Source organism: Dasypus novemcinctus, unplaced genomic scaffold, assembly GCF_030445035.2.
Source record: "Dasypus novemcinctus isolate mDasNov1 unplaced genomic scaffold, mDasNov1.1.hap2 scaffold_69, whole genome shotgun sequence".
Taxonomy (NCBI): Eukaryota; Metazoa; Chordata; class Mammalia; order Cingulata; family Dasypodidae; genus Dasypus; species Dasypus novemcinctus.
Window position 1 is genome coordinate 3,676,386 of NW_026688628.1, and position 144,179 is coordinate 3,820,564.

A 144,179-nucleotide genomic window follows, 5' to 3' on the forward strand; every position below is an offset into this window, starting at 1 on the left:
AGGAGGCCCCTCTGTCCCGCGCGGGAGACCATGGACACCGAGCAATTACTTCTAAGACAATGTTAAATAGAAGGGGAGAGAGTGGGCATCCTTGTCTTGTTCTTGACTTCTTAGAGGGAAGGATTTTAGGATTTCTCCATTGTAAACAATGTTGGCTGTAGGTTCTTCATATATACTCTTTATCATGTTCAAAAAATTTCCTTGTATTCTGATCTTTTGGAGTGTTTTTATCAAGAAAGAGTCCTGTATTTTTCAAATGCTTTTTCTGCATCTATAGATATAATCATGTGATTTTTTTCCTTCAATCTGTTTATATGGTGTATTACATTGATTGATTCTCTTATGTTGAAACATCCTTGCATTCCTGGAATGAATCCCACTTGGTCATGGTGTATAATTCATTTAATTTGTTGTTGAATACGATTAGCAAGTATTTTGTTAAGTAATTTTGCATCTAGGTTCATTAGAGAAATTGGTCTGTAATTTTCCTTTCTTGTGGTGTCTTTCTTTGGCTTTGGTACTATGGTAATGTTGGCATCATAGAAGGAGTTAGGCAATGTTCCTTCTGTTTTGATTTTTTGGAAGAGTTTCAGCAGGATTGGTGTTAGTTCTTTCCAGAATGTTTTGTAGAATTTACCTATGGAGCTGTCTGGCCCTGGGCTCTTCTTAGTTGGGAGGTTTTAATGACTGATTCTATCTCTTTACTTGTGATTGGTTTGTTGAGATCATCAATTTCTTCTTTCATCAATATGGGCTGTTTATGTGTTTCTAGGAATCTGTCCATTTTCTCTGAATTGTCATTTTTGTTGGAATATAGTTTTTCAGAGTATCCTCTTATGATAGTCTTTATTTCTGTGGGGTCAGTGGTGATATCTACTTTCTCATTTCTTATTTTGTGTATTTGCAGCTTCTCTCTTTTTTTCTTTGTTAGTCTCACTAAAGGCTTGTCAATTTTGTTGATCTTCTCAAAAAACCAGCTCTTGGTCTTGTTTATCTTTTCAAGTGCTTTCTTATTTTCTATTTCATTTAGTTCTGCTCTTATCTTTGTTATTTCCTTCCTTCTTCTTCCTGTTGGATTACTTTGTTGTTTTTTTTCTAATTCCTCCAAATGTGCAGTTAGTTCTTCAATTTTTGCTCTTTTTTTAAAAATATTTATTTATTTAATACCCCCCCCTTCCCCGGTTGTCTATTCTCTGTGTCTATTTCCTGCATCTTCTTGTTTCTTTGTCCACTTCTGTTGTCGTCAGTGGCACGGAAAGTGTGGGTGGTGCCATTCCTGGGCAGGCTGCACTTTCTTTCACTCAGGGCAGCTCTCCTTATGGGCACACTACTTGCGCATGGGGCTCCCCTACACGGGGGACACCCCTGAGTGGCACGGCACTCCTTGTGTGCATCAGCATTGCAATGGGCCAGCTCCACACTGGCCAAGGAGGCCCGGGATTTGAACTGTGGACCTCCCATGTGGTAGACCGACACCCTAACCACTGGCCCAAGTCCGTTTCCCTCTTCTTTTTTGATACATGAATTTATGGCTATTAATTTCCCTCTCAGTACTGCTTTTGCTGCATCCCATAAATTTTGTTATGTTGTATTATCATTATCATTTGTTTGAAGGTAGTCATTGATTTCTTTTGAGATTTCCTCTTTGACCCATTGTTTTTCTAAGAGTGTGCTGTTTAATTTCCAAATCATGGTGTGAAATCTGGGCCTCTGGCCCTTGCAAATTTCCAGCCTCACTCCACTGTGGTCAGAGATATTATTTTATATGATTTCAATTTTTCTGAATTCATTAAGCCTTTCTTTGTGGCCTAGCACATGGTCTATCTTGGAGAATGATCCATGTGCCCTTGAGAAAAATGTGTATCCTGCTGTGTTTGGGTGTAATGATCTGTATATGTCTATTAGATCCAGCTCCTCTAATATACTATACAAATATTTTGTTTCTTTAGTGATTCTCTTTTGAGATGTTCTGTCCAGAGTTGATAGTGGTGTATTAAAATCCCGCACAATAATTGTAGATGCATCTATTCTTTCACTTAGTTTTTCCAGTGTTTGCCTCATGTATTTAGAGGTGCCCTTGTTAGGAGCATAAATATTTATGATTGTTCAATCTTCTTGATAGATTGTCCCTTTCACTAATATGTAGTATCCTTCTTTTTTTTTTTTTTTTTTTTTTTTTAAAGATTTATTTATTTATTTAATTTCCCCCCCTCCCCTGGTTGTCTGTTCTTGGTGTCTATTTGCTGCGTCTTGTTTCTTTGTCCACTTCTGTTGTCGTCAGTGGCACGGGAAGTGTGGGCGGCGCCATTCCTGGGCAGGCTGCTCTTTCTTTTTACGCTGGGCGGCTTTCCTCACGGGCGCACTCCTTGCGCGTGGGGCTCCCCCACGCGGGGGACACCCTTGCGTGGCACGGCACTCCTTGCGCGCATCAGCACTGCGCATGGCCAGCTCCACACGGGTCAAGGAGGCCCGGGGTTTGAACCGTGGACCTCCCATATGGTAGACGGACGCCCTAACCACTGGGCCAAAGTCCGTTTCCCTGTAGTATCCTTCTTTGTCTCTCACAATTGTTTCACATTTAAAGTCTATTTTGTCTGATATTAATATAGCTACTCCTGCCTTTTTTTGGTTATTGTTTGCTTGTAAGATTGTTTTCCAGCCATTCACTTTCAGCCTCCATGAGTTTTTGGGTCTAAGATGTGTCTCTTGTAGACAGCATATAGATGGGTCATATTTCCTTATCCAATGTCCCAGTCTGAATCTTTTGATAGGTGAGTTTAATCTATTGACATTCAGTGTTATTACTTTCAAGGAATTATTTATGTTAGCCATATTTTGATTGGACTTGTGTTTGTCATATTTTGTTTGTTTTTTTTTCCCCTTCTCTTTTTGTCTTTTTTGTTGCTCTTACACTCTCCTCCAACTCTGCCTGTCCTGTTTTTCCTTTCTTCCTGCAGAACTCCCTTTATAATTTCTTGAAGGGGAGGTTTCTTGTTGGCATACTCTTTCAGTTTCTGTTTATCTGTGAATATTTTGAACTCACCATCATTTTTGAATGCTAGTTTAGCTGGATAGAGTATTCTTGGTGGAAATTGTTTTCTTTTAGTACCTTGACTATATCATACCACTGCCTTCTTGCCTCCATGGTTGCAGATGAGAAATCAGCACTTAATCTTATGGAGCTTCCCTTGTATGTGATGGTTTTCTTTTCTCTTGCTGCTTTTAGACTTTTCTCTTTGTCTTCAGCATTGGATAATTTGACAAGTACATGTCTTGGGGTGGGCCTGTTGGGGTTTATGATGATTGGGGTGTGCTGTGCTTCTTGGATATGTACATCTGTCTCTTTCAGTAGATTTGGGAAGTTTTCAGCCATTATTTCCTGCAACACTCCTTCTGACCCCTTTCCCTTCTCTTCTCCTTCTGGGATGCCTATAATACATATGTTTGAGCGTTTTGCATTGTCATTCAGGTCCCTAAGTCCTAGCTGGATTTTTTCTATCTTTTTATCAATCAATTCTACTATTTGATTTCTGATGTACTGTCTTCCACATCACTAATTCTCTGCTCTGCCTCTTCTAGTCTGCTGATATTTGCTGCGAGTGTATTTTTGATTTCTTGAACTGTGGTGTTCATTCCCATCATATCTGTTATCTTTTTGCATATGTCTGCAATTTCCCCTCCAAGTGTTGTCTTCATGTTGTTAACCTCTTCCTTTACTTCATTAAATTTGTCGGTGATAAATGTCCTGAGATCTTTAATTACTTGTGTGAAGTTCTGCTTCCCTTACTGGTTTTTAGTTTGTTCATTGGATTCAGCCATGTTTTCCTGATTATTGGTTTGGTTTGTAGATTTTTGTTGCTGTCCGGTCATCATTTTATCTTGATAGGTTTAATCAGTTCCTTAGCTTCTTTGTCTAATCTTGGGGATTAATTAGCTGTTGTTTTTGCATAAGTGTTATATCTTCTCTTTGTCACTTTGTTCTTCTTATTCTAATTTCTTATTGCTGGTTGAGTTCACTTTAAAGGAAAGTATTAGGGCCAGGGAAAGGCAATTGTGTAAGCAAGGAAAAAGTGTAAAGTAGTATTGTTGATAAATGTTAACAGAGCAACAATATGAGATATGGGAGGATGGATATTAGATTCATGTAATTTGTGTAGAGTTATAGCAGTAGGTAGAGTACCTATAATGAGGTAGTCGACTGAATATGGGAGGAATATGGTATGAATTAAAAAGCTATTGTTTTTGTGAAAGAGGGAAAGAGAAAAAAAAGGCAATAGTTTCATAAAATACCATGACTTTAAAATGCTGTTTGACCTAAAGTAAGGGGGAAATGGAAAGGAGAAATGAGTTTATATGGCTACGAGTTTCTAAAAAAGAGTCTGGAGGCTGGCAGAAGGTTTGCCCTCATGCACAACTGAGCAGAGTCAGAGAGACAGATAAAGCAGATACAACCCCCAGATATTGGTTCCTTTGAGGGCTAAAGAGACCCATGGGAGTTATGGTCATGGCCGATGGGGTTAACTACCAGGGCAGATGGCCCCTCTTTGGAAATGGTGTTTATGTGTGATGAATCTGGACTCAGATGGGATCTCCCTTCATAAGACTTTCATGCTAAAGTGCTGGAGGTGCAGTTAATGTTGGGGTTTAAGATATATTTAGGGGATTTGAATCTCTGGACTGACAATGTGATAGCCAGATCCTGAGCCTCAACAGACTCCAGCACCTACAATCTGATTTATTGGACTTACCACACTCAGCTAAGATGGAGTTGAAGAAGGACAACCACCACACCATGGAGCCTAGAGTGATTACAACTGAAAATGGGAGGATTGCATCCAGCATCCATGTGGAATCTGAGCCTCCTCTTGACATAGAGGTGCAATGGACACAACCAATCCAATGTCCACATAGAAGAGGTGGCATTGGATTGGGAAAAGTGGACATGGTGGACGATGGGTATGGGGAAAGGCAGGAAGAGATGAGAGGTGGAGGCGTCTTCGGGACATGGAGCTGCCCTGGATGGTGCTTCAGAGGTAATCACCAGACATTGTAAATCCTCACAGGGCCCACTTGATGGAATAGAGGAGAGTATGGGCCATGATGTGAACCAATGTATATGAGGTGCAGAGGTGCCCAAAGATGTACTTACCAAATCCAATGGATGTGTCATGATGATGGGAACGAGTGTTGTTGGGGGGGGGGAGAGAGGGGGTGGGGGGGTGGGGTTGAATGGGACCTCACATATATATTTTTAATGTAATATTATTACAAATTCAATAAAAAATAAAAAAATTTAAAAAAAATGGCAATAGTTTCAAGAGTGGATAAAAGACAAAACAAAACAAAGGTATTAGAAATTAAGAGTTTGACACTTTGGGGATCAAAGAAAGGGAGGTGGAATATAGGAGAGACAGTAGATGATGGAGGATATCAAGATGTAGGCGAAAGGGGATAGTGTAGGTAGCCAAAATCAATTCACACAGAAATGATGCAGCGGAGGATGAGGAAACCCAGCAAATGTGAGGTGTTCCCTGTAGCACCTATTGTATAATTAAGATAAAATAAAATAAGAAGACAATGTGGGACAAGAGAGACAAAAAAAAAGAGAGAGAGAAGAAAGGAAGAAAGAAAAAGGGGGTGGGTAAACAGCAGGGAACAGGTAGGGGAAAGAAAAAAAAGATGTAGAACAACCACAACAGCAAAAACTACAAAAAAAACCTAAATAACTGGGGAAAAAAAGACTTTGGGGGATACGCTGGGAGAAAAGACTAGGAGATAATGCAGTGTTAGCAATCAGGACATTAAAAAATAAAAAAATAAAATAAAAATAAAAACAAAACAAAACAAAAAAGAAAAAATGCAAATGTTGAGGGCTAGGACATTCAAAGACCTCAGATGGACCTCAGGGCATGATGGATTCAGGGATGGAAAGTCTGTGATATTGCAGACTCAAGAGGTGTGAGTCTCTGGGGTGTGGGCCACCAGGGTTTAGGGGACTCAGACCTGGCAACCTCAACTCTGGTTAACAGGGAGCCTGGGAGCACTGCAGTGCAACACAGCCTTCAGGGATACCCACAGCTGGGTGCCAGCCATATGGGAGAGGTCACATCCACAAACTCTAACCTATGTGTCTGAACCCCACAATTCACTCACTAACTCGGATCTCTTCTGTGGCTGTATCACCATTTCAACTTCAGGACACCTCCCACCCTGTAAGCCCCCAGAACGGTCACCTGGGGGCGACTCTAAACTGCAGCCAATTTAATGACGCAGATCAGTAGCCAGGCCTGGGGGTGGGGCTCCAGCCAGAAATGCCGATAACAGAGTCCAAAACTGAAATTCCCATGCTTCACAAAATATTCCCCTAATCGGCTTCCAGATGTCTCCCACCCTGCAGGCCCTGAAACAGTCTCCTGGTGATGTCTCTTTATTGTGAAAAATTTAAGGCTGCTTCAGATCAGCAGCCAGCCTTGGGGGGGCGGGGCTCTAGGCAGAAGCACTATTATTTGTGTCTGCAATCAAAAATTCCCCACTTCACAATAAAACTCCCGTTTGTCTCCCCAAATCGGTCTACGAAGACCTCCTGCCCTGTTAGCTCCCCAATAGTCCACTCAGGGCTTATGAAATCCCCAGTAACACAGAACCTCCAGAAATCATTGCCCCAGTGCCGGTGCTGCGGCTCCACCCACCCCAGGAGGGAGCATCCCACACGCAGCTCCCACCTCTGTGTAATAGATTTTATCTTATACATGAATTTTCTCTGTTACCTTCCCACCAAATCGATGTCCAGACACCTCCTGCCTTGCAAAATCCTGAAACAGCCTGATCCCAAAGAATTTCCAATGCTGCCCAGCCACTTCTTTGCAGGAGAGAATCTCAGGTGCGCTCACTCAGCCACCATCTTGCCCCACCCCCTATGCACAGTATTTATGACTGTTATTTCTTCCTGGTGGGTTGTCCCTTATATTAATATATATATAATGTTCTTCTGTACCTCTCATAAATTTTTGCATTTAAAGTCTGTTTTGTCTGATCTTAGTGTAGCAACCCTTGCTATTTTTTTGGTTATTATTTTGTAGAGTATCTTTTTCCAACATTTTACTGACAGTTGGTTTGTATCCCTGGTTTAAGATGAGTCTCTTGTAGTCACCATATGGGTGGCTCAAGTTTCTTTTACCCATTCTGTCAGCTTATATCTTTTCATTGGGAGTTTATCCATTTATATTCAATCATATTACTGTAAATGCATTATTTGTTTCTACTGTTTTATTCTTTGGTTTTCATATGTCGTATCTTATTTTTGTCTGTCTTTTTACTCTTTGGGTTAACCTTTCTGCTATTCTTTCTTCTATACTCTCCTTCAAGCATCCCTCTCCTTTCTTTTTCTTTCAGTTTGTAAGGCTTAATTTACTATTTCCTACAAAGGTAGAGTCTTCTTTATGAATTCTCTTAGCTTCTGTTTCTGAATATTTTTAACTCCCCTTCATATTTGAAGGATAATTTTACTGGATAAAGAATTCCCCAGCTGGTACTTTTTCTCTTTCATTATCCTAATTGTATCATTCCATTGCCTCCTTGCCTCCAAGGTTTCTGATGAGAAATCCATGCTAAGTCTTGCTGGGCATCCACTGTATGTGATGGTTTCCTTCCCCCTTCCTGCTCTGAGAATTTTCTTTATCTCTGACATTTGACATTCTGAGTAGTATGTGTCTTGGAGTAGTTCTAGTCACATTTATTTTGATTGGAGTATCCTGTGCTTCTTGAATATGTAAGTTCATTTGTTTCATGACCACTGGGAAATTTTTAGCTATTATGTCCTCACATATACTTTCTGCCCTCCTTTCCTTGTATTTTCTTTCTGGAACTCCCATACACATATGTTGTTGTGTTTCATCCTATCATTGAACTCCCTGAGCCCCTGCTCAATTTTCTTCCATTCTTTTCTCTCTTCTTTTCAGCACTTCTGTCACCTGTATCATATATTCTTTCTTTTATCATTTCAAGTCTGCAGTTATATGCCTCTAATATGTTGTATTTTTAAATTTTACCTATCTTGTCTTTCTTTCTCATGAGTTGTTACTTTTCATTTAATGTTTTCAAATTCTTCTTCATGCCCACTCAGTGTCTTCTTGATGTCCTTAACCTCTCTAGCCATATTGTCTTTCAACTCATTAATTTGATTTTGGAAATTTGGGTGCATCTCGTTGCTTACTTTTCTCAAATCTTGAATCTCTCCTGGAGCTTTGATATGTTCCTTTTCTTGGGGCCATTTCTTCCATTGTATTAGTATGGCTTGTAGTGTTCTGATGATGTCTAGTCATCTGATTAGGATGGTGAGATTACTCAAATGCTCTCTTTTTCTCTAACTTTCATAGGGATTTAGCAGTGGGAGGCAGGGTGTTATGTTTCTATCTGTTCTGTGTCTTTAGGATTGTCCCATTAGCTGCTCAGATCTGGGCACTGGACCCAGTAATGCAGACTAGCTCCCCAGGTCCTTGAGTGGGGGAGGATGTAAAGAACAGAAAAAGCCTCTCAATTCTTTACTTTTACTTTTCTCATCTGCAAATCCTTGATCCACCAGAAGATGGTGCTCTTTAATGGTCCTTTCAGGCCAGTGCCTGAATGGAGTGTGTTTTCTGCAACATGGGCCAGATCAGTTTGATAGATAATCCTGCTTGCAGCTAAGTAGCTAGTAATTCAAACATTCTCAGAGGCAGTTCTCCAACTTTTGCAATTTATAACCCTAAATACCTATATTTAAAAAGAGGAAAGATGTACAAATGAAATACTAGATTGAACACCTCAGGAAACTAGAAAAAGCACAGCAAACCATTCCCAAAGCAAGCAGTAGAAAATAAATAATACAGATTGAAATAGAAATAAATGAAATGAAGAACAACAATAACAAAAAACAATGAAGAAAATCAACAAAACCAAGAGCTGATTTGTTGTGAAGATCAATAATATTGATGAACCCCTAGATAGACTAACAAAGAAGAGAATATGTAATAAATAAAAAATCAAAAGGAATGTTATGACTACTCCACAGAAATAAAAAGCATCATAAGAAGATATGAGAAACTGCATGCCAACACACTAGACAACCTCGATGAAATGGACAAATTTCTAGAAATGCACCAACAACTTACATTGATGCTACAAGACATACAAGACATAAACAAATCATATTTAAAGAAACTGAATCAATCATCAACAATCTCTCTGTAAAGAAATTCCAAACGTGTTATTGACCGGATATATATGGTTGACAGGGAGTTACACAGGGCATATGCCCAGGGTATATAGTAATGTCTAGATATACTCATAGTGGAAACAATTAAAAACAACAGATGGGGGGGTACTGGGCCCCTGGCCGGGGGGTCACTGTCATGGACCCTGGGGGAGCAGCAGCAGTCCCCCAGGTGCAACGGCAAGAACCAGGAAGGAAGGAGGGCCCAACAGTGGGCTCCTGATACTAATGGTTATGCTTTTGAGCCAATACACCTGCAATAAGAACAAGGCCTAGAGTAGCACTGTGCCTGGGAGGTTCCTCCTGACAGTTTTCATGTTACTCAAATGTGGCCACTCTCACAGCCAAACTCAGCATGCAGATGCAGTGCATTCCCCCCAGCGTGGGACATGACACCCGGGGATGAGCCTCCCTGGCACCGAGGGATCACTACCACATACCAGCTGAAGATGAAACTAGAAAAGGACCTTGAATTAAAGGTTCAACATGGATCAGCAGAATATCCCTGTCTACATATAATAACATGACTTCAAAATGCTGTTTGACCTAATGTAAGGGGGAAATGGAAAGGAGAAATGAGATTATAAGGCTATGAGTCTCTAAGAAAGAGTCTGGAGGTTGTCAGAAGGAATGCCCTTATGCACAACTGAGCAGAGTCTGAGAGACAGATAAAGTAGATACAATCCCAGGTATTGGTTCTTTTGAGGGATAAAGAGACCCATGGGTTCTATGGTCATGGCAGATGGGGTTCACTGCCATGGCAGATGGCCCTTCTTTGGAGCTGGTGTTTCTGCATGATGGAATTGGACTCAGAGGGGATCTCTTCTCACAAGACTTGCATGTTACTTTATTGGAATTGTAGTTGGTGCTGGGGTTTAAGATATATTTAGGGGATTTGAATCTCTGGACTGATAATATGACACCCAGGCCCAGAGCCTCAACAGACTTCAGCTCCTACACTTTGATTTATTGGACTTACCCCACTCAGCTAACATCGAGTTGAAGAAGGTCAACCACCACACCATGGAGCCTAGAGTATCTACAACTGAAAGCAGGAGGAGTGCATCCAGTATCCATGTGGAATCTAAGCCCCCACTTGACATAGATGTGCAATGGACACAACCAATCCAATGTCCACAGAGAAAATGTGGAATGGGTGTGGGAAGGGTAGCCATGGTGGCAGCTGGGTTTGGGGAATGGGAGGAAGAGATGAGATGTGGAGGCATTTTCGGGATGTGGAGTTGTCCTGGGTGGTGCTTCATGGACAATTACAGGACATTGTAGATCCCCCCAGGACCCACTGGATGGAACGTGGGAGAGTGTGGGCTATGATGTGGACCATTGACTACGGGGTGCAGTGATGCTCAGAGATGTACTTACCGGGTGCAATGGATGTGTCATGATGATGGGAGAGAGTGTTGCTGTGGGGGGAGTGGGGGGTGGGGGCGGTGGGGTTGATTGGGACCTCATATTTTTTTAATGTAATTTTTAAAAATAAATAAATAATTTTTAAAAAAAGAAATTCCAAACAAAAGTGGCTTTAAAGAGAGAGTCTACCAAACATTTCAAAAAGAATTAACACCAATCCTGTTTCAATGCTTAGAAAAATTGAAAATAAGGGAAAATTACTCAACATATTTTATGAAGCCAACATAATGTAACACCAAAGTCAGGTAAAGATACTACACTAAAAGAAAATTAGAGAACAATATATCTAATGGACAGAGATGCAAAAATTCTCAACAAAATACTTCCAAATAGAATCCAGAATGATATCAAATTATTTATACATCATGACCAGATAAGATTTATTCTTGGTATGCAAAGGTAGTTCAAAAAAAGAAAATTAACAAAATACTACACATTAACAAATTGAAGGAAGAAACCACATGATCATCTCAATCAATGAGAAAACATATTAGACAAAATCCAGCCTCCTTTCTTAAAACAACATTTCAAAAGATAGAAATAGAAGAAAAATTCCTCAATATAATAAAAGGTGTATATGAAAAACCCACAACCAACATCATACTCAATGGGAAAGATGAAAGTTTTCCCTCTAAGACCAGGAACAAGAGAAGGATGCCCACTGAAACCACTGTTATTCTACATTGTTTTAGAAGTTCTAGCTAGAATCATTAGAGAGGGAAAAAAGATAATCCAAATAGGAAAAGAGGAAGTAATATTCTCACTATTTGCAGATGACATGAACCTATACTTAGAAAATTCTGAAGTGTCTGTGACAAAGCTACTTTAGTTAATAAACAAGTTTAGCAATGTGGCAGGGTAGAAGATCCACACACAAAAATCAGAATATTTTCTACATTAGTATTGTACAATCTGAGGAGGAAATCAGGGGGGAAAATTCCATTTACCATAACAACAAAAAGGCTCAAATACCTAGGAATCAAATACCAAAGACATGCAGGACTTAAGTGCAGAAATTTACAAAACAATGTTAAATGTAATCAATAAAGACCTAAACAAATGGAAAGACATTCCACATTCATCAATTAGAAGACTAAATAGGAGGGTGTCAATTTGACCCAAACTGATTTGTAGATTCAATGTAATACCAATCAAATTCAAACAGCCTATTTTAACAAAATACACAAGGCAATTACCAAGCTCATTTGGAAGGGAAAGTGCACCTGAACAGACAAAAGCATTCTAAAAAACAAGAATGATGTCAGAGCAATTTTACTGCCAGACCTTGAAACATAATCCAAAGCTATAGTTGTTAAAACAACATTGTACTGGCAAAAAGATAGACTCATCAATCAGTGGAATAGAATTGACAGTCCCAAAACAAGCCCTCACCTCAATCACAAACTGGTTTTCTGTAAACCTACCAAATGCATGTTAACAGGAGAAAACAGTCTCTTCAACAAATGGTGCTGGGAGAACTGGATATATATAACCAAAAGAATGAAAGAGAATCCATATCTCACTCCCTATACAAGAAACAATTCAAAATGGATCAAAGACCTAAATGCAAAAGCCAGGACCAAAAGACTATTAGAAGGAAATTTAGGGAAATGACCTTGTGGTAGGTGGTGGTTTCTTGGATGTTACACCCAAAGTGTGAGAAAAAGAAAAAACAGATAAATGGGACCTCTTCAAAATTAAACACTCTTGCACATTAAAGGACTTTGTCAAAAGGGTGAAAATGTAGCCAAATCAATGGGAGAAAATATATGGCAATCATATACCTGACAACGGCTAAATATCTGTGATATATAAAGAAATGCTACAGCTCAAAAGAAATGGGCAGAAGACTTGAATAGACATTTGCACAAAGGAATACAAATGGCAAAAAAACATGAAAATATTTCCAGCTTCACTAGTGATTAGGGAAATGTAAATCACAGCTACAATCAGATATAATTCCACACCTATTAGAATGAACACTAGTAAAAATACAGAGAACTACAAGGGTTGTGGAAGATATGGAGAGATAGGAACACTTATTCATAGTTGGTGGCATTAAAGAAAGGTATAGCCATTCTTGAGGACTGTTTGGCACTTCCTAAAGAAGTTGAATAGTGATTTGCCACATAGCCCAATGGTACCACTACTGGTTATATACCTAGAAAAACTGAGAGCATTGATAGGAACAGACATCTGCAAACTGATGGTCATTGTAGAATTATTCATGATTGCCAAAGTTGGAAACCATCCAGGTGTCCATCAACTGATGAATGGATAAACAAACTGTGGCCTGTTATTACAGTGGAATATTTGCACCTTTAAGAAGAAATGAAGTCATAAAATATATGAAAACATGAATGAACCTGGAGGATATTATGTTGAATGAAGCAAGCCAGACACAAAATGAGAAATTCTGTATGATTGTTCTATTGTGATCTAAATATATTGTGCAATCCCATAGAGTTAAATCACTTGAATATGGGTCACAGAAAATATGTTAATCTTTGCAAATGAGGAGAAAAGGTAAAAGTCCAAAATCATGTTATTAACTAACTCTGCTATTACATTGGGTATGAAATTGCTTTAGATGGAATGTCTGACATCATGTATATTACTAAAAGGAAAGCTAAACCTGTAACACAGGACTGTATAGCACAAGAAATGCACATGTGAACTATGACTATGGGTTAAATTGCATATATAAGAACATCTTTCTTTGAAAGTGAACAAATGTATGTAAGTACTATGAGAAGTTAGTATCAGACCAAAAGAAAAAAAATCCACATTATGTGAAGTGAAAGAAATCAGACACAAAGTACCACATATTGTATGATTTCATTTATATAAAATGTAGATATAAATCAATTTATAAAGATAAAATTAGAGTAGTGATTATGTAGGGTAGGGGAAGGACTGAAAGGTGGTATGGAATTTTTCTTTTGGAGTAATGTAATTGCCCAAAAATTTTTTGTGGTGATGAATGCACAACATTGTGATTATATTAACAGCCATTGGTTATACTTTAGGCAGATATTATGGTATGTGAATAAATAAATAATTGTGCAATAAGAGCCAGAAATAGAGGCTATGTACAGGGGGGGATTTCACAGAGAGATTGAGAAGTGAAGACTTTTTTTGTTTGTCTGTTTATTATTATTATTGAAATAATGAAAATGAAAATGCTCTAATAATGACTGAAGTGATAAATGCATAACTAGGTGATTTTACCAAATGTCATTGCTAGTACATTCTGGATAAACTGTATGCTTTATTAATATGGATCAATAAAAATGACATGATTTAAAAACATAAAAGAGATAAAAATATTGATTAGATTTATCTTGATTGGCATTCAAGGTAATCAGGATGCATTCTTTGGATTCTATGACTGAAGAGATGGTCACATGCACAGAAGGAGAATTCAGCATTGAAACTGTTTTATTCTAGCAAAAGAAGCTGGGATCTCAAATATAGTGACAGTATCAATAATGAAGACTTGAAATCTTTGATTTATCCAACCTATTTTGGTTATTTTGAGTACTAGGGTAATTTTCACCAGGGTTTCTTTTATTTTTTAGATGAGTTTTTATCAAAATAGAACTGTTTAATCCAACTACAGGCACCTTGGGTAGGTCTTCTGAGGACAGGCTAGGTAGCTGTGAGCATATTGCTCCTCATTTAAATGCACAGGTAGAGAAGCAGACTTGGTGCAGTGGATAGGGAGTCCATCTACCACATGGGAGGTCCGCGGTTCAAACCCTGGGCCTCCTTGACCCATGTGGAGCTGGACCACATGCAGTGCTGATGCATGCAAGGAGTGCTGTGCCATGCAGGGGTGCACCCCTCATAGGGGAGCCCCATGCGCAAGAAGTGCACCCTGTAAGGAGAGCCACCCAGAGCAAAAGAAAGTGCAGCCTGCCAAGAATGGTGCTGCACACACGGAGAGCTGACAAAACAAGATGATGCAACAAAAATAGACACAGATTCCCATGTCACTGACAACAACAGAAGTGGACAAGAGAATATGCAGTGAATGAACACAGAGAACAGACAAATGGGGTGGGGGGAAGGGACGAGAAATAAATTGAATATAATAATAAATAAAATAAAATAAAATGCATAGATAATAGTCACAGGGAATCTTGTCTCATCTTAGCATTGAGGTTTGATTTTTCTGTGATCAGATCAGTAAGGGAAGCAGACTATACACAACACCTACAGACAGACAGACAGGAATATTAGAGTTTTAATTAAGTCTAGGGGGAGCAAATGTAAGGGCTATCATTGGGGGAGTTCATTGAAAGGATATCTGAGGAATTCTCATTTCAATTAAGACTGAAAGAAAATGAGTATGGGGGAGACAGTGTTTGTGGAATGGGGTGGAAATTAATGTGAAAAAGTGATTAGACAGAATAGCACTGTTTAGTTGTCTTTTGTAGGTTTGAGAGGGCTTGCAAAGTATCAATCTCTATGCCTGGTGGAGACCTTAACCAAGAGTAAAGGAGGTGTAGTATTTATATTTTAGGGGAGAGCTTATGCTCTGAGAACTATTCCATATTAAGTCCATGTAATTAACCAAGTAGCAATGACAGCTCAGAAAAGGATTCCAGATAACTGTTTTGTCACTTTCATCTTAGGAAGAACAATGGAAGAAATGAAAAGTAAGTGAATAAATTTGGGAAGATGTAAGGATAGTTTATAAAAAAGGAGAAGAGAGGGTGCTAGGATTTAGTCAAACTGTTTGATTTGTTCTTTGCAGTGACCAATGTAGTTTGAAAACAGTTGGAAGAATAGCATTTCAGAAAGAGCAAGGAAAAAGAAGTTCCATACCAGGTCATGGTTCAATTCTTCCATGGTTCCAAGTAAGGATTTATTTATGGAGAGATCCATGTTGATGTTAGCCAGCTCTCCTTTGAGGAATCATTGTTGGTCTTTGACTAAAGGGTGGGTGGGGTGAGGAATTGGTAACTGCACTGAGAGTTTGATTGTGAAGGCAAGGACAGGAGATCAGGAACTTGGGGAGAAATAGGTTAGAGGAAGTTTTTGTTGAACAATGGAATAGATGGAATAAGCTTAAATGGTGAGATGGGTTGTGAGGAGAGGGAGCAGTTTCTGGTTTAGGAGATTCAATTTAAAATCAAGTCTATAGTTAGCAAAAAAATTAGGAGAGGAAAAGTTCAGCAGAGACATTGGTCTCAGCCAGAGGTAACAAGACTTCTCAATTTAATAGAAGAGAAGGTGTAGCCAATGTGAATGGTTGCAAGGAATATTTGAAGATGTTATGCTATGGAAGGGAAATTTGAAAATTGATGATCCATCTACTTATTAAGAGGATATTCTATACATTAAAAGTGAGGTGTTCTGTTAGAATAAGTGTGATCAAAAGCTATGGAGGAGATTTCATGTATTTATAGAGACCAGAGCAATAACTTAATTATCAAGACACTAGAGGTGCCAGATATTTGATAGTCACTAGGAGTAGTGACTGTGGGTTTATACCAGGAACAATATCCTAATCTCATGAGGTGTCAGAGGCAATCATGGAGAAATGCAGGTATTTAGGTCTTGATCACTAGAGGTAGCAGTTAGTATGAGGGACATAAGAAATTAAATGTTGGACTTGTAATGTTGAAATGTGTAATTGGATTAAACTAGACTTTCAAGACAGAGGTCAGAGGCTGATGTTTGGCAAGAGGAATGAAGGCATGAGGAGATTCCTGTGAACAAGCCAAAAGGGAGGTGGTTGTGACCACAGGATGTGACCTCTGATGAGTGATGTGAGATGGGACAGTCCATGTAAAGCCTGGGTGTGGTGAATAATATACCAGGAATTTAAGCTTGGCACACAGGCTAAGCAGCATTCAAATTCCAGCTGTGTAATCTTCTAGGCATGTAATTTGGTCATGTTATTAAAGTTTGCTGAACTTCTAATCATAACCTTTGTGAAATTGTTTGAAAAAAATAATCTACAGGATCATTGTGACAATAAAATAAGGAAATCTATGTAAATCTTTCCTTTTTCTAGACTTAAGGTAAAAGTGGGTACTTACTTTGTTTATGACACATTACCATTTTTGTTCTTTGAATACACTTAATTATTAAAGAAGTTTAAGGGCCAAATATATAGTTTATAAATGATTAATGCTTTTACACTTATGTATATTTATATATAAATTGAAGGACATTGCAGCAATATTGATAAATACAGGACTGGATTTCAGTAAGCATTTTCTTAAAAGATCAGATGGGCAACCAAATATACCCTTACACTCATCCATCCTATATTTTCTGAGCATTTGCCCTACAAGGATTGTCTCTTGGCACAATATTATAATCTATGTATTCCTGCTAATTTCTAATGAATGGTATTTTCAGGGCTAGACTTGGAGAATGGGTGACATTGATCTCTCCAAATGAATACATTCTTAAACTTATTAACTTCTTCATGAAATAGATTTTAATTTGCATGAATGATATCCAAATGTACAGGTAAAATATCTAAAAGTCAGGCTTGAGGGAGTGATAATTCTTGAAATCCCAAGTGGGATGACCAAAATGATTTAGGGCAAGTGTATATAAAAGAGCAGAAACTGCACGGATCATGAAGTGGGTGGATTCCAGAGGGCTGGGAGGGACACAGGTGAAACAATGAAGCCCCAGTGTATGCAACAACATGGATGAATCTTGAGGACATCATGTTGAATGAAATAAGTCATATGCAAAAGGACAAATCTCTTATGGTCTCACTAATATAAACTAATAAGTAAACTCATAGAGCTGAGATCTAGAGCATAAGTTACCAGGAGATACAATGAGGATAAATAATAGGGAACTGATGCTTAATGTGTGCAGACATTTTAATAAGATTGACTGTAAAAGTTTTAAAATGGATACATGTGATGGTAGCAAATTATTGTGAGTGCAGTTAACAGTGTTCATATATGGCAGTGATTGTGGCAGAAAGGGGAAGCTTATGGTTGTATATGTCACTAGAAGGAAACTAGAGAATGAAATTGGTACTATATAACATAATGAACCCTGTTGTGGATGATGAATGTAGTTAATAATACAAATATAAGTGCTCTTTCATGAAGTATAATAAATGTATGCTACTTGTAGAAGGTGCTAATAATAGGGTGTTATATGGGAAAATACTAATAATGCAAATTCTTACATAGTAAACAGTAATATTGTAATATATTCAACAACTGTAACAAATGTACATTAACAATGCTAAGGAGCATTAATAGTGGGAATAAAGAATATGGTAGCTTTCTTTTTGGAGTAATGAAAATATTCTAAATTCATTGTGGTGATGAATTCCAAACTATGTGATTACACTGGGAGCCATGGATTGTACATTATGGATGGAGTGTGTGGAGCTCAAAGAATAAAATTTAAAAAAGAAAAAGTCTAGCATGAATGTCACTCAGTTCCTGGTTTAGGTGTTAATAATTTGGAAGATTTTCTTGAATATTCAAATCCAACACTGGTGCCTACACCGGGATCACAAAAATTTATGTTTCTAACATCAAAGTATGATCTACTCATTCATTATAACATATTTTTACTGACATCTACTCTCCCAGTCATTGACTCATGTGGAGTAGAAATCAGGTATGTCAATGTCATCTTTAATTTCAAAATTCTTTTTCTTTATTAAATTGTCTTTTTTAAAAAAGGATACATAGATTGCAAAAAATGTTACATTAAAAAAATATAAGGTATCATCTTTTATACCAGTTTTGGCAAAAAGAGCAGCTCAAGAATAGTATTGGCTGAATTATAGATCCTTTCCTTCAGGCATTTTGTGATATTTAAGAAAGGAAACATCCATGAGGTAGTACCTCAAGAGATATAAAGAAGTCGGTGTCGGCATAAAGACAGGCAGACTGACAAATGGAACTGAATAAAAATCTCAGAAATAGACCCTCACAGCTATAGTCAAGTGATTTTTTGACAAGGCTGTCAAGTCCTCCCAGGTGGACCAGAACATTCTATTCAACAAATGGTAATGGGAAAATAATAGACATATCCAAAAGAAAGAAAGATGACCCCTATCTCACAACTTATACAAAAATTAACTCAAAATGTATCAAGGGCCTAAATATAAAACCAATAACCACAAGAATCCTAGAAGATGTTGTAGAGAAACATCTTCAAGATCTTGTGGAGGATGGTGGTTTCTTAAACATTACACATAAAGCACAAGCAATGAAGGAAAATATAGATAAATGGGATCTCTCAAAATTAAACACTTTTGTACCTCAAAGGACTTTGTGAAAAGGGTGAAAAGGCAGGCAAGTCAATGGGAGAAAATATTTGGCAACCACATATCAAATAAGGATTTAATATCCATGATATATAGAGATAATATAGCTAAACAATAAAAAGACTAACTATTGGATTTTTAAAATGGGCAAAAGACTTGAAAAGACAATTGTTCAAAGAGGAAATAGAAATGGAGTGAAAACTCATGAAATATTGCTCAACATCAGTAGCAATTAGGGAAATTCAAATCAAAACTGCAATGAGAGGGAAATGTGGGAAAAATGTATTAGATTAGGCAGGCAAGACTCAATTTTCTCACAAAAACAATGGAGAAAGAGCCAAAAGCTATCTGAGGGAACGGCTTTGGGGTCAGCAAACCAGTACAGTGCTACACAAGTCCCAGGAGGGTAAGGGAAGGAGAGAGGAAGAACCTGAAACAACAAATGCCAGTTACCAAATCCCTGCAATGTCTGGGCTGGGTCCCCTCCCAACTCCAAATATATGAAGCTGGGGTAAAACCCCTGGCTCACTGCAGCTGACTGAGACAGGAACAGATTTCTTCCTCCCTTTCAGCTATTTCAAGGCAAAATGGAGGGAGAGGTGGGGAGACTTTTCATCAGTGAATTTGGCCAGCAGATCCCAATAAGAATCTCAACTCTGGACTACCAAAACATAGGAAAGCCACAACTGAAACACCTTCATGGAAATGTGTGCTATTGAGCACCATTTGCTTATACATCTGAAAATTGTATGGAAAAAAACTTTCTGGTTCTCTCTGTAACCTATGTATCCTAACCCCTGGGAGAAAATCTATACTCCATTGGTAAGTTCCTGGTCTGATTCTGACAACCTAAGCTGGGTGATTTTTAAAAAATGGTAGAACACAAATGGAGTTTCCCACTACCACAAATTAGGCAGGAGATTTTCCCATACTCAGAGAAATCACATATCCAGAATGCAATGGATAGGCCTCACCCTGGGAAAAACCAGCTTCATGTTCTTTGTATCTCTCCTGCTAGGTAAGTATGGGGTAATTTTAAGAACTTAGAATAAGCTGAAACAAATACCAGAGAAGACCTGTGGGGAAAAACAGGAAGAGAGAATTTGGCCATCAGAGTAAATTCACCAACATATTCAGATGGCTAGACATCAGCAAATAATCACAAGCATACTAGGAAACAGGAAGAGATGGCCCAAAGAAATAAACCAAATGCCTGATAATCACACAACTCTCCTAAATCAATTCAAAGAATTTAAATAAAATATGACTAAAGAAATAAAGGATATTAACAAGATACTGTGTGAGTATAAAGAACAATTTGAAAGCGTGCAAAGAAAAGTAACAGACCTATGGGAATGAAGGACATGATAGATGAGATTAAAAATACACTAGTGATACATAAAGCAGCTTTTAATTGCTCTAAGACAGAAATAGGGATTTGAAAATCACAATATCTGACTTGGAAAAGTCAGGAAAACAGAAAGAGAAGAGAATGGAAAAAATGAATCCAGGACTCTGCAAATTGAATGAAAATGACAAATGTTTATACACACTATCAGTGCTCCAGAAGGAGAAGAGATTAGAAATGGGAGAGAAAGAATATTTGAGGAAATAATGATTGAAAACTTCCCTACCCTTATGAAAGACATAAATATCAATATCCAAGAAGGACAATGCACCCCAAACAGATTAAATCCAAAGAGACATATGCTGGGACCCACTATTCAGAATGACAAATATCAGAGAGAGAGGATTCTGAAAGCATCAAGAGAAAAGCAAAGCAACACATACAAAGGATACTCAATAAGATTAACTGCTGCACCCTCATCAAAAACCATGGAGGAGAGAAGAATTCTATATCTGGCAAAACTGTACTTCAAAAATGAGGGTGAGTTCAACGTTTTCACAGACAAATAAAAATTGATGAAATATATTACCAAAAGACCAGAATTATAAGAGATACTAGAGGAAGTGCTCCAGCCTGCAAGGAAAAAACAAGGGTGAGATTTGGAGAAGAGTAAAGAAATGAAGATTATTAAGAAGGGTAAATTAAAGGATAAAAAGATAGACAATAGAATGATATGATGAGAGAAATAAAGGACAAAATAGACTAAGTAATGCCTTTATAATAATAACATTAAATGTTAATGGTTTAAACTCCCCAATCCAAAGACTTAGACTGATAGAATGAATAAAAGTATGAGCCATCGATACGTTTTCTACAAAAGACCAACTTCAGATATAAGGTCACAACCAGGATAAATGTAATAAGTTGGGAAAAGATACTTCATGCAAATAGTAACCAAAAGAGACTGGAGTAGTGATATTAGTATTGGACAAACAGATTTCAAGTCAAAACTGATAAAAAAGGATGAAGAAGGCCATTATATATTTTAAAAGAGGCAGTTCACCTAGAAGAAATATCTATAATAAATATTTATGCACCTAACCTGAGTGACCAAAGATACATGAGAAACACACTGGTAAAACTGCAGGGAGGAATAGGTTCCTCTATATTAATAGTTGGAGACTTCAATACACCCCACTCAGTATTGGATAGAACATCAGGACAGAGGATAAAGAAAGAGAACAAGAATAATATGACAAATGAACTAGACCTAACAAACATCTATGAAGCACTGCATCCCCAAACAGCACAGTGTACTTTACTTTGCAAGAACTCATTGATCCTTCTCCAAGAGAGATCTTTTGTTGGGTCACAGGACAAGTCTCAATTAATTTACAAAGTTTGAAATTACGCAAAACACTTTCTCTGATAATAACAGAGTGAAGCTGGAAATCAATAATGGATGGAAAAAGGGAAACTCATAATTATATGGAGATTAAACAACACACTTTTAAATAATAAGTTGGTCAAAGAAGAAATTGGAAGAGTATTCAGCAAATATCTTGAGATGAATGAACTAAGAACACAACATATCAAAAGTTATGGGACACTGCAAAAGCAGTGTTAGATTAAAAAAAGAAGAAAGATCTAAAATTGAAGTTCTAACTGCACACCTGAAGGAAATTGAAAAAGAACAGCAAACTTAGGCCAAACCAAACCAAAGGAAAAAATAGTAAAGATCAGAGCAGTAATAAATGAAATCGAGAACAAGTAAACAATACAGAGAAATAACAAAACAAAAAGTTGGTTTTTTCAGAAGATCAACAAATCCTTAGCTAGACTGACAAAGAAATAAGAGAGAAGACACAAATAAATATAATCAGAAATGAGAGAGGGGACATTACTACTGATCCTGCAGAAATAAGAGGATACTATGAACAATTGTATATGAAAAAACCAGACAATGTTGAGGAGATGGATAATTTCCTACAAACACACAAACCACCTACACTGACCCTGGAAGAAGTAGAAAAGCACATATATTGTAAGAGATTGAAAGTCATCAAAATCCTCCAAAGGATGAAAAGCCCAGGACCAGATGCTTTCACAGGTGAAATCTACCAATCATTCAAAGATGATCTAAAACCAATCTTGCTCAAGCTCTTCCCAAACACTTGAGAAGGGAAGAATTCTACCAGACTCATTCCATGAAACCCACATCACCCTAATAGCAAAACTAGATAAAGATACTAAAAATTTTTTTTAATTCCAGACCGATTTCTCTAATGAATAGAAATGCAAAAATCCTCAACAAAATACTTGCAAACAAGAGTCCAAAAAGTACATCCAAAGAATTATGACCCTCAATCACGTGGGTTTTATCCCAGGTATGGAGGGTGGTTCAACGGAATAAAATCAATTGGTGTAATAAGCCATATTGATAAGTCAAAGAAGAAAAATCACATGATCTTCTTGATTGATGCAGAAAAAGTATTTCATAAAGTACAGTACCTTTTCTTAATAAAAACACTCCAAAGATAGGAAGAAGGAAACTTTCACAATATGGTACTGTGTATGTATGAAAAACTTGCAGCTACCATTGAATTCAATGGGAAGGACAAAGCTTCCCCACTGAGATCTAGAACAAGACTAGGAGGCCTACTGTCACCACTGTTATTCAATATGTGCTACAAAAAAAAAACTAAACAATTAAAAAATGGGCAAGTGCCTTGAAAAGATCACTGTCTGAAGAAGAAATACAAATGGCAAAGAAACACATGAATAAATGTTCAACATCACTAGCAATTATGGAAATGCAAATTAAAACTTAAATGAGGTATCATTTCACACTTATTAGATTGGCCATCATAAATAGTAAAAAACCTGTAAATGTTGGAGAAGATGTGGAGAGACAGTGATGCTTTTTCACTGTTGGTGTGAATGTAGAATGGTACAGCCACTGCAGAGGACTGTTTGGCAGTTCCTAAGGAAGCAAATACAGACTTGCCATGTGACCTGACAATATCATTGCTAGCTGTATACCTAGAACTGAGGGCAGAGACACAGACGTCTGCACACCAGTGTTCACACTGAGATTATTCATGAGTGCCAGAAGTAGGAAACAACCCATGTGTCCATCAACTGATGAATGGATAAACAATTATGGCATGTGCACATGAAGGAATGTTATGCAGCTGTAAGAAGAAATGAAGTCGTGAAGCATATGACAACATGGATGAACGTGGAGGATATCATTTTGAGTAAAGCATGCCAGCCATAAAAGAAAAATACTGTATGATTCTGCTAATATGAACTAAATATATTGTGTAAACTCAAGGAGTTAATAATTGGAAAACAGGTCACAAGAAAATAGAATGAAGATAGAGAATGGAAAGCTCAGGGTTAATCTCTGCAGAATTGGTAAAAAGGTTATTTGTAGATCTTAGGAAATAAATAGAAACAGAGCACATCATAGTGTTTGTAACTAGCAGAGCTATTATATGGCTTTGACAGTGGTTGAAAAGGGTAAGTCCAAGGTCATGTACATTACAAGAAGGAAAGCTAAAAACTGTAATCTGAGACTAAGATAGTAAAGCCTCATGTAAAACATGAATATGGGTGATACTGCATATATAAAACTGTTTTTACAAAATATAAATAAAAATAACCTAGAACAAATGAAAAAGAATAGGAGCTACATACAGAGGGGAAGCATAGAGAGATTGAGAGATGCTGAGATTTTTTGTTTCCTTCTTCTTCTTCTTATTAGAATAATGAAACTGCTCTAAAAATGACTGAAGTGATGAATGCACAACTATGTGTTTCTACCAAGTACCACTGATGAATACTTTGGATTGATTTATACTTTAGTAATATGTATCAATAAAATTGATTTGTTAAAAAAACTACAATGAGATATCATTTCACACCTATTAGAATGGATACTATTAAAAAGTCACAAATCTCTAAGTGTTGGAGAGGATGTGGAGAGACAGGAACCTCATTCACTGTTGGTGGAAGGTAGAATGGTACTACGACTGTGGGGGACTGCCTGTCAGTTCCTAAGGAAGTTGAACATAGACTTGCCTTGTGACCTGGCAATACCATTACTAGCTATGTACCCAGAAGGCTGAGAGCAGTGACACAGAGACATCCACCTGCTGATGTTTTTAGTGGCTTTATTCATGATTGCCAAAAGTTGGAAACAATCTAAATGTCAATCAACTGATGAATGGACAAACTGGTATATATACACGATGGAATATTTTACAGCAGTAAGGAAAAATGAAATCATGAAGCATATGACAACATGGATGAACCTATAAGACATCACTTTTTTTAAAAGATTTATTTATTTATTTATTTCTCTCCCCTCCCCCCAGTTGTCTTTTCTCTGTGTATAAGACATTACTTTGAGTAAAGCAAGCCAGACACAAAAGGACAAATAGTGTATGATTGTGCTTTTGAGAACTAAATATAAGATCCTCAAGATTCATCTATGTTATTCCATGTGTTAGTACTGTATTCCTTCTTACAAATGAGTGATATTCCATGGTATGCATATTCAAGAATTTGTTTATCCATTCATCTGTTGATGGGTATTTGGGTTGATTCCAGTTTTTGGTGATAGTGAGCAATGCTGCTATGTACATTGGTGTGCATTTATCTGTTCGTGTCCTTACTTTCAGTTCTTCTGGGTATATACCCACTGTGGAATTGCTGGATCATATTCCAAATCTATAGTTAGTTTTTCAAGCAAATGCGAAACTGTCCTCCACAATCACTGCACCATTCTACATTCCCGCCAGCGGTGCCCCAGGTTTCCCATTCTTCCCCACCTACTCTACCACTGGTAGTCTCCTGTTTTTTAATAGCTTCCAGTCTAATGGGTGTAAGGTGATATCTCATTGCAGTTTTGATTTGCATTTTCCTAATAGCTAGTGATGTTGAGCATCTTTGTATGTGTTTTTTAGCCATTTGTATTTCTTCTTTGGAGAATGTCTATACAAATCATTTGCCCATTTATTAAATGGGTTGTTTGTCTTTTTATTTTCAAGGTGTAGGATTTCTTTACATATGCTTGATATTAGACTCCTGTCAGATATATGATTACCAAATATTTTCTCCCATTGGGTAGGCTGCCTATGTTGATTGAAGCAAGCCAGGTATTGAAGGACCTCGCTGATAAGAATTAAACAAATTGAGCAACTCACAGAGCTAGAGTTTGTAAGATAGGTTTACCAGAAATAGAAAGGGAGAAGAAGGTTGTTAGCCAATGCCCATAAGGGTAAAACCTATAAGATGGAAAGGTGTATTTGTGCAGTGAAGGGATATGACAGGTGTGTAGTGATACCAATGGGCTGGATGTTTGGCAGGGGGTGGGGGGAGTTGTTGAATGGTCCATGGAACTGGGGAGACGGTTGGGGGAGGGAACGGTGAACACTGGGGATCTGTGGGTACCTAGTTGAATCTACCATGTTGGGAAAGCTCTTTTGGTGATATGACAAGGAAGGGTTACTGGTTTAGGGTCTTCGATGGGAAGGTATTTGGGCCAGGGTGCACCTGGGGCAGGCTTCTAGGGAGTGTATGAGTGATCATTTTGCCATAGGATTTTGTATCAGTGGGTGGAAATTCACATAAAGAGCAGGAAGGAGTTGGACTCCCATCCTGGGGAGGCCCATTATGTTCTCAAATAGAGGGACAGGAGTCTCTCAAGAGCATGGGCAATATCTAATAGGGAAGGACAGACAGTGTGTCAAGTCCTCAGTGTTGCTGCAAACAATTATGAATCTTGTTCTTCAAGGAGTGAAGCCTGGTGGTCTCTGTGTGCCACAGGGGAGGGGGAGGCAGGAATAGAATAGATGAAACAGGTGATATTTTGGGGGCAATAGAAGTTTTCTAAATGATTTTGCAATGATGGATACAGGCTATGTTAAACTTCATCAAAATGTATAAAAGTGTACACTCAAAAATGTAAACCATAATATAAACTATTGACCATGGTTAGTAGCTATGTACATCGGTTGTAAGAAATGTATCATCCACATATAAAAAGGTTATTTATATGGGAAGGGGGAATATGGGAAGGACGTTGGGAAAATGGGGTCCTCCCCTGTATTTTTTGTGTGACTTTACTGTGACCTAAAGCTTCTTTGAAGACAAAATGAAAAAAAAGTAAAACACCATGGGAACAAATGGAAGAAAATGTCAGTGTACATATAGGACAACAGATCTTACAGTGATGAAAGGCAAAGTATGTCAAAAAATTTTTTTCTTAAATATTTTTCATTTTTTAAATCCCAAAATTACATTTTTAATTTTTAAAATATTTTCTGAATTTTATTATGCTTAAAACTATCATTATTATTTCATTTTCTTATTAATTGTATTTGGCTACTTTATTGGGTTCATTTTGGAGAAGTTTGGGATCACAGAAGGGTTACAACTGTGGCAGCAAAGGATCAGTGGGGCAGGGTGTCAGTAATGGGGGATACATGGGAGGAGGTTCACGGAGCATAAATATAAGGCATATAAATGTGTTCAAATGTTCATGGGGCATGGCCACAGTGGCTGGAGATTCACACAGCAACCAAAGAATATCAAATGCCCATCCTGGGGAGCTCTGCCACGTTCTCTCCTGGAGCCCCAAATACAGGGGCAATGACTAGTGGAGGAGAATGGTCCACTGATGGGCCATTGATACTGATGACTATGATTATGAACCTTTGCTCTTGAAATTGAAACTTGGCATAATATTGCAGGATGCCCAAGAGTTACCTACCGGAAGCCTCCTTGTTGCTTAAGTGAGGCCTCTTCTAAGCCAAAACTCAGCATATAAATGCAATAAATTCCCCCAAGGAAAATGACTCCCAGGGATGAGACTCCCTGGCACCAAGGGATTGCTACCAAGTACTAACAAACAATGCAACTGGAAGGAAAAAAAATGGGGGGAAAGGTGGAGACAAATGAGTTTACATGGTTAAGTGACTTCAAAGTGAATTGGGAGGGAATTCCAGAGGTAACCTTTATGCACATCTCAGCATGATCACATAGACTGCCAAAGTAGATACTATCCCAAATAGTGGGGCTCCTGAGGGCTCTGGAGACATCCAGACACTATAGTCAGGGCAGATAGCTCAGGAGTTTGGTCCCTTGCCAGTGGGATTTATGCTCTCCAGTGTGACAGAGTCAGACTCCCTTGTGGTTTCCCTACACATGGCTCCTCTATCCTTCTGTTTGAACTTATAATTAGTACTGAAGTTGGTAGGTATACCTCTAAGAGACATAAATCTCTGGGCTGTCCTTGTGTCAGCCTAGCCCTGAATCTTAAAGAGGAGTCATGACATCTCCTCTCCAGTTCATTGGACTGACCCAGGACAAGTAACAAGGAGGAGATGAAGGAGAACCAATATACCAAGGAATCAAGAGTGCCTACAACTGCTAGCAAGAGAGTTCTATGCACTGGCTGTTTGGGATTGAAGCACCCTCCTCAAATAAAGGTGGAGTGGGCATCACCATCCCAGAATCCTCAGGATTGGAGAATGTACTTACTAGTATTCTACTCTAGACCTTTTGTAATTCTAGCAATGGAGGAAATATTGATGCGCAGGCAGGGGCCACTGGAGGTTCTGAGGGTAGGGAGAGGGAGAAAGAGGTGTAATATGACGGCATCTTCGAGACTTGGGAATCAGCCTGAATGACATTACAACAACAGACACAGGTCAATATATATACTGCCATAAGTTACAGAATTGAGTGCAAGAAAGTGTAAACTGCAATTCAAACTATAAACCATAATGAGTGGCAATGTTCCAAAATGTGTTTTCAATGCAATGAATGTACCACACTAATCAAAGATGTTGCTAATGTGGGAAAATGTGGGAGGTGTGGGGAGCAGGGCATACAAGAATCCCCTATATATTCTCTGTAACATTTATATAGTCTAAGTATCTTTTAAAAAGTAAAAAAAAAAAAAGAAAGAAAAGAAAAGACACATACACAAAAGAACTGGATAAATTTTATAAAGTCTTGGAGTTAACACTTAGAATATATGTCACCAGAAAATAGAAAGAGGGTAGAGGAAATAAAAGTTAAAGGCTAAACTGTGCAGAATTGGTATAAAGGTTGTAAATCTTTAGAAGTGAATAGAAATTGTGAAAGCACATCATAGGGTTTGTAAGTAGCAGAGCTATTATATATGTATCACACTGGTTGAAAGGATAAGTCCAAGGTCATGTATATTATTAGAAGGAAAGCTAAAAAATGTAACATGGGACTGTATAACACAGTGAAACCTTATGTGAAATATGAAAATGGGGGATATTGCATATTTTAAACTAACACAACATAAATACAAATAATTAGAGAGATGTAAAAAAAATAGCAGCTATGTGTGTTCAGGGAAGCATAGAGATTGGGAGGTGTTTTTTTTGTTTGCTAATTTTTGGGGTTATTATTGGAGTAATGAAAATGCTCTTTAATGATTGAAGTGATAAATGGACAACTATGTGATTACCCTACCAGTGATAATAAACTTTGAATGGATTTATGCTTTATTATTATCAATAAAATTGATTTGTTAAAAAAACCCTAATCTTAACCAATAATTTAATCGAAAGATATCTCAGCTGAATTGAAGAAAATCAAAAGGTATCACACCCAGAGGAATAGATTAGTTTACAAACATAATCTCTCCCTTTTGGGGATTTATAAATAACCTTAAACAGCCACATACTGACTGTAGCAGTTTGATATGGTTATGAATTCCAAAAATAGATACTGGATTATGTTTGTAGTCTGGTCTAAACAAGGGCATGATTAAGTTAAGATTAGAGATTTTATTGGGCCATGTCATTAGGGCACTGAGTCCCCACCACCTGGCGGGTGGAGGCTCACAGATAAAAGGCATGGCAAAGGACAGAGTTGAGGGTTTCTGAAGTTGGAGTGTTGGTGTTGGAGTTTGATGCTGAAGCCTTAAGCTGGAGCCCTGGGAAGTAAGCTCACAGAGGAAACAGAAGCAAGCCCCAGGAAGAGAGGAACCCTGAGCCCAGGAAGAAGCAAGACCCTGGAAGGGAGGAACCCAGGAAGCCTGAACCTTCACAGCTGTCAGCAGCCATCTTGCTCCAACATGTGAAAATAGACTGGTGAGGGATATAACTTATGCTTTATGGCCTAGTATCTGTAAGCTCCTACTGCAAATAAATACCCTGTATAGAAACCAAGCAATTTCTGGTATTTTGCATCAGCACCACTTTGGCTGAAAACTCACTGGCTTAAGACTTTTCTCCCATAAATAGCAAGGTCATTATTATATGGTGAATGAACTGGTAATGAATTCCAGGGAAGAAGAGATTAAACAGCTGTTTTAGTATCTAGCTGTGCAGGCAAGTCAGCGACTTCTTCAGGGATCATTTCTCAGCCTTGCAGAGGCTTCAAGTCTACATTCTAGAACCCTGGGAGGGTGTAGGTCTAATGGAACAGCCTGAGCACACCTTGTGACCCAAACAGGGAACAGAAGCCCCAGCTGCTTCTCATGGTGGGAACTGCACAGAGGTTGCGTGGTACCTGCTTCCTCCTCAGGGGCAAGGCCTGCTCCCCACTGGACATCCTGCCTCTCCAAAGCAAAGCTGTGTGTGGGGAGCTGCTGTCCAACAGCCTGACCTGAGCCGTGGACCTCCTTGGGGGACCGGTGAGGAGGGCCTCTCTTCCCGGGCCCTTTAGATGCTCTGTGCTGAAGAAGTCATAAAGCAGTCAGTGCTGGAAAAAAATAAGAGTCAGTGTTAAACCAGGCAATGCTGGGCAGTTACTTGGGTGCAGATTTGGCTTAATGAGTCAGTTTCAAAGCTGACACACTCACAGCCATCCAGGCTGACTGAGCCAAACCATTTCAAAGATCACTGAGCAAAGACTGCTGAGGACTGGACAGAGAGAGGAAAAGGCTGACCACAACAGTCCAAATCTGTGAATACTGAGAGGTTTCTTTTCTCAGGTCAAACAGTTCTCATAACAGAACTTAACAAACACCAATCACAGGGAGTTCTTATCAAGAGGGCATTTTCTCTAGAGAAGTTCATATATTCTATTTTTTTTCCATGCTCATTCATGGGCCATTACATTACTTTTGAGTATACCTTTTTACATTTTATCAAAATTATTTTCATGCTTTAAATCTAAATCTTGAAAACACTTCATGGAGCATCTATCTTGAAGGATGGCATCTATTCTTTTGAGAATTATCTTCTAAATATTTTAATGACATTCAGATTTTTGAAGATTGAAATTTATCAATTAACTATTAGCAATTCCTTAATTTATCTTGTTAACCTATTGCTCTTAATTGTTCTTATTAGGATTTTTCTTTCTGGTAATAATTAACTTGCAAAACTTTGGCATTCTTTATAAAATTTAAATATTTTCAGCAAATCTCCTCAGTCTTTCCAGGATTGTGCCATTATCTGTGTTTCGTAAAATTTTATCACTATTTAAAGTAATACATCCCTGATCAATTTTTATATGGACTTTTCTATTGTATCGAATACTGAATCTTCCTATTTCTCATACTGGGGACAAGAATTTTCACATCCAAGACTTAGAAAGAACTTCTTGACCTGAAGACAATATAGTAAGAAAATGAAATCAACAGTTTGCCAAGCTTAGTTCAAAGCCCTCTCTAAGCATCAACTTGGTTTATCCTTCAAAACCTGCATGAGGTTAACGGGGGAGGGGTGGTGTGGGCGAGAGGGGAAGGTCCGTGGGAGCCGATCCCGTCGCGGTCGCAGCCCCCATGGTCGGGGCACTGGGAAATGCCTGGGGCCCAGCTGGAGCCCGGGACCCCCGGAGCCCGCAGCCAGGCGGTGGGACCAGGCTTGCGCCTCCGGGTTCCAGGGCCCCGCCCACTGCGTCTGGGGCCGGGTGCGGAGGAGCCGGAAGGGAGCCCCGCTGAGCTGAGCCGAGGCGAGCGCAGCCGAGCAGGGTCCTGCCGAATCCAGCTGAGTCGAGTCCAGTCCAACTGAGCCCAGCTGAGTGGATACTAGCAGGGCCGAGACCGATAGGGCAGAGCCCAGCCCAGCAGAGTCAAGACCAGCCCAGCCCGAGGAGCCTGGCCCACCCAAGCCGAGCACAGCAGAACCCAGACTCGCCGAGCCGAGGCCATCCGAGCCTAGCCGAACCCTACTGAGCTGAACCCTACTGAGCCCAGCCCAGCCCCAGCCCAGCCCGACCGATCCAGCCGAGGCGAGCCTGGTCGAATCTAGCACCGCCGAATCCAGCCTAGCCCCGCCGAGCAGAGACCAGCTCAGTCGAGCCAGACGAACCCAACCGAGCCCAGCACACCCGAGCCCAGCCGAGTCCAAACGAGCCGTGGCCAGCCGAACCCTGCCCAGTGCAGCCGAACTGAGTCCTGCCGAGTCCAGCCGAGCACAAGACCACCAGCCGAGCCCAGTCCACTGAGCCCAGCTGAGCCCAGCCCAGGTGAGCCCAGCCCCGCTGAGCCAAGACCAGCTTAATCGAACCAGACGAGCCCGGCTGAGTCCAAATGAGCCGTGACCAGCCCAGCCCAGCCCAACCGAGCCAAGTCGAGCCAAGCTGAGTCCAACCGATCCAGGTCCAGCTCAGTGGATCCGAGCCCAGCCGAGCCGAACCCTGCCGACTGCAGCCGAGCGGAGTCCTGCCGAATCCAGCCCAGCCGAGTCCAGTGGAGATGAGCCCGGCGGAGAAGATACCAATAGGGCCAAGACCCATCAGAGCCCATCAGAGCCCAGCCCAGCCCAGCTGAGCAGAGCCCATGCCAGACCGGCCCGAAGAGCCTGGCCCACCCAAGCCCGAGCCGAGCCGAGCCGAGCCGAGCCAAGACTCACCAAGCTGAGGCCAGCCGAGCTGAGCCGAGCTCAACCGAGCCTAACTCAATTGAGCGGAGCCGAGCGGAGCAAAGACTCGCCAAGCCGAGCCCAGCAGAGCTAAGCCCCCGGGGACGCGCACGCCGTGCTCAGACTTCCTGCCAAAGAAAGGGACCCGGGAAAATTCACAACCAAGTGAAAATTATGAACTACACTCAAGCTACAGACTTTAGAGGAATAAAAGGTCAGTAAAAGAATACCATGAACAATAGTACAACAAACTAGATAACTTAGGTAGAACAGACAACTTCCTACAAGCATACAAAGTACCAAAACGGACTGAAGGATAAATAGAAAATAAGATCAGAGCTCTAACAAGAGATGGAACAATCATCAAAACTTTCCCCACCCAGAAGAGTCCAGGACCAGATGGCTTCCTTGGTCAATTTTACTAAAAATATACAGAATAACTAACACTAATAGTTTTCAAACTCTTCCAAATATAAAAAGAGGTGAGAAATTTCCTAGCTTGTTGCATGAGGCATCATCATTCTGATATTGAAGATTCCACAGGACTCTACAGGCCAGTAGGTACTTGAATTCCTCTGCAAACTCCTGAACCTGCCGGCACAGCAATCCCCGCAGCTTGTCTGCAGGGTCGTGTGCAGGAGGAGCAGGAATCACCCAGGAACTCAGCAGGGTCCACGCAGGAAGATCAGGCACTGAACAGAACCTTGGGCTCCTCAGCTTGGCCCACCAGCGGCTGGGGGTGCAGGGGCAGAGCTGGCCAAGTCGGGGTCACGGGCCTGCCAGGGCTGGGGGTGCTCAGCCCTGCCGTCCCAGGACGCTCTGCCACCCCAGCATGCTCTGCCGCCCCCCGGGGCCATGAGGCAGGACCTGCAGAGGAGGCCAGGGGGCGCAGGCGCAGTAGAGCAAGGTGCGGGAGCGACGGGTGGGCTGCGAGAGAGGGGCTTCCTGCAGGGACCCGGGTTCCTGGAGACCCTGGTGCCCGTGAAAGAGAAGTCAAGGAGTGAGCTGAGCCCCAAAGTGAACCTCCCGGGGAGAGCGGTGCAGACAGGTGCAGGTGAGCTCCACCTGCAGCCTCCGTGCACACCTAGCCGCGCTCCAGCTGGCGCCAGCAGCAGCAACAGGGCGAGCCTTTCCCAGCCTGGTTGGGGCAGCTGCTGGGGGCTAAGCAGGCCCACCTTGCCAGGAAAGCCACAAAGAAAACTGATGAACCCAGATGAGAAGATGAAGATGATCCAGCTGTCACAGAGCAACTCTGAATAAGGAGTGGATCCTGCCCCTGTTGTAGAAACAACCCGGAACTTGGTCACTTCTCTAAGAAATCTCTAAATTTCTTCCCGTGAACTCTGCAAAATCAACTGAATGCTATATCTTTGGCACACTGAACTTGGTCTCCTAATTTTAACTGTATAAAAACATTTGTGTACACTTGTTGGCTCAATAACTAAAATAATGTGATTATTTTACAGTATTCCTTTGAAAAGAAAAGAAAACTTAAATGGACTTCATTTAAATGTTTTGGACTTTAAACTAGAGGTCACTTTGTGGCCATATGAATAAACTTTTTTAGCTGTGGAACTTTTTGTAGGTTTATTTGTTTTCATGTGGACATCTAATTTCATTTTTTGAGAAAAACTATACTGTTTCTGTGTATTTGGGAAACAAGAAGGGCGAAACATGGTAGTATAATATAAACCTACACATTTCAAAATCTTGAATTCTTACAGAACAGATCTTAGGATTCCTTCTCTGTGAAACATAATGAAATTCAGCAAGAGGAAACATGAATAAGTTGGGGTTGCATAATTTAAACAAAGTTTGATAGTGGTTATGGGGAAAAGTACAGCAGTAATCTCTCCTGTAATTTTTATTCAAGTCAATGTTATTGCAGCCCTATTGAATTAGTATCATGAACATCTTACTTCTGCTAAGATCTACTTAAATACAGTTGATTTCTAGCAGGGATATTTTACTGCAAAATATAGTGTTTTAGAAAACTGACAGCTGCCTTTCAAGCAATTTTGGAAATGTATTTTTATGTACAGTAAAACATTAATTCCATTCAACTTGGCACCAAAATATTTTTCAGATAGATAAGTGTGTGTTTAGAAGTTAGAAACTTTAAACACTGTTCTTAGGTTCCATTTGGATTTTTCTTGGATACACAATAGTAGAAGTTGTAAACTCAGAACATGAGTAGGGCGTTATGATTTTGTATGTGCTTGAACCAGTTAGTTTTATCTTTGTGGTGGAATTTTTTTAGCTGAAACTTACCTCATGTATAAGGCAGGTAAGTAAAGTAGTAGGTAATTGAAATTTCAATAGAATCAAGTGAAATATAAAATTTTAAACTTATTCATTTGAGTTTCAAACAGCATAATACACTAAAAATGGTAAGTTATTTTTAAGTACCATCTGCAATAAAAAAGGAAAAAGCTGAAGATATATATTTAGACTGGCATAGAATTTTGATTTTAATTAGCCCTGTTCTGATTTTTTACTTATACGTGTTTGCAGATATTTTCACTTACTTTGCAATTGAGACCAGAAACACTTGAAGGTCTGATCCTGCAAAGGAAGTGGGAAACTTACTCCCAGATCACAAATGCTTGCCTCTGAGTAAATGTGTTTCCTTGAGATGAACCATAGAGGGGCCATGTTTTACTCAACCTTTCCACTACAGGATAACAGCAGATTTACTTTGTTTTTAAAGCATTTTCCTTTTGTTTATAACTTAGAAATTGTGAGAAGCTGTATTTAATTTTTAAAATGTGGGAAGATAAACATGAGATTTAACATAAATGTGTTAGTTCTCTAGGAGGAAATGTACAGTCCAAAATAGCAAAAGTGGGACCAGGTAAAACATGTAGTCTTTATTTTTAAAAACACGTACTTGGTCTTTTGTCTTTGTCTCTTTTATGCCACTACAGTAAATTTGTCCTTAATGTAAATGCAAAACTTTGTCGATTAAATTGTAGACATAGTACTTAAGCCTTTACAATATAATTCAATAATAAAAAAGTAACTAACCACTAAACAAACCTAATGCTAGTTTCCTGAGGGAAACGAGTTTCAATATGTCAGATTGAGCCAAGCTGCCTGACCAAGGACTGCCTCATGAGTTCTAGAGAATGTGATGGGAGGTTTTGCTCATGTGAACTTGCTGTAATGCTGGTGCCCCATGTGCAGGCTTTCTTCCTCATAGAATCACCCAGATTCTTCATGTAAGGAAAATGGGTGGAAACAGCATGCTGTCAGTGAGTGATTCTCTCTGTAAGCACATAGTATTCATTTTATCTTCTTTCCCACCCTCTCTCTCCCTTCCACCTTCCCTCACTACCCCAGCTGCCCTCCATGGCAAAGACAGTTAAGCCAGGGAGCCTCCCAGATGACTTTTCCATCCAGATGCCAGTCTTCTGACACCCACGGTGGGCATATTAAGGGTTTCATACTTTGGCAAGAGTAGAGAGTTCATATTCCTCTTCTGGAGCTTCAGAAAGCCTGCAAGATTAGTAGCCAAGCTCTTACAAGTGCCAGAGCTGCTTGCTGGATTCCTAACAGCTCCACTTTCAGGAAGTGCACAAACTTTGGAGGAAGCAGAGTTTCCCCAAATCACAGCTACACCACCCTTGGGAAAATGCAGTTTCTGTTTTCAGCTTCTTAAATCTGAATTTCCAAAGGTTTCTTGCCTCTATAAATGTATACACATTCCAGGTAAACACTATCACATATGGCTCGCAAGAGGGTAAAAAGACTGTGAATGTTGACATGACCTGGTAAATCTTAAGATCTGTTAACTTGTCAAGTTAACTGCCAGGTGGCTTTCACTGTGTTTAAAAACATATAGCATTCCAAACAAAACAAAACTATAAAGCTATTGTGATTACAACAGTGTGGTCATGGTGAAACAATAGACAGGCAGATAACTGGAACAGAATAGAGAGAAAAGAGGTATATCCTCCACATATATATAGTGAACAGTCAACTAATCTATGACAAAAGAACAAAGGCAATTCAAAGATGAAAGGACAGAGTTTCCAACAAATGGTGCTGGAAAAACTGGACAACCAAATGCAAAAAGAATATGGACTTATACTACACAAATTTCTCTAAAACAAACTCAAGATGCATCATTAATCAAAGAATGCAAAAATATGCAATTTTTAAAAGAGTAATATAGGTGGCATTAGATTTAGCAATGACTTTTTATGCAGAATACTAAAAGCATTATATATTGAAAGAAAAAATGTTAGGTTGGACTTCATTAAAAAAATTAAAACCTGTATTCTGCAAAAGATACTATTAAGAAAATGAAAAGATAAACTACAGAGTGGGTGGAAACATATGCAATCCACCTGTCTGATAAAGTATTTGTATCCAAAATATACAAGGAACACTTAAAACTCAACAATAAAGAAACAACCCAATTAAAATGGACAAAAGTTCTGCACAAACAACTCACCAAAAAAGATATACAGATGGCATAGAAGCATATGAAAGGATTTGCATCATCTTTAGGATGTGGGTATTTAGGGAAATACAAAATTTTAAAAGTTAGATACCACTACACAACTATTTGAATGGTTAGAAACCCAAAAGCTGACAAGTGCAAATGCTGGTGAGGATGTGGAGCAACAGTAATTCTCATTCATTGCTTGTGATAAAGCAAAACAGAGCAGTCATTTTCAAAGAGAGTCTGCCAGTTTTGTAAAAAGCTAAACATAGGCTCGCCACATGATCCAGCACTAATATGGCTAACTATTGATATAAATTACTTGAAAATGTACATCCACACAAACATGCACAAATTGTTTATAGCAGCGTATTCTTAATTGTCAAAAATTGGACATAATCAATGTGCCATTCAATAGGTACATGGATAAATAATGTGTGATACATCCTTAGAATGAGTATTTTCCAGTGTTCAAAACAAATTAGCAACATTATTCAACAAGAAATGAATACAGTGGGGAAGTGGATGTGGCTCAAGTGATTGGGTTTCTACCTACCATATGGGAGGGCCTGGGTTCCATCCCTGGGGCCTCCAGGTCAAAGAAAAAAAGCATGCCTGTGTGGCGAGCCAGTGTCCACACGATGAGCCAAGTAACCACGCGCTGAGCTGAGTGCCCGTGTGGAGAATCAAGTCCCCAGGCAGCAAGCCAATTCCTATGCAAGGAAGACATGAAGCAACATGATGACACAACAAAAGAGAAACAAGGGGAGAGACAAGGCAAGACACAACAAAAACCAGGAACTGAGGTCATGCAAGTGACAGGGAACCTCTCTCCACAGCAGAGGTCCCCAGGATGGGAATCCTAGAGGAGAAAAAAGAGAAGAGAAGACAAAAAGAAACAGATACAGAAGATCACACAGCAAAGGGACACAGCAAAAACAGCAGGGTTGGGGGAGGGGGAAGGAAAATTTAAAAAACGAATACTGTGACCATGCCATTTGCTGCAGATAAATCATTTGACACAATCCAATACCTTTTCATAATGAAATACAAAGAAACAAGGCAGCAAAATGAGGACTACATAACTAGCATCATTCTCGATGGTGAAAGACTGTGAGTTTTGCCAATAACATGAAGGCCCAATGCATGATGCTGCTTTTGCCACTGCTATTCCTCACTGTCCAGGATGTCCTAGCCAGAGCATTAGGCAAGAAAAAGGAGGTAAAGGCATCCAAATTGGAAAGGAAGAACAAAACTACCTCTGTTTAGAAAGGACAGGATTTATATATAAAAATCCCTCTAGCATTCACAAAATACTGTTACAGCTAATAATGCCAGAAAGTTGCACAAAAGTCTGTTGTATTTTTATAACATAGAAGCAAACAATCTGAAAATAAAGTTATAACACAATTTCTTTTACAACAGTATCAGAAAGAATAAAATACTTAGGAAGAAATTTAACCAAGGAGGTGCAAGATTTGTTACCTGAAAACTACAAACCATTGATGAGACACATTCAATGAGGGGGACCTGGGAAGCCATTTTAGGAATTGACATGAATGAAAACTTATGGATGAAGCTTCTGACTCACTACAGACAGAGCAAGAGTTGTCCCATGGCCACCGGAGCTTCCTAGGACAGTCCTGCAGAATGAAGTGCTTGTCCACATGGGACAGAACAACCAGGCCTCAGGGCCCACAGGGAGGCCTTCTCCACTGGGTCTGAGGTTCAGTCGGGTTAAAATGATGGCTCAGTTGTCCTAAATGGTATTGCAGGGACAGATGCTGGACATTATATATCCTGCCATAACCCATTGAATGGACTGGGGGAGGGTGTAAACTACAGTGTAAACCATGATCCACGTGGTGCAGCAGTGCTCCAAACTGTATTCACCAATTGCAATGAGTGTGTCACAATGATGAAAGAGGTTGTCGAGGTGGGAGGAGTGGGGTTGATATAGCCTGTGCATTAAAATCAAAATTATTTCCAAGAGTACCTAGTCTCCAAGATGGCCAAATAAGTAATATAGGCCCTGCAGTCTTTGAATGTTCAGAAGGGATGTGAGACTGAATGTGTATTCAGGGCTGCCTCCAGACAATGTGGAGCTATGCTAATCCAAACTGGCTTGGATGTGGAGAATATGTAACTCACCTGGAGGAAATAACCTATCTGATACTAAGATCTGAAGAACCTAACCAAAGGTCTGTTTACCATCACTGTTAGTCTTCCTAATCCTATATCCTCTGTATAAAAGGGTCTGGAAAAGGCTGTTCGGGGCTCGGTTTTTATTAGGACAAGAGTCTGCCGAGCCCGGCCGGTCGAAATAAACCAACTTCCTTCTCGGTATTCTCTCGTGTCCTGGCCTTCGAAACCACGCCTATCCGAATTTCTCCACTACATTTCTGGCGAGCCAGCCCGGAGATGCGCTGAGAAGGTCAGAGGCGGCAACAGTTGTTTGCCCCTACCGGACGTCTCCGGGGAGGCCGGGAGGGCCTGGGCGAAACCCAGCCCTGGGCGCCCCTGGACACCCCATTTGAGTCCAGAAAGAGGTTGCGGTTTTCGCTAGAGCCCTTCCGGAGGAGCCGGGGACACCGGGAGGTTTGAGAGACCCTGAGAACGAAGCAAGGAGCTCCACACGTCGGATTGGTAAGACCCCCGGGGGCATAGTGCAGGGAAGGCCTAATTCTGAAATTAGGAGGGAGTCTGATCAACTCTCAAAGAGGAGGCCCTAGTACTCCTGAGAATACAGGAGGAAGCCGTCTCCTCTCCAGGTCCGAGGAAAGGAAAGGGGGGTGGTTGTGTGCGTGTGCTTGTGGTGACTGAGTGAGACGCGGAAAATTGCTTCTGCGGCGCGAGTGCGGAGTCCCGATCCGCGGTTCCGTGGCGACCTCATACGATCAAGGGCGGTCTGGGGGGTCCCTGCAAAGGGACCCTCTTCCATATCGGGGGCTTATACCGATCCGCTAAGGTTAAGAGGCGCCTGAAAGTTCCCGCGAGGGACGCGGCCGGAGACGGACGAAGCGAAAGGCTTGAGTGACTGTTGTACACCGCCGGCACAGGGTGGAAATGGGAAACACACACAGTAAAACCCCGTTAGGATGTATGCTAGAAAACTTCCCCCGTGCATTCCAGGGAGAGATGTACGGCATAAGGTTTCAGCCAGGAAAGCTTAGGATGCTTTGTGAGTTAGAATGGCCAACTTTCGGCATGGGCTGGCCCCAGGAGGGCACTTTGGATCCCCGGATCATCCGTAAAGTCCACGAGGCAGTGACTGGAAATCCAGGGCATCCGGACCAATTCCCCTACATTGATGCTTGGGAAAACGCTGTGAGCCAAAACCCGCCTTGGTTAAGGAAGTGCATGGCTAAGGAGGCTAGAATTTGCTTAATGCAGAAACCGAGGAGTGCCGTCCCAGGGACCAAACCAAACAATCACCGTGCAAAGGGCACAGAGGAAGTGCGTCCCAAGTCCAGTGCTAATCCGCCCATTTTGGAAGGGCCAGATGAATTTGAATTTCCACCGCCTTATGCGATGACTCCCGCCCCGGCGGTACTAAGGAATGAAAATGAGCTAGTCTCCCTAAGCAGTGACCCACAGTCATCATCCGCACAGGGAAGTGCGATATCCTCACCATCCCCGCCGCTGCTTTTGTCACCACCAGAGAGGGCACCTATACTATCCCCGCAGTTGCCTTTATCGCCATCTGCACCTGAGAGCCCTACGCCATCCCCACAGCAGCTTTTACCGTCTCCGCAGCGGTCTTTGGCACCTTTGGCAAGGAAAAATGCAGACCAGCTGCTTTTACAGCCGGTTGCCTCTGGCAACGCCGCTGCAGCGCTGCGGGTCAGTCAGGGAGCAGCGCTGCGGGTCAGTCAGGGAGGAGACACTAAGAGATTACAGCTCCAACCACAGGGAGCCCCGGGGGCAGAGGGAGCAGGGGAAAAGGCTGCTTTCCAGTTCCCGCTCCGTGAAACCCGGGCCCCAATCTTTTACGATGCAGATGGCCAGGTTCAGGGAGGAAGCCGGACCTTTATCTATCAGCCCTTTACGACGACAGATCTCTTTAACTGGAAAAGCCACACCCCACCATTTTCGGAGAAGCCTCAGGCCATGACAGACCTTTTCCAGTCTATCATACAGACCCACAGACCCACCTGGGCTGATTGTAAACAACTTATAATGACTTTATTGAACTTTGAGGAGAGAATGCGGGTCACACAGGGAGCGCTAGCCTGGCTTAGAGAGCACCCACCTGAGGGAACTTTGGACAGTGATCAATATGCCCGCATGCAGTTCCCAGAAGAGGACCCCCTGTGGGATCCAAATAGCGCTGTCGGGCTCAACCGACTAGAGACATTCCATAGGGCATTAGTTGAAGGATTCAAGGCGGGGAGCTGCAAGGCAGTGAATATGGCAAAGACTAGTCAAATTCTACAGGCTCTAGATGAGAGTCCTGCTCAATTCTATGAGAGACTGTGTGAGGCGTTCCGTGTATACACGCCCTTTAACCCAGATGCTCCTGAGAGCCAAACAATGGTAAATGCAGCATTTGTTGCTCAGTCACAGGCTGACATTTGGAGAAAGCTGCAGAAATTAGATGGGTTTGCTGGAATGAATATCTCTCAGCTCATGGAAGTAGCTACTAAGGTCTATGTCAACCGTGATGAAGAAACAAAAAGGGAGGAAATTAGGAAGATGAGGAAAAAGGCAGATTTTCTGGCCACAGCCATAGTGGAAAAGTCCATTCCTGTAACAAGGAAGGTAACTTGGCAAGCCCCAGCCCCAAGGAGAGGGAAGGGCCCACGTCTAGGGCGAAATCAGTGTGCATACTGCAAGGAGGATGGACATTGGAAGCAAGAGTGTCCTAGCTGGCCACTTGACCCAGCCTCTGCAGCCAAAGCATTAGCCAGAAAGGCCAGTGGGGTATCACAACCCAAACGCTGGGACCGTAAAAGTTCAGAGAAGAAACCTGCAAATCAGATCATTGGGCTGGCAGGAATGGAGGACTCTGATAGAGATTATTAGGACAGACCGGGCTCCTATTCCCTTGGCCCCGAGGAGCCTATGGTCGGAGTTCAAATTGGGGGCCGCACCATACAGATGATGGTTGACACTGGGGCTCAACATTCTGTAATGACCAAGCCAGTTGGGCCTCTATCAAAAAGACAAGCCACTATCGTAGGGGCAACTGGCAAAAGTGCCCAACGGCCTTTCCTTCAAGCCAGGACCTGCAACATTGGGGGAAGGGAAGTCACTCACGAATTCCTCTATCTTCCGGAGTGCCCAGTCCCCCTCCTGGGTCGAGACCTGCTGTCAAAACTACAGGCTCATGGGCCATGATGTGAACCAATGTATATGAGGTGCAGAGGTGCCCAAAGATGTACTTACCAAATCCAATGGATGTGTCATGATGATGGGAACGAGTGTTGTTGGGGGGGGGAGGGGGGGTGGGGGGGGTTGAATGGGACCTCACATATATATTTCTAATGTAATATTATTACAAAGTCAATAAAAAATAAAAAAATTAAAAAAAAAGAAAAAGAAACGATAGAACTATCTGGCTTATGGTAAACAAAATTGCTTTATATAAACCCAGGTAATAAAAATATTTCTATGGTAAATTAAAAAAAAAAAAAAACTACAGGCTCAAATTACCTTTAGTGCCACAGGGCAATCCACACTGATCTTGGGGCCACAAGACCCTCCGAAGGTAGCGCTAACCCTTCCTCTGCAGGAGGAATGGAGACTATTTTGCCTCAGTGAGACTGGCCAATCCATGGCCACACAGCTCCCCTTTGAAGATGTGCCTGGAGTATGGGCAGAGGGGAACCCAATGGGGATGGCACATGACATTCCTCCAGTTATTATTGAAATAAAGCCTACAGCCAGTCCAGTAAGCATAAGGCAGTATCCAGTTCCACGCGAAGCGCAAGAAAGGGTCCAGCTACATATTCAGAGATTGCTGAGTGAGGGCATATTGAAGCCGTGCCAGTCTCCGTGGAACACCCCTCTCTTCCCAGTTAAAAAGCCAGATGGAGATTACCGCCCAGTCCAGGACTTACGAGCAGTTAATTTGGCAGTAGTAGCCCTTCATTCTGCAGTTTCAAATCCTTATACTCTGCTCAGCTTAATACCAGCATCGGCAATCTATTTTTCATGCCTAGATCTTAAGGATGCTTTCTTCTGCATTAGGGTAGCACCAAGGAGTCAGCCGATTTTTGCCTTTACATGGGAAAATCCAAATTCAGGTGAAAGGCAACAGCTGACATGGACGCGATTGCCTCAGGGATTTAAAAATGCACCCACTATTTTTGGACAAGCCCTGGCCAGTGATCTCAAATCCTTTAAGGCAGAAAGCCATAACTGTTTTCTTCTCCAGTATGTAGATGACCTCATTCTCGGAAGTTCCACCTATCAGGACTGTGCTGGTGGAACCCATGCTCTTTTAAAACATCTACAACAGAAGGGATATCGGGTGTCTAAGAAAAAGGCCCAAATCTGCCTACCTCAGGTCAAATACCTAGGTTACAAAATAACACAGGGGCGCCGTGAATTAGGACTTGAGAGAAAGGAAGCGATCTGTAGTCTGCCTGAGCCCAATTCTCGCCGGAAGCTGCGAGAGTTCCTTGGGGCAGCTGGATTCTGCCGCAATTGGATCCCCAATTTTGGGGTTCTCACGCGCCCTTTATATGAAGCCACAAAGGGGGGGAGATAGGGATCCCCTGCTCTGGGAAAGCCCACAGAAAAATGCTTTCACTGCTCTCAAACAAGCTCTAATGGAAGCACCGAGTCTCGGACTTCCGGACCTCAGTAAGCCGTTCTACCTCTATGTTCACAACCGCCAAAGCATAGCAGTAGGAGTACTCACTCAATACCTCGGTTCCTGGCAAAGACCTGTAGCGTATTTATCTAAACAACTGGACACTGTAGCCCAGGGATGGCCTTCATGTTTGCAAGCTGTAGCGGCTGCAGCCGTGCTTACAGTAGAAGCTATAAAATTGACTCTTGGGCAGCCTATTATTGTCCGGGTTCCACATGCAGTAGTCACAATCTTAGAAGCCAAAGGAACACATTGGCTTACTAACAGCCGCCTGGTTAAATATCAGACTCTATTATGTGAAAACCCATCCATCCAGCTGGAACTTGTAAAAACCCTAAATCCAGCCACTCTGCTACCCGTAGAGCCAGGGGTTCCAGCCCATAACTGCCTGGAAACATTGCAAGAAGTATATTCCAGCAGGCCAGACCTTCAGGACCAGCCACTGGCAAATCCTGACATGGAGTTTTTTACAGATGGGAGTAGCTTTATGCAGGGCAGCAATCGACGAGCAGGATATGCTGTAGTAACATCTGAGACCACAGTAGAGGCACAGCGCCTCCCAAATAACACATCAGCACAAAAAGCTGAACTCATTGCCCTCACCCGAGCCTTGCAACTTGCAGCCGGAGCCAAGGTTAACATCTACACAGACTCCAAATATGCCTTTCTTACCCTGCATGCGCATGGAGCCTTATATAAACAAAAGGGACTCATTAACTCGGGAGGCAAGAGCATTAAATACGGCACACAGATTCTGGAGCTACTAGATGCAGTTTGGGAGCCTGCCAAAGTAGCTGTAATGCACTGTAAGGGACACCAGACCAGCCACAGCCCCATTGCCCAGGGAAATCGGAGGGCAGACGCTGAAGCAAAAAGAGTGGCATGGGAGGGATCCCTATCTGAAAACCTGGCCGCTGCTCTCATTCCTCAACCCCTTAATTATCAGAACATCCAGTATACACTGCCTGTTCTTGCCCCGCAGCCTCTGAGTCACCGAGAGCCACAATATACTCAAGCTGAGAGAGAGTGGATACTCTCTGAGGGCGGGACACAAGGGGAAAATGGATGGTGGACATTGCCTGATCACAGAATAGTTGTGCCGCAAATATTAGCAGCAGGCGTAGTTCAAGACTACCATGAGAACACACACTTGGGAAAAACTCATCTTAAGGAAGTGTTAGAAAGATTCTTTTACATCCCAAGACTAGTCACTATCACCCATGCTGTATGCCAACGATGTGTGACATGTGCAAAGAATAACCCTCGCCAGGGGCCCACAACAGCCCCAGGGGTCCAGAGAATTGGTAGTATGCCCCTTGAAGATCTAGTAGTTGATTTCACTGAAATGCCATGATCTGGAGGCTATAAATATCTCCTAGTCCTTGTTTGCATGTTTTCTGGCTGGGTGGAAGCCTTCCCCACTCGAACAGAAAAAGCTGAAGAAGTAGCCAAGGCCCTCCTTAGGGAAATTATTCCTCGCTATGGGCTACCACTCTCAATTGGCTCTGACAATGGACCAGCCTTTGTCTCTGAAATCACTCAAAAGATTGCAAAGGCACTGCGCATCCAATGGAAACTGCACACCGCTTACCATCCTCAGAGCTCAGGAAAGGTAGAGCGAATGAATCGTACAATAAAGACTTATATTGCCAAGATTTGCCAAGAAACTGGGCTAACATGGGTGCAAGTACTTCCAAGTGCTCTCCTCCAAATTCGAGCCAGCCCAAGCCGAAAACTAAGCCTAACTCCTTATGAAATCCTCTTTGGGAGGCCTCCTCCCTTAATCAGAAATATAGAGGGGGATCTTAGAGAAAGAGGGAACTTATCAATAGCTCAGCAGATGATAAGCTTAGGAAAAACCCTACATAACCTGCATCGCTGGGTCCAAGAAAGGGCCCCCATTAGCTTAAGCAGCTCTGTACACCCGTACAAGCCAGGGGATGCAGTCTGGGTCAAGGACTGGAAGTCAGCTCCACTAACTCCTCGATGGCGAGGACCCTATCTTGTCATTTTATCCACCCCCACTGCAGTTAAGGTGGCTGAAATCATCCCGTGGATACACCATAGCCGAGTCAAGCGAGCTGCCTCAGAGTCCTGGACCTGTGTTCCAGATACCCACAACCCAACCAAACTCATCCTGTGAAAAAGGGGAACGTCGAGCCCTGCTCCAGTCACACCCCGGAAGCTGACTGGTCTACGCACGGCTGAAGATTGAGGAGGGAACGCCAAGCCCTGCTCCAGTCACACCCCGGAAGCTGACTGGTCTACGCACAGCCGAAAATTGAGGAGGGAACACCGAGCTCTGCTCCAATCACACCCGGAAGCTGATTGGTCTACGCACAGCCGAAGATTAGGAATCCAGTTTAATCTGTTGCAATGCCCCTTTGCCTGTTTTTCCTACTTCTAGCCCTAAACCTCACCATCCTTAAACCTGAATCCTGGCAGACTCAGGGAGTCTGAATGGGCCTCCACATTGAAGGTAAAGGAATAGACCCAGGAGCCTACATCTGGGTTGGGTATCAAGAATACCCACTCACAAGTAAAGCCCATTCTGTGTTCCACTCCTTTTATGAAGAAATGGAAAAGCCCTTTTCCATCCCACAAGCAGCAACAAACCTCTTTATAAGCCTGGCTGAAGTGGTGGGCGCAGCCTTAAATGTCTCCTCATGTTATGTATGTGGTGGTACTAATATGGGAGACCAATGGCCATGGGAGACCAAGGAATACAATTACAGCCAACCATATAATGCAACTGGCCTCCCAGCTGTCCCCTGAGATAGTATGTGGCCCTTACAAACTTCTGTCATAGGAAAATATTGTGCTTCAAGGGCCTGCCTAAGCTCCTCTATAGCTGTTGGAAATCTAACATGTACAGGGGGAAAATTCCAAAATTATACCACAAATACAACAGAACCTTGGGGAACATGGAACGAATCAGACCTCGTTCTCATAAATCGTACTTTCCCCAATTTAATCACAGTGTGGAACTCCACTGCAAAGGGCCCCTTTACTGCCCCAAATGGTTTGTACTGGATTTGTGGGAAAGTTGCATTCCGAGAACTGCCACGAAACTGGTGTGGAACTTGTATGCTTGGTACCATAAAACCCTCCTTCTTCCTCATTCCCCTAACAGAAGGGAAAGAGCTAAGCCAGCCAGTGTATCAAAACATAAAGGGAAAAAGGGCTGTCATTACCTGGGGAGGTGAAGAATGGCCCCCTGAGCGTATAATCCAATACTATGGGCCAGCAACTTGAGCAGAGGATGGCATGTGGGGTTACCGAACCCCTATCTATATGCTAAACCGAATCATCCGCCTACAAGCGGCGGTAGAAATAATAACTAATGAAACTGCCCATGCACTGAACTTACTAGCCCAAGAGCAAACTAAATTCAGGAATGCCATCTATCAAAACCGTCTTGCCCTAGACTATCTCTTGGCAGCTGAAGGGGGGGTTTGTGGAAAATTCAATCTCTCTAACTGCTGCCTTGAATTAGATAACACTGGAAAGGTTATTGATGAAATTACAAGCAATATAGTAAAAATTGCTCATGTCCCAGTCCAAACCTGGAATGGCTGGAATGTAAATAACCCCTTTGGAAGCTGGCAGTCAATAGTAAACAATTTCAAGCTTCTATTGGGAATAGTTGCCCTCTTCATAGGAGCATGCACCATCCTTCCATGCCTCCTACCATTCATCATAAGCAGAATGCGCACCCTAATAAATGGTGTAGTAAAAAGGCAAACAGCTGCCCATCTCATGGCTCTATATACATACCAGCCAGTCCAGAGGGACTCAGACAATAGTGATGCCGAAGTTTAATAACTTAAACTCGGCCTCAAAGGGGGGAATATGATATAGCCTGTGCATTAAAATCAAAATTATTTCCAAGAGTACCTAGTCTCCAAGATGGCCAAATAAGTAATATAGGCCCTGCAGTCTTTGAATGTTCAGAAGGGATGTGAGACTGAATGTGTATTCAGGGCTGCCTCCAGACAATGTGGAGCTATGCTAATCCAAACTGGCTTGGATGTGGAGAATATGTAACTCACCTGGAGGAAATAACCTATCTGATACTAAGATCTGAAGAACCTAACCAAAGGTCTGTTTACCATCACTGTTAGTCTTCCTAATCCTATATCCTCTGTATAAAAGGGTCTGGAAAAGGCTGTTCGGGGCTCGGTTTTTATTAGGACAAGAGTCCACTGAGCCCGGCCAGTCAAAATAAACCAACTTCCTTCTCGGTATTCTCTCGTGTCCTGGCCTTCGAAACCGTGCCTATCCGAATTTCTCCACTACAGGGTGAGGGGGGATGGGGGTGTAGGGGAACCTCATATTTTTTTAACATAACTTTTTTATGATCTAAGTATCTTCAAAAAAACAATTTAAAAATTGATGGGGTCAGGGAGTGGGGAGTAGGGTATATGGGAACCTCTTATGTTTTTTAATGTAATGTTTTGTGTGGTCTCTTAACTTTAAAATAAGATAATTTTTTAAAAATGATCCTCAGGCACCTCTCCTGGAGCCAGGGTGCAGGAGAGGAACTGCTTGAGCTCACTGTTCAGCTGTGCACATGCGCCCCTTCAGGCTACCAACAGAATCACAGAAATTAAATTTTTATATTATTGACTGCTATAAACTTGGAAGAAGGAAATGGAGCTAACTATCCAGTGCCTTGATGAGACTACCTGGAGATAACAAGAAGCAAAGTACAAGGTAAGTATACAAAAATCAATTGATTTCTCCTTCCCTGCAGTGAACAATGAAATAAAAAACAAATGCATTTATAGTTGTAAAAACACATAATAAATTCCTTTGCTCAAACCTAAGAAAATAAGTATGTATTTTTCTCTCGTAACCTCTGAAAAGCTTGCAAGTAGTAAAAAGTTAAATAAATGGAGAAATATTCCTGTTTCATGGTGGGTAGAGTAAATATTTTTAAGATCTTATACAAAATCATAGAAAGATATTTTGTATATATTTATGAACCTTTTCTACTCCTAGAAGAGCACGCAAAATGCTTAAGAAGGACAAAACTGAGCAGCCCATACTACCTGGTTCCAATTCTTATTATAAATCTACAATAATTGATAGAGTTTGACTTTGGTACACAGAAAAATGGGGAAAAAATAGAGTTCATATGTAGACCCATTAAAATATGTTCAAGTGAACATAATCCTTTCAAAATATGGAAATGGAACAACTGGATGGCCATATTGAAAATAAATAAAGACATAAACTTTACAGCTTACAAACAAATTCACCTAAAATAGTTTATATGTGAAAGTCTAAGAAGCAAAAGGAAAAAAAAAAAAGTGAGGTTCCAACAGAAGAATTACCTTGTGCTTGCTGATAAGTTTTTAAATGCAACATCTAAAGAAAGAGTCATGAAAAGAAAAAATGGTAATGGGACTTCATTTGAAAAATTAAAAGTTCTACTATGTAGAAGACACTGTTAATTGAATGAAAAACCTCAACCCTGCAAAGGGAGAAAGTTTTGTAAGACATATATTTTGTACCAAAATATACAAAAGACATGTAAAGCTCAATAAAAAGAAAACAAACCACACAACTAAGAAATTGGAAAATGACTGAACAGACCCCTCACTAAATTAGGTATATAATTGACAAATAAGCACACAAAGACACTAATCATTTGTCATTATTGAAAAGTAACTTAAAACAACAATGAGAGATACTACTCACCCATTGGAATGGTTAACACCCAAAGAACAGACAATCCAACTACTAGCAATGATGTGGGACAACAGGAACTCTCATTCCTTGCTGGAGGGAATGCAAATGGTACAGCCACTTTGGAAGACATTTTAGCATGATTAATAAGGTAAACATACCTCAGCATGTGATTCATTAATCACATTCCTAGGCATGTACCCAAGTTTGTTTGACAACTAATGTCCACACACACAAAAATCCAGCACTGATATATTTATAACAACTTTTAGTTATAATAACCACAAGCTAGGAGAAACCAAGATGTCCTTCACTAGGTGAATGGATAACCAAACTGTGGTACAACTATGCCTATATAGTTACTCAACAATAAAAAGGAAAGTGTTATCCTGCCACAGAAAGACATGGATACATCACAAATTCATATTGTTAAGAGAAAGAGGCTGCTCAGCTAGGGCTACATAATGCATGATAAGGTCACATCTGCTTGTTGATGGGGTACAATGTTAAGCACCTCTTTGCACACAACAAAACTATGTGCTCCAAAACCTGTCAAATTTAAAAATTCAGATATCTGTTGAACTGTCATTTTGTCTTCATTTAAGATCTGAATTGCAGTTTGGAAAAGAGATGATATTAAGTAGTTACTCTCAATTACTAATCACAATAGTTCATGAATAGATTATCAATAAGTACAGTCTAATCCATACTCTATTCCTTCATCCTGTGGGCCTTGGAATGGTTGTGTCCACTCCACATCTGTAACAAGAGGGGGCTTAGATTCCACATGGATGCTGGATGCAATCCTCCTGCTTTCAGTTGTAGGCACTCTTGGTTCCCTTGTGTGGTGGCTGACCTTCTTCACCTCCATGTTAGCTGAGTGGGGCAAGCCCAATAAACCAGAGTGTAGGAGCTGAAGTCTGTCGAGGCTCAGGGCCTGGCTATCACACGGTCAGTCCATAGATTCAGGTTCCCTGGGTATATATTAAACCCTAGCATCAATTGCAGCTCCTGTAAAAGTTACAGGAGAGGCTTGTGAACAAAGATCACATCTGAGTCCAGCTCCATCACACAGAAACACAAACTCCAAAGTAGGGCCAACTGACATGGCACTGAACTCCATCTGCCATGACCATGGAACCTGTGGGTCTCTGTAGCCCTCAGAAGAACCAATACCAGGGTTGTATCTACTTTATCTGTCTAGAAAATGTGGTATTGGTGTGGAGAAAGTGGCCATGGTGGCTGCTGGGGGTAGGGAATGGAAGGAAGAGATGAGATGTGGAGGCGTTTTCGGGACTTGGAGTTGTACTGGGTGATGCTGTAGGGACAGTTACCAGACATTGTATGTCCTCCCATGGCCCACTGGGTGGAACATGGTAGAGTGTGGACTATGATGTGGACCATTGACCATGAGGTGCAGCAGTGCTCTGAGATGTATTCACCAAATGCAATGAATGTCTCATGATGATGGAGGAGATTGTTGTAATGGGGGGAGGAGTGGGGTGAGGGGGTGGGGGTATATGAGGACCTCATATTTTTTGAATGTAATATTAACAAAATTAATAAAGACCAAAAAAGAGTAGTTACTCTCAAATCTCAGAATCACAAAATGAGTTAGGCACTGGCCCAGCTGCTAGAGAGGTAAATAGTTGAAAAAACAGAAACATACTTGCCATCTTGTCTCTTACATTATTGCAAGATAAAGAAATAGAAAAAACACCGTGGCAACTAGTTTGAGTTTCTTCATGTTTCCAGAGTTAGAAAAATTTCAAGACTCTGGCTGGGCCTTTCCTAGTTGAGAAATGTGGGTCCATAGTTCAACATCCTGTACTTTAGCTATAGTACCAGAAGTTAGATGAACTTGGTAGGGGTCTTTTTATTAATGAGGGTCTGTCACCTTGATGGAGCACCATAACTTGCCAAAATGTTTCCATCATTCCAAGTAGGAATGCTGTAGATTTTAAGCCTTTGCTTCTCATTCTGTATACACACCACAGGAATGAATACTCTACATTCTGATGCTATGAAATTATTTATTCTATATATTTCAAAAAAAAGTGATACTATAATACTTGTCCTTTGTGTCTGGTTTATTTCACTCAATAGGATGTCTTCCAAATTCATCCATATTGTCATGCGTATCATGAATTCATTCCTTTGTACAGCTGAATAATATTCCATTGTATGTCTATACTGTCATACATTTTATTTCCCCATTCATCTATTGAGGGAAACTTGTGTTGCTTCCATCATTTGGCAATTGTGAATAGTGCTGCTATGAACATTGGTGTCCAAATATCTTTTTGAGATGCTGCTTTCAATTCTTTGGGTTATATACCTAGTAGTCCAGTTGCTGCATCATATGATAATTCTATACTTTGCTTTCAGAGAAGTCATCAATCTGTCATCCATGGTGGCTACACCACTTTGCATTGCTACCAGCAGGGAATGAGGGTTCCTTTTCTTCCACGTCCCTCCAACACTTGTACTTTCCATGTGGTTTAATAAAATAAGAGGTGGCCAATTCAGCTGTAAGAAGGAGGCTCCCTGGAGGCTCCCTTCTGACAGCAGCCTGGGGAGGCAAGTGCTGAGAGGGCAGGGCCACGTGGGGAAGGAGACTCCATCATCAGTCACCTAAGGAGAGACTGCCATCCAGGAAGACTTGGATTAGAGGGAGACCAATATCTCCACAGAAAATCCATGAAATTTTCAGACACTGCCAGTCCCAACAGATTTCTCCCAAGATCCTCTGACTCTCATGCAGGTCAATTTGGTGAGATACTGCAGAAGTCCAGTGCCCCTGCTTGCCTTGAGGAAAGGGGAATCCATGGTGGGGGAGGTTTCCTGTGATGGCTGCAGCAGGATCCTGCTTCCCAAGAGCAGAAAGAAACACTTAGGAGAATGAGCCCACCAGGCTGTGGGTACAGGGGCCCTCTATTGGCTTGACACCCACCATTGTGCCCTGACACGCTCCTGTGCAGGGGAGGGGTGAGGTCAGGGCACCGCTTGATCCTCTGGGCTTGCTGTAGGCGCAGGAGGGGCTCAGAGAGGCCAGAACACGGGCTGGTCTCCTTTGCCTGACATCAGCCACATCCCTTTCATTAATGCACAGGACAATTAGCACTTTCTATTTATACGAAGAGCAAAGCTAGAGAGCCCTGTTGTATAGAATCTTGTTGTTCTCCCCCACAACCCAATGACAGTCTTCCCTGGTGACATCAGGACAGCTTCCCTGAAGACCCCAATACAGCCTCCTCTGGCTCTCCTTTCAGAGCTAAGCTCCTTAGAAACAGTCCCATGCAGTCCCTCTCCAGACCTATTCATTTCTATTTCAGCCCTCTGTGTTTTTAAACTTGCTGAACCCTAGCCAACACTCCAGTGGAACAACTCTCCTATGGGTATTCCAATTACATTCAAATTCTTACATGCAAATGCCACTTTCTTTATCACTCTTGAACTTTCCTTCCTGATTTTTCAGCAGTTTTACAGATTTGATTATGTTCTTCCCCTTCTGCTATCTTGGCTTCACCATATTTCCCTCTTGGGGCTCCCTGCTCATTTTCTTTCATACATCTCAGTGTCTTCTTCCTCTGTTAAGTGTTTACATGTTGATGCTCCACAAGGTTCAATCTTCTTCTCACTTTCCTTCTCATTCACCATAGTCTATTTCAGTGACCACATCCAAACCTATTGTTTCAAGCAGGATGCCAAGGACTCTTAACTTTTCATATCTAGCCCAGATCTCTCTCCTGAGTCCCAGATGTGAATTTCTCACTTGTCTTTCATAAATCCCTCAAACTAAGGCTGTTACCCCACAATTCTATACCATTTTCTTTTTCAGTATGAATGTCACCATCTCCTGCCCAATTCTCTAAACCAGAAACCAGTTGATTTCCTTTATATTTCCCACTCTGTCATTCTGAAATACAATTAGTCTGAAGATGTGTCAATACTACTTCCTAAATCTGTCTTCTCAATTCCACTCCACCTCCCCATTTCTCACTGTAGACTTAATTCATTATTTCATCACTGATAGCCTGGATTATTGTCACAAGCTTCCAAATATTTTCTCTGCTTCTGGTCCAGCCTCCTTCAAATTTATCTTCTACACTGCAGCTAGGACAGGTATAAAATTCAAAATATTTCTTATCTAAAACCATTCAATTATTTATATAGTTTGCATAATAAAATTCAAATCCCTCCAGCATTTTAGAACAGAAATCTCCAAACTGGCCACGATCCACTTCTACGACTCATCTGTGAACCACCCAACAGAATTCTCTTACACTAAAGGTCAGCATATTCTAAACAGTGTTCCAAGGAGCACTTCTTCCAGATATGAATAAAATTCTGGTCTAATAAGTTTGTGAACATGGGGAAATGGACTTAAACACAGTGATGGGCAGAGAGTGTAAACTATACTGTAAACTATAATATACTTTAGTGGCAATGCTCCAAAATGTGTTCATCAGTTGTAATAAATATACCACACTAATGGAGGATGTTGTTAATGTGGGAAAATGTGGAAAGGGTTGGGAGTGGGACATATCAGAATCCTCTCTATATTTTGTGTAACATTTATGTAGTCTAAGTATCTTTTTTTATTTAAAAGTATATTTAAAAAAATAAACACAGTAATGGGCATTGGGGATATCCAAATACAGAACAGAGAAGATATAGTTTGAGTACTGAACTCCTGTTTTTCACTGAATAGCTACTAACATCTGAAGGCATTCAGTTTGGGAAATGTTACTGAAAGCATTTGGGAAAACCTAAAGTTCTGACAATATACACTACTCTCCTATTTCTTCACCTCTACCTGGTGAGCCATCCATTCATTCAGTCATTCATTTGTTCATACACTCCAAAATAATCACTGGAAATCAACTAGTATATGCTTTACATTCAGTGGGAGAACACACTCTTGGTGAGCCAAACTTTGTAAACATATGATTAAAACAGTCAGGATAAGTGCTCTGAATTTTGGAGCATAGTGTAAGGACCTGAGTTTGGCAGATCAATTGACAGCAAGCTTTCCCCCTTCTCCTTGACAAGGATATCCCTCAGATGGGTGTCAATTTTTTTTTTTTTACTTTAGGTATTAAATTGAATCTTAGGTGTTAAATGAACATATATTTACAGGTGTCATATCTTTCCCTTAGGTTGGTCCTTTTATTGTTATGAAATCTCCCTCTCTGTTTGTAGAAGTATAGGTAAAGTATATGTACATGTCATGAAAGTTAGGTTGGTATCAAATGAAATATGATTTTATATATTCAGGATGTTGCATTTTAACCCCATGGAAAATACAGGAAAAGGAAATAAAAATATATCCATATAGGAAAAGGAAGACAATCAGTGTGGTACAATTCAAAACATCCAATACATATAATAGTAGGAAAAAAGCATTGTGTTTAACATGAATTAACTTAGGACAAACTTTCTGGATAGAGTTAAGAAATTCATAATAATAATAATTTGAAAGAGTGGCAGATAAACTAGGCTGATGGGACAGAAGTGACCATGAGATTATTCTAGATAGATATTTTTCATTATGTTCATGTACCTAATCAAGAAAACTAATATATTTTAAATAAAATGCAGATTTCTGGTTCTCCACACTAAATCACAGATAAAAATATCTGAGTATAAGGTATAGAAAATAGTATTTTAAATATGTTTCCTACAAGATTTTCATGTACAATAAAGATCGAACCTTTCTGTTGGGAGACTGTAATGAATTCAATAATTGAAAGGTTCAGAATCCCTGACATAAGTCATATATATTGGCATTTCCATTTTCCACTGACCACTAAAATATTACATAGCTGGACTGCAGTTTAACCTCCTGCCACAATGTCTTTATCAAGTGATACTTTATAATTATAGTTTTGTTTTTTATTTACCAAGAAAGGGTTCTTATTTGCTAAAAAAAAGTTATCTTTTTTATTACTGTTCTTTTTTATTCACTGTCTCTAATAACAGTTATATGTTATTTAATTACCCCTGTAAAACTTACCATTTTCAGCATTCTTGCATCAGGAAATCTTTTCTTAAGAATGGTATGTTTTCTTCTCTGTGAAAAACAAATACGTAATTGCTTTTTAGCCTGAGAAACTATTTAACAAAAATGATAAAAGCATGGCTGCCCTGATGGAAGGGGCTGAGGGTCAGAACTGTGTACTCTCAGTTTCCTCCATGACTCCTGCATTAATTTCCTAGCTGCTGTAATGGATTCCATATAATGGGTTGGCTTACCAACAGGGATTTACAGACTCAAGGTTTCAGAGGCTAAAAGGCTTGCTTCTTCCCAGAGTCAGTATTTCTATCTCACCAGCAATCTTGGTGCTCCTTGGCTTTTCTGTCATGTGCTGATGCATATGGCTGCATCTTCTCCTTTCTCTTCTGGGTTCCCTTGTCTTCCAGCGTTAGGCTGCTCCCAGAGCTTCCTTTCCACATCCATTTCCTTTGCTTATAAGGATTTCAGCCACACTGGATTAAAGCCCATATATTCAAAGGTCCTATTTACAAAAGCATTCCCACCCACAGACCAGGGGTTGGAAACTGAACATACCTTTTGTGGGGGACATTATGCAATCCCCAACACCAATGATTCCCTCTGACAACTCACCTTTCCAATGGGACCCAGAAAGCAATAAAAAAATCATTAAGTGAAAAATCACTTTGGAAATCAGTATTTCAAATGTCCACAATTCTCGCTTTGCTCTGAACACTAAGAAATTCAGTCAAATTTGATACAATTTGTATTAACTCTCTTTGTGAGAATGTTTACTTTTGCCTTCTTTATGGCTTTAACTTCTTTAGTGCTTTAGGTTCAAGAGAATATAATAATAACTTCTATAAATATGTATTTGCACATATACTAAAAAACCATTATGGAAAGATGGGGTACAAATAGTCCAAATACATATATTCATTACTACTATCTTTATTGAAATCTTGTGAACTCAAATGGCTTCCATTACTTTACAATGATTCTTCTGGGAAGATGGCAGACTAGCAAGACAGAGGACTCTCTTCTCTTCCAGAAAAATAGCTAGAGGACAGGCAGAAATGGCCTGGAAAGAAACTTCTAGGATTCAGGACCCCAGGGGAAGGCTGGACACCACCCAGCAGAGAGAGGGGCAATGGAAAAGAACCATGGTGGCAAAACTGCGAGTACATGCTGCAGCTGCCAGTATCCACCCCACCATTTAGACAATTTGAATTTTAAGGCCTCAGGGCCACTGGCTACAAGGGGGACCAGCCTCCCAGGAGAAGTGAGGAAAGAGCGATGCAGCCTAAGGCTGTCTGCTTTTGACCCACAACTTTGTTCTGCTGTGCCCTTGAGCTCCTGCAGGCTGGGCAGGGCCCTGCTATTGTTTGCCTGGGAGCCAGCAGGGGACTAAAGAGACCCAGGACTAAGGAGATCTGCTCCTCTCAATTGCCCTCTCTATTGACCCGGATGGACTGTTTGAATTAGGAGGCTCTTAGCCTCCAGGCAGGATCCTCTATCACAGTGATCTGGTCTGGTGGATGCAAACACACTCTGACCAGGCTTTGAACTGAAGGACTGACAGAGTGCCATCTGCTGGTGGACCAAGGAAAAGCATGTGGGGAACACAGACCTAAATAAGCATGAGAGGCATTTTCTGGTCTTTACAGTCTGCCTCCCCAAGGCCCTAGGAAGCAGGTCTGCAACACATATCTCTGCTCAGGGCCCAGATCTGAGCAACTAACAGGGACAATCTTAAAGACCCAGGACAAGTTCAACCAAGAATCAAGGGCACCAGTAACACACAGCCTCCTGCCACTAAATCCCTATGAAAGGAAAGTGAGCATCTGAGTAAACTCACCATCCAAATCAGATGCCTAGACATCAGGAAAAGTAACAAGTCACTCTGAGAAAAGAGAAGAAATGACCCAAGAAAAGGAATATATCAAAGTCTCCCGAAGAGACACAGGATTTCAGACAACTAACCAAGGAGATGCACACAACTTCCAAAATCAAATTAATGAACTGAAAGATGATATGGATCAAAAGATAAAAGATATCAAGAAGACACCAAGTGAGCACAAAGAAGAATTAGGAAGCCTGAATAGAAAAGTACCAGAACTCATGGGAATGAAAGACACAATAGTGGGATTAAAAAACAAATTAGAGGGCAGCAGTTGTAGCTCACGTGGTTGAGGATCTACTTCCCATGTACAAGGTCCTAGGTTTGATCCCTGGCACCTTCTAAAAACAAGAAATGAAAAAATGAACTCTCACTGCGGAGCAGATGTAGCTCAGTGGTTGGGCATCTGCTTACAATGCACAAGGTCCTGGGTTCAATTGCCAGTACCTCCTAAAGAGGAAACAAACAAAACAACAACAAAACATTAGAGGCATACAACAGCAAGTTCGAAATGACAGAAGAAACAATAAGTGATGCAGAAGACAGAACAGCAGAAATGGAAGAGAGAAAAGAATGTTAAAAATTGAGCAAGGGCTCAGGGAGTTAGTTGAGTGATAACAGAAAACACAACCACATGCATGTCATGTCAGTTCCAGAAGGGGAAGAGAAGGGAAAAGGGGCAGAAAGAGTATCTGAGGTAATAAGAGCTGAAAATTTCCCAACCCTCATGAAAGTAATGACCTTGCATGTCCAAGAAGCACAGTGTACCCCAATCAGAATAAATGTGAATAGACCTACTCCGATAGGTCTATTCAGATTCATAGTAGGTCTAATAGGACTACTCCAATTGCCAAACATTAAAGATAAAGAGAAATTTCTGACAGCAGCAATGGAGAAGCAAACTATCACATACAATGGATGCCCAGAAAGATTTATTGTGGATTTCTCATCAGAACTTGGAGAAGAGAAGACAATGACATGATATAATTAGGATACTAAAAGAGAAAAACTGCCAGCTGAGAAATTTTTATCCAGCAAAATTGGCCATCAAATATGAAGGTGCATTTAAAATGCAAAGAAAACAGAAATTAAGAGAATTCATAACAATGATTCCATTTTGTAGGAAATATTAAAGGAAGCCTTACCACCTGACAGAAAAAGACAGGAGAGAGAGGTTTGGAAGAGATTATAAAAGAAAGAATAGCAGAAAGGATAATCAAAAGAGCAAAAATACAGGCAGAAATAAGACATGACATATGAAAACCAAAGAATAAAATGATAGAAGTAAATAATGCATTTACCATAATATTGAATGTGAATGGATTAAACTCCCCAATCAAAAGATATAGGCTGGGAAGCAGACATGGCTCACCTGCTAGAGAATCCATCTACCACATGGAGTGTCAAGGGTTCAATTCCCAGGGCCTTCTGACCTGTGTGGTAAGCTGGCCCACAGGCACTGTTGCTGTGCTCAAGGAGTGCTCTGCCATGCAGGGGTGCCCCTACATAGCAGTGCCTCATGTGTAAGGAGTACGCCCCACAAGGAGAGCTGCCCCATGTGAAAAAAAGTGCACGTCACCCAAGAGTGGCACTGCACATGGAGAGCTGACACAGCAAGATGATGCAACAAAAAAAGAGACAGTTTCCCAGTGCTGCCAGATAATGCAAGCAGACACAGAAGAACACACAGTAAATGGATACAGAGAGCAGACAATGGAGGGGGAAGGGGATAGAAATAAATAAAGTAAATCTTAAAAAAAAGATACAGGCTGACAGAATGGATGGAAAAACATGAGCCATCCATGTGCTGCCTACAAGAGACTCACCTTAGATCCAGGGATAAAAACTGCTGAAAGTGAAATCTTTGAAAAAGATACTCCATGCAAACAGTAACCAAAAAAGATCATGTCCTCTACACAAGTAAAAGAAAAACTTGCAAACTTTGATGAATGATTCTGCAGTTCTTTGGGATTTGAGGATTCTATGACAATGGAAATGAGGCCTCTTGTGGCTTAGAAAAGCCTGAGAGAAGACAGAGAAGAGGTAGGAGGAGAAGGGGAGGAGGGGGAGGAGGAACTGGAGGGAGGAGGGGAGAAATGGGACATAAAGAATGGCAGGGAAGGTTCATGTGGTCAGAGAGGACCTTGCAAAGGCACTAACAGAACAGCAGAAGCTTAAGTGAGCTAGGAGAAAAACCCTCTGACCAGGCTCTGTACTACAGCAGAAAAGAAAAATGCTTTAATTGGTTCTAGTAATGAAGACTAGCAAGAGACTTGCTCAATTGCAAAATTCCTTTTTCCTCCTAATTCACTCTTGAGTATGTCTGTGTTGATAATACTTGTTTAACTTAACACCCTAGTTTTTAGCCATTTTTAGAACTAGAGAAACCTATTCCTTGAACAGGAACCAGTCAGGATTTTTGTGGCTCCTTTGCAATGTAGGCATACCTTCTCCATTTGGATGGCATGGAACTCTACCATCAGCAGGTGACAACTCAGACCTGTGCAGGTGAGAGATATAGTAGAAAGAAAGTGTTCCTATCAAGCACCAAAGAGCATTATAATTATGAGAGTTTCTTTTTCCTCCACTTCACATTATCTGTATATTTTTTGTTAGGTGAAAGTGACATAACATAAAATTAACAATTTTAACAGTACATTCTGTGGCATTTAGTACATTCACTATGTTGTGCATCAAATTTATCTAATTTCAGAACATTTTTATCCACTCCAAAGGAAATCTCATAGACCCAAAAGGACTTACTCCACCTTCCCCACTCCCTCAACCCCTGCCAGCATTAATTATCATTCTGTCTCTCTTTATTTGCATAGTATAGTGGGGGGTAGGGGGGTGAGAACCTCATATTTTTTAATGTAACATTTCTTATGATCAAGGTAGCTTAAAAAAGGCAATTAAAAATTTTTTTTTAAGTTTCCATTTATATGATAGTTTTTTGACATTACAGGAATAATCTGTGATTACACAAGTCCTAAAAGATGAATTACTGATAGTTTGTCCCTCTAAAATAGTCCAAGTGTTGATTCACTTATAACCATAGCATTTCATAGGTCTTAATTTCCCTTGAAGATTTTCCACTTTAAAAATCCTGTGTATCTTGGGAAACTACAATAATTCTGTCCATTTTAACTATTTTTATCATCTTGGGTCCCAGAATCATGACCTGTTAGCTAAAAAGGAGCCAGTAACCATCTGTTTACAATGAGACTCCCCGCTTCCCCCACCCAGTGCACCTCCTGCTGCCCTTTATTGCGCTGCACCCTGAACTTCAGTCTTCTGTGATGTAGAAGAATATTTATTTCACAACAGGGGGGAGCCGGCAGCTCCTCCCGGGAGTCGTCCCCATTCCTGGCAAGGGGGATCCGCGTGGCTGCCAGGCGCTGGCCGGATCTCGGGCGTGGGGAGACCCTCCTCCCAGAGGACGCAGGTAGGGGCCCCCAAAGTCTAGTGGGACGGGAGCAGCAGGAGCCCCAAGTATGCGCGGGTCCACCTCCGGCCACGGCTGGGGTGGGGCTCCTGGTAAGAGCGTGGCGGGCGCTCAGCCCCGCTGCTGGCCGCGCAGCCGCTTTCCCCAGCGCTCAGCCCCGCCCCTGGCCGCTAAGCCCCGCCCCCTGAGGCCCCGCCCAGCACGCGGCGCGGCGGCGGCACCTTTCTGACCATCTGGTGTTCGGGTCCGGGTGGTGTCCTGGTGCTCGGGCCAGGCCTAGGCGCCGCGCGGGGCTCCCCGTGTGCGGGGCTTCCTGAGTGCGGGGGTCCCCCGTGCGTGGGGAGGGGCGTGTCTGGCCCAGGGGCGGGTAGCGAGCACTGCCCGGAACCCTCAGACGGAGCCCACGGCCCCTCCTCAGACGCCCGCCTGCGCCCGGTCTGGAGCCCGGCCCGTGTGCGGACCCCACCTGGCGGCGGCGGGGCGGCCCGTGGGCGCGGAGGGGCGCGGGGCTGCGGGGCCGCCGGCAGCGTGGAAAAGCGGGCGAGCGGCCGTCCCCGCCCTGGGCTGAGGGAGCGCCCAGCTGCGCGGCCCGGAAGCTCCCGCTCGCTGGACGGTTGTGCGCGGCGCCCCCGCAGGTCCTGCCCTCTCTGCGCGGTTTGGGGCCGGGGGTTTGGGGGCTGCCTTCGCGGGGGCGGGGGCGGCGGGGGCTCGGGGCCTGCTTCAGTCTTTGGCATTTTTCCAGACGCGGATAACTTGTTTATCTGTGAAAGTTAGTGAATGAAATTACCTAGGTAGAGCTGCAGAGCTATTTACGATGTACCACCTTCTCTTATCCAAGCCCCGGGTGATAGGCATTTGTGTTTTTTCCTCAGTTTTGGCGGCCATGAACTTGCTGTGGGAATCATGGCACAGCAATTTGTCTTGGATAGATATCTCAGAGTGGAACTAGCAACAATGATGTAAGTTTGTATTTTTAAGAAACTGACAAAAATGTTTCCCAAAGTGGTAGCACCTTTTGACATTCTCACTAGAAATGTATGAGGGCTCCAGGTTTTCCACATCTTCTTTAACAGTTGGTATTATCTTTCTTGATTTTAGCCATTTTACTATGTTAATATGATAAGTCATAGCAGATTTTAATTTGTATTTCCCTAGTGATGAAAAGAAATGAATGTTTCTTCTCTGGTGAAAGTGTTATTTACATAGTTTCCCATTTTTAAGTGCTGTTTGTCATTTTTTTTTAACAAATCATTTTTATCGATACGTATCAACAAACAAAGCATACAGTTCACAGCACAATCAGTGGTATTTGGCACCGTCACATAGTTGTGCATTCATCACCTCCATCATTATTACAGCATTTTCTTAATTTGAATAATATTAAAAAAGTAAATCCATCACTTCTCTATATGTGCTTCCCGTACTGTTCACAGCTCCTCTTTTTGGCTATTCTTGCACAGATACTTTTTTCCCCCCTCTATAAATTGATTTATATTTACATTTTATATAAATGGAATCATACAATATGTTATGTAATATATTTAATTCATAACGATCCTGTATTTATTGTATTTGTCCTTTTGTGTCTGGTTTGCTTCACTCAACATAATGTCCTCCAGGTTCATTGATGTTGTCAAATGTTTTAGGACTTCTTTTTTTTTTTTAAGATTTATTTTTATTTATTTCTCTCCCCTTCCCCACCCCACCCCCAGTTGTCTGCTCTCTGTGTCCATTTGCTGTGTGTTCTTCTTGTGTCCACTGGTATTCTTGTCAGCGACACCCAGAATCTGTGCCTCATTTTGTTGCATCATCTTGTTCTGTCAGCTCTCCGTGTATGTGGCACCACTCCTGGGCAGGCTGCACTTTCTTTCATGCTGGGTGGCTCTCCATACAGGGCACACTCCTTGCACGTGGGGCTCCCCTATGCAGGGGACACCCCTGCGTGCCATAGAAGTCCTTGGGAAAATCAGCACTGTGCGTGGGCCAGCTCATCACATGGATCAGGAGGCCCTGGGTTTGAACCTTGGACCTCCCATGTGGTAGGGAGATGCCCTGTCTGGCCAAATCCACTTGCCCATTTCTTCTTAAGTACTTCTTAAGTATTCCATTGTGGGAATATACCACTGTTTGTTTATCCATTTGTCAGTTGATGGACACCTGGGTTCTTTCCAGCTTTTGACATCATTACTAGCACTGCTATGAACATGGGTGTGCAGATGTGTATTTGTATCACTGCTTTCAATTCTGGGTGTAGACCCAATAGTGATAGTGCTGGGTCACTGGCAAATCTATATTCAACTTCTATTTTTTCTTTTTAAGATTTATTTATTTCTCTCCCCTCACCCCCACCCTGCCCCAGTTGTCTGCTCTCTGTGTCTATTTGCTGCATCTTCTTCTTTGTCCACTTTTGTTGTTGACAGCAGCATGGGAATCAGTGTTTCTTTTCATTGCATCATCTTGTTGTGTCAGCTCTTCATGTGTGCAGCACCATTCTTGGGCAGGTTGCACTTTCTTTTGCACTGGGCAACTCTCCTTATGGGGTGTACTCCTTGTGCGTGGGGCTCTCCAATGCAGGGGACACCCTTGCGTGTCACGGCATTCCTTGTGTGCATCAGCACTGTGCGTGGGCCAGCTCCACATGGGTCGAGGAGGCCTGGGGTTTGAACCACGGACCTCCCATGTGGTAGATGGATGCTCTAACCACTGGGCCAAGTCCACTTCCCTATATTCAACTTCTTTAGGAACTGTCCAACAGTCCTCCACAGTGGTTTTACCATTCTGCATTCCCACCAATTGTGCGTAAGAGTTCCTATCTCTCCACATCCTCTCCAACATTTGTAGTTCTCTGACTTTTTAATAGTGGCCATTCTGATAAGTGTGAAAAGATATCTCTTAGTTATGATTTGCATTTCCCTAATCATTACTCATATTGGACATTTTTTCATGTGTTTTCTTGCCATTTGGATTTCTTCTTTGGACAAATGTCTACTCATATCTTTTGCCCATTTTTTAATTGAGTCTTTTTTATTTTTGAGTTTACATATCATGGATATTAATCCCTTATTGGACATGTGATTTCCAAGTATTTCCTTTTGCTGAGGCAGCTGCCTTTTCACCCTTTTGACAAAGTCCTTTAAGGTATACACATGTTTAATTTTGAGGAGGTCCCATTTATCTATTTTTTCTTTTGTTTCATGTGCTTTGGGTGTAAGGTCCAAGAAACCACCATGTAGCACAAGGTCTTTAAGATGTTTCCCTACATTTTCTTCAAGCAGTTTTATGGTCCTTTTATATCTAGGTCTCTGATCTATTTTGAGTTGATTCTTGTATGGGATGTAAGATAGGGGACTTTTTCCGTATTAACATGGACTTGGTAGGTGTCTGAAAAACTAGTTAACCGTGGAGGTGAGGGTTTATTTCTGGACTCTAAATTCTATTATACTGATTGATGAGTCTCTCTTTATGCCAGTGCCATGCTGTTTTGATCACCATAGCTTTGTAATATGTCTCAAGGTCTGGCAGTGAAATTCCTCCCACGTTGCTCTTTTTTAGAATGCTTTTGGTTACTTGGGTGCATTTTCCCTTCCAAATGAATTTGGTAATTGCCTTTTCTATTTCTGTCAAGTAGGCTGTTGGAATTTTGATTGGTATTACATTGAATCTGTAAATCAGTTTAGGTTGGATTGACATCTTCACGATATTTAGTCTTAGAATATGTGAACACAGAGTGTCATTCCATTTGTTTAGGTCATTTTATATTTCTTTTACTACTGTTTTGTAGTTTTCCTTGTCTAGGTCCTGTACTTCTTTGACTAAGTTGATCCCTACATATTGATTTTTTTTGTTGTTGCTATTGTAAATGGAATCTTCCCCCTGATTTCTCCTCAGATTGTGCAGTACTACTGTACAAGAACACTGATTTCTGCATGTGGATCTTGTATTCTGTCACTTTGCTGAACTCATTTATTATCTCAAGTAGTTTTGTTGTAGACATTTCAGAATTTTCTAAATATAGGATCATGTCATCCACTGATGATGCAAGTTTTATGTCCCCTTTTCCTATTTGGATGCCTTTAATTTTTTTTTCTTCTCTAATTGCTCTAGCTAGAACTTGTAGTACAATGTCGAATAGCAGTGGTGATAGTGGGCATCCTTGTCTAGTTCCTGATCTTAGATGGAAAGCTTTCAACCTTTCCCACTGAGTACAATGTTGACTATGGGTTTTTCATATATGCCTTTTATCATATTTTGGCATTTTCCTTCTATTCATACCTTATGAAGTGTTTTTTTGTTACCAAGAAAGAATGCTGGATTCTGTCAAATGCCTTTCCTGTGTCTATTGTGATCACCATGTGTTTTCTCCCTTCAATTTTTTTTTAACGTGGTGTATTATGTTGATGTTTTTTTTTAAAATGTTGAGCTAGCCTTGCATACCAGGAACAAATCCCCCTTGGTCGTGATGTGTAAGTCTTCGATAATGCTGCTGGATTCAATTTGTCAATATTTTGTTGAGAATTTTTGCATCTCTGTGTTCATTGAAGAGATGTGTCTGTACTTTTCTTTCCGTGTAGTGTCTTTATCTGGCTTTGGTGTTAGGGTGATGTTGGCTTCTTAAAAAGAGTGGGGTAATTTTCCCTCCTCTTCATCATGTTGGAAGAGTTTAAACAGGATTGTTGTTAATTCTTTTTGAAATGTTTGGTCGAATTTATCTCTGAAGTCATCTGGTCCTGAGCTTTTCCTTTTTGGGAGGTGTTTGATGATGGATTCAGTCTCTTTAAATGTGGTTGGTTTGTTAATTCTTGTATTTCTTGTAGTGTCAGTGTAGGTTGGTTGTGCCTTTCTAGGAATTTTCCCATTTCTAGGTTGTCATTGTTGGCATACAGTTTCTCATAGTATCATCTTTTGATTCTTATTTCTGTGGGGTCAGTCATTACTTCCCTCCTTTCATTTCTGATTATATTTATTTGCCTATTTTTCTCCTTTGTTAATCTTGCTAGTGATTTGTCAATTTTACTGATCTTCTCAAAGGACCAGCTTTTGGTTTTGATTTTATTTATTTTTGTTGTTGTTGTTGTTCTCAATTTCATTTATTTCTGCTCTCATCTTTATTATTTCTTTCCTTCTGCTTGCTTTGAGGATTGGTTTGCTGTTCTTTTCCAATTTCTCTAGGTGTTCAGTTAAGTCTTTGAGTTTAGCTCTTTCTTCTTTTTTAATATAGGTATTTAGGGCTATAAATTTCCCTCTCAAGACTGGCTTTGCAGTATCCCTTAAGTTTTGGTAATTTATGTTCTCATTTTCATTTGACTATACATTTACTTATTTCACTTGCAATTTCTTCTTTGATCTACTGATCATTTAAGAGTGTGTTGTTTAGACTCCACACAGTTGCAAAGTTACCTTTTTCCTGTCTATTCTTGATTTCCAATTTCATTCCATTATGATCTAAGAAGATGCTTTGTATAATTTCATTCTTTTCATATGTATTGAGACCTGCAGTGTGCCCTACATGTGGTGTATCCTGGTGAAGGATCCGTGGGCACATGAGAAGAATGTATAGCCTGCTGCATTTGGATGCAACATTCTGTGTGTCTGTTAGGTCTAACTCATTTATTGTTCTTTAAGTTCTCTGTTTCCTTGTTGATCTTCTGTCCAGTTGTTCTGTCTCATAATGTGAGTGGTGTATTAGAGTCTCCAGTGATTATTGTACAGATGCCTGTTTCTCCCTTCAGTTTTGACAGAGTTTGTCTTATGTATTTTGGGGCACCCTGGTTAGGTGCATAAATATATCTTCCTGGTGGGTTGTCCTTTTTATTAATATATAATGGCCTTCTCTGACTCGTAACGTTTTTTCACTTCAAGTCTGTTTTGTCCAATAATAGTATAGCTGCCCTGCTCTTTTTTGGTTACTATTTGCATGGAGTATCTTTTTCCAACTTTTTACTTATAGCTGGTTTGTATCTGTGAGTCAAAGGTGGGTCTCTTGTAAGCAGCATATGGATGGCTTATGTGTTTATTATCCATCCTGTCAATCTTTATCTTTTGTTTGGTGCATTTAATCCATTAACAATCAATGACAGGACTGTAAATGCATTGTTTACTTCCTAAATTTTATTCTTTGGTTTTCATGTGTCATGTCATATTTTGGTCTTTTTCTTCTTGGTTATCCATTCTGCTCTTCTTTTTTCTCTACTCTCCTCCAGGTCTTTCTCTTCTTTTTCTTTCAGGCTCTATGGCTTCCTTATTATTTCCTGCAATTTGGATTCTTTTTTACAAACTCTCTTAGTTTCTGTTTGTGGATATGTTATACTCACCTTCATATTTGGAGGACAGTTTTGCTGGGTGCAGAATTCATGGCTGGCAGTTTTTCTCTTTCAGTCTCCTAATTGCATCATACCACTGTCTTCTCACCTCTATGGTTTCTGATGAGAAATCCACACTATTACTGGGCATCCCTTGTATGTGATGATTTGCTTCCCTTTCTGCTCTCAGAATTTTCTCTTTATTTTTGCCATTTGACATTCTGAATAATATATGCTTTGGAGTATGTCTATTTGGATTTATTCTGATTAGGATAAGGTGGGCTTCTTAGACATTCAGGGTCATTCCTTTTGTGAGCATTGGGAAATTTTAACTATTCCCTTAAAAACTCTTTCTAACCCTTTTCTCTTCTCTTCTCCTTCTGGAACTCCCATGACATGTATGTTGTTGTGTTTTCTGTTGCCATTCATCTCCTTGAATCTCTGCTCAATTTTTTCCCATTTTTTCCCTCCCTCTGTTCTTTTCTCTCTTCAATTTCAGCTGTTCTGTCTTTGGTATCACTTATACTTTCTTCTGTCATTTCAAGTCTGCCTGAAATTGTTGTAGATCTTTAATGTGTTTTTGATGTCACTCCCATGAGCTCTGTTACTTTTCTGTTCCACATTTCAAATTCTGCTTTTGCTTGCTCAACATCTTGATGTCATTCATCCCTTTAGCCAAATTGTCTTTCAACTCATGAATTTAATTTTAGAAATTAATATGCATCTCATTAATTAGTTCTCTCAAATCCTGCATCTCTTCTGGGACTTTGATATATTCCTTTTCCTGGACTATGTCTTCCATTTTCTTCTTCTGGTTCATAAATTTTTGCTGATTCTAGGCACCTGATTAGTATGTAGTTTACTCAGATGCTCAATTTCTTTGTCTTTTGTTGGGATTTAGTGGCAGGAGGCTGTGTGTTACTGTTGCTCTTTGATTCTTGATTCAACCTGGATCATTAGGGCTGTCCCTGTTAGTTGCTCAAAGGTGCACTCTGCACCCAGTAATGGGTTGCAGACCTACTTCCTAGGGCGTTGGGAGGAAAGTTATAAATGTCAGAAAATCTCTCATTTATTTTTTATTTTCTCATATGTACTACCTAGTTCTGCCAGCAGGTGGCACTCTTTGGCAGTCCTCTCAGTTCAGTGCCTGTTTAGAGTGTTTTTGCTGTAACACAGCCTGGATCAATCTGAAAGGCTCCTCCCTGGCACCTAAGAGCCTTGTAATTTGAACTTTCTTATTAAAAAGTCTCTAGCCTTCTCTGGCAGCTCCCTCCCATTTTCTGGGTAAGAAATAATTCCACTCCCTTCTGCATCTTCAACAATCAGTCCCCATTCATAGAGGGGATTGAGAGGGTCATATTTCTTTACTCCCTTGCAGCCTCCTAAGGCAAACAATGGCAAGGCCTCTCTGACCTGGAAGGGCCCATGGGACACAACAGACCAAATTTGTGGGTCCAAAGATGAGTCAGCCTTAGATTGTGTCCCTCTCTCTCCTGTTTCCTGGGAAGGTACATCCTCAACAATCAACCCCGGCTATAAGAGAGGGAGATTGAGAGTGTTGAATTTCTCCAGTCTTGTTTAGTAGCCCAAGGTAGACAACAGTGTGGTCCCAGTCAGCCTGGAAAAGCTGATGGGACACAGCAGACCAGAATTGTGGGTCAGAAGCTGTCAGCCTTAGGTTGTGCCCCTCTCTCTCCCCTTTCCGGGGATGGTAGATCCCTGGATACCCCTTTGTAGTCAGCTCAGAGGCCTTTGTGTCTTTTCTAATTTTATTTTTAAAAGATCCTTAGATTACATAAAATGTTACATTAAAAAATATGAGAGATTCCCATATGCCCTACTCCCTACACCTCCCACTGTTCCCAACATCACCAACTTCTTGCACTAGTGTGCTACATTCATTACAATTGATGAACAGATTTTGAAGCATTGCAACTAAGCATGGGTTATAGTTTACATTGTAGTTTACACTCTCTCACACTCAATTCTGTAGGTTATGGCAGAATATATAATGGCCTATGTATTAATCAGGCAAAGGGGTACTGATGTAAAATACCGGAAATTGGTTGTTTTTTTAACAAAGGATATTTATTTGGGGTAGGAGCTTACAGATAGCAGACCATAAAGCATAAGTTACTTCTCTCCCCAAAGTCTATTTTCACGTGTTGGAGCAAGATGGCTGCTGGCATCTGCAAGGGTTCAGGCTTCCTGTGTTTCTTCCCTCCCAGGGTATTGCTTCTCTCTGGGTTCAGGGTTCCTTGCTTCCCAGGGCTCCAGCTTCAGCATCAAACTCCAACATCAAAATTACAAAATTAAGAACCCTTAACTCTGTCCTTTGCCTGGCCTTTTATCTGTGTGTCCCTGCTCACCAAAGGGTGGGGACTCAATGCCCTTCTGGCACAAGTGTCTAACATAATTACCTAATCAAGTAAACCTATGAATCCAACATAATTTAATATGCCCCCCCAAAAAAGATCAGTTTACATACATAATCCGATATTTCTTTTTGGAATTCATCCATAATGTCAAACTGCTACAGCCTGTATCTGTCATTGCAATGTCATTCAGGTCTATTCCAAGTCCTGAAAATGCCCCCATATTATACCTCTTTTTCCCTCTCCCTGACTTCAGCACCACCAGTGGCCATTGTCTCCACATCAATGAATAGTTTTTCCATTGATAGAACCACAGTAAGTCTATAGTAGAACACCAGTAAGTCCACACTAATCTATATTTTATTCCCCAATCCTGAGGATTCTGGAATGGTGATGCCTACTCTACCTGAGAGGTGACTTTGATCTCATTTGGCTAATAGATGAGACTTTCTTGCCTGCATTTGACTTTCTCAGTTCCTTGGTATGGTGGTTGTCCATCCCCACCTCCTTGTTAGTTGTCCTGGGTGAGGCCAATGAACAGGAGAGTAGATGTTACACCTCCACTGAGGCTAAGGGCCCAGCTGACACATGAACCATCCAGAGATTCAAGTCTTTTGGATGTACACCTACCAATTCCAGCTTCAACTATAGGTTCAAATAAAAGAGATAGAAGAGGCATGTGTAGAGAAGTCACATTTGAATCCAACTCTGTCACACTTGGGAGCACAAACTCCAAAGGAGGACCCAGTAGCCAAGCATCGATCTCTGCAGCTATCTGCCCTGAACATATGAGCTGGGTATCTCTGGATCCCTCAGGTGTCCCACTATTTGTGGTAGCATCTGCTTTGGCAGTCTATGACATCCTGCAGAGACATTTTAAGTGTAAATCTCTGATGGCCTCCTGGCTTACTTTGAAGTCTCTTAGCCATATAAACTCATGTATCTTTTTACCTTCCCCCCCCCCTTTAGTTCAGTGTCCTTTTCTAGTTGCATCATCAGCTGGTGCTTGATGGTAATCCCTCAGTGTCAGGGAGGCTCATTCCTGGGAGCCATGTCCCACATTGGGGGAGAAGGTAATGCATTTATATGCTGAGTTTGGCTTAGGGAGAGGCCACATTTGAACAACATGGAGGCTCTCAGGAAATAACTCTTAGGTATCCTACATCACTAGGCTAAGTTGCAAATTTAAGAGCAAAAAGTGCATAAGCATAGTCATCAATCTCAAGGATATATCAATGGGCCATCCTTTTTCACTAGTCCTCGCTCCTTGGGGGATTGTTGCTGTAGCATTAGAGAATGTGGCAGAGCTCCCAAGGTATGACTTCAATATTCTTTCAGTTACTGTGTGAATATCTACCCACTGTGGCAATGCTCCATGGACATTTGAACATATTTATATGCCTTGTATATATCCCCAGGTGAACTTCCTCCCATGTATCCTTCATCACAGACACCCCACACCAATGGTCCTCCCTTACCATAGTTGTAACCCTTTTGTGATCTAAAACTTCTTCAAAAATGAAGCCAAGAATGTTTTCAAATTTGCTTAATAGAAAAATGAAATAATAACGAAAGGTTTAAACATCAGAAATAAAATAATTTAAGAAAACTAAAACTAAATTAAGGTTAAAAAAGGGGCCTTAAAAATGAAAAAATAGTTAAAAAATTAAGTTTTGCCTTTCATCACTGTAATATATGTTGTCCTATATGTACAGTTACATTTTCTTCCATTACTTCCCCAGTATTTTTCCTTTTTCATTTTGTTTTCAGAGAAGTTTTAGGTCACAGTAAAGTCACATACAGAATATAGGGGACTCCCATATACCCAACATCTCCCCATTTTTCCCCTTTCCTTGTTAAGAACCTTTTTCACATGTGGATGGTACATTTGTTGCAACTGATGTACAAATATTAAAACATAGCTGCAAACTATGGTCAGTGGTTTCTATTATGGTTTACATTTTAGACCATATACCTTTATGCATTTTTGATGAAATTTAACATGGCCTGTATCCATCATTGCAAGATCATAGAGAACACTTCCTTTGACCCTAAATACCTACTCTTCCATTGATCCCTTTCCTTCCTCTCCCCTCAGGACCCACTGTGCCCACAAGGCTTCACTCTTTGAAGGACAAGATTTGTAATTCTTGCAACAATGCTCATGGCTTGACACAGTAGTCTGTCCTCCCCTATTAGGAACCACCCATACTCTCCAGAGACACCCTCCACTGTGTGTGAGAACATATCAAGACTCCCCGGTATGGGAATTTAACTCCTTTCCACTCATTATGTGGGTCTCCCTCCACTGATCCAACACATTATGACAAAATCATCACTTGCACCTTCTCTAGAATACTGCCCCAGGTGTGCCCTGTCCCAAATGTACCTCCATCCAACACTGTAAACCAGTAGCCCTTCCTTGTCATATTGCCAAAACAATTTTCTCAGCATTGTAGTTTCAACCACATACCTGCCAATCCCCAGTGTTCACCTACCTTCCCCAACCTTTCCCCCATTTCCATGGACCATCCAACCCATCCTCCCTACCCTAGCTCCCTGTCAAGCTTGCACCACCCAACCTAATAGTATCCCTACACCCCTGTCATATCCCTTTACTGCACAACTACTCACACCTTATCATAGATTTCACCCCTATGGGCATCGGGTCACAATCTTCTTCTCCCTTTCTATTTCCTGTAAACCTATCTTCCAGACTCTAGCTCCCTGAGTTGGCTCACTTAACTTAATTCTTATCAAAGAGGTCATGTAATATTTCTCCTTCAATGCCTGGCTTGCTTCACTCAACATAAGGCCCTTCAGATTCATTCATGTTATCCCATGTGTTGTACTGTATTCCTTCTTAGAGTTGAATAATCTTCCATTGTATGTATAGACTATATTTTGATTATCCATTCATCTCTTAATGAGGATTTGGGTTGATTCCAGTTTTGGCAATAGTGAATAATGCTGCTATGAACATTGTTGTGCATGATCAGTTCTTGTCTTTGTTTTCAGTTCTTCTGGATATGTACCCAGCAGTGGAATTGATGGGTCTTATGAAAGAACTACAGTTAGTTTTTTGAGGAAATCCCAAACTGTCATCCACAATCGCTGGGCCATTCTCCATTCCCACCAGTGTAGATGAGGGTGTTCATTACTCCACATCCTCTCCAACACCTTAGTCCTCTGATTTCTTTAATGTCCACCAGTCTGATGGGAGTAAGATGGTATCTTGTTGTAGTTTTGATTTGCATTTCCCTAATAGCTAGTGATGTTGAGCATCTTTTCATATGCTTTTTAGCCTTTTGTATTGCTTCTTTGGAGAAGTGTCTGTTCAAATCACTTGTCCATTTTTTAAATGGGTTGTCTTTTTATTTTTGAGATATAGGATTTCTTTACATATGCTGGATATTAGGCTCCTATCAGATATTTGGTTACCAAATACTTCCTACCATTGTTGAGGCTGTCTTTTCACTTTCATCACAAACTCCTTTCTGGTGCAAATGGTTTTAATTCTGAGGAGGCTCCATTTATCTACTTTTTTTCTTTTGCTTCTCATGCTTTGGGCTTGAAGTTCATGAAGACATTTCCTATTACGAGGTCTTATAGAAGCATCCCTACTTACCTTCCAAGGTCTTTATGGTCTTGGCTCTTATAATTAGATCTTCGATCCATCTTTAGTTAGTTTTTGTATAAGGTGTGAGATGGATATTCTTTTGGATATTCATATCCAGTGTCCAAGCACCATTTGTTGAAGAGGCCATTCTCTCCCAGTTGAGTGGGCTTGGTGGCTTTGCTGAGGATCAAATGACTGCATATGCCATGATCTATATCAGAACTCTCAGTTCAGTTCCATTAATTATTAAGTCTGTTCTTGTGCTAGTACCATGCAGTTTTGACCACTGTAGCTTTGAAGTATGCTTTAAAGTCAGGTATTGTGATTCCTCCAATTTCATTGTACTTTATCAATATGTCTTTGAATATTCAGGGACTCTTGCCCTTCCAAATAAATTTCATAGTAAGTCTTTCCAATTCATTAAAAAATGCTGAGTTGATTTTTATTGGGATTGCATTAAATCTGTAGATTAGTTTGGGTAGGACAGACATCTCAATGATATTTATCCATGAGAGGGAATATTCTTCCCTTTATTTAAGTCTTCTTTGATTTTCTTTAACAGTTCTTTGTAGTTGTCTGCATATGTCATTTACTCCTTTAGTTAAATTATTCCTAGATATTTTATTTTTTTAGTTTCTATTGTAAATGGTATTGTTTTTCTTGATTCCCTCATCAGATTGCTCATTATTGGTTAGAGGAATGCTACTTATTTTTTTGCATTGTTCTTATAACCTTTGACTTTCCTGAACTCATTTATAAGTTCTAGAAGCTTTGTTTCTGAGGGCTTTCTATGTATAGGATTATGTCGTCTGTAAATAGTGAAACTTTTACTTCTTCCTTTCCAATTTTGATGCCTTTTAAATCTTTTTCTGACCTCAGTGCTCATGCAAGTACTTGTAACACAATGTTAAATAAGAGCAGTGACAGTTGACATCCTTCTGTTGTATCCAATCTTAGACAGAAATCTTTTAGGAGTTCACAATTGTCTATGATTTAGCTGTGGGTTTTTCATGAATTCCTTATATTATGTTGGGGAAGTTTCCTTCTATTCCTATCTTTTGGAGTGTTTTACTCAGGAAAGGGTGTGTTTTGCCAAATGCTTTTCCTGCATCTGTAGAGATGATCATGTGTTTTTTTCCTTTGATCTCTTTAGGTGGTGTATTTTATTGATTGATTTTCTTATGTTTAATGCTCCTTGCATACCCAGGATGAAAGCCATTTAGTCATGGTGTGTAATTTGCTTGATGTGTTGTTGAATATGATTAGCAAGTATTTTGTTGAGGATTTTAGCATCTGGTTCATTAGCGAATGGTGTGTAATTTTCCTTTCTTGTAGCATCTTTGGGTTTGGTGTGGGAAACAAAGGCATGTTGTTTCCATGGAAGCAAGTTACTTTCTGACCACTGGGTCATGCTGTCCCTAGAGATATATGTGCAGGTGGCTAATCTCTCTGGGAAACATAACATTCCAGCAGAACCCAGACTTGATATCTCAAGTAACCTGGGCAACAAGATTAATGAGTATATTTGCTTTAATAATATAATAGAACATTATGAGCTTTAGTAACTATCTTTTCCACTGTGTTATTTAGAATGAGGTAATGGGAATAGTTAGCTAGAATAGTTGCTCGTTCTCACAATTGCTTGGGGTATATATAGAAGCCCCTGAGATTAATAAACTTGTCTGATGAGCTTGAGGCGTCAATGCTCGCAGATCCCCTGAACCCAATCTTTCTTTGTCTTTCATTCCCGATACCCTTGGGTCCGTCAATTCTGACATTTGTTATTAGGGTAATGTTGGCATCCTAGACTGAGAAAGGTGATGTTCCTTTTACTTCTATTTTTTGGAAGAGTTTAAGCAGGATTGGTGTTAGTTCTTTCTGGAATGTTTGGTAGAATTCACATGTGAAACTGTCTGCTCCTGGACTCTACTTAGTTGAGAGTTTTTTCATGACTGATTCTATCTCTTTACCTGTGATTGGTCCATTGAGTTCATTTTTCTTCTTTCACCAGTGTAGGCTACTTGTGTGTTTCTAGGAATTTGCCCATTTCCTCTAAATTATTCTTTTTGGCATATAATTTTTTAAGGTATCCTCTTATGATACACTTTATTTTTGTGGGGTTAGTGGTTGATTTCCCTGTCCTCATTTCTTATTTTATGTATTTGCATCTTCCTTTTTTTTTCTTTGTTAGTGTAGCTAAGGGTTTGTCAATTTTATTGATCTCTAAGAACCAGCTTTTGGTTTTATTTTTTCTAGTCCTTTCTAATTTTCAATTTCATTTAGTTCTGAACTAATCTTTGTTATTTCCTCCATTGTACTTCCTTTGGGGTTAGCTTATTCTTTTTCTAGTTCCTCCAGGTGTGTAGTTACGTCTTTGATTTTAGCACTTTCTTCTTTTTAATATCAGCATTTATAGCTATGAATTTTCCTCTCAGTATAGCTTTTGCTGCATCCCATACCTTATGCTATGTTGTGTTATTTTTTAATTCATTTCAAAGTAGTTACTGATTTCTTTGTGAATTTCTCTTTGACCCACTGATTGTCTAAGAATATATTGTTTAACTTCTATGTCTTTGTGCCTTATCTGCTTCTCTGCCCCTTGCTGATTTCCAGCTTCAGTCCTTTGTGGTCAGATAAGTTACTTTGTGTAATTTCAATCTTTCCAAATTCATTAAGAGCTATTCTGTGGCCTAGCATATGGTCTATCCTGGAGAATGATTCATGTGTTCTCAGAAAGATTGTATATTGCACAGTATTTGAGTGTAATGTTCTGTGTATGTCAATTAGGCCCAGGTCTTCTAATGTATTATTTAGGGTCTTCGCTTCTTTATTGATTCTCATTGAGATATTCTGCCTAATGGTGATAATGGTGTATTAAAGTTCCCCAGAGTAGTTATAGAGGCATGTATATCCCCACTTAGTTATTTCCCTTGTTTGTCTCATGCATTTTGAGATTCCCTGGTTCAGTGCATATTTACAATTGTTCCTTCTTCTCAATAGATTTCTCCTTTCTTTTAATATATAGTGTCATATTTTTTGTCTCTTATAATAGTTCTGCATTTACAGTGTATTTTGTGTGGTTTTAGTATAGCTACTCTCACCCTCTTCTGATTATTGTTTGCATGTAAAATTGTTTTCCATCCATTCACTTTCTGTCTCTTGCATCCCTGGATCCTTGATGAGTTTATTGTAGGCAGCATGTGGATAGTTCATATTTCCTTATCCATTCTGTGTGTCTTGACTGAAGAGTTAAGCCTTTAACATTCAATGTTATTACTATCAGGGAATTACTTATATTAGCCATAGTTTTTTAGACTTATATATGCCATATATTGTTTTTATTTCTTTTCTTATCTTTTTATTCTTATACTCTCCTCCACCTCTCTCCTTTTTTTCCCTTTCATCCTAAAGAACTCCCTTTAGTATTTCTTTTTTTTAAAGATTTATTTTTATTTTCTTTCTCTTCCCTTTCTCCCCAACCCCCCCCCATTGTCTGCTCTCTGTGTCCATTTGCTGCATGTTCTGCATGTTCTTCTTTGCCCACTTCTGTTGTTGTCAGTGGCATGGAAATCTGTGTTTCTTTTCATTGCATCATCTTGTTGTATCAGCTCTCCGTGTGTGTGGCACCATTCCTGGGCAGACTGCACTTTCTTTTGCTCTGGGTGGCTATCCTTATGGGTGCACTCCTTGCACCTGGGGCTCCCCTACATGGGGGGCACCCCTGTGTGGCACAGCACTCCTTGTGTGCATCAGCAACATGGGCCAGCTCCACACAGGTCAAGGAGGCCCGGGCTTTGAACCATGAACCTCCCATGTGGTAAATGGATGCCCTATCCACTGGGCCAAGTCCACTTCCCTCCATTTAATATTTCTTGAATGGCAGGTTTGTTATTGAAAAATGCTGTTAATTTCTCATTATCTGTTAATATATTGAAGTCTCCTTCATTTTTTGAATGCCAGATTTTCTGGATAGAGAATTTTTGGCAGGAAGTTTTTTTTCTTTTACCACCTTAACTCTGTCATACCACTGCCTTCTTGCTTGTATGGTTTCAGATGGGAAATCAGCACTTAATCTTTTTGAGTTTCCCTTGTGTGTGATGGATCTCTTTTCTCTTGCTACTTTCAGTATTCTCTCTTTGTCATGAGCATTGGACAATTTGAGAAGTATATGTCTTGGGTAGAGCTGTTGGGATTTATACTTTTTGGGTTGTGCTGTACTTCCTGGACATGTACATCCCTCTCCCTCAGTAGGGTTGGCAAGTTTTTTTTTTTTTTTTTTTTTTGAGTTAAGCCAGCAATTTATTCAGGTCGGGAGGGAAGAGAAATGGGAGAAAATAACAGAGCAGGGGCCCCAGGTAGAGAGGAAGGGGGTGGAAAGGGATGAGGAGGGCTGATTCACAAGCTACAATTCCCCATTATAGATTATAAGTCTCCAGGTTTATTTGTGGGGCCACATGGCAGAGGAGAAAAATGGCAACAGTGGCACACAGAGGACAGGATGGGCCCAGAGGCAGGAGAGCAGGGCAAGAAAGCCCATGCTCTGGTTTGTGCCTGGCTTTTCAACTGTTAATTATTCCACCCCTTTGCTAATGGTAGTGGAGGGTTCCAGCTGTTTGCTGCTTTGATTGATTACCCCACCCATTAATCCCTTAGTCAGGACCCAATGACAAAATTTCTAGGGAACATCTGGGGCCCTTCCTTCTTCTAAGGAACAAGTCTTTGCTCTGGATAGCAGAATCCTGGGGCTGGGGTTCCTCCAGCAGCCATCTCAGGGGTTACCGATGTCCATGTGGACTCTGTCAGGTTCCAGATCCACCTATTAATTCCCTATCTTTTTTTTTTTGACCTATTTTTTTTTAATATTTATTTATTATTATTTTTTTAATTACATTAAAAAATATATATGAGGTCCCATTCAACCCCACCACCCCCGCCCCCCACTCCCCCCACAGCAACACTCTCTCCCATCATCGTGATACATCCATTGCACCTGGTAAGTTCATCTCTGAGCATCACTGCACCCCATAGTCAATGGTCCACATCATAGCCCAGACGCTCTCACATTCCATCCAGTGGGCCCTGGGGGGATCTACAGTGTCCCGTAATTGTCCGTGAAGCACTATCCAGGACAACTCCACGTCCCAAAAACACCTCCACATCTCATCTCTTCCTCCCGTTCCCCACACCCAGCAGCCCCCATGGCTACCGTTCCCACACCCATTCCACATTTTCTCTGTGGACATTGGATTGGTTGTGTCCATTGCACACCTATGTCAAGTGAGGGCTTAGATTCCACATGGGTACTGGATGCACTCTTCCCGCTTCTAGTTGTAGACACTCTAGGCTCCATGTTGTGGTGGTTGACCTTCTTCAACTCCATGTTAGCTGAGTAGAGTAAGTCCAATAAGTCAAAGTGTAGGAGCTGAAGTCTGTTGAGGCTCTGGGCCTGGGTGTCATATTATCAGTCCAGAGATTCAAATCCCCTACATATATCTTAAACTCAGCACCAACTACAATTCCAATAAAGTAGCATGCAAGTCTTGTGAAAAGAGATCCCCTCTGAGTCCATTTCCATCACGCAGAAACACCAGCTCCAAAGAAGGGCCATCTGTCATGGCAGTGAACCCCTTCTGCCATGACCATAGAACCCGTGGGTCTCTTTATCCCTCAAAAGAACCAATACCTGGGGTTGTATCTACCTTATCTGTCTCTTAGACTCTGTTCAGTTGTACATAGGGGTATTCCTTCTGACAACCTCCAGACTCTTTTTTGGAGACTCACAGCCTTATAATCTCATTTCTTCTTTCCATTTCCCCCTTACATTAGGTCAAACCGCTTCCCGAAGTCATGTTATTATATGTAGACAGGTATATTCTGCTGTTCCGCATTGAATCTTTAATTCAAGGTTATTTTCTAGTTGCTTCTTCTGCTGGTATGTGGTAGTGATCCCTCGGTGCCAGGGAGGCTCATCCCCGGGTGTCGTGTCCCACGCTGGGGGGAATGCATCACATCTACACACTGAGTTTGGCTGTGAGAGTGGGGGTTGGCAAGTTTTCAGCCATCATTTCCTCCAGCATTCCTTCTGTTCCCTTTTCCTTCTCTTTTCCCTGCAGGATGGATACAGTGCATATGTTTCTGTGATTCAAATCCTTAAGTCCCTGATGGATTTTTTCTGTCTTTTCATCCTTCTGTTTTGCTATCTGATTTCAGATGTGCTGCCTTCCTTGTCATTGATTCTTTTCTCTGTTCACATCTGCTGTTTTGTGCTTTCAGTGTATTTTTTATTTCCTGCATTGTGCCATTAATCACCATCATATCCATTATCTTTTTATGTATGTATATTTTCAATTTCTTAAGTATTTCTCCCAGTGTCTTTTTTTAGATTTATTTTTTATTTATTTTTCTCCCCTTCCTCCCCTCCCCCCAGTTGTCTCCTCTCTGTGTCCATTTGCTTTGTGTTCTTCTGTGTCCACTTGTATTCTTGTCAGTGGCACCAGCAATCTGTGTCTTTTCATTGCATTGTCTTGCTGCATCACCTCTCCATGTGTGTGGCACCACCCTGGGTGTGCTGCACTTTTTTGCACTGGGCAGCTCTCCTTATGGGGTGCACTCCTTGTGCATGGGGCTCCCCTATGCAGGGGACACTCCTGCATGGCACAGCACTCATTGCACACATCAGCACTGCACATGGGCCAGCTCATCCCATGGGTCAGGAGGCCCTGGGTTTGAAATTTGGACCTCCCATGTGGTAGGCAGATGCTGTTATCTGTTGAGCCAAATCTGCTTTCCCTTGTTTCTTTTTAATATCCTCAATCTCTTCCTTCACTTCATTAAGTTGACTTATGATATTTGGACATCTTTGATTAGTTCCATGTTCTGTATTTCCTCCTTTTTTTCAATTTGTTCATTAGACTGGGCCATGTCTTCCTGCTTCTTAGTATGGGCCATACTTTTTTGTTGGTGTCTAGGCATCTGTTTATCTCAATGGGTTTATTCAGTTGGTTAGCTTCTCTTTCTGCTCTAGTGTTTTATTTTGTTATTGTTTTTGCATGTTTTAAGTTTTCACTGACACTTCATTCCTCTTATTGTATTTCCTTGTCTGTGTTGTCTTGAAAAAAATATGACCAGAGGAAAGGAAAGAGATAAGAAGAGGAAAAGAATAATAATAGCAATAATAATAATAAAAGGTAGAATAGGGGTCATACAAGACCTAGGAAAATAAATACTCTACATGAGTAAAAAATCTTAAGAAGGACAGTGGAATAAGTTTTAAAAAGTGGAATTTAAAAAATGAGAAAAAATAGAGAAAAATAATGAATTAAAAGCCTGGAATGATGAGTAGAGAGGTGAAAAGAAAAGCAAACTGTAAATAAATAAATAAATAAAATAAGGAAAGAAAACAAAAAAACAGAGTGTGAAAAAAAAATTTTTTTTTAATTGAAGACCAAGCAAAATAGGCAAGGAGCATGAAAAAACAGAAAACAGAAGATAGATAAATGAAGGAGAAAAGAAATTATGCAGGTAGGAAAAAAAACAGTAGAAGTGTAAAATTGGGGGGACAAAGAGAGGGAAAACACCACAAAAGAAATGAAACAGCAGCAGCAACAACAACAAAACAACTGAGGAAAGACAGCCTTCTCTTTAGGAGCTTCTCAGGCTGCTGGTGTTCATCATTCACCCTGCAGCCTACCTTCTGCAGGCAGGTGATGTAGCCAGTTTTAGTGATTAAAATTTAAAAAGTTAAAATAAAGAAGGGGGACGTTTTTAAAGCAAAGAAATAACAGGTCCAAGAGCACTTAAATCAAAAAGAGTGCCAGCTCATTCCTTGTCATAAACTACAAGCTGATGCCTGATAACCAGTTGGGTCACATCTTTGACCAGGGGCCTCACACACGCAAGGCAAGATTACCTCCACTGAGCTAAATTGTCTCCTTAGGTTAATGGGTCTTTAGAGAGCTAAGTGCCACCTTCCCCAGGTGTGTATAGACTTCTGTACCTGCTAGAGTCCTGCTGATGAGGCAGCTGTGCCCAACCCCTCTATAGTCTAATGGCTTTCTCTCCTCAGGAGGGCATCTGAGTGTGACAGCCTGCCTGAGGGGATCCTGCCTCCCCTCTCCCAGGCAGGTCTGGGTCTCTTCCAAGATTCAAAGGGGCCTGACCTGGCCAAACTCACCAAAAAGAAACCACTGTCCAGTATCTGCCAGACCCGCTTTCCTCCCAGGGAATACCCCTTCCCAGTACCTTGGCAGCAGCAAGCCAGGGGCCATGTGGCTACTTGCCGGGATTGTGGTGTATAAGTAGGATTTCCAGCCACAGGTGCAAGCAACTCCTAGTTTTCTTCTTTATCTTTCCAGTACCTTCCATATGACCCAGAGCACCTTCCTGTCCTATAAATATCCAGAGCCCCTTCTTTAGATCGGTACCTGCCTTCTGGGTGCTTTTTTTTTGTAGGTGTGTTGGTCTCTACCTACCTTCTTCATCCCTTTTCCTGGCAGTCTTTCAGGTTGTTTTTTGGGGGGAAGTGGGCTTGGCCCAATGAATAGGGCATCCACCTACCACATGGGAGGTCCACTGTTCAAACCCTGGGCCTCCTTGCCCCATGTGGATCTGGACCATGCCCAGTGCTGATGCATGCAGGGAGTGCCATGCCACGCAGGTGTGTTCCCCAAGTAGGGGAGCCCCGCATGCAGGGAGTGCACCCCATAAGGAGAGCCACCCAGTGCAAAAGAAAGTACAGCCTGCCCAAGAATGGTGCTGCACACATGGAGAGCTGACACAGCAAGATGGCACAATAAAAAAGAAACAGATTCCTGGTACCACTGATAAGGATAGAAGAGGTCACAGAAGAACACACAGTGAATGGACAAAGAGAGCAGACAAATGGGGGGAGGGGAAGGGAGAGAAATAAAATAAATCTTTTTTTAAAAAGTTATTTTTGGTGTTTGGTCCTCTAGAATATCCTCCCAGTTGCCTCTATTCCCTTGGGGAAAAAATGCTAGACCCATAGGAAAGGAAAGAGTTAAGAAGAATAATAGTAATAATAATGCAAAAAAGGTAAAGAGGAACTGCTTAAGAGCTAGGAAACTAAGGAATGTAAGTAAAAAACAATATAAAAATACAAAGGAATAAGAATAAAAATAGTTGGAATAGAAAAAAATTAAGCAAGAATGAAAATAGAAAAAAATAGGATGAATTAAAATGCCAAGCACATCAGAAGACCATAGAAGGAAAGAAAAAGGAAAGAGAGAAAAAGAAAAATGACCAAACAAAAACTGGTAGAATGAAAGAAAAGCAACAGAACTCAGAAGGCAGAAAAACAAAAGGAAGAGAAATAAAATAGGTTGAAAAATAAGCGTAAAAAAAGGAACAAAGAAAGGGAAAAGAACGAAGAAAAAAGTAACAAAGAAGCCACCCCAGAAGAACAGCCTTCCCTCTTAGGCCCCCAGAGACCTCATAGGCTGCTGGTGCTCATCAGTCACCTACAGCCTGCCTTCCACAGGTGATGCATCTAGTTTCACCAAGTAAAATAAAGGGAAAAAAAAATCCAAGAAACCATTAAAAAAACGATAGAATCTCAGCCTTATGTCCCTGTCATGAAGTACTCACAGTACACCTACTCTCTCTGGATCCTTTCACTCAGAAGGTACCAGGGCTCCAACAAGGCACCTACATTCAAGACAGGAGCTCCCCCTTGTGCTGCAGCAGCTCTATGAGCTAAACAGGCTTTTGGAAGCTTGTCCGGCACTTCCTGGCCCTGTTTCCCTTACGAGTTGGACTTTCTAACAGATTTCAGGGGCTGGGCTAGTTGGGTGCCTGTCCCTGCCTCTCCTTGATCAAGTTCCTCTCTCCCAGGGTGGCTGGGTGTGACAGCCTGCCTGAGCAGATTCCCCCTCCGCTCTCCCCAGGGCCACCCCAGTGCTGGCTGGTGTCCTCCTGGAGATTCAAAGGGGGCTGAGGTTTCCAAACCCACAGCAGGGAAACCACTCCCCACCCTGCACCAGACCCACTTCTTCCCAGGGAATGCTGTCTCTTCCTCAGCTGGCCTTTGAGGACCAGCGGGCCCATGGAGGCTATTTGCCTTGAGGGTGGGGCTTGCTCACCACCTTTTCCAACCACAAGGGTGAGCACCTCATGGTTTTCCCTTGAGCTCTTTATCTTTTTCTCCAGCTCCCTCCTGAATGATGCCTGCTGCCTCCTGCTCCTTGAATTCCCAAAACAGCTCACTCAAGTTAGGCCCCTGCCCCCTCTCTGCCATTTTTTTCCCAAAAGAGATGAGCAGTACCCACTTACAGCAACACAATTTTCCAGATTAGTGCATCTACAAATTTTTAATCTCAGTGAGTGAAAGGAAAACATGAAAATGATGTCTCCCCAAGTAGAGAGTATCAATAAAGGGCTAGAAAGCATAAATTTAGTGGAAATAGAAATACTGGAGTTGAAAAATAGAATGATATGAGAACTTCTCTAGAGGTGGTCAACAGGTGTTTTCCTGACTAAAGATCTAAACAACTCCCTCAGTAGCCTGGAGTGTGCACCTTCCTATTTCAGTCCTTCCTCTCCCAGATCATGTGCAGTCCAAAAGATGTAGCAGTGAGACCTAGTTTTCTTATTAATTTTACTGGTCACTAGTGATGTTGAATGAATTTTCATACCCTTGCTCATGCTTAACTCAATGCAGATCCTGTGATTTAGGGTATAAAGAGGAGGGGACTTGGTCAGTTATTGTGTTTTCAGAGACCTCTACTTCCTTCTGAGAACCAACTGAGAACCAAAAACTTGCACTCAGCCTGAATGAAAATCCACCAATGGGTCTCTCCTGGGAAGAGGCAGCTGGGCACCGCTGGAGGTTCTCCGGGACCAGGAATTTTCAGGATTTTTCCAGGGCAGGAAGTGTCTGGACATCGATTTGGTGGGAAGCACTAATACTTTCCTTTAAAGTGAGCTTAACTAGCAATAAGAAATTGGAATAAGAAGAACAAAGTGACAAAGAGAAGATATAACACTTACGCAAAAACAACAGCTAATTAATCTCCAAGACTAGACAAAGAAGCTAAGGAACTGATTAAACCCGTCAAGAAAAAATGTTGACAAGACAGCAACAAAAATCTACAAACCAAACCAGTAATCAGGAAAACATGGCTGAATCCAATCAACAAACTGAAAATCAGAAAGGGGGGCAGGACTTCGCACAAGCAATGAAAGATCTCAGAACATTTATCACTGACAAATTTAATGAAGTAATGAAAGAGGTTAACAGCGTGAAGACAACACTTGGAGGGGAAATTGCAGACATGCGCAAAAAAATAACAGATATGATGGAAATGAACACCACAATTCAAGAAATCAAAAATACACTTGCAACAAATATCAGCAGACTAGAAGAGGCAGAGCAGAGAATTAGTGATGTGGAAGACAGTGCATTGGAAATCAAACAGATAGTAGAAGTGGTCAATAAAAAGGTAGAAAAAATCCAGATAGGACTTAGGGACCTGAATGATAATGCAAAACGCTCAAACATACGTATTATAGGCATTCCAGAAGGAGAAGAGAAGGGAAAGGGGTCAGAAGGAGTGTTGCAGGAAATAATGAATGAAAACTTCCCAAATCTACTGAAAGAGACAGATGTACATATCCAAGAAGCACAGTGCACTCCACTGGTCATAAACCCCAACAGGCCTACCCCAAGACATATACTTGTCAAATTATCCAATGCTCAAGACAAAGAAAAAATTCTAAAAGCAGCAAGAGAAAAGAAACCATCACATACAAGGGAAACTCCATAAGATTAAGTGCTGATTTCTCATCTGAAACGATGGAGGCAAGAAGGCAGTGGTATGATATAGTCAAGGTACTAAAGGAAAAAAATCTCCAACCAAGAATACTCTATCCAGCTACACTAGCATTCAAAAATGATGGAGAGTTCAAAATATTCACAGATAAACAGAAACTGAAAGAGTATATCAACAAGAAACCTCCCCTTCAAGAAATTCTTAAGGGAGTTCTGCAGGAAGAAAGGAAAAAACAGGACAGTCAGAGATGGAGGAGAGTGTAAAAGCAACAAGAAAGACAAAAATAGAAGGGGAAAATAAAATAATACAAACAAAATATAACAAACACAAATCCAACCAAAATATGGCTACCATAAATAACTCTCTAAACATAATAACACTGAATGTCAACGGATTAAACTCACCTATCAAAAGATTCAGACTGGGACACTGGATAAGGAAATACGACCCATCTATATGCTGCCTACAAGAGACACATCTTAGACCCAGAGACTCATGGAGGTTGAAAGTGAATGGCTGGAAAACAATCATACAAGCAAACAACAACCAAAAAAAGGCAGGAGTAGCTATATTAATATCAGACAAAATAGACTTTAAATGCGAAACAATTGTGAGAGACAAAGAAGGATACTAGATTTTAGTGAAAGGGACAATTTGTCAAGAAGATCGAACAATCATAAATATTTATGCTCCTAACAAGGGCGCCTCTAAATATGTGAGGCAAACGCTGGAAAAACTAAGTGAAAGAATAGATGCATCTACAATTATAGTGGGGGATTTTAATACACCACTATCAACTCTGGACAGAACATCTCAAAAGAGAATCACTAAAGAAACAAAACATTTGAACAGTATATTAGAAGAGCTGGATCTAATAGACATATATAGATCATTACACCCAAACACAGCAGGATATACATTTTTCTCAAGCGCACATGGAACATTCTCCAAGATTGACCATATGCTAGGCCACAAAGAAAGGCTTAATGAATTCAGAAAGATCGAAATCATACAAAACAATATCTCTGACCACAGTGGAGTCAAGCTGGAAATTTGCAAGGGACAGAGACCCAGACTTCACACGACAATTTGGAAATTAAACAGCACACTCTTAGAAAAACAGTGGGTCAAAGAGGAAATCTCAAAAGAAATCAATGACTACCTTGAAACAAATGATAATGATAACACAACATACCAAAATTTATGGGATGCAGCAAAAGCGGTACTGAGAGGGAAATTTATAGCCATAAATTCATATATCAAAAAAGAAGAAAGAGCAGAAATTGAAGAATTAACTACACAATTGAAGGAATTAGAAAAACAACAACAAAGTAACCCAACAGGAAGAAGAAGGAAGGAAATAATAAAGATAAGACCAGAACTAAATGAAATAGAAAATAAGAAAGCACTTGAAAAAATAAACAAGACCAAGAGCTGGTTTTTTGAGAAGATCAACAAAATTGACAAACCTTTAGTGAGACTAACAAAGAAAAAAAGAGAAAAGATGCAAATACACAAAACAAGAAATGAGAAAGGTGATATCACCACTGACCCCACAGAAATAAAGACTATCATAAGAGGATACTTTGAAAAACTATATTCCAACAAAAATGACAATTTAGAGGAAATGGACAAATTCCTAGAAATACATAAGCAGCCCATACTGATGAAAGAAGAAATTGATGATCTTAACAAACCAATCACAAGCAAAGAGATAGAATCAGTCATTAAAAATCTCCCAACTAAGAAGAGCCCAGGGCCAGACGGCTTCACAGGTGAATTCTACAAAACATCCCGGAAAGAACTAACACCAATCCTGTTGAAACTATTCCAAAAAATCGAAACAGAAGGAACACTGCCTAATTCCTTCTATGATGCCAACATTACCCTAGTACCAAAGCCAAACAAAGACACCACAAGAAAGGAAAATTACAGACCAATTTCTCTAATGAACCTAGACGCAAAAATACTTAACAAAATACTTGCTAATCGTATTCAACAACACATTAAACGAATTATACACCATGACCAAGTGGGATTTATCCCAGGTATGCAAGGATGGTTCAACATAAGAAAATCAATCAATGTAATACACCATATAAACAGATTGAGAGAAAAAAACCATATGATTATATCTATAGATGCAGAAAAGGCATTTGACAAAATACAGCACCCCTTCCTGATGAAAACACTCCAAAAGATCGGAATACAAGGAAACTTTTTGAACATGATAAAGAGTATATATGAAAAACCGAAAGCCAACATTGTTTACAATGGCAAAATCCTGTAATCCTTCCCTCTAAAATCAGGAACAAGACAAGGATGCCCATTGTCCCCGCTCCTATTTAACATTGTCTTGGAAGTACTGGCTCGAGCACTGACACAAGAACCAGATATAAAAGGCATTCAAATTGGAAGGGAAGAAGTCAAAATTTCATTATTTGCAGATGACATGATCCTATATATAGAAAACCCTGAAATAAAGAGGTAAAAAACTTATACATCGAGAACTATACAAGATTGTTCAAGGAAATCAAAGAAGACCTAAATAAATGGAAGAATATTCCCTGTTCATGGATAGGAAGACTGAATATTATTAAGATGTCTATCCTACCAAAACTGATCTACACATTCAATGCAATCCCAATAAAAATCAACACAGCCTTCTTTAAGGAACTAGAAAAACTAACTATGAAATTTATTTGGAATAAAAAGAGGCCCCGAATAGCCAAAGACATATTGAAAAAGAAAAATGAAATAGGAGGAATCACACTTCCTGACTTCAAAACATACTACAAAGCTACAGTAGTGAAAACAGCATGGTACTGGCATAAGGAGAGACACACAGACCAATGGAATCGAATTGAAAGTTCAGATATAGAACCTCATGTATATAGCCATATAATATTCGATAAAGCCACCAAACCCTCAACTGGGAGAGAATGGCCTATTCAACAAATGGTGCCTGGAGAACTGGATAGCCATATGTAGAAGAATGAAAGAGGATTACCATCTCACACCTTATACAAAGATGAACTCAAGATGGATCAAAGACCTAAATATAAGAGCCAAGACCATAAAGACCTTAGAAAGCAGTGTAGGGAAACATCTACAGGACCTTGTAATAGGAAATGGCTTCATGAATATCACACCAAAAGCACGAGCAGGAAAAGAACAAATAGATAAATGGGACTACCTCAAAATTAAAGCCTTCTGCACCTCAAAGGAGTTTGTCAAGAAAGTAAAAAGGGAACCCACACAATGGGAGAAAATATTTGGCAACCATATATCTGATAAGAGACTTATAACTTGCATATATAAAGAACTCATATATCTCGAAAACAAAAAGATAAACAACTCATTTAAAAAATGGGAAAAAGATTTAAACAGACACTTCTCCAAAGAAGAAATACAAATGGCTAAAAAGCACATGAAAAAATGCTCCAAATCCCTAGCTATCAGGGAAATGCAAATCAAAACTACAATGAGATACCATCTTACTCCCATAAGATTGGCAGCCATGAAAAAAACAGTAGAATACAAATGCTGGAGAGGATGTGAAGAAAGGGGAACACTCATCCATTGCTGGTGGGAATGCAGAAGGATCCAACCATTCTGGAGGACAGTTTGGCAGTTTCTCAAAAAATTATCCATAGATTTGCCATATGACCCAGCAATACCACTGCTGGGTATATACCAATCAGATCTGAAAACAAGGACACAAACCGATATATGTACACCAATGTTCATAGCAGCATTGTTCACCATCACCAAAAGTTGGAATCAATCCAAAAGTCCATCAACAGATGAGTGGATCAATAAAATGTGGTATATACACACAATGGAATACTACTCAGCTGTAAGAACCAATACACTACAATCGCACGTGATAACATGGATGATCCTTGAGAATCTTATGTTAAGTGAAGCAACCCAGGCATTGAAGGACAAATACTATATGACCTCAATGATATGAAATAAGTTAACTGCCTCAGAGAGCTAGAGTCTGGAAAAGTGGCTTACTGGAAATCGGGGGTGGAGGAAGGATGTGAGTTAATGTCTGTAAGGGTGGAATCTGTGATGAGCTGGGGGTAAGTATGAGCACAAAGAAGGGACAAAATGGGGGCAAGGGGTTACCTTCGGGTGGGGTTTTCTGGGTTTGAGGGGGGCTGGGGATGGGAAGAGGGGTAATATGGTCCAAGAAATAGGTGGGAGGGAGGGGCAACATACAAACATGGGAGAGTGCCAGAAGTTCGTTGAGAACTAAATGTTGAGTAAAACGTATCAAATTATAAGTAGGAGGGTCACCTGGTTAGGACGCTCAGGGGGTATGGTCTGATGCGGGATGGACTCCGGAGGGAATAGCTGAAGGCTCATTTTGCCAAGGTGGGTTCTACCACTGGGTGGGGTGGACCCATATCCTGGGGAAGACTAATGCCGTCGAATAGAGAGAACTGTATCTCTCGTGAGAAAGGACGGCTCCCAGGGCATTAGATTGGCAGGCGTTGTGGGCCCTAAGGGGAGGGGAAAATGGACGTGCAATGGATAGAACAAAAGTAAATAAGGGGGCAAAAGAGGAGTTATGTGAGAGTACACGAGGATGAATATAAAACAGCTAATATTACACCAAAAACATATAGGGGACGACAGACTAATAATGAAAACCATAAGACAAAACATAGGATAACTAAAAAATTTAGAAAACTGTACAACCTAAAGTATGGACCACATAGTAAGCACAAATGTTACCTTGTTTGAAAACTATAGTTTCGGAATCTGTACATCAGTTTCAGGAAATATGATATGAATAAGTTAAAAGATTATTGCTGTGGAAGGGAAAAGGTTTTATGGTGGATCTGGGGAAATACTGTATATTGTACATATGAATTTTGGTGATCTAAGACTCTTCTGAAGCTGACATTATGTTGGGATTCACTTTACGGGAAGTTTTGGATCACAGAGTGGTTCAACAATGGCAGTGGAGGAACACTGATATGGGATGTTATTGACAGGATATATATGGTTGACAGGGAGTTATACAGGGCATATGCCCAGGGTATATGGTAATGTCTATATATACTCATAGTGGAAACAATTAACAACAACAGCTGGGGGAGTACTGGGCTCCTGGCCGGGGGGTCACTGTTGTGGGCCCTGGGAGAGCAGCAGCAATCCTCCAGGTGCAACGGCAAGAACCAGGAAGGAAGGAGGGCCCAACAGTGGGCTCTTGATACTAATGGCTACACTTTTGAGCCTATGCACCTGCAATAAGAACAAGGCCTAGAGTAGCATTGTGCCTGGGGGTTTCCTCCTGACAGCCTTCATGTTACCCAAATGTGGCCACTCTCACAGCCAAACTCAGCGTGTAGATGTGATGCATTCCCCCCAGCGTGGGACACGACACCCGGGGATGAGCCTCCCTGGCACCGAGGGATCACTACCACATACCAGCTGAAGAAGCAACTAGAAAATGACCTTGAATTAAAGATTCAATGCAGAACAGCAGAATATACCTGTCTACATATAATAACATGACTTCGGGAAGCAGTTTGACCTAATGTAAGGGGGAAATGGAAAGGAGAAATGAGATTATAAGGCTGTGAGTCTCTAAAAAAGAGTCTGGAGGTTGTCAGAAGGAATACCCCTATGTACAACTGAACAGAGTCTAAGAGACAGATAAGGTAGATACAACCCCAGGTATTGGTTCTTTTGAGGGATAAAGAGACCCACGGGTTCTATGGTCATGGCAGAAGGGGTTCACTGCCATGACAGATGGCCCTTCTTTGGAGCTGGTGTTTCTGCGTGATGGAAATGGACTCAGAGGGGATCTCTTTTCACAAGACTTGCATGCTACTTTATTGGAATTGTAGTTGGTGCTGAGTTTAAGATATATGTAGGGGATTTGAATCTCTGGACTGATAATATGACACCCAGGCCCAGAGCCTCAACAGACTTCAGCTCCTACACTTTGACTTATTGGACTTACTCCACTCAGCTAACATGGAGTTGAAGAAGGTCAACCACCACAACATGGAGCCTAGAGTGTCTACAACTAGAAGCGGGAAGAGTGCATCCAGTACCCATGTGGAATCTAAGCCCTCACTTGACATAGGTGTGCAATGGACACAACCAATCCAATGTCCACAGAGAAAATGTGAAATGGGTGTGGGAACGGTAGCCATGGGGGCTGCTGGGTGTGGGGAACGGGAGGAAGAGATGAGATGTGGAGGCGTTTTTGGGACGTAGAGTTGTCCTGGATAGTGCTTCACGGACAATTATGGGACACTGTAGATCCCCCCAGGGCCCACTGGATGGAACGTGAGAGAGTCTGGGCTATGATGTGGACCATTGACTATGGGGTGCAGTGATGCTCAGAGATGAACTTACCAGGTGCAATGGATGTATCACGATGATGGGAGAGAGTGTTGCTGTGGGGGGAGTGGGGGGCGGGGGCGGTGGGGTTGAATGGGACCTCATATATTTTTTTTAATGTAATTAAAAAAAATAAATAAATATTAAAAAAAAAATCCACCAATGGAGAAAGAGCTCTAGACTCAGATATTCCGCATCCTGGCCTCTGAGTCCCCATGAGATTTACAGGAAAATATTGCTCTCCATTAACAGGGAGAATTACTACTCAAATTTCTGTGAACCCCAATATCCCTCAGAGAATCCCACATATTCCTACCCAAGTCAACCAGATCTCAATGAAAGCCCTCCTCATGTTATATAGTCTATCCCAGTCTCACAAGGGAGAAAGGTGATTGTTTTCTCTGTTAAAGACACTTATTGAAGCCATTTAAATTGGAGAATCAATTTTTCCATTTGTGTAAGCAAAAATGGCTGCTGGGATTTTTATAACTATTATATTGAATCTGTAGTTCCCTATGGGTGGTATTGATATTAGAACAAATAGTCTTATCATCATTGAATAATGGATGTCTTGCCATATGTTTAGATCTTCTTTAGTTTCATTCAGTTATGTTTGCTAGTGTTCATGTGTTTTATCCTTTCATTAAATTTATTTTAGCTATTTTATTTGTTAGCAGCTAATTGAATGGAATTTTTTTTGCTGTGCTGTATAAATGAAACTGACTTTTGTGCATTTATCTCCTACTATGCAAGTTTGCTTAATGCCTTTATTGTTGCATTAGTATTGTGGCTTCTTTGGAATTATGTATTTAAAGGAGTATGTCACCTATAGGGATAGCTTTCCTTCTTCCATTCCAATATGGATGAATTTATTTCTTTTTCTTACCCAGTTGCTCTGGCTAGATGTACAATGTTGAAAATCAGTGATGAAAGTAAGTTAACTCATCTTGTTCATGAACTGTTGGGATGATTTTCATTACTTCACTTTTGAGTGTAATGTTAGCTGTGGATTTTTTAAATACAGCTGTGAACAGAGTAGAATGACTTCCACAAATGATCATCCACATAGCAGCAGAAAGTCCCCAGATTATAGGCATCCTGTGAGTGCATTTCTGAAATCCTGGAATGTGAATTAGTTGTAGGATACCAACATTTTTGTGGTTTTGAAGAACTTAATTTTCACTAATGTCCATATGTTCAAGGTTTAATAATAAGATCATGATAGACTATGCCTGAAATATTTTGATGTGTTGTTAAATTTTAAAAATTCAATAAACCCTATTAAATGAATTTTTCTTTCTACAGGTTATTTATAAAATAGTATTTTAATTAGAGTAAGGACAAGTATTAGCCAGAATCCTTGAGAACCATGTGTGTGTCTGATGATAGGTATCAAGCCATGTGGTGGTAATATTGTAGTTCAGATATAAATGATGCTGAACTTATTTGATTATGAATCTAAAGCAATAAAAAATTTTCAGAATTTGCTGAATATGAACCATGATTGCTAACACAAATATGTATAAAAATAGATTGATTTAAAACTGAATAGAAAATAACTGTAGTCATAAAGTATAAGAAACTAAAATCTAATGATTGTAGGAATACAATACATTAAATATACAAAAACAAGATAATTCAAAAATGAAAAATAGTATAACTTATTGATATAACATACATATTGCTTTTGAATATATATAGACTTTTATAGATCATTGATTTTGGAAATCTATAGACATATGGAGAATGCCAAAATTTTTGCAACATGGTAAAGTTTCTCAAGAGAAGAGTACATGTAAAAGGAAAATTCGGTAGTCAGGTGGCAAAAGAAAATAGACAACAAAAGGTGCAGTAGAGGTAATGAAATGAGTGAAGACCCTTTTTGGAAGAGTGGTGGAAATATAGAATCTGAAAATATCAGGAAGAAAGCTTCCATACTTTACAATATTTCATAAAACATGTAGAAAGAGAAACAGGGCTGTGTTGTTAGAAAGCTATTTTCAGCCTCACTTCTGTCTATAAAGTTTTTTTAATCATATGAAAACCAAGAGAAAAAACATTGTTATTTTCAAGTATCAAAGTAATATAGGGAGAAAAGGAATAGGTGCAGAGTAATCCACAACAAATGAATGAAAGTTCTTTGTCATGATCTATATTATGTACTGAAATATACTTTCTGAAAAGTTGATAACAGGCATTAGGAAAATGAAATAATACATGATAAGATATCATAAATTTAAAAAACTCAAAAAGTGAATGAGAAGAAATAAGAAAAATGGAAATACAGCTCAAAATTGAAGTATAATCTCTAAGAAATAGGGTGACAAGATAATGCTTAAGTAGGTAGAAAAAGTGAAAAGCTGAAAGGGCTGAAAAATTAAATGGAGAATGTTACAGATTAAAGAATCTGATGATCCACTAGCTGAACCCTGGGTACCTGAAGCAGGAAGTGGGTGGGGCCATTCCCAGTTTGGAGGCTTTGGTGGGCCCTGAGGTCTGGGTGGGGCCTGCACATGGGCAGTGCTTGAAGCTGCTCCACCCCTCCCTCCCATGATGCTCAGCTCCAGGCTGCAGGCCTTGGCAGGTGGTGTCCAGACTCCTTCAGCCTGGCCTTTGGTGATGGCTGTGGCTCCTCAGGTGCTATGTTGCCTTGAGCTCTGTACCCTGGGGCATTTGTGGGAGGTGTTACTCCTGTGCTCTGGGGAGGGTGCAGACCTGTGCTGAGTCTCATCCTTTAATACTGGACCTCCTGCTGCTGGAGCGGGAGGTGGTGCATTAGTCTGGGTGGACCTGGGGACCAGATCACTGATTTGTCAATTAAAGTAAATCCATGAACTGGGTTTCCACAGAGCCGTTAAACAGATGGATGAGCTCCAGGATGACTGTGTGCTCCCCCTTGTTGAGGGCAGTCCTAGTTTATGTCTGTTGTCCTGCAATTTTATGTCACCCCCTCTCACTAAGAGTATCCTGATATGACTTTATGTTACATGGTCAGGCTATTAGGTCTATTTTGGGCATTTCTTTAAGAAAGGTTGACTTAATGACTGAATAACTTAAGTTAAAAAAAAACTTGCAAAACATAGGGTATACAATGAGACACAGGCATATATACTTGTGTCCAGATGGCTTATCCTGCAAGGAGTTGTGTGAAATTGGTAAGTGGGTGTCTGGGCAGCAGTAGAACTGAGGGAACAGGGGCTGGATGAGAGGGAGGTTTACCTTTAATTGTGTAGCTTTTTCAACATTTGATTTTTATTAAAATGAGTTTTTCCTACAAAATACACAATAATAAGATTCTGTAAAGGGACCATTATAGGCATTTGTCCTGTTATGTGAATTTTCCTTCTAGGAGACCTGTAGTCAGCTGGACAATTCCAGGTAATGGGACAAAATTTTGTTCTTATGTTCATGAGAAATATTGGTATGTGGTTTCCATTCTTTTGATATCTTTTTCTGGTTTTGCCATGGGGGTAATGTTGGCCTCATCTAGTGAGTTAGGTAGTGTTCCCTCTGCATTGTTTCTGAAAGAGATTGTGGGGATTTGGTTTCATTTTTCCTTAAATGTTTGGTGGAATTTGCTATTTAACTATCTGAACCAGGTCCTTTCTTTTTGGGAATGTTATTAATGATTCAAATTGTTAATGGTTATAGGTCTATTCTGATATATTCTTGTGTGAGTTTTGATAATTTACATCTTTCAAGAACTTTTGAGTCATTACATCTAAGTTATCAAGTTATTGGACATAAGGATGTTCATAGTCTTGTTTGATTATCCTTTTAATGTCTGTGGAAGCAGTAGTGATGACCCCTCTTCCATTTCTGGTATTGGTAATTTTTATCTTCTCTATTTTATGTTTGGTTAGCCTAGCTAGAGATTTACCAGTTTGCCTAGATATTTTCAAACAACAAACTAAGGCTTTAGTTTGGGCATATATTTTCATTTATATGTCATTAATGTGTAGGAGTGCACTTGCTGGGCCATATGATAAGTTTATGTTTAGTTGTATACGAAACTGCCAACTAGTTTTCAGAGTGACTTTACCATTTTACATTCCCTTATGCAATGTATGAGAGATTCCGTTTTTCTGCATTCTCACCAGCATTTGGTATTGTCACCTTATGTTTTAGTTGTTTTAATAGTGTGTAGTTACATATCATAATGGTGTAGTTTGCATTTCCCTAATGACTAATTATATCCAGCATCTCTTCCTGTACTTATTTCCCATCCATTCATCTACTATGGTGAAATGTTTGCTCATATATAGTGCCCATTTTCTAATAGGATTGTTTTTTTTTAATTTTTTATTTCCCTTCCCCCTTGCAGCTTGCTTGCTCTGTCCATTCTCTACACACTCTTCTGTGTTGTTGTTGTTTTTTTTTTTTTTTTTGCTTGTCTCCCTCCTTTGTTGCGTCACCTGGCTCAGTCAGCTCTCTGCAGTACTTGTGGGCTGGTTGGCAATCCGCAGCCTGTGGGTGAGCCTGCCTTCACAAGGAGGCCCTAGGATGCAAACCCAGGGCCTCCCATATGGTAGACAGGAGCCCAAGTGATTGAGCCACAGCTGCTTCCCAGGATTGTTTTTTTCATGGTTGAATTTTGAGAATTTTGGAAATTCTTTTGATTTATTCTAGATATCTATGTGTTTTTTTATGGTTTTTTTTTTTTTGTCTTAGGCCCAGGGGTTGAACCCAGGACCTCATTAGCAGGAAGCCAGTGCTGTACACCTAGCCACATGGGCTCCCATGAAATTTTTTTGTTTGCTTGTTTTTTGTTTTTATTTTAGCAAGTTCTTGGATCTAAACCTAGAACCTCTCATGGGAAGCAGGCACTCAACTGCTTGAGCCACATCCACTCCCAATATTGTAGATAGCTGTTCCAGATATCAGTTTCAGATAGTCTAGGTATGTGTTCTTTCTTTGTCATAGTTAAGTTTGCAAATATTATTCCCTGTCTGTAGTTTGCCTTTATAGTTTCTTTTTTTCAGATCTGTAGTTTTAAAATTTGATCAAGAGCCATGTATCATTTTTATTTTTTATGGATCTCATTCAATGCATTCTCTCTTCAGAATCTGTTTCCATGTTTTCAAATATCAACTAGTTTTGGTGATACCCCCATCTTTCTCTTGCCTAACATCACAACTCCACTGATACTTGTGCTTCAATGTCACAATTTAAAAAAAAACATTTTGTTTTCATTATTTTTAAGGAGCTTTAGTTGCCATAGATGTTCCATCAAAAATATAGGGGTTCCCATATACCCTACTCCCTCCCCCTAACACACTTTTCCCCATGAACATTATCCTTCATTAGTGTGGTTCATTTGTTTTATGGGATGAACACATATTGAATCATTGCTGTTAAGCATGGTCTACAGTTTGCATTGTTTCACACTTTGCACAACATATTTTAATAAGTTTTGAGAAAATGTATAATGACATGTATCTGTTATTGCAGTATCATACAAATTATTCCAGTGTTTGAAAACTGCCCCATGTAATACCTATTCTTCCCTCTCCCTCCCCTCAGAACCTCTTTGTCCACTGTCTTTATATCAATGTTACATGTTCTTCCATTATTAGAATAATAATAGTCTCCTTAATCCATTGTTGCATTCCTCCTGTTTGTCCATCCGTCTATCTTTTGGAGTTGGATTTGTGTCACTTTCTTACCCCACAGCAATACAGCAACAGCTACTTCAAATACGTGTAGAACCTGACCACCTGATTTCCCTAACTGCTGCTACTCTGTCTAACCCACCATATCATTTGCTTGGACTACTGTCATAGCTCCCTAACTGGTCTGCCTTTTGATCTACTTGCCATTGTGGTCTATTCTTACCTAGCAGCCAGAATGATCCTGTTAAAACCTAAGGTAAGTCTTGGCCCTTGTTTTTCTTTACTGAAACCCCCATGCCTTCCCAGCTTACAGTAAAATGCAAGGGTATTATACTAGACTACAAGAACCTCCACAATGTGTGCCCCAAGTTTTAAAAGCAGTTTTATTGAGATATAGTTACATACCATATAATCAAACCAAAGTGTACTTTAGTATAATTACAGATTTGTGCATTCCTCACCACAATCAAGTTTAGGACATTTTCATCTCTCCTAGAAGGAAAATCCTATACTCCTTAGAACGCACCTCTCAATCCTTCTATCATTCCCCAGCCCTACATAACCACTATAAATTTCATCTCTATAAATTTATCTTTCCATTTTATATTAATGAAATCATAGAATATGTGGTGCTTCACATCTAGTTTCTTTCACTTAGCATAATCCTTTCTTAAATTACTACAATTTTTTTAAATGAGGGAAGTTGTATGTTTACAGAAAATTCATGTAAAAAATAGTGTTCCCATGTATCCCTCTATTGTTGACTCTGCATTAGTGTGTCAGCTTTGTGAGGCTTGATGAAAGAATATAAGATATTACTGACAACTATAATCCTTAGTTTACATTAGGTGTATTTTTTCCATCTACCTTCCTATTATTAACAATGTGTAATAGTGTCATCCATTTGTTGTAATTCATGAAAGAGCAATCTTATATTTGTTAACCTCAGTCCATCATCGATAACAGGTTCCCTTAGGTAAACAATCCCATCTTTAAGCTTCTAGGTTTCCTTCTAGTAATGTACATGACCTTACATTCTCTCAACCACATTCACAAACATATAATTCACAGTAAGGTCCTGCCATCACCACTATCATTCCCAAACATTTACAATCAACCTAGAGATTCTGCAAAATTTAAGTATCAGCTTTCCATTCTCTAACCCATTGTATCCCTTGGTAACTTATATTCTAGATTCTATATCTGTGAGTTTGGTTCTTATCTTTAGTTCATATCAGTGAGATCACACAATATTTGTCCTTTTGTGTCTGTCTTATTTTACCGAATGTAATGTCCTGATGGTTCATCCATGTTGATACATGCATCAGGACTTCATTCTTTCTTAGAGCTGAATAACATTCCATCGTATGTATTTACCACATTTTGTTTATCCATTCATCTGCTGGTAGTTATTTGGCTTCTACCTTTTCTTTATTGTGCTCTGAACATTGACATACAAATACCTGTCTGAATCCTTGCTTCCAATTCTTTTGGATATATATGCAGAAGTGGAATTGCCAGTTCATTTGGTAATTTTAGTTTAACTTTTTGAGTTACTGCCAAGCTGTTTTCCACAGCCAATGCACTATTTTATATTCCTACCAACAGTATACAAGGTTTCCTATTAATATGCATCCTTACCAGCACTTGCTATTTTCTGATTTTAAAAATAATAGCTTTTTGAATGGGTGTGAAGGATAGCTCGTCATGCTTTGGTGTGCCTTTCCCTAATGGCTAATGGACTTGAGCATCTTTTCATATGCTTATTTACCATTTGTATATCTTCTTTGTAGAAATGTCTATTTAAATACTTGGCATATTTTTAATTTTTTTTTTTTTTGTCATGCCCAACTCCCTTGGAGTTAATTGAGTGATCAAGCTCTGTCTTCCTTCTCCACTTGTCACTGGCTATTTCCTTGATGTGGAAATAGCCCCTCGCCACTTGGCTGCTTCCTCCTCCTCCTTTGATCCCCAGCTCCAGTCTTGTCTTCTCTGACTTAGGTAAACTTTTTTTTTATTTTGAGGTACCAGGACTGGGCATTGAACCTGGGACCTTGTATGTGGGAAGCTGGCACTGAACCACTGAGCCACAAAGGATCCCTTGAGTTGGTTTATTCATTTGTTTGCTTGTTTGTTTTTAGGAGACACCAGGAACCAAACCTGGGACATCCTATGTGGGCAGCAGGTTGAACTTCATCCACTCGCAGCACCTTTCTTATCTGCTCTGTTATCCTACCACTGACCCCTCTTCTTCAAGTTGTATTTGCTGATTCTTTATCTCTGGCTCACTGGATTGTAAATCACTCCCATAAGGTTTACATTCATCTCTCCCTGCCCTGTGCCTAGCACAGGGTCACCTAAACAGTCACCATGCACTCACTTTATTTAATAGAGTGTAAAGAGGGGAGACAGTGGCTCTTTTTTTTTTTTTTTTTTGGTTGATTTTTTTTATTGACTTTGTAATAATATTACATTAAAAATATATATGTGAGGTCCCATTCAGACCCACCCCCCACCCCCCCTCTTCCCCACCCCCAACAACACTCGTTCCCATCATCATGACACATCCATTGGATTTGGTAAGTACATCTTTGGGTACCTCTGCACCTCATAGTCAATGGTCCACATCATGGCCCATACTCTCCTCCATTCCATCCAGTGGGCCCTGTGAGGATTTACAATGTCCGGTGATTACCTCTGAAGCACCATCCAGGGCAGCTCCATGTCCCAAAGATGCCTCCACCTCTCATCTCTTCCTGCCTTTCCCCATACCCATCAGCCACCATGTCCACTTTTCCCAATCCAATGCCACCTCTTCTATGTGGACATTGGATTGGTTGTGTCCATTGCACCTCTATGTCAAGAGGAGGCTCAGATTCCACATGGATGCTGGATGCAATCCTCCCATTTTCAGTTGTAATCACTCTAGGCTCCATGGTGTGGTGGTTGTCCTTCTTCAACTCCATCTTAGCTGAGTGTGGTAAGTCCAATAGATCAGATTGTAGGTGCTGGAGTCTGTTGAGGCTCAGGACCTGGCTATCACATTATCAGTCCAGAGATTCAAATCCCCTAAATATATCTTAAACCCCAACATTAACTGCACCTCCAGCACATTAGCATGAAAGTCTTATGAAGGAAGATCCCATCTGAGTCCAGATTCATCACACATAAACACCATTTCCAAGGAGGGGCCATCTGCCCTGGTAGTTAACCCCATTGGCCATGACCATAACTCCCATGGGTCTCTTTAGCCCTCACAGGAACCAATATCTGGGGGTTGTATCTGCTTTATCTGTCTCTCTGACTCTGCTCAGTTGTGCATGAGGGCAATCCTTCTGCCAGCCTCCAGACTCTTTTTTAGAAACTCGTAGCCATATAAACTCATTTCTCCTTTCCATTTCCCCCTTACTTTAGGTCAAACAGCATTTTAAAGTCATGGTATTTTATGTAGACATGGATATTCTGCCGCTCCGCATTGAACCTTCCGTATAAGGTCATTTTCCAGTTGCATCATCAGTTGGTAGTTGATAGTGGTCCCTCGTTGCCAGGGAGGCTCATCCCCGGGTGTCATGTCCCACGCTGGGGGGAAGTCATTGCATTTACATGCTGAGTTTGGCTTCGAGACTGGCCACATTTGAGTAACATGAAGGCTGACAGGAGGGAATTCCCAGGCACAATGTTGCTCTAGGCCTTGTTCTTATTTTAGGTTTATCAGCTCACAAGCATAGTCATTGGCATCAGGGGTTCACTGTTGAACCCTCACTCCCTCCCGGTCCCCGCCACTGTACCTGGGAGACTGTCGCTGCTCCCCTAGGGACCACAACAGAGCACCACTGGCCAGGAACCCAGTACCCCCCCTACTGTGGTTTTTAATTGTTGCCACTATGAGTATATCCATACATTACCATGCACCCTGGACATATATTCTATACAGCTCCCTGTCAGCCATATATCACCTGTCATTGGTATCCCATACCAGTATCCCTCCATTGCCATGAGACAGTGGCTCTTTCCACCAACTCCATGATGACTCTTCTGGCTGGGGAGGTGGTTTCAGACCATCATATTTGCAGCCCTTGCATGTAGTTGAGGCTCACCATGGGCTTTGAGGGCAGCCCAACTTGGATGGAATTGTGACTCTTGTGAAGTTATTTCCACAGTGGTTTACCTTAAGTCAGACTTCCCTGTACTTAGATCCTGACATGTACTTGGTGGGTCACTTCAGGAAAAGTACTTTGAGACCTTTGTACCTATTCCTCATCTGTAAAATGGTGATAAAAAAAATACATACCTAATTTTTAGACTTAGTCTTATAATTGAAATCTAATTTTAACTTGCCAGACTCCCCAGATAGTCTCCTTCCAATCCCGTTCCCCAGAAAGGAGAGTGATGGACTCAGTGTGTCCCATGCTTTAAAAAAAATTTTTTTTAATTTATTAAAGTATACCACTCATACATAAGCATACATAAACAGTAAGTGTATAATACTTGTGAATTTACAAAACAAACATATATAACATCATACAGTATTCTCATACCTCATCCTATCACCAATACCTTGAATTGTTAAACATTTTTAACTAATGATTAAAGAGCATTATCACAATATTACTACTAACCAAAGTATTTTCCAACCCACCCTATTATTATATTTATATCATTTATATATGATCATTCATAAATAATAAGTATGGTAAAAATTGTGAAGTTTGAAAGCAAACATGTGTAACATCATTCAGGGATCCCATACATCAACCCTCCACCAACACCTTGCATTTTTGTGAGATGTTTCTTACAAATTATGAAAGATTGTTGTCAAAATCTTATTGTCCTACCACTGCTGGGTATTTACCCAGCAGAACTGAAAACAAGGACACAAACCGATATACGTACACCAATGTTCATAGCAGCATTGTTCACTATCACCAAAAGTTGGAATCAACCCAAATGCCCATCAACAGATGAGTGGATCAATAAAATGTGGTATATACACACAATGGAATACTACTCAGCTGTAAGAACAAACACACTACAAACATATGTGATAACATGGATGAATCTTGAGAACCTTATGGTGAGTGAAGCAACCCAGACATTGAAGGACAAATAGTACATGACCTCAATGATATGAAATAACCAAGCTGCCCTAGATAGCAAGAGACTGAACGATAGGCTTACAGGAAATCGGAGGGTGGAGGAAGGATGTGAGCCAATGTCTGCAGGGGTGGAATTTAAGACGAGATGGTGGTAAGTATGAACACAAAGAAGAGATAAAATGGGGGCAGGGGTTGCCTTTGGTTGGGGCTTTGCGGGTTTGAGGGTGGCTGGGGATGGGTGGATGGGTAACATTGCCCAAAAGTGGGGGGAGGGAGCGGTAGCATACAAACACAGGAGAGTATCAGGTGTTGGTGGAGAGTAAAATGCTGAGAAAATCATATCAAAATATAATAAAGAGGGTTACCTGTTTAGAATGCTCGGAGGGGAGGGTCTGATGCAGGACGGGATCCTGGGGAATGTCTAAATGCTCATTCTGCCAGAGTGGGTGACACCTTGGGGTAGAAACCCAAGTAGTGAGAGTGGGGGTGGACCCACATCCTGGGGAGAACTAATGCCATCAAATAGAGGGAACTGTATCCCTCGAGAGAAAGGGTGGCTCCCAGGGCATTGGGGCAGTTGAGCAAGTTAGGCCCTGAACACTATTCCATCTATCTCTGGAAGTGGCTCCTTGGGAAATGGAGGTTGGCTGTCACTGTGGGCACCAAGGTGGAAGGGAAAATGGACGTTAAATGTGTGGAACCAAGGTAAATGGGGGGTAAGAGAGGAGTTTCGTGAGAGTACACGGGGATGGATATAAAACATGTAATATTACACCATAACATATAGGAGATGACAGACTGATAATGTAAACCATAATGTAAAACATAGGATAACTAAGAATTAAAAAAACTGTGTATCCTAAAGTATGCACCACAATGTAAGCACAAATGTCACCTTGTTTGAAAGCTATTGTCTCAGACTCTGTACATCACGTTAAGTGAATATGATGTGAATAGGGTGTAAGAGTATTGCTGTGGAAGGGAAAAGGTTTTGTGGTGGATGTATGGGAGTACTGTATATTATATATATGCATTGCTGTGGTCTAGGGCTCCTGTGAAGAGAAGTTCAATAATTAGGGGGAAAAAAAAAAGAAAGAAAAAGATAGGATGTAGAATTTTTTCTAAGTCAACATGTATTCTTTATCTAACCTTTAAACCCATCGCTATATGCCATTTCCTAGTAAGGGACCCTGACATTATATTGCGCTTCAAATTTCAGGGAGTTCTGGATCACAGAGTGGTTCAACAATGGCAATGGAGGAATACTGGTATAAGATACCATTGACAGGTGATACATGGCTGACAGGGAGCTGTACAGAACATATGTCCAGGGTGCATGGTAATGTTTGGATATACTCATAGTGGCAACAATTAAAAACCACAGCAGGGGGGGTACTGGGCTCCTGGCCAGTGGTGCTCTGTCATGGTCCCTAGGGGAGCAGTGACAGTCTCCAAGGTGCAGCGGCGGGGACCGGGAGGGAGTGAGGGTTCAACAGTGAGCCCTGATGCTAATGACTATGCTTGTGAGCTGATAAGCCTAAAATAAGAACAAGGCCTAAAGCAGCATTGTGCCTGGGAATTTCCTCCTGTCAGCCTTCATGTTACTCAAATGTGGCCAGTCTCGAAGCCAAACTCAGTATGTAAATGCAATGCCTTCCCCCCAGCATGGGACATGACACCTGGGGATGAGCCTCCCTGGCACTGAGGGATGACTATCAACTACCAACTGATGATGCAACTGGAAAATGACTTTATACAGGAGGTTCAATGCGGATCAGCAGAATATCCCTGTCTACATAAAATAACATGACTTTAAAATGCTGTTTGACCTAATGTAAGGGGGAAATGGAAAGGAGAAATGAGTTTATATGGCTACGAGTCTCTAAAAAAGAGTGTGGAGGCTGGCAGAAGGATTGCCCTTATGCACAACTGAGCAGAGTCAGAGAGACAGATAAAGCAGATACAACCCCCAGGTATTGGTTCCTTTGAGGGCTAAAGAGACCCATGGGAGTTATGGTCATGGCTGATGGGGTTAACTACCAGGTCAGATGGCCCCTCTTTGGAAATGGTGTTTATGTGTGATGAATCTGGACTCAGATGGGATCTCTCTTCATAAGACTTTCATGCTAATGTGCTGGAGTTGCAGTTAATGTTGGGGTTTAAGATATATTTAGGGGATTTGGATCTCTGGACTGACAATGTGATAGCCAGGTCCTGAACCTCAATAGATTCCAGCACCTACAATCTGATTTATTGGACTCACCACACTCAGCTAAGATGGAGTTGAAGAAGGACAACCACCACACCATGGAGCCTAGAGTGATTACAACTGAAAGTGGGAGGATTGCATCCAGCATCCAGGTGGAATCTGAGCCTTCTCTTGACATAGAGGTGCAATGGACACAACCAATCCAATGTCCACATAGAAGAGGTGGCATTGGATTGGGAAAAGTGGACATGGTGGCTGATGGGTATGGGGAAAGGCAGGAAGAGATGAGAGGTGGAGGCATCTTTGGGACATGGAGCTGCCCTGGATGGTGCTTCAGGGGCAATCACCAGACATTGTAAATCCTCACAGGGCCCACTGGATGGAATGGGGGAGAGTATGGGCCATGATGTGCAGAGGTGCCCAAAGATGTACTTACCAAATGCAATGGATGTGTCATGATGATGGGAATGAGTGTTGCTGGGGGGGGAGAGGTGGGGTGGGGGTGGTGGGGCTGAATGGGACCTCAAATATATATTTTTTTAATGTAATATTATTACAAAGTCAATAAAAAATAAAATAAAAATAAAATTTAAAAAGAAAAAAAAAATCTTATTGTCCTTATATTACATTTGGTGTATTTTTCCCCCAACCTACCCTATTATTATTTTTTAAGTATATTTTTATGGCAGAAGTTGTAAACTTATAAAATAATCATGCACATGTACAAAATTCCCAAACAACACCCCTCTATCTGAACATTTGTTACAGACCAGATAATATCATCTGATTGTTACCATGACCATAGTGTACATTTGGCACACATTTTCCATACTGCGCCATTATTAACACAGTACATCTTTGGCATAGATGCAACAATATTACATTATTACTGTTTACCAGAGTCCATAGGTCACTCCAGTTGCATTTTTCTCATGCTTCTCCACATTCCCACCACCTTACAGTAGTGATATACATTTGCTTTAGCTAATAAAGGACACTCTTGCACCATCAAACACATTTCTCATCTACTTCTTGGTTTACCATACTATTCAGTTCCTAGATTATTCTTTAGGATTCTGTCAATTGGCATTTCATATCTAGACTACCATTTTCAGCTACATCCCCATTTATAAACTAGCTTTTACTATGTGTTACCATCCACTCTGTACATTTCCACACTTTCACAACAAAGCTAATTAAAGCTTTTATGTACATTAACCATCAGTAGTCCATCTCAGTCCTCCTCTTATCTCCTTTAAGAATCCACCATGTACCACCAAGTCTTGAAGATACTTTCCCACCATTTCTTCTAGAAGTTTTATTGTTCTTGCTTTTATTTTTATGTTTTTGGTCCACTTTGAGTTAATTTTTGGATAAGGTGTGAGATAGGGGTCCTCTTTCCTTCTTTTGGCTACGGATATCAAGTTCTTTCAGCACCATTTGTTGAATGGACTATTCTGCCCGAGCTGTATGGGATTGACAGGCTAGTCAAAAATGGCTTGACCATACATGTGAGGGCCTGTTTCTGAACCATCAAATTGATTCCATTGGTCTATGTGTCTGTCTTTATGGCAGTACCATGCTTTTTGTAATCCACTATAGCTAAGAAATATGATTTAAAGTCTAGAGGTGAGAGGTCGCTTTTCCTTTGTAAGATGTTTCTGGCTATTCAGGATCCCTTACCCTTCCAAATAAATTTGATAATTGTGTTTTCAATTAAAAAAAAATTCTGGTGGAATTTTCATCAGGCTTGCATTGAATCTGTATATCAATTTGAGTAGAATTGACATCTCAATGTTATTTAGTCTTCCAATGCATGAGCATGGAATATTCTTCCAGTTATTTAGAACTTTTTTTTATTTTTTTAAACGTTGAGTTGCAGTTTTATAAATACATGTGCCTTACATCATTGGTTAAGTTTTTTCTTGACTTTTTGAGTTTTATCTGCCATATTTTATTTTCACCATTCTTTTCCTCTCTTAATTACTTTTATTGATATAATCTTCATTTCTAGACTCTCTTCCAGGCCTCTCTCTCCTGTCTTTGCTTGTCAAGGTCTAGCATACCCTTTAGTATTTCTTGAAAGTCTTGTCTCTTGGTTAGAAATTCTCTCAGTTTCTGTTTATCTGTGAATATTCTAATCTCACCCTCAGTTTTTTTTTTTTTTTTTTACCCCCTCTCCTGGACACACCCAGGTTTTCCTTTGGGTGCCACCCCTCACCCACTTCCAGCGCACATGGGTAAGCAAGGCCCCAGCGAGGTCCACGGCCACGGGGGCCTTTTACTGACCATGTGGGACTTCGTCACCCTCAGTTTTGAAAGACAGTCTTGCTGGATATAAGAGCCTTGGCTGGAAGTTTTTCTCTTGTATCTTAAATATATCAGGCCACTGTTTTATTGCCTCCCTGGTTTCTGAAGAGAAATCAGCACTTAATCTTATCGGGTATCCCTTATGTCATGCTTTGCTTTTCTCTTGTTGGTCTCAGAATTCTCTTTTTCCTTGGCATTAAATATTCTGGTTAGTATGTGTCTCAGAGTTGGTTGATTCGGATTTTTTTGGATGGGAGTATATTGTGCTTCTTGGACATGAATATCTGTGTCCTTCAATAGGTTTGGGAAATATTCTATCATTATTTCTTTAAATATTCCTTCTGCCCTTTTTCCCTTCTCTTCTCTGTGTCACCCATGACATGTACATTTGTACGTCTTTTGCTGTCATGTAGTTCCCTGATTCCTTGTTCAATTTTTTCCATTCCTCATTTGTTCTTTTGTATGTTCACTTTCAGAGGCCATTTCTTTCAGCTTACCAATCCTTTCTGCTGCCTAAAATCTGCTTTATATGATTCCAATGTTTTAAAATTTCATTTATTGCACCTTTCATTCTGAGGTCTGCTAATTTGCTATGTATGCTTTCAAATTCTTCTTTGTGCTCCTCCAGTGTCTTCTTAATATCCTTAATCTCTTTAGCCATCTCATTGAATTTATTAAGGAGATTTGTTTGAGCTTCTATGATTAGTTGTCTCAAGTCCTTTCTGTTATTTGGAACGTTATCTTGTTCCTTTTACTGGGCCATATCTTCCTGTTCCTTGGTGTGGATTATAATTTTTTGTTGTTGTCTTGGCATCTGGAGTAGTAGAGTGTTTATTCTGGGTGTAGTTTTTCTCTTTAGTTTATGGCTTTCTGCCCTTTCTCCTTTGCTGGTTGTGCAGTAGGAGCCAAGGATGTCATTGGTGCTCTAAGCTGTGGAGGCTTAAGCTGCCCTTATTATTCAGGGACCTATGCAGCTTCTCTCAACTTTCTCCTTTTCCAGGGGTAGGGACAGAATCACAGCTGTGTGAAATAACCCAAGTCATGCAGGCCTAGACTTTATGGCTGCCCAGAGAGACTGATGAAGCTTCACACCCCTTTCACCCCTGCCTGGGTCAGGGATGGAGCTGCAGGCGTGGGCAGCAATCTATGCATTGCAGGTCCAAGATGACCACAGTTGTCCTGGTAGACTTCTGATTATTCAGTCTGTGTCAGCTAAAGGTTCCTGCAGTTACCTGGATAGGCTGGTGCAGGGCCCACCAGTTTCCTCCCTGCCGAGGTGGGGCTGAAGCCTAGGCTAGGACTGCAGGCTGATCTGGGTGAAAGAAACTGGTTCCTATGTTCACCATGATTTTCGGTCAGCCTGACTTCCCCTCATGTTGGGGGCAGAGTTAAAATGGTGGCCACCAGCCTCTTTCTGACTTGGACAGGTTCATCCTTTAGCTGTTCTTCGGGCTAGACTCTAGCAAGCTGAGTTTACTAATCAGTAGCTGAAATCAGTGGCCAACTCTCTTCCTCCCCTGTTTTTGGGAAAATGGAGCTTCCATTTCTAGCCAGAGGATAGCTCTTGGGGCAGCTTGTGCTGCCATAGTAGGATATTCAGTGGCATCTCAACTTGGCTGGTAATTTCCCAAAGAGGCTAATGCAGGTCCCCCAGCTTCCTCCCTGCTGGAGGTGAGGCTGGGTCCTATGCTAGAGCTGCAATCTGATCTGGATGGAAAGGTGCCGGTCCCTACCAGCACTGGGATTTTTATTCTATCCTGCTTCCCCTTGTGCCCAGCATGGAGTTAAGATGGTGACTCCCAGCCTCTTTCTGACTTGGTCATGTTCAAACTTTAGCTGTTCCTTGGATTATATAATGTAGCCCTCTCAATTTACTCATCAGTAGCTGAAGTTAGTGCCCAACTACCTTTTCCTTCCCCATTTTTGGTAAGTGGAGCTTCCTATTCCAGCTGCAGAATAGCTCCTGAGGTGGCTTGTGCCTCCATTGGAGGATGGGCACCAGCCTCCAGGGCATGGGGTGCTCTACTTCTGAATCTTCTCTGCAGCTGGGCAGTCTCCTTCCTTCCATTCTTTCAAGGATGTTGCAGGATGCTCTTCTGGCTTCCCGGAGCACCCAAACAGGTGCTTTAGATAGCACCGTGTGATTACTAAGTGCCCTGTAGCAGGAGCTGACTCTAGGAGCTCCTTAATCTGCCACCATCTTATTAGTTGTCCTTGAATTTTGGATATTTTTTACATAGGTCTAAAGTTTGCTTTTACATTTTTGTTGTTATGTTTCTTTGTTGAGAACTATCTTTTTTTTCATTCCAAGAGGATTTACCTTTCTCATTGAGCAGAGACTGCTTTGGTGCATAATTCCTTCTCTGGTTCATTTGGTCCTGTATTGGCTGATTGTTTTTTTCCCCTGGAGAATAGATGAGATTTTTCTAGTTCTTTTTATGTTATGTTGTATAATTTGGGGTGATATCTTGGTTGTGTGTGCTTAATATATAGTTAGAGACTTCTGAAAGATTGTTTTGGCTAGTTGGTGCCTTGCTATTCCATATGAATTTGAGGATCACCTTTTTCCATTCCTAAAAAAAGGCTGCAGAGATTTCGGTAGGTATGGCATTTATTTCTTTTCATCTTTTTGTCTTTTTAAAAATTTTTTTTAATGTTACATTAAAGAAATATGAGGTCCCCATATACCCCCTTCCCCCTCACCCCACTTCTCCCCCCATAACAACAACCTCCTACATTATCATGAGACATTCATTGCACTTGGTGAATACATCTCTGAGAACTGCTGCACCTATTGGTCAGTGGCCCACACCATAGCCTACACTCTCCCACAGTCCAACCAGTGGGCCATGGGAGAACATACAACGGCTGGTAACTGTCCCTGCAGCACCACCCAGGACATCTCCAACCCCTGAAAATGCCCCCACATCACATCTCTTCCTCCCACTCCCTGCCACCAGCAATCACCATGGCCACTTTCTTCACACCAATGCCACATTTTCTTCGATTACTAATCACAATAGTTTGTGAATAGAATATCAGTAAGTCCACTCTAATCATACTCTATTCCTCCATCCTGTGGACCTTAGAATGGTTGTGTCCCCTCCACATCTATATCAAGAGGGGGCTTAGATTCCACATGAATGCTGGATGCAATCCTGCTTTCAGTTGTAGACACTCTTGGCTCCCTGGTGTGTTGGTTGACCTTCTTCACCTCCATGTTAGCTGAATGGGGTAAGTCCAATAAACAAGAGTATAGGAGTTGCATGTCTGTTGAGGCTCAGGGCCTGGCTATTGCATGGTCAGTCCAGAGATTCAGGTACCCTGCATATACACTAAACCCAATCACCAACTACAGATCTGGTAAAAGTAACAGGGGAGGCTTGTGGACAAAGATCACATCTGAGTCCAGCTCCATCACACAGAAACACAAATTCCAAAGTAGGGCCAACCAACATGGCACTGAACTCCATCTGCCATGACCATAAAACCTGTTGGTCCCTGTAGCCCTCAGAAGAACCAGTACCTGAGGTTGTATCTACTTTATCTGTCTCTGGGACTCTGCTGAGGTGTGCATAAGGGCGACCCCTCTGATGACCTCCCTGCTCCTTTTGGAGACTCATAGCCATATAAACTCATTTGTCCTTTCCATTTCCCCCTTTTATTCAAGGTCAAAAAGCATTTTTAACTCCTGGTATTATATGTAGACTGAGATATTCTGTTGGTCCGAGTTGACCCTTTTATTCCAGGTCATTTTCTAGTTAAATCATTGGCTGGTACTTGGTAATAATCCCTTGGCAGAAGAAGTTGCCTTGCCAGTTTGCTTACAGGGCAACACTTATTGCAGTGATGGAAGGCAAAACATCAAAAATAAAGCTTTTGCATTTTTAAATTTTTTGATACCCCAATTTATTTTTACCTTATTTTTTCTAAATTAATATGTTTTATATCTAACCTTTAAAGTCATCACTATATTTCATTTTACTATTAACAGAACCTTGCAATATATTGGGCTTCATTTTTGAAGAAGTTTTGGATCACAGAGAGGTTCAACAATGGCAGTGGAGGAATACTGGTGTGGGATGTTATTGACAGGGGACACATGGTTGGCAGGGATTTCTACAGGGCATATATCCAGGGTACATAAAAATGTTTGCATATTTTCACAGTGGTTACAATTAAAAACAACAACTGAGGGAGTGCTGAGTTCCTCACCAGTGGAGCTCTATCACAGTCCCTAAAGGAAAAGCAACAATCCCCCAAGTGAATGGCAAAGACCAAAAAAGAATGAAAGTCCAACAATGAGCCCTTGATACTAATGACTATGCTTGTGAGCCTGTGCACCTGAAATAAGAACAAGGTCTAGAGCTGCAGGGTGCCTAAGAGTTACCCTTAGAGTCTCTGTGTTGCTCAAATGTGGCCAGTCTCAAAGCCAAACTCAGCATGTAAATATACTGCCTTCCCCTCAGTGTGGGTATTGCATTTAATCTGTAGATCACTTCAGATAGTACTGATATTGTAACAATATTAAATCTGAAACAAGGACACGATATCTTGCCATTTATTTAGATCATCTTTGGTTAATTAAAATTAATTAGGTCATAATTTAGGTCAAATTTAATTAAGTGCTTTGCAGTTTTCAGTGTACAGGTCATTCATCTCTATTTAAATTCATTATCAGGTATTTTATTCATTTAGAGGCTATAGTGAATGGAATTTTTTAAAAGATATTTTATTTTTTCAAATGTAGTTAGGTTACAGAAAATGTTACACAAAAAATATAAGGAATTTCCAAATGCCCCTTTACACACACCTTCCACCCTTCCCCACATTAACAACTTCTTTCATTAATGTGGTACATTCATTGCAATTGATGAACACATTCGGAGCATTGCCATGAAGCATGGATTATAGTTTACATTCTTTCTGCTCACTCTCACTCAATTCTTTAAGATATATAGTGGCCTCTATCTGTTTTTACAGTGTCAGTAAAGACAATTCCATGTTCCAGAAATGCCCCCATATTACACCTCTTTTTCCCTTTCTCTGCCTTCAGCACCTCCAGCAGCCACTGTCTCCACATCAATGATATAATTTCTTCCATTGCTGGAATACAAGTAAGTTCATAGTAGAATATTAGTAAATCCACTCTTGTACATATTTTATTCCCCAATCTGGAGGATTCTGGAATGGGGATACCTACTCCACCTCTAATTGAGAGGAGGCTTCAGTCCCATATGGCTGATGGATGGGACTCTCTTGCTTGCGGTTGTAGACTCTCTTGATTCCTTGGTATGGTGGTTGTCCATCCCCACCTCCTTGTTAGTTATCCTGGGTGATGTCAGTGAACTGCAGAGTAGGTGTTGCAGCTACTGGAATTCATGTTTAATGCCCATATCAGAGTGTTCTTTCCTGGTATGGAAAAACAAAACAGATTTTTTTAGTGTTTATCTTATACCCTGTAACTTTTCTGAATTTATTTCCTCTAGTAGATTTCTTGTGGATTTTTTGGGATTTTCAATATGAACAATCATATAATCTGAGAATAGTGGTAGTTTTTGATATCTGATTTGAATGCCTTTCTCTTTTTTTGCCTAATAACCCTGGCTAGAACTTCCAGTTTAATTTTGAATAGAAGTGGTAACAGTGGGCATCCTTGTCTTGTTCCTGACCTCAGGTTTCATTCTTTCATTGCAAGCTTTCATTGTTTCTCACATTGACTATGATGTTAGCTGTGAGTTTTTTGTATTTACTTGTTGTGGTTGTTACCTTTCATTCCTATTTTTCTGAGCAATTTTATTATGGAATCATGGTAGATTTCATCAGAAGACTTCTCTGTGCTGTTGAAGTCATCATAGATTGTTCCCTCCATTCTTTTAATGTGGTGTTACTATAGTGACTGATTTTCTTAGGTTGGCCCACCACTGCATTCTGGGGATAAGTCACCTTTGGCCATGGAGTATAATCCTTATATTATATATATATATTATAATCAAATCATGATTTGATTTGCCAGTGTTTTGTTGGAAGTTTTTGCTTTTATATTCATATGGAAGTTCTTTGTTTTCTTTTGATGTGTCTTATCTGGTTTGAGTATCAGAACAATAGTAGCCTTATGGAATAATGAGTTAGGAAGAATTCCTACCACTTTAGTTTTTTGGAAGAGTTTGGGAAGGATTGGTGTTAATTCTCGTTTGAATGTTTGGTACAATTCTCCCTGAAGCCATCTGGACTTTGGCCTTTCCTTGATGGAACGTTTTTTATTATTATTCAGTCTCTTTGCTTTTATAGGTCTGTTAAGATCTTTTATATCTTCTTGAGTCAGAGCAGGTTACTTTTATGTTTTAGGAATTTGTTCATGTCTTCTTGATTATCTAGTTTATTGACATATGAATGTTCATAGTATTTTCTTATAACCCTTTTAATTTCTGCCAGATGAGTGTTAATGTTCCCACTTTCATTCCTTAAATAGTTATTTGCATCTTCTCTCATTTCTCTTTGTTTGTCTGGATAAAGGTTTATCAATTTTATTAATCTTTTTAAAGAACCAAATTTTGGTTTCATTGATCCTCTCAGTTGTTTTTCTATGCTTTATCTCACTTGTCTCCTTTCTGATATTTATTTCCTTCCTCCTACTAATGTTAGTGTTCTCTTCTTTCCTCAAGATATGAAGTTTGGTAATTGATTAAATACCATTCTTTGGTGGGTGGGTACTCAATGCCCTACTGGCACAAGAGGTTTATGTAATTCCTTAATTAAGTAAACCTATGAATCTATTGTCATCTAATATGCCCAGAATTGGAAATCATCAATAATATCAAATTGCTACAGTCAATATCTAAAAGGGGAACTCAAAAGTTGGAGCCTTTATTTACCTATCCTATACTTATCTAAATCCAAGGTGGGAGATAATATATAAAAACTCAAGGATGTGGGCTGCTTAGAAAAATTCTTGCTCATACTTGCCTTGTGAATCACGTTATCTTACAAACTGTGTCCCCTATCTAATGTCTGCTGTGACCTAAATAAAACAGTAGACAGCTGCAGAGTCTTTATAAAAAATCAAAGTTTTATAAAGAACCAATTAGAAAGTCCTGTGTGCACCAAAAAGATACATTTTAACTGCCTTTTGAAGGCTTAGAAGGAGGGCTGCTTGATCTCCAAGTCTGAATATATAAATAATGTTTGGATAAGGAGCCAATATACAATAGGATATCTGAGTCATGGTATCTCTATTTACCAGCCCACTAGCCATACCAGAAATAAACATGCCCTAGATATGAAGTCGCTGGGCTAGGGTTAACCATAAGACTATCAACTCCCTATGGAAGGTTTGCCCATCATAAGGCAACCTAACAGCCACAGTAGAAGAACGTGTCAATATCACTGATGCAATTCTCAAAACAATTTGAGTTTCTATAGACACAGCAAATGTCATGGATAATGAGATGGCCCTAGATCATCTTCTGGCAGAACCAAGGAAGGGTATGTGCAGTAGCCAATACCTCCTGCTGCACATGGGTAAATACATTAATGCAGCTAGGGCTAAACACCCAAGCCATTTAGCTTCATAACATTACCAATCCTCCTGCATAATTGATATGAGAATCCACCAAAAGCTCTATGCCTAAATTATCATGGTTCTTCCCCAGAATAAGTCCCCTAATAATTGGTATCATGCTCTTAAAATGTGGTCCCTGTCTTCTTAACTGCTTGGTGTACTTCATGAGTAAAGGTTAGAAGCTATTAAACTGCAAATGATCATAGCCCAGGGCTATGAATGATTCTGTTGTCAGTGTGCTGACAGTCAAGTATACCTTAACATAGCTAGGGCAAGATTCTGCTCCTCCACTGGGACCTGTTACAACATCCACACTCAGCAGGAAGAAGCTCCAGAAGCTAAACCTCCTCAAGAGTAAGGAGAGGATATAAACAGAGGGGGAACTGCTACAAGGATGCAGTGCCCCCTGGATGATTGCACATGGAAATTTTCACCTGTCCTTTTGTTTGAGCTATGCTTACTTTCAGGAACTAAGGGTAGGTTGCCAGTAACCACAAGAGCAGCCCACCTAGGGCTGCCAAAGATGGCAAATGGGCTCCCTGTGCAAAAAGTATAAAAAGTGCCATGTGCCAGAAGAGACCATCTGCACATAACAGAGTAGAGTTAACAATAATATTGTAATATTTGCAGCAATGGCAAAGATATTATATCAATTCTAAGGGACAATAATAGGGGGTATAAGGGGATATGGGATTTTTCCTTCTTGAGTAATGAAAATGTTCTAAAATTGACTGAGATGATGATAGCACAACTCTGCGATGAACGTGAGAGCCACTGAGTATACACTTTGAGTGGATTGTACAAAACAGGAGACTGTATAACACAATGAATCCTGTGGTAGAAGATGGACTGTGACTAACAGAACAAATATGAAAATGTTCTCTCATAAACTATAATAAGTACAAAATACTAATTCAGCGTGTCATTAGCTGAGTGAGTTGGGGGAAAAGTACACCAAATGTAAGATATTGGCTATATTTAGTAGTAATATTTTTACAATGTTTTTTCATAGTTTGTAACAATTGTTTCATAACAGTGCAAGGTACTGCTGTTGGGGTAATATATAGGAGCCCTGTATGATGATATTCATGTTTGTTTTGTAAGTTCACAACTTATACTATACACTTATTATTTATAGATATTCACATATGAATGATAATCTTCAATAAAAACTTAAAAAACAAAATAAAAGGTTGTAAAACTAAAGATAGGAGGTAGCATGATTGTAAAAGAAACATAATTATTTCACAAGTGAGACTTATTCTCTACAACAGGAAAGGATGATAAGATAAATATACAGCACAGGTGATACAGAAAGTTTGCCTTCTAAGCAAGACACTCAGATAAGGAAAACCTTTTATAACTTCTTATTAAGAACAGAAAAATAATACAAGAAAACTTTAACTGAACCACTGTATGAAGTGATTTTGTATGAAGCACTGTATGAAGATATTGTCTGATGGGAAAACTCTTAAAAATCTTATAAACCTATTAAATCTTAGCCACCCTGTGCCATGACAAATAAAATTCATTTTCTGCAAACCTTTAACTTTCTATATCAATTCATGATTGTCCTACATATTCCTGTTTCTTTTCTACAACAACTAGTTATTTTACTTTAAACCTTAAGACAAAACTTTATTTTCCTTTAACAAAACATATCTTGCAGATGTATTTAAATGATCAAAAAGATCTTGGAAACTCTCTTCAAGGTAACAATCTTGAAAACATAATTTTTCTTTCAATGTAATCATGGAGGTGAAGAAGGTCAACCACCACACCAGGGAGCCAAGAGTGCCGACAATTGAAAGCAGGAGAATTGCACCCAGCATCCATGTGGATTCTAAGCCCCCTCTTGATATAGATGTGGAGTGGGCACAACCATTCCAAGGTCCACAGGATGGAGGAATAGAGTATGGATTAGAGTGAACTTACTGATATTCTATTCATGAACTCTTGTGATTAGTAATCAAAGAAAATGTGGCATTGGTGTGGAGAAAGTGGCTATGGTGGCTGCTGGGGGTAGGGAGTGGGAGGAAGAGATGAGATGTGGGTGTTTTGGGACTTGGAGTTGTCCTGGGTGGTGCTGCAGGGACAGTTACTGGACATTGTATGTCCTCCCATGGCCCACTGGGTGGACTGTGGGAGAGTGTGGGCTATGATGTGGACCATTGACCACGAGGTGCAGCGGTGCTCAGAGATATATTCACCAAATGCAATGAATGTCTCATGATGATGTAGGAGGTTGTTGTTATGGGGGGAGGAGTGGGGTGAGGAGGGTGGGGAGAATATGGGGACCTCATATTTTTTTAATGTAATATTAAAAAAATAAAGACAAAAAAATAAAAAATAAAAATAATAAATAATAAAATCAACTTAAGATCCAATAAATATAGTTCTAGTTTATTTGATCAGTAATTACATAGAGTTGGGAAGAACACACCCATGTAGAATGAAAGTATATGCTTTTATTGTTCTTATTTTTTAAAAGACTTATTTATTTATTTCTCTCCCCTCATGCCCCCTGCCCCCCCCCCGTTGTCTGCTCTCTGTGTCCATTCGCTGTGTGTTCTTCTGTGACTATTTTTATCCTTATCAGTGGCACCGGGAATCTGTCTCTTTGTTGAATCATCTTGCTGTGTCAGCTCTCAGTGTGTGTGGTGCCATTCCTGGGCAGACTGCACTTTCTTTTGCACTGGGAAGCTCTCCTTATGGGGTGCACTCTTGTGCATGGGGCTCCCTGATGTGGGGGACACCCCTGTGTGGCATTGGCACTCCCTGTGCACATCAGCACTGCACATGGTCCGGCTCCACTCAGGCCAAGGAGGCCCGGGGTTTGAACCACGGACCTCCCATGAGTTAGATGAATGCCCTAACCACTGGGCCAAGTCCACTTCCCTTATATTGTACTTAAATTGATAATACCAAAGACACAGCCATGATTACTTGACTAATAATACTAAATTAGCAATGTTTGCCAAAGGTTTATCTGAATTATGTTAACTTCATCTTCAAAACATTTTGATTTAGTTCTATGACACTTTTTCCCATTGGAAATATCAGACATTTGGTTTTCTTGATCTGTAACATTAGGAGTGTTAATTTATATGTAAATGCGTACTTATCTCTAAGTCAATTTGAATAGAGTTCTTTGCAGGAGTTTTATAAGTTAATTTGGAAATAATATTCAGAGGTAGGAAAATATCATACATCAAACATACAGAAAGACACACTCACAGAGTTTATACTTTCAGTTTAAGCTACTAATCAAGCATAAAAAACAAATACAGAAAACATAGACATCTCATGAGCTTTTAATTTCTCATTTGCCTTTTTCAAAGAATCATTTAATGAAACTTTTAAAATATTGCTAACATATATTTATGTTATATAAATATCTGAGCATCCGTTGAAATAGGCATCCCATTTGACTGTTTGGCTGGGATATCACATTTGGGAGCACATCTCTGAGATGAGTAATTTTGTCTACTTGGAATGTTTCTCATAATTAACATTAAAATTCTAGGTTGTCTTTGTTAGATATTGCCAATTTTGTTCAATATGTACAGCTTCCAACTCCATAATATTTGAATATATAATATGCCAGTGTGCCATAGGATAGAGAATTAAAATTTTAAGAGAATGAGGATCCATCTTTATCATTTTGCTTTTTAACTTGTGCACAGGTCAAAGAAACCAGCCAAACATGAAACTGTGGACTGAACCATAAGGCTAGAGACTCAAGGTCAAAACCTGAATTTTCTCATTAAAAAGATTGACTCACTGACCTTTGGACTGAAAGCTAGTGAGACTGGAGAGCACAGACGCAAATGAGTGGAGCTCAGATCCAAGAGGGACTCACTCATGAACATTAGATATGGTGGAGAGGAGAGCGTGCTCAAAGGTTTCAGCAGGAACCTTCTGTCTTATCTCCAGAGTCCTTCACAGTGGCATTCAGATTCTGTTCTCATCACTGAACCTATGCAAAAAAATACCCAGGTAATTAACATTTTGGATTTCACACCTTTATTAAGTGATTCATGAATTAGGCAGCATTCAACCCAAGAGCAAGGCTCATATAGGCAGAACAAGGTAGTCTTAAAGAAAATACAGTTGGGAAAGTGGACTTGGCCCAGTGGTTAGGGCATCCATCTACCACATGGGAGGTCCGTGGTTCAAACCCCGGGCCTCCTTGACCCATGCGGAGTTGGCTCATGCACAGTGCTGATCCGTGCAAGGAGTGCCCTGCCACGCAGGGGTGTCCCCCACATAGGGGAGCCCCACGCCCAAGGAGTGCACCCCACGAGGAGAGCCGCTCAGTGCAAAAGAAAGTGCAGCCTGCCCAGGAATGGTGCCACATACACAGAGAATTGACACAAGGTGACACAACAAAAAGAAATGCAGATTCCCTTGCCGCTGACAATGACAGAAGCGGACAAAGATGCAGCAAGTAGACACAAAGAACAGACAACTGGGGTGAGGGGGAGGGGAGAGAAATAAATAAATCAATCTTAAAAAAAAAAGAAAATACTGTCTTACTGAGTGCCTTACTTGGCTTAGCCTTGACTTAGAGGAACTAGGCTACAGAAGAAAAAGGGAGCTGGTGAGTTATGATTGGTTGCTCCCCAGTTTCAGGTTCAGGGAGAAGGACCCCTTACAAGAGACAGGAACTTAATTAGGCTTTGGTTTCTGATATGGACTTAGCATGAAAGTCTCCATATCAGGCCTAGAAAACTTACTTATCATCTGTTGTGCTTGTGTCTCCTATTTATTTTGACAAGGGCAGTTCTTATACTTTCTCAAAAAAAGTAGAATGAATTTCACAATTTTCAACAAATGTATAAATGAAAGCACAACATCCTAAAAAATGAAAATTTATCTATAAGGGGCTCATGGGCCTGCATACAAATGATTCATAAAATAAGATGGAGAGAAACTGCAAAAATTTGAAAGATATAGCAGCATTCCCTATCACGGAGTCCCCAGGACCTGGGGGCACAGGGAACCCCCAGGGGGAGATCATGGCCACTGCACCTAGAGAGCCCCAAACTGGAGAGGGGTGCATGCAGGGCACAAAGAGGAAGCCCCCAATAACACAAAGCAAGGGAGCTATGCAGCCCTAAAGAACAGGATCTGTATAAGCCAGCACCCAGTTTTCCACTGGAAACAGTTGCTGGCAGCTACAAAACATTTACAGCTTCTTCTCTGCAATGAAAAAAAGTTTAATTGAAATTTAATAGCCAAATGTGGCTAGTGCTTACACTAGGAAACACCAAATACCTGGAATCTTGGATGAGGCAATTAAAAGCAATGACATTTTTCTTTCATGTAAAAGTTGCATGTTTGAAATGTCTGCAGGTGGATCCCACTATTGGCTGGATTAGTTGGTGAATATATATTACAAAATAAGATCAGGGAGGATGTGGGGCAGCTGAAGAGGGAGCTGCTTCCCAGAACTGGGGTCCAGTTCAGACATGGCCCATGCCTGCCCCTTCCCTGGCTTCACCCACACCTGCCAGGCAAGGGCTGACTGTGTAAAGGGAACCAAATCATCTTGATAGTGCCTGTCTGTAGAGGGTGATTTTCATGATCTCCCCATCCCAGGCACCCAAGAATCAAACCACAGCCAGGGCTGCAGCACTGAGCCATGGAATGTGGCAACTCCTAGAGCCAAGAGGTGTCTTTTAAAGAGGCACAGGTGGGTAATCTCCTCAGCCATCAGTTAACACATATTGCTCCTCACTCGCCATCCTCCTGCAGCGAGTCACCACAAGAGCTGGCCTCCTGCCCCATCTGGGGACTGCTCTGCTGGCACTGGGCACTTCTGCTCAGACCACCACAAGCTCCTGGGATGGGGGGCCCAGCAGGCCAGGTGCCCTGGTGCTCTGTGGGTGGGCACATGGGCTGTCCTGAACTAAGGAAAGGTCTGCAGCCTCCCCCACTGCTCCCTCCAGCTTATGGCTGAGAAGATGGCGACCTGTGGACAGACCTGATGACAGATGTGAACCTGCCTGCTGAACAGGTGTGAGCAGGCTATCTTTTGGAAGTTGAAAGGCAGCATTAGTATTTGCCTGTGCTACAGAGGAATAAACCAGCAACTCTACACACACTCTTTAATAAAGTGACACATTCTGGTCCACAGCTGGCAGGATGCACCAGAGGGGCATTCAGCTGACATTTCACAGGTCTCCTCCCCTCCATATACAGTAAAAACAAAAGAGCAGGGGAGGTGGCCCACATTTTCTCCTTGATAAAACCTGGTTGAAATCCATAATGAACTCAAAGTCACAAGGTTGTCTCTTTTTAAAAAAAATCTGTCAAAATGATCAACACTCATTGCTTTCTACATTTCTTTGTTCTGTTTAAACTGAGCTAAAGCCAATGTGGATCCTGGGTAGGTGCCTGACCAAGTCCCAAACCCAGGAGATCTGAAAATTCCATGCCTAAAGGGCTGGGGTGGAACAGGGAGTGGCACGAAGTCCAGTGCCCCTGGATTCCCACCAGCCTGCCAGCTGGAGCAGCAGACGGGGCAGGGGAGGTCTAGCTAGGCGTTAGCCCAGGGTTCCCACCTGTGTCTTGGGATTCTGCTAGTGAAACATGTCTTGGATTGTCAATCTCAGCAGGGAGTGATTTTTAATAACAAGAATGGAAAGAGCATCTGCTCTTGAAGATGCTTCCCTAGAGGAGAAAGAAACCCTGTGGAGCAGGAGAGCCACAACCTGCCCCCCAGGAGGTGCCTCTGCCCTCTGCACCCCAAGGGCCTCTGGGGGTCCTCCAGGGATGCTCCTGCCTGAGGGGAGCTGCCAGCACTGGCACGAAGGCCAGATGAGCCAGAGGAGGAGCTGACCTGGCCTCACCAGGTGGGGTAAAGTGGGAGGGAGGGCCCGAGCCTGGAGGGAACAGCAATGGCCTTTCAGGCACCCAGTGAGCAGCAGGAGTAGCAGAGGGAGCTGCCGACCCCACCCAGGACCGGAAGCTCCTCCACTCTCCTCTCTCTGAATTAACTCACCCAAAAGCTACTGCTGCCAGCTCAAGAAAGTTAAGACTCCCTCCGTCTCCCCAGGGCACACAGGCAGGAGAAGGGACACAAATGGAGCCCCATAGGAAGGCCTCCCTGACCAGAGGCAGGTGCTGCCTCAACCCACAGCAGACAGGGGGCTGGGAAGGAGGCGGAGGTGTGTACCAGGTCTGGAGAGCTGCAAAGGGAGCCCTAGAAATCAACAGCCTCAGGGAGTGCTTCCTACCATCAGTGAGCCTCAGGATGGCTAGTGTAGATCAGGAGCAGAGCTCTGCACCCTGAGAGGTGCTGGAGGGAGAGTGATGATGACAACCAGGATGTCAGACCTGCTGAGTGTCACACCACAGAGTGGGGGGATCTGACACATTGGGGTGCACAGAGCAGTTTTAAATAGGATGTCAGGGCTAATGGGGAAGGGGTCCTGTGTACAGAAGTGGGAAGGAGGTGGGGGTTCTGGGTAGCAGCCTGTTTGGGGTACAATAGGAGAGAAGAGGCCTGAGGACCAACTCTTGGGGCTTTTGGGAGGGAAGGGAGGAACCAGGTGCAGCCACGTGTTCAGGCTCAGCGGCTGCCACATAACCCCTGCATTCCACCCCAAGGTTTTTACCTGAGAGAAATGAGATCAAATGTGCTGCCACCACTAATGTGTCCCTGGGTCACAGCATCTTTATCTGCAAAGGCCCAAAGTTGGAGCCAACCCAGAGGCCTGACAGGTTATAGCATGAACCACATGTGGCCTGTCTACACCATGGAATCCTACTTAGCAATAAGGATACACACCCCATGACGGATCTCCTAATAATTATGCTGGGTTAATGAAGGCAGACCAAGGGGGCAGGGAGAGAAGAGAGAGAGAGCAGTGCTGTGCAAATCCTTCCCATGCGATTCTAGAAGGTGCAGGGGACTCCATTGTGAAAGGAAGGACAGCAGGGAAACGGACTTTGGCCCAGTGGTTAGGGCATCCATCTACCATATGGGAGGTCCACGGTTCAAACCCCGGGCCTCCTTGACCTGTGTGGAGCTGGCCATGCGCAGCGCTGATGCGCGCAAGGAGTGCCATGCCACGCAAGGGTGTCCCCCGCGTGGGAGAGCCCCATGCGCAAGGAGTGCGCCCGTGAGGAAAGCCGCCCAGCGTGAAAAGAAAGAGCAGCCTGCCCAGGAATGGCGCTGCCCACACTTCCCGTGCCACTGATGACAACAGAAGTGGACAAAGAAACAAGACACAGCAAATAGACACCAAGAACAGACAACCAGGGGAGGGGGGGAAATTAAATAAATAAATAAATCTTTAAACCAAAAAAAAAAAAAAAAAAGAGGAAGCACAACAGTGATCCCTGGATATGGGGCAGGGAAGGAGGGTGGAGAATGGGCAAGTGGGGACTCCAGGGGTGGACATGTTCATTATGTTAGTCTTGGCTTCATAGGTGGACATGTGTCAACACAAACCATAACAGCTGTAGCCTCTAGACTTGCAGTTTAAGGAGGTCAATATGCCCCCAAAGGAGGAGGGTTTTTTTTTGTCTTTATTTTTTTAATGTTACATTAAAAAAATAGGTCCCCATATACCCCGCACCCCCCTCACCCCACTCCTCCCCCCATAACAACAACCTCCTACATCATCATGAGACATTCATTGCATTTGGTGAATACATCTCTGAGCACTGCTGCACCTCATGGTCAATGGTCCACATCATAGCCCACACTCTCCCACAGTCCACCCAGTGGGCCATGGGAGGACATACAATGTCCAGTAACTGTCCCTGCAGCACCACCCAGGACAACTCCAAGTCCCAAAACACCCACATCTCATCTCTTCCTCCCACTCCCTACCCCCAGCAGCCACCATAGCCACTTTCTCCACACCAATGCCACATTTTCTTTGATTACTAATCACAAGAGTTCATGAATAGAATATCAGTAAGTCCACTCTAATCCATACTCTATTCCTCCATCCTGTGGACCTTGGAATGGTTGTGTCCACTCCACATCTATATCAAGAGGGGGCTTAGATTCCACATGGATGCTGGATGCAATTCTCCTGCTTTCACTTGTAGGCACTCTTGGCTCCCTGGTGTGGTGGTTGACCTTCCTCACTTTCATATTAGCTGAGTGGGGTAAGTCCAGTAAACCAGAGTGTAGGAGTTGCAAGTCTGTTGAGGCTCAGAGCCTGGCTATCACATGGTCAGTCCAGAGATTCAGGTCCCCTGGGTATACATTAAACATCAGCACCAACTACAGTTCTGATAAAAGTAACAGGAGGGGCTTGTGGACCAAGATCACATCTCAGTCCAGCTCCATCACACAGAAAGACAAACTACAAAGTAGGGCCAACTGACATGGCACTGAACTCCAACTGCCATGACCATAGAACCTGTGGGTCTCTGTAGCCCTCAGAAGAACCAATACCTGGGGTTGTATCTACTTTATCTGTCTCTGGGACCCTGCTCAGGCATGCATAAGGGCAACCCCTCTGATAATATCCTGTCTCTTTTTGGAGACTCATAGCCATATAAACTCACTTGTCCTTTCCATTTCCCCCTTTTATTCAGGTCAAAAAGCATTTTTAACTCCTGGTATTATATGTAGACTGAGATATTCTGCTGGTCTGAGTTGACCCTTTTATTCAAGGTCATTTTCTAGTTACATCATCGGCTGGTACTTGGTAGTAATCCCTCGGCACCAGGAATGCTCATCCCCAGGAGTCATGTCCCATGCTGGGGGGAAGGCAACACATTTACATGCAGAGTTTGGCTTCGAGACTGGCCACATTTGAGCAACACAGAGGCTCTCAGGAGGTAACTCTTAGGCACCCTGCAGCTCTAGGCCTTGTTCTTATTTCAGGTGCACAGGCTCACAAGCATAGTCATATGTATCAAGAGCTCATTGTTGGACCTTCCTTCTTTTTTGGTCTTTGCCGTTGCACTTGGGAGATTGTTGCTGTTCCTTTAGGGACTGTGATAGAGCTCTGATGGCTAGGAACTCAGCACTCCCTCAGTTGTTGTTTTTAATTGTAACCACTATGAAAATATGCAAACATTTTTATGTACCCTGGATATATGCCCTGGAGAACTCCCTGCCAACCATGTGTCCCCTGTCAATAACATCCCACACCAGTATTCAAAGGAGGAGTTTTTAACAGAAAAAAACAAGGTCATCAGGTCAGAGTTGGGGGGGAGGAAGCTAGGGGCTCTGAGGAGCAAGAGAAGATAAGGGTAGTGCAGAGCACACACAGGAAGTGTCCACAGGATATGCAACCCAGAGAGGCTGATGGGAACAGAGGTGAGGGGAGTGCAGGCCACAGGGTCCTGCTGGTCCCACAAATGGTTGCTTTTATCAAGACCTTGTGATTCGGTGCCCGCCCTCTCCCTCTCATGTCCCATCATCCTGCCCTCCCAGGGCAGTGCCCAGCAGTGGGGCCTTTGGCTCCACATTAGGGAGACCCTGCTCCTGGGGGACGTGGTCCTGCTGGCACCTGATGTGACCACAGGATGTGGTGTCCACTGTGGTTTGGGAGATGGGGCAAGGTCCCCAGCAGAGCCCCTTGGCACTCTCAGCTCTCAGTGCCCTCTCCTCTGTCTCTCCTGCCTCCTGCCATGACACCCAGCCCTGGGATCTTTGGTTATCTCCTCTCCATTTCCTACACCATCAACAACAAACTGTCACCTGGAATGTGCAAGACCGTCCAGAGCCTTTCAAACTACAAATGGGAATGTAAAATAAGGAGGTCATGCTGCTTAGGAACCCTGGGAGCAATTTATCTGGTGTAAAGAAAATGCCAGATAGAGGCTTCGGGGGTTCAGGGTGATCGCAAGGAAGAGAAGATCCTTGAGCTTAGTTTCCATTTCTGGTTCAAACATAGGAGGATGTATTATATCTATTCCTTTCAAGAGAAAGGCAAGCACACAGCCATGAACCCACAACTGAGAGGTGAGGTGAGGTGTGAGGTGAGCAGCAGGTGGGAGATGTCTGCAGTTCTGCAGACTCAGGAAGCAAGTGGAAGGGCCATGGCCAATGGACATATTAAATAGAGCTTCAGGGCAGGGCAGGGGACAGGGTGGGGCAAGAGCAGGGTAACTGGCTTTTGTGGTTTGGAGATACATTCACCAGAAAAGCATGTTCTTAAACCTAATCCATCAAGTGGGTCTACCGATGAGGTTACACCAGCTGAGGCCTGGCCCAGCTAAAGCAGGATGGGTCTCAATCCTGTTACTGAAGGTCTTACAGGTCAGATCACATGGAAAGAGAAAGCCAGGAGCAGCCAAAGGTGAAAGTCCGCAGAACCTGGAATAATAGAAAGAAGCCAGCAGAGGCCACCATGTGCACTGGGATATGACAGAAGAGCTAGGACCAAGGGTCCCTGGCTGCCAGCTCCAGGGTGCTTCAGTTTCTGGGAGAAAACATTACTCTCATAACACTCTTGATTTTGGTATTCTCCTTGAAAAAACTATGAGTAAATAAATTCCCACTGTTCAAGCCAATCCACTGTTTGGCAGCCAGGAAACAGCCATTGTCCAAGGGTCCTTATTTATCCCAGTGCTTGGGCATTCAGCAGGAACCCCCGGGCAGGGAATTCTACAAACCTGGCAAAAATAATATTGGAGGAACAAGAAAGCTAGTGGTTTACCAGTGAAATCCCTCCTCACATTTGCTGGTCTCTGGCAGGTGGTAACAGGTGAGACCAGATGGCCTGGAGGGGGAAGTAGAGAGGCAGTAGCTCTTTCCTTTCATTTTAGTTCTTTCTACACTGCCTTACTCTTTAGCAATGTGCATATTTTCTGTCCAAAATAAACTAAAATTTATTGGTAATAACTGTGGGAAGAGAGACTGTTTCAGTGGCACAGGTTCTGGGTCTAATCAGATTACAGTGGGGGAAAGTAAACATCCTGGTCCCTCCATCCTTCTGCCCCCTCAACAAAGAGGTGAGGGGTCATGGCATCTGGTACAGAACTAATCATCCTGTTGAGAGGAGACCCACCTGTACGGCTGGGATTGTCCAAGGCAATGATGGACACAGCTGCTTTGGCACCCAGATGGATCCAGATGGGGCATCATGAATTCCAGCTCCTGAGTGGGGACCAGCTGCCCACTTCCATGGATGACACCAGGACATAAGCCATGATCCTGATGTGGCCAGTGTGGGTCCACCAGGTTGCTGCCAGCTGCCAGTGGGCAGATGCCAGGCCCAGGCCAGCTGGGGGTCCAGGAGGCAGCATGGAGGCCAGAACCCTCCACCAACATTTCAGTGCCCTGAAGAGACTTGAAGAACAAGCAAACACCACCCCTCAGTGGGCAGAGGCTCCTGCAGGCAGGGGCCTGGGAAGGGACTCCAGTGACCTTGGGAATCTGGGTTCCCATCTGGGCTCAGCCCTGACCACCTGTGGGACCCATGCAGGAGTCACACTGGACTCCCCTGTCCTCCTGCACATGTGAGATGAGGGGGCTAGAGGCTGGGCCTGAGGGGCTGGCCCCAGGGACACCTAATTGCAACTCATTAGCAGTTGTGCTTACAGTGGCTGCAATGGAGCACGGGTATAAGACTGAAAACTGAAAAGGCTGAGCAAGGGCCTCAGAGTGGATCATGGCTTCCCACATCAAATAGTGGTGCATTGAAGGAACACCAGGCAGCAGTAACTAGTAATTTACAAATTAATATTCATCATACTTTCAGTGTCTCTCAGACTGAGCTCTGAGCCTTTGGTTAACCCCAGATAATCTCTGCAGCAACTCAACATGAAAGTCCTATCACTAGCCCCACTTCACAGATGGGAAAACTGAGGCACAGAGAGGTCAGGAGAACCTGCCCAGGGTCACACAGCAAGGTGGGGCCAGGCCTGGAAGTGAACCAGCTGGGAGCCATGAGAGATTCAATGTCAGATCATTTAAAGGACAAGGAGGGACAGATGCACTCAGGGTCAAGGGCAGGCCAGGATGGGCCTTGGCCCTGGCTTGGGCCCCAGCCCTGCCCTAGCCAGCCACATAGGCACCAGCAGCATCCTTACAGCTCCAGAGGCTGTGAACTCTTGAGAGGAGGAGCAGAGGGGCAGGGGCAGTGCTTAGAACAGCACCTGGGGCAGAGGAGGGACTCAGAAGGGGTTGGTTTAAGCAACCTAATAAGATTTGAAAACTCAAAATACTACAAAGAGATGAAGGTGACAGCAGCACATTATACTTCTAAGTCTGCCTCTCCTGCTGCCAGAAGAAAGCTGCCCCCACCTGTGGCCACGGTGGCTCCTTCCATCCCGGGTCAGCTGTCTCTGCTCTCAACCTCAAGCCCCACTCTTTTGCCCTGAGAGCAGAGCTGGGGCTAAACTGCTGATTGGTCACATTAGCCATCGAGATGACAGGACCTGGGCTCCAGTGGCTTTGAAAGGTTCTCATCTCCAGGAAATTCCAGGACCAGGGCCAGTGGTTCCCACAGTCCTTGAGTGGCCTCTGGGGACCACAGAGGGTCAGTTCCTTGACTTCCTGCTGAAAGCAGGGCAGAGTCAGAAGGAGAGGAAACTAGAAGCTGTACAGCCCTGCCTCTTTTCCCTGGCAGAGTTAGGTCATCTGAGCAGGGAAGAGCATCCACTGGTTGGAAGAGGGCATTGCCACTGCTTCAGTCCACTGTCCTTTACTGCTTGGTCTCTCTTCAGTCTTAACCAACAACCAGAATTATGAATACTGGACTCCCTGAAACTAGAACACATGGTTCACCAGCTCCCTCCCTCTGACCACATGATGGCCCTTTCTCCACCTGACTCCTGGCCTTGGTTGCACATTAACCTCTAATCACAGAGTGGCTGCCACAGCCCCACCTGGCCAATACTTGGCCACATAGGAGCCTCAAAGCCCAATCTCTTGCCAGCCTCAGCTGCATCATTCTCATTCCCTGATAACAAACTGACCCCACAACACCTGAGGGTGAGCTCTAGCCACCAGGAGAAGCTCTGAATCTGCAAATGGCACACTGCCCCTGTCTAACCAGAAGGGCACAGGTGAATGTGAAGCTTACTGGAGGCCAGCAGCCACCCCAAGCCATAAGGAGTCTGGGCCCTCACACCACTCACCTGACAGCACAGGCCTGTCCCCAAACTGGGCATGAGCTTGGGTGCTGCTTGATGGCCCTGGCAGGCCTTGCATGGAACTCAGGAGGAGAGACCTTCAGCACCCCTGGAAGCTGGCACAACAGTTGTAGACATTTGACTGCCCAGCTCATCTCCAATGCCACATGCTCCTGCCCAGGACAACATGTCCCCCAGTCAGTCCAAGTCCACCCTCATCTCTCCAAGCACAGTCATGGATTATTCTGTGGTTAAGGTTTCAAATTTTGCTCATGACAGAGGCAGAGTAGTGCCAAGTTGCTCAAGCAAGTACTTCAAACACTCAGTTAAGTACAAAAAAATGTGCTTCAGAGTAAGAACTGGATCATACAAAGCTCAGGATGTACTGAAAATTGCCAAAGAAACAAGTTGAGACCTGACTCTTCCAGTGCATCAGTTGTAGCATTGATGTGAAATCAACCCATGCAGACTCTAGTTCTTCTGAAAGCTTTGATTTTCCTCCAGGAAGCATGCATGCATCTTCTGCCTCCACTACTTCCTCTTCTTCAAAGGGAGAGAAAAAGCTCAGGAATTCCTTGATAATGAAACCCTGTTCCAAAAACATCTCTGAATCCTTCACACCAGATGGCAGGATCATATGTGTAGGGAACATTGTTTGCATCCATATTTACAACTTCCATTGGCCATTATTCATATCATAACTGTGGGACAGAAATTTATAATGGCCTTTCAATCCTACAGGAGACCCATATTTCATGGTTTGAGTCTCCAACATCTTTCCTTGCTCTCTTGCAACCCTCCCCCTTTATAGAAAACTTCCAATAACACTTTAGTAAGAGAAAGGGCCTGTGCCACAAGCCTGTCACAAAGGCAGCTAAGACTGCCAAACAGCCAACCCCTGAAATGTGGGCTCTGTTGGTGCAGTTTGAAATATGAACATGGACAGTAAGGTAGGTGAGAAAAATTGGAAAGCACCGCAGATTTTCTAATCTAGTTAGCAATGACTTCTACAAATTGCCTGTTCAAATTGTAGAGAGAAATTGTACTGAATTGGCTGGTTTGTTTGTATGTTTTGGTTGGGCTTGGTTTTTTACTTCCATATAGCCATTTTTTGACTGAGCAACTTATTAAACAAGCAAAGAAATTTTGCCTTAAGGAAGTGAAATGTTAGTAGTATTTTTCAGTTGTGAAGTAAAAAAAAAAACCCCAAGGCATAGGAACCATAGCCTCAATTGAAAGGGCATTTTTGCACTTAAAAAAAAAATTTTTTTTCTTCTTTATTTTCTTTTAAATTTTACATTAAAAAATATGAACTCCCCATATACCTCCTACCCCACCCACTCCACCCCTCCCATATCAACAAACGCACTGTGGCACATCCACTGCACTCAGCAAATACATTCTGGAGAACCGCTGCAGCACATGGACAGTGGTCTACAATGTAGTCCACACTCTTCCCCAGTCCACTCAGTGGGCCACGACAGGACACACAATGTCCAGCATCCATCCCTGCAGCACCACCTAGGACAACTCCAAATCCTGAAAATGCCCCCACACCACATCTCTTCTTCCCTCTCCCGACCATCAGCAGCCACCATGGCCACCCTCTCCACATCACTACTACAGTTTCTTCCCTTACTAATCACAATAGTTCCCCAGGAGAACACCAGTAATTCCATCCTAATCCATACTCTGTTCCTGTGTCTTGTGGACCTGGGATGGCTATATCCAGTCCCCTCTACCTCAAGAGGGGGTTTAGATTCCACATGGATGATGGATGCAATTCTCCTGCTTGCAGCTGTGGGCACTCTTGGCTCCCTGGTGTGGTGGTTGACCCTCTTCACCTCCCTGTCAGCTGGCCAGGGTAAGTCCAAGAAACCAGGGGGTAGGAGCTGCAAGTCTGCTGAGGCTCAGAGCCTGGCCATCACATGGACAGTTCAGAGTTTCAGGTCTCCTGAGTATACACCAACCCAAATGCCAACCACAGGTCTGGTAAAAGTATCAGAAGAGGCATGTGTAGAAAGGTTATATCTGAGTCCAACTCCATCACACTCAGGAACACAAACTCCAAAGTCATGGCCCTGAACTCCAGAGCTATCTGCCTTGACCATAGAACTGTGAGTTGCTGCAGTCCTCAGGAGAACCAGCACCTGGGTTTCCATCTACCTTGGCTGTCTCTGGTACCCTGCTGAGGCATGCATAAGCATCACCCCCTGATGACCTCCTGACTCTTTTTTGGAGACTCTTAGCAATATAAACTCACTTGTCCTTTCCATTCCCCCCTTTTTTATCCAAAGTCAAAAAGCAGTTATTAACACCTGATATTACATGTAGGCTGAGATATTCTGCTGGTCTGAGTTGACCTCTTTGTTCAAGATCTTTTGGTAGTTACATCATCAGCTGGTGCTTGGTAATAATCCCTCAGTGCCACAGAGCCTCATCCCTGGGAGTCATGTCCCATGCTGGGAGGAAGGCAATGCATCTACATGCTGAGTTTGGCTTAGAGAGTGGCCACATCTGAGCAACATGGAGACTCTTATGAGGTAACTCTTAGGCACCCCACAGCTATAGTCCTAGTTCATATTTCAGGCACACAGGCTCATAATTGGAGCCATCAGTATCAAGGGCTCATCGTTGGACCTTCCATCTTTATTGGTCTTTACCATTGCACTTGGGGGATTGTTGTTGTTCCACTGGGGAGTGTAATAGAGCTTCCCTGGTCAGGAATTCAGCACTCTCTCATCTGTTGTTTCTAACTGAAACCACTATGAAAATATCCAAACCTTTCTATGTACCCTGTATACATGCCCTGGAGAACTCCCTCCCAACTGTGTGCAGCCCTCTAATGACACCCCACATGAGTGCTCCTCTCCCACCATACTTGAACCTCTCTGTAGTACAAAACTTCAAAAAGGAAGCTCAATATATTTCCAGGCTCCATTAATAAGAAAAAGGAATATAATGATGGGTTTAAAGGTTAGATACAGACTACACAGAAATTTAGGAAAATTAAATAAAGGAAAAATAAGTTGGGGCATCAAAAAAATGAAAAAGCTTTGTTTTTGACATTTTGCCTTTCATCACTGCTACAGGTATTGCATTGTATGTACAGTGGCAAGGCAGTTTCTTCAATTTCTTCCTCAGTATCTACCTCCTTTTTTTTTCCCCTGATTATTAAGTTTCTCTTGACATAAGTTTTAGGTCACAGTAATTCACATATACAATATATGGTACTCCCACATATCCAGCATCAAACCCTTTGTCCCTTCCTCAACAGTGACCTTTTTACATGTTCATATTATATTTGCTGCAGCTAATGTACAGATATTGAAATGAGAGCTTTCAAACATGGTTCCATTTGGGTTTACATCATGGTTTATATTTTAGACTATACAATTTTCTAAATTTTTGTTATCTTGTGTTTTACATTATGGTTTACATTTTAGCATATAGACTTTTATACATTTTTAGTGTAAATTAACATGACCTATATCCATCATGGCATGATCTTATGGAACACTTCCATTGTCCCACAGTTACCCTGATTCCATGTATTCAACACCTCTTTCCCCCTCCCCTCAGGGCCCACCATGACAATCAATCTTCAATACTTGAGGGACCATATTCAGAGATAACTTGCAAAAATGTTGAGGGCTTGATATACTTGACTGCCCTAACCTATTGGGAGCCACCGATTCTCTCAAGACATACAATTCCCTCTGTTTGAGAACAGTCCTCCCCAGGATGTGGGTATACCTTCACTCTCATAGTATGGGTCTCCACCCAATGATATAATCCACTATGACAAAATGAGCACTCACACACTCCCCAGAAGCTTGCTCTGTGTCAGATGCCCCCTGCCCTTAAGCATCTGAAACAGGCAACCTTCCATATTACATTCTCTAAAGAGTTTTCTCTGCACCACAATTTCAACCACATACCTGACAATCTCCCATAATTAAATGTTCCCCTCACCCTCTGCCCAATTTCTTGAGCAATCTGACCCATTCTCCCATCCCTAGTGCCCCTAAAACCCAGGCAGCACCACCCTAAATTATCTCTATGCCCCCATTTTATCCCTTCCCTGTTCAAATACTTACCTCCAGCTTATAGATTTCACCCAAGTAGCTGTCAACTCAAAACCTTCCTCTACCCTCCAACTACCTTAAAGTTTATCTTCCAGTCTCCAGCTCTCTGAGACAGCTTGGTTTACTTATTTCATATCAGAGAGGTCATGTAGTATTGTCCTTCAATGCCTGGGTTGCTTCACTCAACATAAGGTTCTTAAGATTCATCCATGTTATCACATGTGTTTGTACTCTATTTGTTCTTATAGCTGAGTAGTAGTCCATTGTATGTATATACCACATTTTATTTATCCATTCATCTGTTGATGGGCATTTGGGTTGATTCCAACTTTTGGCAATAGTGAACAATTCTATTATGAACATTGATGTGCATGTATTGATTTGTGTCCTTGTTTTCAGATCTTCTGGGTATATACCCAGCAGTGGAATTTCTGGGTCATATGGCAGATCCATAGCTAGCTTTTTGAGAAACTGCCAAACTGTCCTCCAGAATGGCTGAATCCCTCTGCATTCCCACCAGCAGTGGATGAGTGTTCCCATTCCTCCACATCCTCTCCAACAATTGTAGTCTTCTGATTTTTTGATAGCTGCCAGTCTTATGGGAGTAAGATGGCATCTCATTGTTGTTTTGATTTGCATTTCCCTAATAGCTAGGGATTTTGAGCATTTTTTTCATGTGTTTTGTAGCCATTTGTATATCATCTTTGGAAAAGTGTCTGTTCAAATCTTTTTCCCATTTTTTAAATGGGCTGTTTGTCTTTTCACTTTCAAGCTATAGGAGTTCTTTATATATGGAAGATATAAGTCTCCTATCAGATATATGGTTACCAAATATTTTCTCCCATTGTGTAGGCTCTCTTTTCACTTTCCTGAAAAGCTCCTTTGAGATGCAGAAGGCTTTAATTTTGAGGAAGTCCCATTTATCTATTTGTTCTTTTGCTGCTCATACTTTTGGTGTGAAGTTCATAAAGCCCTTTCCTATTACAAGGTCCTGTAGATGCTTTCCAATTGCAGAGACTTTTAATAGCCAGTTTGTACATAGTATTTGTGTGTGTATGTATGTACACATACATACTCACAGGTAACATAAATATATGTAATAGAAAATGTAGCTTGTCAGTAAGTGACACAAGTTGCAGACTTGGAATTGCAGATGAGCTGGAAGAATAGTACAGATATTTAATGAGTTTTTGTTTTGCTTTTTAATTAATGATCATTAACCTTTCTATGCACACAATAGCATAAGAGTTTGATACATGGGGTCAGACAAACTGAGATGCTCGTTATTCAGTGGCAGACTGGAAATAGGTTAGTATTTGGGATTAACACTGTTAAGGCTGGATATAGGTTTAAATGATCACTTCCTATCTTCCAATGTGGATTTAACAAAAAGTTTCAAGCTTCTTGTTTGGAAGATTAATTAGGTTTGTTTTTTAATATATAAATAGCTGATTGCTAAATTTGGTCAGATTTTTCCTGATTGCCAAATTTGGTCAGATTTCTACTGATTGGCTGCTCTAAATTCTTAGTACATATCCTAGTAAATTACACTTAGTGAATTGTCTTATGTGTAGTTGTTGCATTTTGGAAATACCTAATTTGTAATATTAAAAAAAATATTTCCACATAAGGTATCTGCTTGCAGGTCAGAAAATGAAAAAAATGTAATTGTGTAATGCTCTGAAAGGTGTAAGAAAAAAAATGCTGAAATAAAATTTACTAAATCTAAACCAAAAAACTCTAAATGCTTACTTTTAAAATTGGCATGAAGCTGTAAATGCTCATATTAAAAATGAGGAAAGGTTTTATATTAGAGACTTAACCTCAAACCTAGAAGAACCAGAGAAAAAGAAGATCAAGCTAAACCCAAAGCAAGTAGAAGTAATTAAATAACAAGGTTTAGAGCAGAGATTAATGAAATAGAATACAATAAAACAATAGAATCAGTGAAACTGAAACTTGGGTCTTTGAAAAGTTCAATAAAACAGGCACACCTTTCTTTCAGCTTCTTTTTACTCCATCTGTGGCTGTTCTCTCTGCTGGGCATTGATTTTAGCTTCAGGAGTCTTTTCCCTGTCTCTGCAGTTTTTTTCTCCATCAGTGACTTTTTATTCCTCCATATATAAAGGACTCCAGTAGAAGGATTAAGACACACCCTGGGTCACACAATCTAATCAAAGGCCCTCAATGGTGTAATTTAATCAAAAAATCCCACCAACAATTGGTTTCCACACAGGGAATTAATTAGCTCTAAGGACATGATTTTCTAGGGTCTAAAAATTCTCAAACTACCATGCCCCATAGTCCAACTATTAGATATAAATCCAAAAGAATGGAATTGCACAATGATATTCATAGCAGCATTATGCAAAATTGCAAAAAGTTGGAAGTAACCCAAGTGTCCATCAACTGGTGAATGGGAAAAAATGTGCTATATTCATACAATGGAATATTATTCAGTCATAAAAAGAAATGCAGATTTGATACATGCATTGTGAAGATTTGAAGCTGTATATACCTTAGAAAAAGAAGCTCTTAAAAGCAATCCATTCCTATGGATGCATGCCCACAGTAAGTAGGGCCTTTTGATGAGGTTCATTCAGTTACAGTGTGACCCATCTCAATCAGGGTGGAACTTACTCCTATTTCTGCAGTCCTTTCTAAACAGAACACATTATGGAGAGAAAAAAGCCATCTTAGGAAGAAGCTGGAGTCATGAAACCTAGAAGAAAAAGAAGAGACCAGGAGAGGCCACCATATGCCTTGCCATGGGCAGAGGAGCCAAGAATCACTGTAGTAGTCTTAAAGAAGAAATCATAGCCTTGATGGATTACAGGAGTTGAACATATTCCTGTACTATAACCATGAACAAATAAATTCCCATTGTTTAAGCCAAACCTATTTCATGACATTTGCTCTAAGAAGTCTAGGAAAATAGATTTCTGTACCAGGATAGTGGAGTGCTGCTATTGGAAGCTCTAAAAATGTAGAAATGGCATTGGAATTGAGTAATGGTTAGAGGCACATACAACTGTGCAGCACTTGCTAGAAAAAGTTTAAAGATTACTTTCTAGTGTCTGTTCCTAGAAATATGGACACTAAATATACTTCCATTGAGGCCTTAGATGGAAATTTGAAAACTGGAGTTAAAGTGATCCTTGTTCAAAATGGCAAAGAACTTGGCAAAATTAAGTTCTGATGTTGGTGGAAGGCAGAACTTGAAAGTAATGAGCTGGGATATTTAGCTGAAGAGTTTTCCAAGGTAACTATAGAAAGGGCAGTTTGCCCTTCATTGCAGCTTATAGTAAAATATAAGAGGAAAGGAAAAAGCTGATAACTGAAATCCTGAGCATAAAGAAACCAGAAATTGATGGCTTGGAAAACTCTGGGCTTCCATAAAGCAAGTCCCTAGAGAACAGTGTCCGTATGAGAGTTTAACTGAACATGAACCCAATTAGACAGACATTCCAGGGCAACTCAGACATTCCTGAGTGTAGTTACTCAGGAAAAAACTGTGAAAAGGCCTGTTTGATGGATTCAACCCTGTTTACTACATGCAGACCAAAACGATTTTTTTGCAAGATCTGTATGTATAAGTGGAACCACTGCCAGCCTGGATTAAAAGGGAGACATTGAAGACTAAAATCACTTCAAGGGCAGAACCATGGAAGCTGAATTCTGGACCAAACACAATTCAGGCCAAGAGTGTGGACACACTATGTGTGCAGAAAATGTGCATCTGCCATAGCTTTGGAGAGGGCAGGCCTTCCAGTCCATTGTTCAGGAAAAGTGTTATCGCCCCAGTGTTCTAGGAAGTTGGAACCTATGTCCCAAGATTGCTGACAGCCTAGATGTCATCTCAGTGGTGGAGAGGGTGGTGCCTCCACCACCAGTATTTGGGGAGAGCATTTTCACTGCACACACACTTGGAAGGGTTGTCCTCCACTCCATCAGGCCCATAGAACAAGACATCTTTGCATAGAGGACTCTCAGAGTATGCCCTTCAGGGTTTCATAATTGCTTGGAAACTCTAATCCCTATTTTCCTTCCAACTTCTCCCTGTGGGAATGGGAATGTTTATCCTATGCCTGTCTCTCAATTGTACATTGGAAGCAGATAACTTTTTAATTAGGATTCCCAGGTCAACTGAAGGAGGGAAACTGTGCCACAGGACAGACCACACCCATAACCAATTCTGATGAGACTTTGTAATAAACATTGTTTCTGAAATGATTTAAAGTCTTTGGGATATTGGGATGGAATAAATGTATTTTGCATATGGGGAGAACATGTCTTTAGCAGATCCAGAGGATGGACTGTGATGGCACAATGCTGAAATGTGCCCCTGAAAAGCACATTCTTAAATCTAATTCACTCCTGTGGGTGTGAGCCCACTGTAATTATGGATTTTTGTTAAGGTTACTTCATTTAGGGTGTCACCAACATCAATCAGGATGGGTATTAATAAACAGAATGAATACAGAGAGAGAGAGAGAAAGCCATGGAAGCAAAAAGCTGAAATCAACAAAAACTGGAAGAGAAAGGAGAGACCAGCAGATGCCACCATGTGCCATGTGGTAGAGGAGTCAGTGATTGCCAGAAGCTGCTCTTCAGGAAGAAAGCATCACCTTGATGATACCTTGATTCAGAACATTTTTCTGAACTCTAACCATGAGTGAATAAGTTCCCATTGTTTAAGTGAACTCATTTCATGGTATTTGTTTTGAGCAGTCTAGGGAACTAAAACATGAGACAGTGTGGATGAAGCTTGAAGACATGTTAAATGAAATAAACCAGGCAGAAAAGTACAAATGTTGTATGATTTCATGGATATGAACCTGGAATAAGCAAACTTAAGAGTCAGAATCTAGAATATAGGATACCAGAGGATGAGGTGTGGAGAGGGAATGGGAAATTATGGGTTAAAATGTGCACGGCTCTTATTTGGAAATGATGTAACTGTTTTGGTGGTGGGTGGTGGTGATGGTGGCACAACATTGTGAAGGTAATTAAGAACCCTGAAATAGCCATCTGAATGTGGTTAGAAGAAGAAATGTAAAGTTTTGTACATGGTAAAAAAATAAAACTTTTACAAAACTCCAGGGAACTGCACTACATAATCAACAAACCCGACCTTAAGCCATAGACTAGAGTTCATAGTACAATTATAAAAATGTGCTCTTATCAATTGTAATATAATTTCCACACCAATGCTCGGTGTTAATATTTGGATGGTATATGGGAATCTTGTATATCATGTATGATTTCTCTGTAAACCCACAACTTCTCTCAGAAAGAAAAAAAATGGTATTGACATTTGATAAAAGAAAAATTTGTGATGAAAAAATCTTAATTAATTTTAAAAGTAGCCCAATAGGATGATCATGTCTTTTTTAATATAATTTTTAATTGTCTATTTTTTAAAGATACATAGATCACAGAAAATGTTACATTAAAAAATGTAAGAGTTTCCTATAACCCTCACACACACACTCCTCCCACACCAACAACCTCTTCCATCATCGTGGCACATTCATTGAATTTGGTGAATACACTTTGGAGCACTGCTGCACCACATGAATAGTGGTTTACATTGTAGTTTCTACCCTCCCCGGTACCTTCAGTGGGTTATGGCCCATGGTTCCTGGCTTCCTCCTTCAAGATAGTCCCTCCCCCACTTCCTGCCTTGGCCCCTGTCTCCAAAATGTTTGCAGACTCAAGCAGGAACTACCTTGCATGCTCTTTTCTTTCTTCCTCCCTTGATGATGTCATGGGGTCCAGAACATGTCACCGCACCCACTCATAAATAAGCCAACCTAAGGGACAATGGGGCAGGGGGGTGGGGGTAGGAGTGGTAAGGGTGTGGAGGACAACTTTTTGCTGCATCACATGACATGAGCAGCCCCATGAAGCTTTTGTGTAGGTCTTTTATGTGGTGCAGTAAACTCACTAGGGCCCAAACAGACTCCCATCAGGACTGATGGTTTCTGAAGTTCTGCAGATAAAAGGCAAAACACAATAGTGGTGCTTTGTAGCATGATTTGCAGGCTTCAGAGACTCTCTTTCAGCTTTCCCCAAAGCAAGAGTCTTTACAGATATATGTGCACTCTTTCTCCTCCTACCAGGGAGAAGTCCAAGGAGTTTTCACCCTCTCTTTGGACCTCATTGTTGAGCTCCACCAACACTGTGCACCCCCAGAGCTACTCCTCACTGCAGGTGAGCAGAGGACTGCTACCACATAAATACAGGGGTGGGCAGATGCAGCCTCATGGCCTCAAGGACAAGCTTCAAGCAATGCTCTGAATTGCTGGACTACTGAGATTAAGCATGTTTAGGGGGCCCAAGGGTGATACTTAATCTCAACCATGTGTTATGGAGAAGAAAGGAAAAATAAAGTGGGAGGCACATGATTTGTCACTGTGGCCATGTATGTGTGTGAGAGAGAAACAGTGACAGAAGTGGGTGTAATGGAGTCACAGGTCACGGATTCCCTTCAGCACAGTGTGCTGGCCACTGCCCTGGCTTTGGAAGGCAGCACACATCAAGGGGTAGATGGGTTACATGACAAGGACACAGGAGTCTAAGAGGTGGATCTAGGACTGTTTTCTCCATGATCTTTTCAATTTTTCTGTATTTGAAATTTTCCATAATGAAATGATGGGGGAATACCTCTGTGCAGAAAACAGATGGATAGCAAAGACAGTGTATTTGAATGTGAGCAGCTGAATTTTAAGGCATGGGGTGTGACCAGGTGCCCCACAGAGGGACAAATGAGAAGGGTCCCAGGTGGAACCCCAGGCAGGGTGATGGTTAGGGTAGGAGAAGCAGATGACAGTAGAGACCTGGGGAGAGGACAGCAAACAGTTACCTCAGGTCTAAGGTCCCATGGGAGACCCAGGTCTAGGTGCTCCCTCTGAAGTGATCTCTTGGCCAGGCTGAGACTGCAAATCTTGAACAAGATTCCCTTTAGGCACCGAGGGGCCTGGGTGTAGCTTCTCCAGCAACAGATCTGAATTCTTCTGAGTCATGAAATCATGTATCTCTTTATTGAGGACATCTTTTAATTTCCTTTAATAAATTGTTACATTTTTTTACCTTTGATCTTGCTTGCCTTTGGTTAGATTGATCTGTTTGTGTCATTAGGATACAGAAAAACATAATTTTCTATATTATTCTTTCATTCAACTACCTTGTATTCTCATTCTTTTCCTGTAGATTTTTTCATGGTTCTATGTAAATCAGCAAATAATATACAAGCAATTTTATTTCTTCCTTTCTAAATCCTATGCCCTTAAATTCTTTTTCTAATCTTTTTTGCTCTACCCAAGGACTGCCAGTATAATGTTGACTAGAAGTGTTAGTGAATATTCTATTCTCATCCTTGTCCCTTGTTTTAAAGAGAATATGTTCAATGTTTTAGGAAGATGTTTCCATAGGTGTGGCTTTTGGGGAGAGTGTGACCATCAGCCAGTGTTCTGACAGCTCTGATCCTGTGCTCTGGGATTGCAGTGTCTGGCCACGACCATGATGCTTCAAGGGTGTAGCCTCCTCCTTAGTGTTTGGGGAGAGCATGGGAAAGGGTGGGACTGCTGCTCCATTAGGCCCAGAGGCCAAACATCATTCTATAGAAGACCCTCAGACCTCGACATCTGATGAAGGAGTCCCTGCTGTGTCTCAGAATTGTTTGGGACACATGAACCCTGTATTTCCTTCCAGTTTCTCCCTGTGGGAATAGGAATGCATATCCTATGCCTGTCCTTCCATTGTGTACTGGAAGCAGATACCTTGTTCTCAGATTCACAGGTCCACAGACAGAGAATTATGCCCCAGGACAGAACACACCTATAACTGATTTTTTTGAAACAAGGCAATTTTATGGATACATATTAACAAAGCAACAATTCATCCAGTGTATAAGCAATGGTATTTGATATAATAACAGGTATGCATTCATCACCTCAATCATCATTATAGCATTTTCATTCTTTCGATAATGATAATAACAAAAGGCAAACTAACAAATTCTTCACCTCTTTATCTCTCTATGCTTCCCCTGTTGTGTACATAGCTGCTATTTCTGGCTATTCTTGCACAATTAATTATTTATTAAGCAGCTAGAACCAATTTTGATGAGACTTTGTACTTAATGCTGACACTGAAATGACTTAAGGCTTTGGGGATATTTTGATGGAATGGATGTATTTTTCATTTGGAAAGTAACATCTTTGGGGGTCCTAAGGGTGGGGTGTGGTGTTTTGAAGCTGTATGTATCCCAGAAAAACATGTTCTTTAATCTGCATCATTGATATGGAGGTAAACCCATTGTAAGTAGGATCTTTTGAGGAGACTGCTTTAATTAAGACATCCATTCAGGATTAGGCTTAATCCTATTATTGGAGTCCTTTATAAGAGAATGAAATTCAGACAAAGAGAGAAAGCCATGAAAAAAGAAGCTGAAATCAATGAAGCCTAGAAAAGAAGGGAGAGACTGGCAGATGCACCATGGGCCTTGCCAAGTGGCAGAGGAGCCAAAGATTGCTGCCAGCAGGTCTTCAGAGGAAAGCATCACTTTGAGATACTTGGATTTGGATATTGTCTCAGGCTCAAAACTGTAAGATAATAAATTCCCATTGATGAAATCTAACCATTTCATGGTATAAGCTTTAAGTAGCTTAGGAACCTAAAACAATGTTCTTTTCTACTACAATCATATTGTTATAATGTTTAGGTTGCAAAGTATATTATGCTTGAAGGTTCATTTGTAAATGTTTTGGGGAAAGGAACTCCTTTTCATGGCAGATCATTTGCTTTTGGCAGTTTTTTTTTTTTTTAATTTTTTTATTTTTTATTGACTTTGTAATAATATTACATTAAAAATATATATGTGAGGTCCCATTCAACCCCACCCCCCCACCCCCCCTCTCCCCCCCCAACAACACTCGTTCCCATCATCATGACACATCCATTGGATTTGGTAAGTACATCTTTGTGCACCTCTGCACCTCATATACATTGGTTCACATCATGGCCCATACTCTCCTCTATTCCATCAAGTAGGCCCTGTGAGGATTTACAATGTCTGGTGATTACCTCTGAAGCACCATCCAGGGCAGCTCCATGTCCCGAAGACGCCTCCACCTCTCATCTCTTCCTGCCTTTCCCCATACCCTTTGTCCATTATGTCCACTTTTCCCAATCCAATGCCACCTCTTCTATGTGGACACTGGATTGGTTGTGTCCATTGCACCTTTATGTCAAGAGGAGGCTCAGATTCCACCTGGATGCTGGATGCAATCCTCCCATTTTCAGTTGTAATCACTCTAGGCTCCATGGTGTGGTGGTTTGGCAGTTTTTAATTCCAAAGATGGATTGCTTTTCTGGCAGGTCACTGTCCCTTTGTCTTTTTTATGAACATATTCCAAATCAATTATTTTTCACTGTCGACTATGAATTTAGAATTGCTTTGCTTTGATTCTATAGGATGTTGTATCTTGGAAATAATTCAATTCTGTAGACTGAAGAGAATTCTTTCATGAGAAAGTCTCAAAGAGAATGATCTATAATGTCTTAAGACCAGTGGAAATGAATGGTTTAAAAAGCAGTAGCTCCCTCTTAAATTTACATTTATTCTTTGAATCCAATTCTGTTAAGGTACAAATGTCTATTTATCCCTTCAAATCTGTCACTATTTGCTTTATATATTATGGGGCTCTGCCATTAGATGCATATATATATGATTATGTCTCTTTGTTGATTATGCCTCCCTGTTAATTGCCCCCTTTATCAGTATATAATGACTGTCTTTGCCCCTCTTAACAGTTGTTCATTTTAAGTCTGTTTTACAGGCAATTAGTTTGACAACTCCAGTGGTCTTTTGGTTACTATGAGATCCAGGAGAACTTCTAGGAAAGTAAATGTCCATGAAGCCATTTTAAGTTCATGTTCCAACTTTAAGGTGATACGTCATGTGAGGTGGTGGTCTGTAGTAGGATGCATAAAACTGGTATTGGGGAGAGACTGTAGCTACCGATAATGAGAAGATTTGAGAGAGGATCATGCAATGCATGGCTGCAGAGTGTGGAGACAAGATCACAGGAGGAGAAAAGTAAAGAATGGAAAGGGCAGTGTATTGGCCAGTTGAGATTTGAGGAGTATTGGAGAGAGTAACAGAGTGTCAGTACTGGAAACTCAGAAATCAGGGGGAAGCAGATTTAGCTCAACTGATAGAGTATCTGCCTACCACTTGGGAGGTCCAGGGTTCAAACACAGGGCCTCCTGGCCTGTGTGATGAGCTGGCCCATGTGCAGTGCTGATACATTCAAAGAGTGCTGTACCAAGCAGGGGTGTCCAGGGGAGCTCCATGCACAAAGAGTATACCCCTCAAGGAGAGCTGCCCCATACAAAAAAGGCACAGCCTGCCCAGGAGTGGTGCCACACACACCAAGGGCTGATGCAGCAAGATGATGCAATAAAAAGTGACATGGATTCCCAGTGCCACTGACAAGAATGTAAGCCGACAAAGAACATACAGTGAATGGACACAGAGAGCAGATAATGGGGGGGGTAGGGGTGAAAGGGGAAAGAAATAAAAAATGAGGGGCCTACAGTCAACAGCAAGTGAGGGCAGTGGGTGATATCATCTGGTGACATGAGATTCAAACATTGGTCTGTGCCTCTGTTTAGGAAATAGGAAAGAATAATTACCTGAAAAGAGCAAGTTGGATAACCCCCCACTCTAGGCCAGAGGTAAGGGGTGTAAGCAGAAACTGCAGCCATCCTTGTGGTGGATGCTTGGACCATAGGGAGAGTTGGGTTTCCCATACAGCAGGCTTTTCCACTCTCAGCACTGTTGGCACCCTGGACTAGAAAATTCCTGATTGTGGGGCATGCGCAGAGTGCTTTAGGTGTTTACTGGCATCCCTGACCTCTGTCTACCCACTAGATGCCAGTAGTATCTCCTCCCACCAGCCCAGCATTATGTCAACTAAAAGTGCCTCCACAAATGGCTAAATGGCCCTGGGGGGGGGGGCAAAAATCGTTGAGAACGACTACCTTAGAACACTATGGTGATGGAACTTTCAAAGGAGCAGTTGAAGATAAAGCATATTTTGCTGTTGATGTACCACAAATCCAGAGGACTCCAATCTGTGCCATGATATGAACAGTGTTTGGAAACACTATGTTAAGACTGCAGTCATTGGGAGAATGAGAAAGACAGAGCAAAACCCAGGAAGTGAGGAACAAAGGAATTGAGAATAAAGGAATATCAGAATACTAAGCTCATGTGGTTCTGACATGCAGATTGCTGCCACTCCTTCGTTATCAAAAAGTCTGGGCCAAGAGCCTGGCAGAGGTCAGACTACAGTTATAGGCCAAGTACAAGCAGGTTTCCAAATAAAGAAAAGAACTGGTCAGAACATTACATCAAGAGAAATATATGTCATAGCAAGCAGAATGAGTTAACTCTGACCTGAAAATGTCTGTTTTTATTTACAGCATTTGAAAGCAGACAATTCAGTCAATATTCTCTGATTTCAGAGAACTGCCTATACAATTCCTGTTAATGAGATATTGACTAAGGGAGACAAATTTAATGTAATCAGGGAAAGTACACTGAAAGGTCATTTGCACCAAACAGAGAAGTGAGAAAGAGCACAATTTGAAATAGAGGTTGATGAAAAATATAGCAGTTTTAGAGTGAAAACTGATAGTAATAATAAAATGTATATGTGTAATGAACTCTTGAGTGACCAAAATAATGGAGAAAGAACCACAGATTACCCAATTTAATCATAACAGATTAATGCAATATATACTTAAATTCTGCACAAAATTTAACTCAAAGGATCATTGAGCTAAACATGAAACAAAAACATAAAATGCAAGAAAATACATGAAATAACTAGGTGAAACATGATTGGAAATATGCATTTTTTTGGCTTTTTGTTAATTTAAATTTTTAACTAGATAAGTAGGTTGTCAGAAAAATCATGTAACAAATACAGTCTTCCCTTATACCCCCTCTATTATTAGCACATTGCATTAGTGTGGTGCTTTGTTACAATTGATAGAAGAGTATTATAACTGTAGTATTAACAATAGTCCATATTTTATATTAGAGTGTATTTTTTTTCCAGTATATCACCCTCTTATTAACACCTTGCATTTGGGTGTATATGTATATGCCGCATTTTGTTTATCCATATATTGGTTGATAAACAGTTGGTTGATAGCATCTTCTGGCAATTGTGAACACACTAGTGTGAACATATCGGTAAGAGTCCCTGCTTTCAATACTGTTGCATATATGCCTATT

General features: G+C 41.3%; 1 long non-coding RNA gene and 2 pseudogenes across 1 annotated transcript; 1 reads left to right on the plus strand and 2 right to left on the minus strand.

Annotated features, from left to right (window-relative positions):
- The window catches only part of LOC101444636 (disks large homolog 3 pseudogene), a 1,626-nt pseudogene extending 1,595 nt beyond the window's left edge, over positions 1–31 (minus strand).
- A 19,793-nt stretch (positions 32–19,824) lies between these two features.
- On the minus strand, positions 19,825–19,979 carry LOC111763795 (U1 spliceosomal RNA; annotated as a pseudogene).
- Positions 19,980–60,386: 40,407 nt separating this feature from the next.
- LOC131277865 (uncharacterized) lies at positions 60,387–117,839 on the plus strand. Its single transcript, XR_009184895.2, has 3 exons — positions 60,387–60,472; positions 61,345–61,431; positions 117,401–117,839. It is a non-coding gene; the product is annotated as an uncharacterized lncRNA (long non-coding RNA).
- Positions 117,840–144,179: the final 26,340 nt, after the last annotated feature.